Source organism: Pygocentrus nattereri, chromosome 14, assembly GCF_015220715.1.
Source record: "Pygocentrus nattereri isolate fPygNat1 chromosome 14, fPygNat1.pri, whole genome shotgun sequence".
In the NCBI taxonomy this organism is placed as follows: domain Eukaryota; kingdom Metazoa; phylum Chordata; class Actinopteri; order Characiformes; family Serrasalmidae; genus Pygocentrus; species Pygocentrus nattereri.
The window spans coordinates 21,933,011-22,075,463 of record NC_051224.1 but is presented as its reverse complement, the minus strand read 5'-3'; the positions used below and the strand labels follow the sequence as shown (position 1 = coordinate 22,075,463).

Below are 142,453 nucleotides of genomic sequence, written 5' to 3'. Positions count from 1 at the left end.
AGTGTCCACAGCACAAATATAGCCATTTTATTTACTGGCCTTTAAACCCGTGTGTGATGTTGATGTGTTTGTTACTCAGTGGTCTGGTTGACCTGCCGCATTATTGTTTTATTAAATAAATACAGCCATAACAATTTATCTAAAAAACACAAAGAGGTGTATAAATATCACAAGTGTCCAGAGTAGGGTTCTCCTTTAGCAGCTGTAGCCAGTCAGCAGCTTATCCATGTTGTCCACCCTCACACACACACTCACACTAACAGCAGGACAACAGAGTGAAGCACACAGCACTTTCACACTTCTACTCCCCGCGAGTTCAGCCCAACACCACATGTGTAATATAAATGTGTGGGGGGTAAACAGAGTGAAGACACTGAAAATGGGTCCCACAGGCTGAACACTAAACAAGGGTTAAAGAGGAATTCCACCAAGTTTTTGAACAGTGAAGTCCTTGAGATGTAAAGTGGTTTGACATGAAATAGTTCTTTGTAGAGAATCTTACAGATTCGGATGTCTTTACATTGGTAGTGATGGGAACCAGGGATCACCATGACTACAACACAAATATAGACATTTTATTTGCCATCCAAAACCATCACAGGGCCTACTACACATCCTCGCAACTTTTCTTTGGGCACTGCTGTGCCTTACAACAAACTGCACCTTTATCACAAGGCAGGTACATACAGCTCTACAGCCAACTCTCATAGCTAAAGCTGTGCGACACAGTTGTAATCAGATTTGACTACGTGCAGTACAGATTGTGGAATCTATGGAATTCCACCCATTTTAATCTCAAGCCTGTAATTCCCAATTCCAATGCTGGGAACTTACTGCACTGAAATTTCTGCATCACATGATTCAGTCAATTCGTTAAGTGCTTGATAATCACTACAAAAAAGTCAGCTGTAATAAGGAAGACAAAGTGTGCATTGATTTAAGACCCCAGTTCTGAGAACAGTGTAGTATTAATCATGTGATTTAAAAATGCCGCACTTGGGCTGTAGAGGGCGGTGATGAGTGGGCTAACACTTCTTAGCTCTCTACTGAGTCCTTTTTTTTACATTGGTTTTGATAGGAACCAGAGGAGAGGTTGTAATGTCAGCAGCACAGGTATAGCCTTTTTTTTTGCTATCCAACTTGACCAGTGGTGACCAGTGGTAAACAGTGCTAAATCTAAAGTTTTCTTCTGGTACTATTTTGCTTTTTTACCCCCTGCATGCACCTCTCCACCTTGAACTGATTTTGGAAAATGACAAGAGTTTAAAAAAACCATCATAAAACAGTGAGTGTGTTTCCAGGCACTTAATAGTCTGATAACTGCAGAACATCAGATTTTGTCAGTACCATGTCAACATGTTTACATGCACTTGAGTAATCAGATAATGGGGAAACTCTGGGTCTACATGAGTCAGACAGTAATCAGATTTCTGCTTTACAACCAGCCAGTAAACTCACAGAAGACATGACATAAACTTTACGGTGCAGCTTTTTAAAATGTTTTTTACCTTTAACTTTACCTGAAAATATGAACATGCATCTTCTAGAAGATGAAGAATTTTGAATCCTTTATTTCATCAAGCATGTATTCAGTTTCAGATCAAATCAAATTTATTTGTATAGCGCTTTTTACAACGGATGTTGTCACAAAGCAGCTTTACAGAATTTCGGAAAAGACAAAGTTTTAACAGGAGTGTAAGAATGTACAGAAACCCCCCCGGTGGGCAAGCCAGGGGCAACAGTGGCAAGGAAAAACTCCCTCAGAACTGAGGAAGAGACCTTGGGAGGAACCAGGCTCACCAGGGGGGACCCATCCTCCTCTGGTCAAACTACCTAAGTGATTATATTACTAATATTAATAGCAGTAATATTGGTATTAGGAATAACTAGGAGTCTATGAGAACTTCAGTCAAAGTGTTTTGCTGCAACTTGCGGCGATGCTGCTTGCTTATTTCCGGTACCGCGGTCTGTTTTCATGCATGCTCAGACTGAGAAATCCAAAAGAAGTCAGAGTAAGACTTTACATGCACTGAGATACCTGATTTCTGAGCTACAATCCAGCTCTCTTTATCAGATATCTAGACCGTTCTCTGATCTAAGAAATCAGAGTGTGCTGTTTACATGACCATTTGAATAATGAAATACTGAGTACATGTAAACACAATGTCTCAGGCATCTGGTGTCGTACTTGTAACCAGATGTGGACGTCTGGTTCCTATCACCACCACTGTGAACAGTTCTGACTCAGAAAGTTTCTCTAGAATTAAGTGTTTTGCATCAAACCTCTCTGAATGACTTTCACATCTTATTTACACAGAAATAGGGAAAAGTGTGTAAATGATGTAGGTTAAAAGCTTGAGGAGCTGAGGTTTTCACTCCCTTATAGTCATCTGAATAATTTTTTTTTTTTTATTGAGTTTTAGACATTGAAACTTGCAAAGCCTTTGTAATTGGACCCTGAGCATTAAACAGGGTGATACACAACACAACTCAGACATAGATTAACCACTTTATTATAATCGTAAAATTTTATGGTCACTACTCAAATAACACATACAACACATGGGATATAAAATGATTTAGGCCCCAAATAAATGCAATAACAACTAACAAATATCAACAGAAATACTTTACAGAAGTAAAATATTTGAACACAATAACTCCTCTCAGTATGCAGGATCCTGGGGCTCATCAGCTGCTAATGAATTTAATTAAGTACTTTTATAAGGTTTCTCATCATAACTCCTCTATCACGCACATCTCCCGTACTATAGGAAAAAACATGAAAGCTACAAAGATTAAAAAGGTTTCTAAGCTAAGCTTCAAATATCATTCCGCCTCATACATAAAACATTCCCGATTTGCTTCCTCTGGCCTCTTCACACCACCCTTGTTCCCCAAGAGCTGTGGCCAGGTTCATGTATCTGATCCACCTTCAGCTGCACTCTGAGCGATGTCCAGATATTGCACTTGTGCACTCTTAAAAAGATGGTTCTTCAAGGGTTCTTTAGTAAAGAAAATGGTTCTGCATAGATCCACGAACACTCAAAGAACCCATTGTATGGTTAAAGGGTTCTTCAGATTGATGGAGAATGTGCTATATATGGTTCTATGCACCAAAAAGACTTAGGCTATTGTTACAATGTCAAGCTTGTTACAATAGAAGAACCCTTTTGGTGCTATATAGAACCATCTACAACACTTTTTCCATTAATATATGGCTGGTCCAGGTAGATGCCAGTGGTATTGGAGATCCTTGGATCTCCACATTCTCCCCATCATGCCAGACATGGAAGTAGGAGCCTGCCCAGAGGGTTCTATATAGCACCAAAAAGGGTCCTGCTATTGTTCCGATTTCAGGTATAGAACCACGAACACTTAAAGAACCCTGGGCATAATTAACAGGTTCTTTGCATCCTGAAAGGGTTCCGATTGATGTAGAATGCTATAGACAGGGTTCTATATGGGTTAGAAATGGGTTCTATATAGCAACAAGATGGGTTCTTCTATGGAAACAAGCTTTATATTCGTAACAATAGAGGGTGTTCTATAGAACCCTTCTCCAAAAGGTCCTATATAGAAGCATATACAGCACATTCTCCATCAATCTGAAGAATCATTTGTTCATGCAAAGGGTTCTTTGAAGGTTCATGGTTCTATATAGAACAATTTTCTCTACTAAAAACTCTTGAAGAACCATCTTTTTTAAGAGTGTAGGTAAGTGAAGCTTATACACTACGATTAGCATGTTGCTAACTATGTTGCTAAATCATCACACATTTGCCTTAAGCTGTGCAGTTTAATCTCAAACAGACTTGCTTGTGGTTTTTCTTGTGTTGGACAAATTTCAGGCATTTTGCACAGAGCTAATTTGTGGAGTATAAGCTTCCATTACTAGTTAGCTACGTTAGCTTGTAGCTCCAGTGTAAAACTAAAGAAGCAAATTTCACCCCAAACACGTCTAAGTTTGATTATTTTCCCCATTCTGTGACTTTCAACACCTTAAGGTGAGTCAAATGAATGAACCGGACCCCCTCCCCGGCCCACTTTCCCGCCCATCATTCCTCTCTCTCCACTCTCTTTGCACCCACCCTCGTCCATTCCTCCTCCCTTCCTAATTCTCTTACTGATCCTTCTTCGGGATCATGCAGTAGGACTTGCAGCCGACCCAGAAGCCCGGGAACACCCTTTCCTTGAAGGTGGTTTTGAACTGGTGCAGCAGCCGGACCTCTTTGGCCCCTCCCTCTGTTTTCTCCACCACGTAGAAACACAGTATGCCGGCCGGCTGGTCCAGGTAGATGCCGATGGTGGTGGAGAGGCTTCCTTGGATCTCCACATTCTTCCCATCATGCCAGATGTGGTAGCAAGAGCCCGCCCAGCCGACTCCCCATGACAAGTCGTTCTCTCCCAGGCCGCAGGGGCCGTCCTTAACCTTTCTCCCTGCGCTCTCGCTCACCACCCCGATCACCACCCAGCCCTCATAGTCCACCTCCCAGTACCCACGGTGGCCCAGCAGACCCTCCTTACACAGAACCTGCAGGAGAGCAGAGATGAAAATGATGTATTCAGTCTGTGGTTCAAGGGACTAGAAATGTTGCAGTATTTTAGGTTTTATATACATTCTACATATTCTACACATTCTATCTTGCTAGTGTCCAGTTAGAGACTGTTGCCCATCTGTTGAAGTATAATTTGTATTAGCCACACTCTAGCTTTTCAACAGTGGCCAGTATCTGACCATAGAGTTGCTCTTTGCCAGTGGCCAGTGACTGGAAGTACAATGTAGGTATTACTAGTAAAGTGGCCAGTGAGTGGAAACACAAGATGGGTGTTTCTAATATAATGGCCAGTGAGTGGAAGCACAAGGTACATGTTTCTGATAAAGTGACCAGTGAATGGAAGCCTAATGTACTTGTTTCAGATAAAGTGGCCAGTGAGTGAAGTACAAGGTAGGTGTTTCTAATAAAGTGGTCAGTGAGTGAAGTACAAGGTAGGTGTTTCTAATAAAGTGGCCAGTGAGTGGAAGCACAATGTAGGTGTTTCTAATAAAGTGGAAAGTGAGTGGAAGTACAAGGTAGGTGTTTCAGACAAAGTGGCCAGTGAGTGGAAGCCTATGGTACTTGTTTCGGATAAAGTGGCCAGTGAGCGAAATACAAGGTAGGTGTTTCTAATAAAGTGGCCAGTGAGTGGAAGTACAAGGTAGGTGTTTCAGATAAAGTGGCCAGTGAGTGGAAGTACAAGGTAGGTGTTTCAGATAAAGTGGCCAGTGAGTGGAAGCCTATGGTACTTGTTTCGGATAAAGTGGCCAGTGAATGGAAGCCTAAGGTACTAGTTTCAGATAAAGTGGCCAGTGAGTGGAAGCCTAAGGTACTTGTTTCGGGTAAAGTGGCCAGTGAGCGAAATACAAGGTAGGTGTTTCTAATAAAGTGGCCAGTGAGTGGAAGCCTAAGGTACTAGTTTCAGATAAAGTGGCCAGTGAGCGAAATACAAGGTAGGTGTTTCTAATAAAGTGGCCAGTGAGTGGAAGTACAAGGTAGGTGTTTCTAATAAAGTGGCCAGTGAGTGAAGTACAAGGTAGGTGTTTCTAGTAAAGTGGCCAGTGAGTGAAGTACAAGGTAGGTGTTTCTAATAAAGTGGCCAGTGAGTGAAGTACAAGGTAGGTGTTTCTAGTAAAGTGACCAGTGAGTGGAAGCACAAGGAAGGCATTTCCAATAAAGTGGCCAGTGAGTGGAAGCACAAGGAAGGCATTTCCAATAAAGTGGCCCGCGAGTGGAAGTACAAAGAAGGGTTTAGGCGAGTTGTGTGTATAACGTAGTGTGGAATGTGAAATCACATACTTAACCAGAAGTATGAAGAAAGCAGAACTTGTATTTGAATGAGCAGAAACACACCTGTGGGGAGTGTTCATATCTTTCAGGTCTGTCCAGAACAGGACACGCCTCCTCTGACATGCGGGACACTTTGGTACCCCCCTCAGAAAGCCACAGCAGCTTCTGAGCAGTTCTGTCATCCAGGGAGAGAGACATCCAGTCTACAAGAAAGAAAGAGAGAGAAAACCTAAACCAAAGAAAGACACAAAGTCTCTCCACATAATGATATTGTACTGCTTTAACAGTAAGCGTCCAATGAGGGTCCAAACTTCATTTCCTCACTTTTTTGAAGATGCACCCCCCCCCCCCAATCACCCCCCCCCCCCCCCACCCCCGAGCCAAAGAGCCAAAAACTTTGACATACATTTCATCAGCTCTGCCCTGGTGGTGGGCTCAGGAATGTCGGGCACATATGTAGGAAGCTCCTCTGTGATGGAGACGAAGAAAAACAGAGAGAGAGAGAGAAAGAGAAGAGAGAGAGGAAGGGAGTCATTACATTCTATACTGCAATCAGATAATCCAGTGTAAATGAGTCCACCTGTCCAAATGAAGCCCAAAGCCCTGTGACTCCACAGGGAGGTTAATCCTCTCATTAGCCGCACTGAAACAGTGCGTAAAAGTCATTTGCGCTGCTGAGAGAGTGAGTAAAGAGGCGAGGCAGCTGTAGAGCTCACCTTCAGAAAGTGGAGATGGTAATTATCACACAGAGCAGGCGGTCATCTTTAAATGGTGCGTGGGCCTTTTATACCCGAGAGTGTTGGGTGTCCATGTGTCTACTGCCCTGTCAGAAAATAGCTCCACGCTAAGACTTAATATATGTAATGTGCTTGAGGCTCTTTCATGCAGACATGCTGTTACATGCTTAGGGTTACACAACAGGCCAGAGGTTTGGAAGCGACATGGAAATATGATTCGTTGAAGGGAGTCCTGCAGAGTTTTACTGCATCTCCAATCAGATCCACACGAACCCTACATTCAGATGCTCCTGTAGCTTCAGGAGAGTTAGGCCCAATCCCATTTCACCCCGTGCCCCAATACTTAGCCCATAACCCTCTGATTGTTGTTGAGATAGAGGGATGAAGTGAAAGAGCTCCACACAGAGGTTTTTCAGAGACTCACTCCAAACAGAGTGATATGAGAAGAAAAGAAAAACCGGCAAGATGGCTGAGCAAGAGACCAAAGAAACCTACAAATGTGAGAATTTTCTCTGTTAAAAATGATGATAACCGCTCTATTATCTCAGTTTAATGTCGTTATAGTGTATTATGGTCTTTATCTTCATAACAAGCATAAAAAATCATTAATATTATGCCAATGTTTCGGGAGCTGACTAGCTAAATTTCCCATTCCACCTTAAATAGAAAGTAACTGCTGCTCCATTTAAGGAGGAACGGGAAAATGCGAACAAGAAGCTGTGAATATCTGACTTCAGCTTCATATCACTGAAGAATTAGGGGTAGGTGATAATAAATAATTGCCCCCCCCCCTTTGAAGGCATATGATTCCCTAATTGTAACTAAAGCCCAGCAGTGGGGAGCTGAACTTTACCCTCCCCACTGCGGATCGCCTACAGAGCAGAGCTCTTTTTATTTGAGGGTCCCATTTCGTAGGAAAGACTTTAACCACTACCCCTTAACTCAGTTCACTTAAGAGTCACACTCCAAAACAAGGGATATGAGTAAAAATAAGAAATGGGATTGAGCCTTACATCAGGGGCCAGTTTCTCAAACCCAATTTAAACCTAAGTCTAGTCTTAAGTCTAGACTACCAAGAATTTCCACTGGGACTGTAGTTTAGTCCAAAGACCAGGCGTAATCAATCAAACTGCTTGGTTAAAAATGGTTTCTAAGATTCTACAGTTAAAGTATCAATCTGCTTCATAATGAAACAGCCTCAATCCACTGTCTCTTGCATCTCCACACCACCCTTGTTCTCCATCGTTGGTTTCTAACTTAAAATGCTTGTTTTAACACTTTTGTTCTGCAGTGTGTGATACTGTGATACAGTGTGTGTCCATGTGTGATACTTACCAGCAGGAATTGCTGCCTTTGAGGTTTTTCTTCCTGTTGAGGAGAGAAATCAGAGAGAAAGTGAACAAATGTGTGGATCTTAGCTCTCCTACATTCTCAGAAATAAAGGTACTAAACTATCATTGGTGCAGGACCCCTTTTATCACTGGGGCGGTCCCCTTAAGGGCTTCAGTACCTTTAGTCAGGGAACATAATTGTACCAAAATCTACTGAAATGACATGTTCTAAGCTGTACTGACTCCACACCCCGTCTCGCCTCCAGGCTTTTATTTTATTGTTCTGTTTTAAAACATTTGGTTATGAAAAGCTACAAATATGAACTTTAACCTGGAAAAACTCATTTAAGGTTCATATTTGGACCTTAAACCACGGCTGTACCTTTGAGGGAACATTTATGTTGTTTGTACCTTGAGGAATACAAAATGTACCTAAACAGAACCTTCATTTTTAACAGTGTATAACATCAGAATAACTCAACCAGTTTGCATTGAAGTCCCTGTATTTACTGAATTATAAGCCGTAGTATGTAATAAGTCTGGGATTTAAAGGCGTTAACTGTGGATGTTTGCCTGTGATATGGTGTATTGATGTAATTATGCTGTCGTCGTAAATATTTAGCTTCACACTTCATTTTCTAGTTGCCTTATTCAGTGAAACTTCTCTCAAGTGAGAAACCTAAGTGATAAAATAATTAACGGTTCATCAGTTGATCAGATACAGCCCTAGTGGAAGTACAGTGTAGGTATTTCTAATAAAGTGGCCAATGAGTGGAAGTATAAGGAAGATGTTTCTAACAAAGTGGCCAGTTAGTGGGCAGAGCAAATGCCAAATCTTTGTGAAAACTGCACAAGTGGGTTCTAAGAAGAAATTTCTTCTCAAGACCGGTTGATAAATGAGGCCCATTCTTGCGCATTTCCTCAGAAATCTTTTGTAAATCCGGCCCAAATATCAAACAGGAGTGAAAGGCTGTGATAACATGAATAATGTCCGAGCAGAGCATCATTATTAGTACATTATCAACCCACCGAGGCCATTTATAACACTGTAAGATGAGAGGTGAAGCCACTAATACAGACATGACAGACTCCCCTCGTTGGGACCACCGCAATGTGAGGTTTAGTGCTCGACCAGGCAGAACAACGTGTCTTCACTCATCCCTTTCCCCTCCATCACTTTCTATAAATATAAAACATGTACACTAACAAGGCACATCGCAGTGTTAACATGCGATCCCTGGATAACAGGAAAAATGATCACTCACCATTCCGTGAATGTTTTTGTACTATAACAGAAAAACCTTGCGCTGAACAATCAAGTTTAAAAACGTTCAACTTCAGCTGAAAAAGCTCCGCTCGTCATGTGTCACTCTTAATGAGGTAGCTGATCAAACAAGACAGTAAAACTGAACTGGAGAGCGAACGTGAGCTGTACAGCAGGACAGATTTATCCACATTTGTGATTAATATGCTTTTCAGCTCCAAGATCAATATTTATTCACTGGCATATTTACAATCCTGGAGATGGTCATCACAGAGGTTTCCTTACAAACCTTGAGAAACTGACTCCTCTCCCCTGTAGCTCGGCTTACTGTTAAGTAGAAATACGATGTTGTGTGTGCTGGTTCTGGTGTTTAGGGCACTTGCTAATGTTGCTAATGTTTACATGGGCCAAGTAGAAAGAATTAAACCTAGTGGACTTTTTCTTTTCCAAGTCGAAGCACAATGAGTGCAGACCTCTTTATGGCTGTGTGATGTTGGTGTTGAACATAAAGATCCACTCCGCTCCTTCTCCGCTTTGCAAAACTTGTCTGAGGCAAATTCCTCACAGTTCGGGGAAGGATTTTTTATGGAATATGCTCTGACGTCTGAACGCAGCTGCTTTGACACGGAGATGTGCTTTCAGACATGGGATGTATGGCACAGACCAGGCTAGGCCCTAAGTTCCGCACAGCAGTAGACAGTGTCCACAGAGGCAGATGTGCAGGGTCATACAAAGTTCCAGTGTTTTAAGTTTTGCGCAACCTGCTTTAGCCACGTCAAACTGGACTTTCTGTCCATATTGGTGGAACTATCAGACATGCGATCAGGTTTACTATTAACTGCGCTTAGGCCTAAAGACGATTTTTGAGGGAGGCTAAAAAAACAGTGACCCTCCATTGCTGCACTGTTAAACTGTGCAGGTGGAAGTTCAATAATGCTACTATTTACAGATGGACGTGACGATACAGTGAGTGTGAAAAAGGTCTGTAGTCTTGCATTGGGAATTTCACGAGTGGATGAGCGCATCCCTGAATGAAACCGGGGATGTAGTCACAGTATATCAGTCGCAATCATACCATGGATGATGAGGGACTTGTTGGACTGGTGGATCTTTCCTCTTGTTTATTAAACTCACTAGTAAGTGTGTCCCGCGACCCTGACAGAGAAGCAGCTTGGAAAATGGATGGATGGATGGATGGATAGTAAGTGTGTTAAGCATTTCTGCAACAGTTGATCAGAGGAGGGTGGACACTGTTCTCTGCCACAATCAGCAATTCCATGAAAATATACTGATAACAAACACTGTTCGTGTATCACAGATGTGCAAGACATCATTTTATCCCAGCAGCACATTTTCTGTGTCTGCACTAATCCATTTGTCACCGCATTCAAATTTAGTAGTACCAGTGGGGCATGGTCAGGTTGGGTCTGAGAGTCGCGGAAAGGGGTCAGTTCGGGCTTCAACTTCAAGCCTACGCTATATTTGGGCTAAACGGGAAAACTGAAAACTGAAATCGAAAACCGAAAAAAAGCTGCGTTTGTTTTTAGAGTTCTAAGAGAAAGCCAAGGGACAAGATCTCAAGACGTTTCTCTGAAGAACTACTCACATCACCACAGGGTGCCAAGCACGGGGAAAGCCTCAGACTTCCTGACGTCTCGGCCTGTCTTCCCCTTCAGAAGGTAAAAATGAGAGCGTTTCAGTGGGTTACTTGATCTGACGGGGCAGGCCTTGGACAGGCAAGGGGTGTTCTCGCTGTAATGCTTCTTCTTGACAAGCCGCTCTGTCAGAGCCCGCAGCGGCTCTGCTGACATAGAACTCTCAGGCAACAGGTGCTCTGACCAGCAGGAGCCTTACCACGCGTGAGCATAAAATACTGCCAACTGCCACACTGAAGGTGCCCACACTCATGTCTAGCTGGTGTAACATCTCTCACTTTTATACACACACACACACACATATACACACGAGCAGCGCTCACAAACAGGGGTCATTACATAATCCTGGCCATCATGACGGTTCAAAGCCAAAATAAAAGGCAGCTCATACATCATGCTGCTTTAAACGTTATATATGACTCGCTTGGAAATGCCAGCAGGATTATGAAACACTGGCAGGTACTGTCAAGCCACGCAGACCATAATAGCTAGATTAATGCCACTGAGTCATTACAGGGTCCATTTAGTGTTTACAAATAGTGGATAAAGAGATGATAATCGTGGCATGTAGAAGAACACAGAGGAACACACACTGAGCCCTAGAGTCAGGTTGCACAAACTTGCACTATGAAGAAAAGGGAGAGGGGATTAGGATGAAGGGGAGGATGTGAAGGTCATCTTTATTTGACGACAGGTCACTCTGTCATTAGAACTTTGCTTCTGTCTGTGTATCTCTGCCTTAGATGGAAAGTATTTAGCCCTTTGGGGGGAGGGGGGGGTTTAGATGTCCCCAGTACAACAATAACATGAACATTTAGAACCTATTTGACTGGTCTGCAGGGTTTTCTCCAAAAACTGTGCTAAAGAGGCCAAAGCTGATCTCTACCTCTGCGTCACTGTATCTGTGGACATGTGTGACATCGTGCACTGATCGTGCACTGAGTAGGTGTCTTCCAACATGCTCCCAATTAACGAGAATGTGTCCACTAGGGGCAGTGTTTTGAATGTTTTCGTCTCTCTAGTCACTTTACTGTTTTCGTAATATTTTAAAGACGGGTCGCAGAAATGTTTGTAAAGTCGCTGCTCTTCTGACAGCTGTTCTCCGAATGTCTACATTAAAGTAGTGATATAATAACTGAGTGTTATTTGGGTCTCATCCCACCCCAACGCCACCGGATAGCCAACCAGTGTTGGCTTGAAGCACAGAGTGATGATTTTGGAGGTATGTACACTGTGGCCTCTGCAAGCTACACCTCTTCTGCTGCTAGGGTGACCCGACGTTCCCATTTTCCAGGTACAGTTCCCATTTTGGGGGGATGTTCTGGCTGGATCTGTCCCCCTGAAATGTACCCCTGAATTAAATGCTACCCTGAGGCAGATCAGTACTGCATCTTTAGCTAATTAATATCAAAGACAGAAGCTTGTTGATGTGGGTAAAGCAGCTAAACATCAAGCTTTCAGAGAATTTGAGTGTGTATTTTCAAGAAAACATAACATAATGAGTTTATTTTCAGGGACGCCACAGAATTTTGATTTTGAGACATTCAGGGGGTCCAAAAGGTTAATTTGGGGGTCTCAGACCCCCCCGCCACCCCCCCACCCCCAGGACCACATGTATTTCACACCTTGGTTACTGGTTTAACCATAGGATGTTTGCCCCAGCAGGGGATGAAACCCCAGTTTGCAGTATGGAAGGCAGAGGTCTTACTCACTACACTATATCCACAAAGATAGAGCTACCACATATTCTCTTTTAGTGTGTGTGTGTGTGTGTGGGGGGGTGGATTATTAAAATATCAAATTTGACTGACGTGCCCTTCTCTAGTTGTGATGTAATAAGTAAAATATCCACCCTGTGAATAAGGTGAACTGAGAACACTGGCGCAGGCTGTTAGTCTGGGTTTGGGATTCACGTCATTATACTGAGTGGTCAATGTTGTATAGACGGACACTACCCAGCAACAATATTGCTCAACCAGCCTTCATTTGGACATTCATCTCGATTTAGCCATCAGCCATGGTCAGTGACCAGTGCGTGTTTCTGACCTGCATGACAGAGCAGAAGCGAACTGTTTAGTTTGGCTGTAGTAGTTGTGGTCAGCGCCAGGTCTAGGAGTGGTGAGCAGAGTGGGGCAGATCAGGTTGTGCCACAGGATCAGGGCAGTGGAACTGATAGTTGGAATGGACATAGGGTCCCAGATACGATCTCAACCTCCCTGATCTTCCAAATGACATGTGAAGCACCACCCGCTGTGCGGCGGCCTCTCTGATCACTGTTGATCTGACATGGGTCAGGTGGAAAAAAGCGTAAATGGACAGATGTACAAACAAGGCTGCGGTTTCTGAGATATGACTGAGTACAGCTGAGTACAGGAACTACAGAGCTGTACTTGCTGAGAACATGCTGTTGACAGCTGTGAATTTCCAACAGCATTCAAGTCCGGATGGTTTACCTCACTGAAAGGGGGCCATTTTGCTGAAGCCTTCAGAGACACGTGTGTTTTTTTTTTTTTAGGCCACAACTCTTCTTTTTTTCACTTTATGGCAACAGTGTGAGCAATAGTAGTGTCTATAGCAGCATCAAAATCACAAGAGCATTGTCTATATGACACAAGAAGTGTCTCTGAGAGTCCTCTCTTAGAGATGAACTGTAACTGAGGCTGTTGTAGAAGTGGACTAAAGCCATAGTCGGTCTAAGCCAGGGGTCGACAACCCAAATGTTAAGAAGAGCCACTTTGTACTTTCAACAGAAATCAATCCACCAAGGGAACAACATTTTATATCCTTTCTACCATCTTGGCTGTAAATATGTCTCAGTATGTTCTAATGTCCAAGTATAGGCTAAAAAGTATAATATAAACTAAAATGCAGACTTACTTTAAAGCTCTGCTTTAAGCTTTAGCTCCGCTGTAGCCACTTTTCTCACATCTCTGGCAGGAAACGTTTCCTCAAAAGTAGAACAGTTTCTTGTAAAATGCCTTTCAATGTTTGACTTTTTTACCAAACTTAAGTTGCTTCTAATTCAAAAGCTTCTTGTTCTGATTTTCCCATTTCCACTTTAAATGGTGCCTGAGGTGGCAGAATGTAACTGCTACACCATTTAAGGCGGAACAGGAAAATTTGAACAAGAAGCTGGCGAATGAGAATCTCACTTCAGCTTCGTGACTTTTTAGTGTTTGACAGTTTCTCGTTTCAGATTAAACGTATCAGGAAACCAGCTGGACTGATTCTAAATGCAAATAAGTTCATTCGTCTCCAAATAATCAATGTTTGTCTAAATCTTTCTCTTTGTCTGTTCGTTAGCTACTAATTAGGCGAGATTGTTGTCTGCATTGCTATGGTGATCAACAGTCTGTGTGCTGATCTTCAACATTACAGGGTGAATTCGCAGTTCTACATTAACTCCAGCGTTTAATACCATTATTGTTAACCTGTGTTGAACGACCAGCAGAGCTTTATTTTACTGTAAAGGAGAATTATTTTATTTTTACCTCCAAATCTAATTCTGTGCAGCCGCAACAGGACAGTAAAAGTGCTGCATGTTGCCGATCCCTAGTTGAGGCGATGTCGGCTGCGCTACAGCAGTGCAGCTAAAATGTGTCAGCTATTCAAATCTATCTGCACCCAGACATAAAAGCCAGGTTTAAGTTCTTTTATTACTTTGCTCATATAAACTGAATGAAATAAAGTGTTCAGCATCACTCATCATGCTTGGCATCAGTTTACTACCTCTGCACAAACTGGTTGTTTCCAAGCTGAAAGACATAAGCTGAAATTTACGTTTTTGGACACTCTACGATGCAGCGTATCCAGTGTGCGGTGGCCTTGACAGAAGGGCTTTGCATGCCAAAGATGTAAAGATGTAAAGATGTACATGCATAGTATCGAATATCAGCATCGGCCCAGGATTCCCATATTGATGCAGCCCTAGAAGAAAGACCAATACCCTCCTACAGTCCCACAGTGCACCATGCTATGTAGCGTATAAGTGAATACCTATAATAATTGAATACCCATAATGCACTGTTGCTCACGCGACAGAGATGTTCACAAGTTGATTCAGATGAGTTCAGGCCAAGTCTCTAGGCTGAGTCTTTGGTCCAGAACTTTAGTTTAGTCTGGTTATTAGCTACAGGCACTGCATCGTATAAATCACATATGTCAAGCTCCAGTCCTTGTGGGCCAAAACACTGCTGACATCAGTGTGGTGCCCCATTAAGGGCTCAACAGCTAATTAGCACAGCCTTCTTGAACCGAATTCAGAGCATGAGATGAGGGTAAACTCTAATGTCTGCAGCATTTTGGCCAGGAAGCTCCCCAGTTTGACATGCCTGGTATAAATGCAAACCCTAATAAAAGCCCTGTCAGCTTTGCCATGGCTCCAAATACCAAGACTTTCATTTTAGAAAAATCTTGATATTTGAAGGAATGTGATCTGTAACTCACAAAAACGTCAGCTGTAGCAGCTACTGCGCTAGCTAGCATAAAAACATCCATTGTCGTGCTCTAAATACTCCTGAACACCAGTGTAATAAATAGCAATGAGGAGGCCATTACTAGCCGAGTAAAATATACTGTTTGGATGACAACATGGAGGCAGGATTGTAAACAAGAATCACACCAATGTGGAGCTGGACAAGTGGACGTGGAAAGTGGTGGAAGCCTGAATCATGTGGAGAACGAGAGTTTAAAAATGGACGGGTAGGGATTTGAAACCGGGGATCTCATGAAGGCAGCCAAAGGGGGCTAGAGAGACTCGTTGAGATGATTGATGAGAGGGAAGTGTTGGCAGAAAGAGGGATGCTGTTGGCTGGTAAAGGCAGAGCTGAAGAAGAACATGATCGGTGTGGTGTATCTACACTCATCCCTGACCAAACAGCACATTAAACACATCGTAAAATCAACAGTGAATAACACACTGATGACTCCATTTACTATCAACTCAATCACTCAAACACAATAAGGTGAACACTTCTACCTGTCTGTCTGTCTGTCTGTCACACCACCCCACCAGTTAAACTTTCTTACTGTCTGGCTGTCTGTCTGCCTGTGTGTCTTGCTTTCTGCCTGTGCATGTGTCTCTCTATGTGTATGTGTCCACGTGTTCAGCCACCTGCGTCTATATGGTGACAGCAGCGGGGTGAATTTATGGCAGCAGAGTTTGTGTTGTTCTTTATAAATGATCCATAAAAGCAAGTGGTCTCTAAATGCGTCCTTCACATAAAGACACCTGCCGAGCTGCTGGGATGCTTGTGTTTCACTGCGCTGTGTAACGAGAGCAGTAAAAACACACAGCAGCTCAAGTGTTTCCAATCTGTGTAACTCTGCAATTTATGACTACTAACTATAGAGCTCCAGCACTTTCGCTGCATGCAATATAGCAGCCATACAGCAATAAAAGAAAGCCACAGTGACTGTTCTCACAGTGCAGAGCAGAGGAAATTCTGCTAATGCGCTCTCAGTGCAGGAACAGTAGGCCTGGCTTATAAAACCCAGTAACAGTAATGATGAAAATGATACATTATTTGGATATCAATATTTGTGTTTCCAGTGCTATTATGCTCCTCAGTCCAGTATTAGCAGCAAAAGTTGGACAGCTAACTGAACAAACTGAACAGGATCTGCTGCTTTGGTAAACTAGGTGGTGCTGTGTCAGTCAGGAGAGTTAGCAAGCATGCTAATTTCACTGCTGAAGTAATGAAGAGTACAGAAGACAATGTAATGTAATGTAAACCCAACTAAATACCCTCTCAGCCTTGACCTGGCTCAAAATAAAGAGACTTTCATTACAGAAAACCTTCAGATTTGAGGGAACGTGATCTATAACTTCTAAAAATCTTTAGCTATGGTAGCTACTGCGCTAGCTAGCATACTATCCAGACGTCGAGCTTTCCTTTAAACACTGCATTTGTGGTGTGTAGCACTTTATTCTGCGTTTCAGTGCTCTAACTAGCGCTCCTGAAGACCAGTGTAATGAATAGTGATGAGGAGGCCATACCCAGCAATGTAAAATTTCCTGTTTGGATGATTAAATGGAGGCAGCATTGTAAACGAGAAATGCCCCAATTTTGGAGCTAGACGAGTGGAGTTTAAAAATGGACAATAATGAATAAAATCATATATCATTTGGATATCAATAATACTCATTTGTGATTTTTGATAGAATTATTATACCATCCTGTTCCTTAATCCAGCATTAGCAGCACAAGTTACGCTCTGAGCAATCAGTTTGAGGAAACATCTTGGAACAACAACTTTATTCCTAAAATCTTTGTATTGAGACTGTTAGCAACCCCTTAAAATCGCAGACTTATCACATTCTAAGACTTATTACTTAGTAATTACAGGGACTTCAGTGCAAACTGTTGGCTGAGTTACTCTTAGCATATCGCTGTGAGTGTATCATTGTGTGTAAATTTCATGATGAATGGACTAAAAGAAATGACTGAAAATGACTTGGGAAAAAAATCTGGTTCCATTGACTTACATTAAAAGTAAAGTAGGTTTTTTCCTTTTCCTGTAAAGTTACAATTTTTATAGACGATATAGAGGTGTGTAATAAAGCATTGGGCCTGCCGGTGGGCCCTGGGCATTTAAGGGGTTAAATGTGTCACATGTTGAATATATCACAATATAAAGGCTCAGTAAAAAGTAAACTGAAAATGTATAAAGGTACTTAATGTACTTAACAATAAATAACACTGTACACAATAGAGAAAGTCTTCTGCTTTCTTCAGGGTTCATAACACCCTACTATTCATGCTAATTTTGTATGTAACATATCTTCATTATCAGTAATTATTAAACATCTGTAATATCAAATCTCGTGGAAATACATATTTTGGCCATATCGTCCAGCCCCAATGAGAAGTTTTATGCACTACAGTAAAGGAATTGAACATGTGAGAGAGACAGAGGGAGACAAGCTCTAAAGCTCCATCGGCTTTATTTATACTCACTGATTTATACTCATTTGTTAAACACAGCAGCTGTTAAACTCCTCTCTGCTCTGAAAAGACTATTATTATTTTCCTCTGACACCCAGGACGCTGCACTGGACTTTAGGGGGAGCCGCGAAATCCCAGCAATGCCCAAGGTGCCCTTTCCTCGTGTGAAATGTCATCAGTCCCCTCTGTGGATGAACATATCTTTGATAGCTGGGGGACAGGCATCAGTAACCCCCACCCAGCCCCCGGCTCCCCCACCACCATCTCCAAACAACTAATACACTCACTGTTTACCTGAATTTAGATAGTAGCTAAACAAAATTGTTTTTAACTTGAAGAACTTTATCATTTTAGAGCACTTCATTATTTTGTTTCTCAGCAATCACTCTCTACAGTGTGCATCTTCATTCTACACACTTCTCCAAGGGTTTTTTTTTTGGTTAAAAAAAAGGGTTCTGTATAGAACCATGAACACTTTGCATGATTAAAGGTTTCTTTGTATCATGAAATCATTATTCAGACTGATGGAGAATGTGCTGTAGATGGCTCTTACAGGACCTTGTTGAAAAATGTTCTATATAGCACCAAAAAAGGGTTCTTCCATTGGGACAACACTCCTAAAACAAATGCTGCTTCAAGGATCTGTATAGAAACTTACAGAACCCTTTCCTTGACTAAAAGGTTCTTTGCATTATGAAAAGGATCTTTGTATTGATGGAAAATGTGCATGAATGTGTTACATACGGTTCTGTATAGAGGCTTTTTGAAAATGGTTCTATATAGCACCAAAAGGGTTCTTCTATTGCTACATATTGTTACAACAGAAGAGCCCTATTTAGAACCATCTACAGCACATACTCCATCAATCTGAAAAACCCTTTCACGATGCAAAGAACCATTTAATTATGGAAAAGGTTCTTTGAGTGTTCATGGTTCTATATAGAACCATTTTCTTCACTAAACTACCTTTGAAGAATCAACGTTTTAAGTGGGTACACTGATTAGAACTGAACTATTCAGGCTGCTCTCTGCCAGCAGTGACAAACTATAGTGGAGTACAATTACATCAAAGCAATTTCGGTGTTCCAGTTTATGAATTTGGCCATAATTGACTGTGAGCTGATGTAATACAGTGGCCCTTTGAAGTATTTGGATCATTTAACCCCTTAATCCCGGTTTATTTCATACAAAGTCGTATTATTCAGTAACAACAGGGATTTCAGTGCAAACTAATTGGGCTATTCTAAAGTTATAGATGTGTGTAATAAAACTGCCGGTGGACCTGTGGCTTGTTCAGAAGTTATCCACTTAAGGATTGTTAAACTTGGACGTTCTTTCATAAAACATTTAAGAAAAAAAGAAACACTTTTAGCAAAACTTCAGAGGTAATGGGAAAGTCTGTTGTGGAGAAAGTTTGAGAAGAACTCCAACCAGACTACACTAAGAGTTCTGTAAAGTGCAGAGGTGGGAACTTTAAAGTCTACACTGCAAAAAATGGCATCTTGTCAAGTAAAATGATCTTAAATGTAGTAAATAAATCCTGTTTAGATTGTTGTAAGCTTATTCTAAGATTATTTAACTTGTTTCTAAACATTCTTTACTCAAGTGATTTTATTAAGTAAAATTATCTCACAATGTTGGCAGATAATTTTGCTTGTTGTAAGAAACCAGGTAATCTGCCAGTATAGTGAGATAATTAAACTTGATAAAATAATATAAAATATGTACATGATTTCTAGAAAAAAACTAGATAGTCTCATAATTAGTCCACATCCATCTCACAATGGGAAATATTAGATATATTGACTAGATTAAAGATCATTTCCCTTAAATAGATACTCATTTTTGCAGTGTGGTGCTGTTGTTCGCACACAGGTGTTGGTGAGCTTGTCTTCAGTGATGGATTGTGAACTCTGGATGAAAAGCTCACCTGCATTTTTAAACAATATTTGACACTCTTGGAATGGTCTGCTTAAAATAAACACCACCTGGATTAAAGCTTCATGTCCTAACACCATTCATTTAATACGTACGGCCCCAATGGTCAAATGATTTTGATGCCACTGTGTATTTGATTCCTTTGGATCCAACATACAGATTTGGAGTTTCAGGTAAATGAAAGTACTGTTGTTTTTATAGAAAAATGTATATATGGTAATATGTAATATAATGCATTAACACTATGCATATGTATGATAGACACAGTGGATTTCCTTCAACAGGCTAGTATAAGTCTTCGGCTCTCCTTCTCCGTCCCCTTGGTCACTTTTTATGGTCACCTCTACATCTTTTATGGCGACACTTATAGGTGCCAGCTGTACGTTTAGCATGCAGAGCATTCTCAGCATGCAGAAGTGTACAGTTTCCTCAGGGACGTTTTTACGTTGCGTCACCATCTACATTTCATGGTTCGAGATTAATCGTTTGTCATATTTGAGTAACGGCACACAAACGTTTTCCATCATGGTCCGGTTTCGCCTGTCACTGGAGCGTTATGGGATGAGGACTGGATAATACAGAGAAGAACCAGGAGGGAATGAAGCGCAATACCTGTTATTTGCCTTCCTTTTATTCAACTCAAAAAAGGGTTCTTTAGTGTAGGAAGTGGTTATATAGAGAGCTGCGATGCATCACAGAATCATTTGAATTAATGGTTCTTTGCATGGTTAATGGTTCTGCTCTGTGGTGGAAGTAAACCTTTTTCTGGTACTATATAGAACCTTTACTGAGTGTAGAGAGAAAGAGCATGATAGGAAATATTTTAAAAAATCATGTAAAAAAAAAATAATAATAAATTTTATATGAAGTCACCAGAACAATCATAAGCAAACCACTGCTGTCAGAACAAAACCTTGTATCTCTAAAACTGCAACTTGACAGGAAAAGGAAAAAACATACTTTACTTTGAATGTAAGTCAATGGAACCACACTTTTTTCTAAGCAATTTTGGTCCATTCATCATGAAATTTACACACAAGGACAACAGGTTCTTTAAGATTATGCCAAAAAGTGGAAAATGAGATACAGGGTTTTCTTCTGACAGCAGCTAATATTTTTACAGCTTAGCATTGGATGAATATGAATATATATATGAATATATATATAATATATGTGTGTGTGTGTGTGTGTATAAACCCTTTAAATGGCCAGGGAAGGCCTAAAGTTTTATCATACGCTTAATATTTTATTACCTAAGAATAGCTCAACCAGTTTGCATTAAAGGATCTGTACTCACTGAATAATAAGCCTTAATATGTAATAAACCTGGGATTTCAACGGGTTAAATTCATTGTTCACGTTGAATATACGTCAAAATATTTACTATTCTATAGCTAAACAATTATTGCCAATTACATTATTTGATGAGTTCACAGCTTGAATATTATCCATAATTATAGCCGTAGCAGGAAAAACATCTCCTTAGTAACTGAAACATCACAGTTCGCCTGAATAAAAGGGAAAAATATAGCTAATTTCTCTCCATGTGGACACGTGAGAGGAACATGTGTGTCCCCCCTACTGTGCGCACAGATGGCAATGCACTTCCAGAGTCAGGAGAGCTAGGTGATGAAGAGAGAGAGAGAGAGAGAGAGAGAGAGAGAGAGAGAGAGAGACAGAGAGACAGAGAGACAGAGAGACAGAGAGAGAGAGAGAGAGAGAGATCATACCTGACTTCTTCTGCTCGGGCATGACTCCGTTGGTACTGGCTGTGCCGCTGGGCATTGCACTCATGGGTGAGTGTGTGTCCTGTGAGCCTCAGCCTCCTCAGGGCTCCTCTTATTCCCTCTGGAAAAGGGGGTGGGGGTGGGGGGATGTGTGTTTATGGGCGTGTGTACTTGGATACGATGGTGTCCAGGGGGTTAATCCCGTCAACTGAAACTCTGGTAACTTGTCTTCCTCTAAAAGAGTAAACTGACACATGAACACACTCCAGTTATGTTGCATGTGCACACACACATGCACACAAGCGTGTGCTGGGCTCTTTGAGGGGTGCTGCTGCTGTGCTCCACCAAAAGCCCCCTAACCTCAACCTCAGCAAGCAGACGATCAGCTTTTGGCTTTTGTGTTTCATGTTATCTAGTAAAAGATGTAGTTTGGAGGGAGGAAGAGCTGCCAAGTGTCCCCACAACTGCTATGTTTGTGGGCTTTGTGTTTTCTGGCAATATTTGGCCCCCACAAGGAGATAAATACATACATGCACATTTCCATGCACATGGACATGCAGTGTGTGCAATGGCACATCATTATTTAATCAAAGTAACAAATTGTATTGATATCCAGGTTCCATTTGGTCCCCACAAAGAGATAAATACATGCGCACACATTGTCTTAGAAATGCATTATGTAGTGCTTTGCAGCAGAACGTTTGTATTGATATCAACTCATCGAAAAGAAACCGGAAAATGATCCAACATGCAGTTATAGAACATTAAATAGCTTTAAAACACCCACTGACTATATATATATATATATATATATATATATATATATATACACATGCACTTAAGTCCAATGTAAGACAGGATGATTTACTCTGAGCTCCCAGGGGCATACTGGGGGTCCCATGCTGATCTCACATCGCTGTCGTGCTTCAAACACTCCTCTGAAAATGACCGAGTTGTTCTCCGGCACGCCTTTCATGTTGTGCGCCACGTTATGTAACCAAAGCAACATGAATCAGAGCAGCTTTGCTAAGAACGGTGCAATATTTTAGCCCCCGCATGTGGACGGAGAGATAAAGTAAGATAAACTAGACGTACGGGACGGGAGCCATGGTCACATCAGAGCCACTTAAGGTCTGGATAATCCCGTTCCCAGCACTCCCCCGCTGCGTCTGACGGATGAATTTGGCTAGACCTGTGGCTGCATTATGAGCAGGTCCAGCTCATATTGACTTTGGCCGCTGCGGAAGCCCTCATGTCACGGCCTGGATGTAATAAGGTTATAAATGAGTGAACGGCCAATAGATCAGATATCAAACCGGCCATCAAGTGACCGAGGAGGCGGAAAGTGAGCCTGAGGAGAGCCATAAGGCCATGGAGGCCATAAATAAAATGATATTTGTTGTGATTAATTTATTTGACCCATCCAGACTTCATCACCCCACCCTGTTCCCTCCACACACCATTTATGAGCAGGGACAAAGTGTTCCTCATACCAAATTTCATCCATCATTACGCGCATCACAATTTCAGCATTAAGATCATCTGACTATGATTCTGCTTACTACTTGGATTATTCCGAACAAAGCCGGCTTCTTTTACAAAATAGTTCAAACAAAGTGTAGGAACTGTATGTAAAGGTATTACTGCACTAATTGATATTAGTAAATACTGCCACTTTAAATGAATTTCTAATGCTATTATCTAGAGCAGATAATGTTTGTCTGTCAGGGAAATTGGCTCATACAAAGATAAAGATGGACCCTTATTGCCTCACTTCTTCTGCAAATTGCTGGAGATGCTGCTCAGAACGTTTTTGGAGCTGAAAACTACTGGTCTAGAATGAATGTTCAGCAACATGGACAAAAGGACAACTGAGATGTCTCTGGACTGTCTGTAATATATATGTTCTCCTACCTTTACTTACCTCCACATTAACTGACACCGCCTGCCTGATATGGTAACAACTGTGTCCTAAGTCCTTTCCTGCCTCTTGCTGTGGGTCCCTTGATTTACAGCAGTGCTACATCATAGCACTTAACATGGGTGTCACTTTGCTCTGAAGAGTAATGGGGACAAGAAGAACAATGCAAAATTATATGAGTGAGTGATCAGTGAGAGGCTCCTTCACAGAAAAACACAATATACAGTAACTCAGTAACTGTTGCTTTATCATGAAATGGGAATTCCACCAAATTTTCAAAAATACTGTATAAGTCTGGAAAGACACCCAGTGAGAGAGACTTTTTCTTGAAAATAGTTGAGTGGACAATGTTAGTGTAGCATGTTGGGGGTGTTAAATTGGTTCAGGACAGGTGGACTTTATGTGTGTGTGTGTGTGTGTGTGTCTAACCTTCTGTGTGTCATGCCATCCTGCATTACCCCGGCCTCTTTTTCGTGTTGGGGTTAATGCTGCCAATTCCATAAAGTAGCCTTTCCTGAAAGCACTATGTTTCCTGTATCTCCTTCCTTGCCAGACGCCACATTTGGTGTCAGAAGTAGGATCACTCCCCCAGTGGACTGAAGAAGAATGGCAACATCACAAACTCAAACACAGTTGGCAAAGAAGAAGGACCCCTGATGAAGACTGCAAAAGATGAAGCAGCATAGCAAAGATGAGCAATGAAGATGACAGCAATGTAGCCAGGACCAACAGTAGAGCCTGGTGGAGGATGGCAAAAGAGGTGGTAGCAGGGAGTCCTGGACAAGGGCCAGCAGGGACACCTGGCAACGGCTGGCCGCAAGGCCCTACTGGCAGAGCCGTGTAGGAGCCTGGTAGCATCAACCACAACAAACCCTAGGGAAGAGGAGGTGGCCCCAATTAGGATTGGCATGAGAGAGTGTGCGCTGCAACATGTTCATTTTGCCGAGGCAGTGAACATTTTGAAACCCCTGTTGCGAAGAAACTTGGCAGGGGGCTGCAGTGTGCCTCCGCACACCCGAGGGACTCTGCTCAGACTCTTTGTAGGTCCCCAAGGCGGTTTGGACCTTTGAACGGGGGGGCTGTGTAGCATTCAGCAATTGGTTAGTTTGGCAGTGGCCACATGGAGCCCCTGGGAAAGCGCTGGACTAATTTCTTGTAAACTGTTGTCAATGAGTGGACATTAGTAGTGCAGCATGTTGGGGGTTTTAAATCGGTCCAGGGAGGGTGTGTCATGCCCCTCAACTGCTGCCGGTACAATAAAACAGCACTTCCTATGTTTCCTGCTTTTCTTTCTTTGCTGAAAGTTGCAATATCAAAATCCCTTGTCATTAAACATAAACCATAAAGCTATATTGTGAATGTAGCAAATGTACTATTTCTTTTGCTGCAGTTCCTTCCCTGTTTTGATTTTTGGAAATGGGAATTGAAAAAAATGATTATGTAGACCTCCATCAATCCCCATCACTTGAAACCTGAATCAGAGCCGATTGCAGATTTTCAGCAGAAAGTTGTGAAATGCATAAAGCTAATTCACAAAAACAGTGTACCTAGATGCTTAAACATATATTTGCTCTTCAGAATAAATCAATATGCAATGACTAAGTCCTCTGAGCTCTTCAGTACGACTCACTCTACTGCTTGATTTTATACACCTGAACTCCATAAATAGGAGGGGTGTCCACATACTTTTGGCCATGTAGCACATGTACAGTCTCCTACAGACACATCATGAACTGTTGATGTTTTGGAAGCCAAAGTTTTTTCTCATATTAGGAGGTGAGGATGAGGTCTCTAAAGCTCTAAAGCTCAGTCTCCTCTGTTAAAACTCTGAGCGCTTCATGGCTTCACTCTGAGCTGCAGCTGCATCCTTGGCAGCGGGGCCCCTGAGTGGAATCCGTCGTCATGACAACAGCTGGTCCTTTACTGACAGGCTGGGAGATTTATGAGAACAGAGATGAGCGGAATGATCTGTCTTTGTCTGACCTCCTGTCATAATAACACTACCACCACCAATAATAACAACAATAATAATAGTAGTAATAATAATAACAATAACAATAATAATAATAATATCCACAAAATAAATCTACAGTATTTTACTGCTGATTTCTCTATAAAGGATATATTTTAAAATATTAGACAACCTAGTAACTATACTATTATCATAATCATTTGTGAACAGTGATGATAAACTATCTAACTTATTATTGTTATTGTCATAATAAAGTTTATACAAGAGTTAGTTCCGGCCATGCGGGAATAAACCCATGATGTTATGGCTCCGTGATGGTATCACCAGAGAACCAGAGTGGAGAATTCCCACTCTGCAATGTCTTCCGGTTTTCTCAGTGAATGGGTTGATATGGAGCATCTGAGCAAAATCATAGTTTATTTATTTAGTGTAAAAGAATTCATTCATTTCCTGAACACAGAACAGTATAAAACATTTTAACACCGATCTTATATTTGTAAGAGCTTTTAAACTCGAGTTATAGGAGATTAAAATGGCACCTCATCTAGGTTCATGATGTTAGTGAATGCCAACAGCCAATGAGCTGCTCTGCTTGCCAATTGATCATCAGGCTCGGTAGTAAAGCCCGCCTCCTGCTGCCCAAAACCCATTTGCTATAGAAAAAATGAAAAATATAGGTGAGTTTCCTTTGCTTTTTTAGTGAAAGACATTCTTCTGGGAATGTTCTGGCCAAGTGATTATTAACTATTTTAACTGTTTGTTTTTAGCCAAGGAGCTCTATTTACTCCCATTCATTGAGGACTCACTCGCGAACGCCCTCTGCTGTTTGTGTTATAACCAGGGTAATAGGAAGTGGCCAGGCTCCTCATAAACCGGCTCTGGTATCACTCCGCTGAGATGCTGTTGCTAAGCAACAACTTTGATAGCTATAGGAGACGCTGAAGCCACTTGAACATTTTTACTTCTTACTTTGCCACAAACAGAAAACGAACACTTTTAAGATCACATTTGACCAACAGCCAATTTGGCCAGACTCTGAAGATGAGACTACGCTAAATTCCCAAACTCTCATCACAGCTGAGCAGCTTTTCAGTGGCAGCTGTGACAGAAGAACAGCTAAACAACCTGGAATCAGCCAGAAATGAACCCAGTACCATTCACGAAACGTGGAGTCTGATCTTCAGAGTCTGACCAAATCAGACTGAGCCATAAAACTGACCCAATAAAAGCAGTAAAGCTGCTCAGTGGTGACGACAGTTTGGGAATTTAGTGTAAGGAGCTGGAGAATGAACTGCCGACTGTGCAGTGAGTGGTCGGAGCTCGTTACTCAGATGTAGCATCAAGCCACTCATTAAGGAGCTATAATTTGGCTTCAGGAACTGCGAACATCAAAACATATTAAACGCAGCGTTCACGGCCCAGTTTATGAATCTCTTACTTTATTTATTAAACCGGTGTATAAAAGCAATAGAACACTTGAGGAGTGTGTTATCGCTATAACGCATCATGACTGACCAAATCACAGCTGTGATGTTATTTCATGATAACACACTCTCTCTCAGGTTCTATTGCTTAAATACAAGCTGCTAGTTTAGTTAACTAGTTGAGTGGTCAAGCTGCTAGTTTGGTTAACTAGTTGAGTGGTCAAGCTGCTAGTTTGGTTAACTAGTTGAGTGGTCAAGCTGCTAGTTTAGTTAACAAGTTGAGTGGCCAAGCTGCTAGTTTAGTTAACAAGTTGAGTGGCCAAGCTGCTAGTTTAGTTAAGTAGTTGAGTGGTCAAGCTGCTAGTTTAGTTAACTAGATGAGTGGTCAAGCTGCTAGTTTAGTTAAGAACAATGTAAGGACATGGGGCCTCCAGACTCTTTCCATCTGATCTCCACTGTTGTCCAGGAGAAACTACAGAGATATTAACTAGATCTCTTTTTTATGTTTCCTCCTGTGGGCTCTTTAGGACTGGGCTTATGCGAGTGAGTCAGTGAGTCAGTTACAGGCCTGTGGTGTGGTGAGCCCTGAGGTGCCTCGCATTTAAAAAGCCAGAATGACCAGGCCAAGAATGAGAGGAGGCTGACAGTGAGTGATTAAAGCTGAAAGTAACAGCCGTCAGTGACCTGCAGGTCTTTCAGAGAAGGTGTGCATGTGTGGTCGAGGCTTTTACAGCAGCAGAGAGATCTACAGCATGAGCCTCATAACACCAGTTATGCACACTGCCAAAGCCACACACACACACACTGACCCAAGAAAAACACACATACGAGCCCCCAGTGATTGACAGATGACAAAGATAGCTGCACAGAGGCTCTGAACGAGGCTCTAGGACATTCTGTCTGTGAAACACTGAGTGCAGTACAGAAACCAGTGGGGAACCCAATGGTAAATTCCCAATGGTAAAGTATCTAATCTAAGTAAATAAAGCTCTCCCAGTGTTTAGGCCTGTAGGAGTTGTGGACTGTGTAATTATTCCAGTTAAACTGATGGAGTACAATCACACCTTTACCAAACCACTACCAAGTGTTTGCTTTAACTTGGCATGCTAAACACTGTTAGGAACCACAGGATCCAGGGATGTTTCTTGCTTTCAGACATACAAACAGTTGCTTAGAGACCCCGATCCACCAGGGGGCCCCACGCAAATTTGTTTTTTTATCATTCAGCAACAAGACACAGGGAGAGAACTTGTAGAGATGAGAATTATTGCTCTGTAATGTCTTCCGGGTTTCTCAAATGCTAGAGGGCGCACCGAGCAAGTCCAAAAGGACTGGGTTAATATGGAGCATTGGAGCAAAATCAGTTTAGAAATGCTTAAACATTTTTAATGTAAAAGAAAGCAATACATTTCTGACAAACACAAAACATTTTAACACTGCTGTTATATTTTTAAGAGCTTTTAAACTCGAATTATAGGAGTTTAAAACAGCAACTCATGCACATTCATGACATCCGTGAGCGCAAACAGCCAATGAGCTGCTCCGCCCACCAACCAATCAGCACTCAGCAGCAGTAATGTTAGCCTCCTGCTGGTCAAAACCCATTTGCTGTAGAAAAAAGGAACCATAAGATTTTCTTCTTTGTTTTTTAGTGAAATGTGTCCTTCTACTTTCTAAAAGGTTCTGGGTAAATGATTAGAAACTATTTTAATTTTCCATTTTTAGTCATTTAGCTCTATTCTCACCCAGTCATTGAGGACTCCCTCACAGGTACCCTCTGGTGTTTTGCAGTCCTGTTTTTGATATAACGGGGGAAATAGGAAGTGGCCAGGCTTCTCAAAAACCAGCTCTGACAATAGCTGCATTCCAAAGCCTAGGCTGCATTTTACGGCCACTACGTCATAGCAGGCCGTTCCAAAGTGAAGGATCCACGTAGAAACGCAGCCCACGTTCTGGGTGATTTGAAGGATGCATCAGATGTTTCCTTCCCAGCCTTCGGTTAGCCACAGTTCACTGCGCAAGAACGATGCAAAAGGAAATAAACAATATAATGAAAATAACGGAAAACAAAGTTGTTGGAGCAGATTTTGTTTTAAAATGTAAGTTGTTCAGATCTTTGAATTCATCTCTACAACCTTATAAAGTGTAAAATCACTGATTAATTGAAGAATTTGTCCAAACATCATATTTTATTTAGAAGTATTTGTAAATATGTAGCTTATCGTACTACATAAGAACATCTCCATTTTCTCTCACCATTTCTCTCACGAGCTTGGCGCCACTCTGGCGACATTACCACACCAGAGCTTCAGAGTTTATGGGGATCCTGGCCACTTCTTATTTCCCACGTTATATCAAAAACAGGACTGCTAAACAGCAGAGGGCGCCCGCGAGCGAGTCAATGAATGGAAGTAAAAACAAAGAACAAAACAAAAAAGTTAAAATAATTTCTAATCACTCACAGAACATTTCTTTAGTTTTAGAAAGTAGAAGAATGCATTTCACACAAAAAAAGAAATCTTACCCATGTATTCCTTTTTTCTACAGTTAACGGGTTGTGGGCAGCAGGAGTCGGACATTACTGCTAGAGCGTTACTGGCTGTTCACGCTCACTGATGTCATGGACCTACATGAGACACCCTTGTAAACTCCTATAGCTCGAATTTAAAAGCTCTTAAAAATATAACAGCGGTGTTAAAATGTTTTATGGTGTTCTGTTTTCAGGAAATTATTGTATTCTTTTACATTAAAAGTGTTTAAGCATTTACAAACTATGATTTTACTCAAATGCTCCATATCAACCATTCATTTTGGACTTAGCGCCCTCTAGTGTTTGAGAAACCCAGAAGACATTGCAGAGTGGGAATTCTCCTCTCTACAAGTTTTGGTAGTGTTGTTTCATTTGTGTGGACGATAGGCTGCTTACTTAGGAGGAGTCTTTATAGGACAGTCCCACAGGACAGTATTTCAGCTGCAGTAGATATAGACTTCTGAAGTTGTGTTGTGAGGTCATTCTGTAGTCTGTGTCCTGCCCATATTTAGAACTCCAGGCCTAAGCAGGATTTCTATATGACAAAAATAAAGGCCATTTTCAGAAATCGCTGCCCTGTGGTAAACAAAAGCGGTCAGGGGCTCTTCATGTCTCCCGTAGTGGAGTTCCTAATATAGGACTACAGCATGACACGATATCAGAGGTCTATTCCAATCTCCCTAGAAGCTCCCTACAAAAGTGCACCACACAGGACACTCCCCAGACAGCGAGCATATATTGATCCACTGGTTTTGACTGTTTGGCACTGCTGGTTCACCCTGGGACCACCCAGATTACTGTCCTGCATACAAGCACTAACTAGTTTTTAATCTCCTCAAAAAGATTTTAGAATATTATTTTAGAAAACAAACACACAAATTTTACTGACATAAAATACTTTTATAGAAAATGTTGTTGCTGACTCAGTGCTAGATTAAAAGGATTTACTAGTTTACAATGTGCAACTAAAGAAAGGAAGTAAAAATCTGTAAATTGTTATCAGGGTCAGACAATTTAAGGGTGATTCCAAACTACAGGGAGTTAAAATGTGCGTCTCCAGCAGGGAATATAAGGGTCCTGCTTAAGGACCCTGGGAGTTCATCTTCTTGTTTCAATACTGGTTTTTAAACATTCCTCGTCCCCTTGGCCTCATCATGTCCCCTCCTTCACTTTATTAGTTCAAGTGAAGTGTTAGATGACCCCTTGGAGGGTTCAAGTGAACACAAGCGTCAACTCCAGCAGCTGAACCTAGAAACCATTGTGACTTTTTGCACCCACTTAAAACATGCAAGACAAATCTGTTTCTAATCCACAGCAGGAAAATGCTTGACATTCCTGCTGAAAACACCCACAGAAACCATTATGAGTCTGTTGGTTCTTGATGGTTTTGTAATGTGTTTTGGCTTTTTATTGGATTGATATAACAATGTAAAGGACCCTAATGGTGTAACAGGAGACTAGTAGCTGATTTTAAATGCATTTGATGGCTGTAACAGTCCTTTTTCAGCAGGGACTTCAAAACAATGACGTTAAATTTGCTAAACTGATTAAATAATCTGCTCTTCGCTGTCCCCTACTTCCACAAGTGGACACTTATGTAACAAAGGGGTGTCGCACATCAGAGTGGCGTGTTGAAATGGGAATTGCATACATATGGCAACAGTGGGCCAAAGTATTGGGAAACCTACACATCACACTTACAGCTTTTATGAATCCCATTTTAAATTGATAGACATTAATATGGAGCTGGTCCTCCTTTGCAGCTCTAACAGATTCCACTCTTCTGGGAAGCTTTCTGCAAGATATTGGAGAGTGCCTGTAGGAATTTCTGCCCATTCATCTAGAAGAGCATTTGTTAGGTCAGACAGTGATGTTGGACGAGAGGGTCTGGCTCTCAATCTCTGTTCAAGTTCAACCCAAAGGTGTTTGATGTGGTTGAAGTCAGGGCTCTGTGAGGGCCAGTCAAGTTCTTTCACACTAAACTCACCCAGCCATGATTTTATGGAGCTTGCTTTATGCACTGAGGCTCAGCCATGCTGGAACAGAATTTCCCACGTCTTGGTCAGCTAAGGTATTACTTATTCCCTTCACTGGAACTAAGGGGCATCAATCAACCCCTGAAAAACAACCCCATATCATTATCCCTCCTCCACCAAACTTTACAGCTGGCACAGTGCAGTCAGGAAGGTAACGTTCTTCTGGCATTCACCAAACCCAGACTCATCTATCAGACTGACAGCTAGAGAAGTGTGATTCATCTCTCCACAGAATAAGTTTCCACTGCTCCAGAGTCCAGTGGTGGTGCTTTACACCACTCACAATCACATTTTACAGTAATAGCACTTACAGTTGTCTGGGGCAGATCTAGCAGGACAGAAATTTCACAAGAAGTGGAATCCTATGACAGTGCCATGTTTAAAGTCACTGAGCTCATTAGTGTGACCCTCTACTGACAGTGTTTGTGAAGGGAGACTGCAAGGCTATGTGCTTAGGTTTTACCCACCTGGTAGCAATGAGTGTGTCTGAGACACCTGAGCACAATAATTAGGAGTAGTGTCCCAATACTTTTGTCTATATAGTGCAAGTACACCCTGTAACTGGTTAAGGAGGACTGTGTTAATGCACGACTGGATTAAGAAAAAGGCCTGAACCAATGACCAGATCAAAAAATACAATTTTGTGTGACTACTTATAAATATAGCCTACTGTGCTCTTGGCTTATCCCAGGAAAACAAGTAATTTATAGACAGAGAGATAATTTACAACACATTTTATTCAATAAATCAGTAGTAAAAACACAAACTAGCAGTGCAGTTCTACATTAACCTAACATCATTTTTATTTTTTACAAATGCACGAGTGGCATGTATGTCCACATTTAACAATGTTAATGTAATATCAGTTAAATTATTATGTACAACTGGATGACTGCCAGCCAAGAGTTCCCATTACCACGGTAATCATCGTCCACCGCCATTGCCTGATCCTCCACCAGCTCCGCCTCCAGACTGATCCTGAGCTCCTGACATCATCAGGAACAGAACGAGGGGTACGATATACATCCACTAGTGAGGACGAAGGGAGAAAAGGAGAACGAGAGAGAGAAGAAGAAGAAAGTCAAAGCTTATGTCTGCAGCAAAGCCTTCACTGGGGGAAAAGATCATTAAAACACGCCGAGGGAATCACAGATTAGGTGATTTGGCAAGCGATCTGATTAACCGAGTGGGGAGTTTCCCCTGAGCAGAACACCTTCAGCGTCATCCTTCCTTTTTTATCCTCTCTCTCGCCAAGTACTCTTATACCTCTGGGAGAGAGAAAGAAGGAGTGATGAGACTGAACAGCGAAGGCAAATTAATGAGGTAAGCAACATAAAGAAGGTCATAAGAATGATCTTGCGTCATATGAACAGTCACGACTAGGGTGGGCGAGATCACTGTTAATGAAGACTGTCATGATTCTCAATGTTTTAATATTTGGTTTGAGAAACTGTAACAGACACATTTTCACCATTTAAACAGCGCTATAAAATGCTATGGGCTTTATTCAGTGTTTCACATAGTATCTGCGTTCCAAAGCCTAGGCATAGCAGGTGGTTCTACAGTAAAAGACCCTTCGTATACAGCCTAGAAATGCAGCCTATGTTTGGAGTGATTTCAAGGACACAACAGATGTTTCTTTCCAGGCCTTTGGTTACTCTCAGTTCTCTGTGCACAAATTTTGGAAAACTGAGCCGTTGGAGTAGAGCTTGTTTTAAAATGTAAGTTTCTTCTTTACCTTATAAAGTGTAAAATGACTGGTTAATTAAAGCTTTCGTCCATATGTCGTATTTTACTCATTTATTTTTATTTATATATTTATGTATCGCTGTTGTTGGAAGAAAACCTCTTATCTTCAAAATGATAACTTTACAGGAAAAAGGAAGAAACCTACTTTATTTACTTTTTTACCCACTTTACTTTGCCTTCCACCCAATGGCCGCTGTGATAGGCTTCAGCACACCCCCGCAACCCTGAGGGAGAAGCAGCTTAGAAAATGTGTGTGTGTGAGTGAAAAAGGAAGATACGAGGTTTTCTTCCGTCAGCAGCGATATGTAGTTTATCGTACTACATAAGATCATCTGGTCCGTTTCTGTGAAGTTCCCTCACGAGTTTGGTGATGTCACCACGCAGCCTCCTTAGGACTGTTCCATTTGTGTGACCAATAGGCTACTAAGGAGGAGTCTTCATAGGACAGTCCTACCGAAGACCCGCACTACCTCGGCTGCAGCCTAGGCTTTGGAACGCTGCTACTGTGTTGCACTACATCCAGATAAACTCTGCTCTTTGTGCCTCCTGGCACATTTGAGATTTTCAAACCTTCTGACAAAATGTCAGGAGATCTTCACCAACTGGTAGCCCTGCTTTTAATGAAGCCTGCAGCTGGTCAGTGTTTAAATACAGATGATACTTATATACTTAGAAAAGCCTGCAAGACGATATCGCCCACCCCTTATATTTACAAGTACTCAGGATTACTGGTGATGCTCAGTGATTTCCCCTCAGTGAGAGAACTGTTCATTTGATCATGACCCAACAGGACACTAAACAAACAAACGTAAGCAAGCAAAGCAACACAGAATGTGAAATTCAACGAGAGGACCCACCCAGTTCATATGTGCACAAGCACGCACTCACACACCCTCACAGAAACACAACGGGGCTGGGATGGTTACCGGTTTTAAAGATATACTGGCATATAAAACCCCATGTTGGTGATTATTTTAATAATTGACAGCTCTGTATGATTATTATTATCTATATATAAATGTCTTAAAATAGCCACATTGGAAGTAAATAGCCTACTAGAGCTCGGCTGATATATCTATTGGATGAAAATATTGGGCAATTTTGAGTACCCATGGTTTTTTGGAAGACCCATGACTCAGACAGCATCAATTATGATTCATAAGGAGGAAACCTGAGACCAAGCAGGTAATTATGGTCCTGGAAAGCAGGGACTGTATTCACGAAAGCTTTCTTAGAGAAAAAACTGCAAAGGTTCTTAAGATAAACACTTAAGACGTTCCCAAGCATGCTCTTAAATGTAATTCCTGAAAGAAAAAAAAAAACTTTAGTTCTCAAATATTCTCTTAAAATAAACAATTTCCTTAAAATGTTAAGATCTTGATTGTTTTCTTATAGGCTGTGTTGCATTTGACAGCTTCCCATAAATGATGAGATACATTTTTAATTTGTATTTTTCAGAACTGTTATTTCTATTAGTTCAATCCAAAAGGAGCAGAATTGAGGAACCGAGCGTTTAAAAAAATTAGCAAACAAAAACTGGAGGTGATGGTGCAAGAAACAGCCAAGAGGAAAACATCCTCATAGGAAAGTGAGCGATAAGGATGAGGAGCAGCAGAGGCAGCACCTGTGATAAATGTAGACACTCACCTCATCAACTCTTACAGCCTAAGTCAAGTATGAGGCTCTCGTTAGCTTAAGAAAACATTTAAGAACATATTGTTTTCAGGAATAGCACTCGCTCTTAGAATCCTTCTTAAGAAAATAGTTTGTTTTTTTTTAAAAAGAGAATTCTTAAGTTATTCAGAGTGTACCAATTTTTTGTAACTCCTTTCTTCAGAATGAAGGTAAGAAAATGTTTCTTTCTTAAAACCCTTTCGTTAAATCCAACCCCTGGTGTCCAGGTTAGCTGGGCGACTTCCCTGCTTAAACATGGTTAAACTAACGTCAGCATGTATGTAATGTATCCAAACCTAAACTTTATTACTAAAATACCACAAAACATGAAGAGAAATAATGAAAAAAAAGAAAATAAGACACCACTGACAGAACACAGCACCATAAGGAATTTGGGATAGGCCCAACCTTTAGTGCTCCAGTAATTATATTATTTAAGACTGGGAGATTCTGCTATTACAGAAAAATAGTACACACTTGTTTAACAAACTACTGAAGAGCAGAACTAAGAATTTACTGTGCATTTTAAAAATCTGCAGTAAATTCTCATTTTGGCCATTGATATTATTGTGACCATCCCATCACACCGTCCCATCCCTAAGAACACACACACACACACACACACACACACACACACACACACACACACACCGTGTGAAGTGAACAGAGGAGTGACAGTAACCAAATAAGCTATAGTGAGACTTCAGTACTTGAAATGCATGGGAATCAGCTCTGCTCTCTGGCGCCCCCTGCTGGGGGCTGTGCTGAACTGGTGGCCATGAGGAACACTGCACCTCCCAGAATCAAATACCACTGGAACACAGCACAAACCAGCACAGAGTAAACACGCAGCACAGCACACAACATACACTAAAACCTCAGCTCAGTCAGGGGCAGGAAGGTTAGTGATGATTGGAAGATCCACACAGGACACTGGGAGTTAGTCTGGGCTTTCAGCTCAGTGCAGAGCAGCTGAACATTCTCCATCAGGGTTGGTGTGAAGACTGCTGGTCAAAGCAGACAATCTTGCCTAACTAGTAGCTAACGAAAAGATAATTTGGAGACGAATGGACTTATTTGCACTTATAAGGTTTCCTGATACGTTTAAACTGCAACAAGACTGTCAAACCCTAAAAAGCTGCGAGGATGAAGTCGCTTCTCATTTATCAGCTTCTTGTTCGAATTTTCCCGTTCCTCCTTAAATGGTGCTGCCGTTACATGCTGGCACCTCAGGAACCATTTAAGGTGGAGCGGGAAAATTCGAACAAGAAAGTGGCGAATGAGAAGCCGTCAAGACTTCAGCCTGAAAGAGATTTTACAAGAAACAATCCTAGTTTTGAGTAAAAAGTTCTTAAATTGTTCATTTTTTTCAAACTCTGAAATCACAGCCTTTTCTTTTTAATGTGGCGCTACTGCTTTGCTAGTTGATTCTATCCAATCTAAAATAATACTGTGATGTAGTCATACAGCATGAAAACAGCTTCAAGTATCGCAATGTTAGTTTGCTGTATTGCCCACCCTTTGTGTAAAGGGAGGGGGGGGGGGCACTTTCTAGACTCCCAACAATCTTGTAGATGTTTGTTGAAGAATGTTGGAGAATGTTGGGTCAGCGTGCTCTGGGCTTTAGCTGAGGCAAGAGGAAGTGACCACAGAGCACACAAGCCAGTCAGAGCCAAGAAAACAACCACACAGTCACAGACACCACAAAGGCCAAAACGAAAGCACAAACCAAACACAAACATTGAAGCTAAAACTAAGACAGTCAGACTCAGTACAGTCATAACTCCACAGACAGGAATGCAAACAGTCATGACGTGAAAATGGGGTGAAATCGGGGATGAATGACAAATTAACAGAACACACAGGTTGTTAAAAACTCGCTCCCAACGAGCACATTTACATTTAAAGATCCATTTCTTAGTGCAAGAGTTTGATAAAAAGGCCCAGCGGCCTTAAAAGATTAGGATGCCATTTACTTCTCAATATTCATCACATACTCTTCACACTGTGAAAGATGCAAATACTCACATATTTGGCAAAGAAGGATTTCTGCTCCTGAGGTTTTCCCTTCTTGTCCATTTCTTGCTCCATTTTTTCAATATACAGAGCCGTCTCTGGGCTACAGAAACAGCAGGTGGGAAAGGCTCTAAAATCAGCTCCATTTCTCTGCGCTTAGTGTAAAAATAATGTACTGAGATGCACCACTGATCTGCAAGCAGTGATTCACAGGCATTGATTTCAGAATACTACAGGGAGATTCCCTAGAAAGAGGCCCCGAATATTCTGTAATAACTCTCTCGAGGACGAAGCAATCTGGACACGGAGCTTCAAACAAGCTGGGATGCCCCTGTGTCAGAGTGATGAGGTGGGCACCGGACAGCCGTTGCAATGTTTAACCACTCCAATGCTTGCCAATACATTCAGGAACATGGAGCGCTGCGTCAAAATGTGTCTGGCAGAAAACGGAGATCACTTCCAGCATTGCATGTAATGCAATCGAATACACATACGTAAAGGGTACGTAGTGTAGTTTTTGGGTTCAGATTGCTTCATCAGGAGTTTAACAGAATATCTGGGGCCTCTTTAGAGTGAATCACCCAGTAGAACTGATGAGATTTGATTATAATACCAATAAAGAAAGTGCTTGCTCATTTTTGGGCAAAATAAAATTCTTTAGCTATTTTCAAATGTAAAAATCATATTATATTTTTATATATATATATATATATATATATATATATATATATATATATATATATATATATATATATATATATATATATGTGTGTGTGTGTGTGTGTGTGTGTGTGTGTGTGTGTGTGTGTGTGTGTGTGTCTATGATATATATAATTTATATAAAATGTCTATAAACCTCTACTCCATAAACAGTTACTCACATTGCATTTTAGTGTATTTTTAAAAATGATTAACACCAAAACAACTGAATCAAATTGAATCAGTAAAATGTCAGAGTTAATAATGCACTGAATCATTTCCTACAAAATCGTAATTGAATCAAATCTCTGAGGTCAGAGCTTTACATTATTACTCAGCACTGACCCTTGCACAGTTTGGTAGCTTTTGTGAAGCTGAAATACCTGTCTATGTTGAACCTGCTTCATGAGACAGGTTCACTTGGATTGATCGATGCATGCACTCGGTTAATGTGTGAGAGATGCTCCTGACTTGTGTGTTATACAGAAATAAAGAGGCAGAGATATAAAAACGTAGCGTTCTAAGACAGCAAAGACTTTTGTGTGTGTGTTTTACTCACGCTGGTGCGTTAACTGGTGCCATTACACCGATTGTTGTGTTAAAAATTTCCAGGTCCACCTCGTCCTCGACTTCCGCCCCCCGGCATGCACTAGGCACGGTTACTATAGAGACACCTATAAGGTAGCCGCTGACATCAGTGTGCAAAGTAATGACATCACTGAGGTGGGACTCCACAAGAGAGCACTAAAGCAGGAAAGAGGGAAGGCATTAAAAAGGCATTTATTTAGATTTTATTTTCAATTGAACCTACATTTCCAGTTACTTATTTTTCCTACTGGCTGTTCACTTTCATTTTGAAAAAAATCCTTAGAAAAATGTAAACATATTTATAAATATATATTAAATGTACATAGATAAATATCCAGTTCCTTAAAATGGCTCATATTCTACACTTTTCCCTCATGACATTAGACACAGACATAATTCATGACCATTTTTGAACCCCTTTATGCCTTAGAATCAAACAGATTCTGTGTTTTTGATACTGTGCCTAAGACTGGTGTATGTAAATTAGCTCTGTCCTGATTGGCTGCTTTGTATTGCACCTGATTCCAACAACAGTTCAGGCTGAAACACTCTTTAAAACGTCAGTGTGAATAGGTGGGGTTAAACACGAGGTTAGGTGTACATGTGCTGCTTTTCTTTATGGACTGTAAAGCGATCAGTACTTATTTAAGCTTAAACACATTTAAAAAAAACTCAAATTTACTGAAAAAGGCTTCGTTTTTATCCTTTTTAAGGACAATTAGAAATGAAAAAGGGTTTTGAATGTATTCAAATATACATCAGGTCATACACTCTGCCACACATATCGGTAATAAAAACAACAACAACAACACTTCAGCGTCTGCAAACATACTTGTAAAAAATGTAAAAATACAAATTAGATGGTTTGTAGACCTACAGCTCTGATGAAGGCGGTGAGGTAGCCCTCTAACTGTCTGTCTGTCTGCCTGTCGGATTGCAGGGAAACCCTGGGCACTCGGATCCTGTACAGTCCATCTACCGCTGCAACGTCCTGACCACAGAAACATCAGTTCAGAGACTCAACAAACACACAACATACTCATCTTTAAAGTGTTTGATGTCTGAAGTTTGCTTCTTAAATTGTGTTTTTGTCCATGTTTATAGACAACAGCATGTCACAGAGTCAGAACCAACACTAGTCTACTAGAGATTACTCAACAAATTTAGGCAAGTCTGTCTAAATTTACATTTAGATAAAGTATTTGGCAGACACTCCTATCCAGAGCAATGTGATATTTAATTACATTTACAAAGGTAGGTGAATGCAAAATTAGGAGTCTTGCCCAAGGCCTCTTTATTAGTACAGTTTAGTTACTTTGCCTGAGCAGAAAATCAAATCCCAGGCTGCTGTGTGGAGGGTTTAGGCTTGCAGATTGCACTATGCAGACTGGGGTAGACTACCATTCAAAAGTCTGAATTCACCAATATATCTGGCAAAAAATGACAAAACTGAGCTGAACTTGATATTGTGGCAGTTATGGCTCAGTCTGATTTGGTCAGACTACACATTTGGCAAATGGTATTGGGTTAACTTCGGGCTGATTCCAGGTTATTTAGCTGTTCTTCTGTCATAGCTGCTGACTGAAAAGCTGCTCAGTGGTGATGAAAGTTTAGGAATTTAGTGTAAGGAGCTGGAGAATGAACGGCTGGCTGTGCAGTGAGTGGGTGCAGCTTGTTACTCGGCTGTAGCAACAAGCTGTTGGTTAAGGAGACAAAAACTGGCGGAAGGAACTGTGAATATTAAATGTGTTCATGGCACAGTTCATTAATTTCTTAAACAAATAATTAATAACTATCCTCTAAATATCTTGGCATTTTCTGGTCAAATTTTCAATGTTCTAAGGTGTTGTTAGTTATTTAAGCCACAGAACACTCGAGGAGTGTGTTATCACCAATAACATCATGGCTGCGATGATCTACAGCGACCGAATCACAGCCGTCATGTTACTGGTGATAACACACTCCCTCTTGTGTTCTACTGCTTAAATAACTAATAAAACCTTAGGCCATTGAAAATTTGACCAGATATCTGACCACAGATATTTAGAGGATAATTATTACAACTGCTTCAGTCTACATTGTTATTACTGAATAAAATAACAGTGATTATTATGTCTGATTACAAACCTTTGAACTGCACTACACATAAGGTTGTATTACTTGTTGGCTACACTAGGAGCTCTAGCGCAAAACCAAAAAAGCAAACTTCAGACACCAAACATGTCTTGACTGATCGAATACATTTTGGGTGAGAAGGTAAAACTGCATACATTTCATTTTTTACAGAATTACTCCTTAAGTCTCTTTTATATGTATGTATAAACACATTGTATGTTCTGAACAGGGGTCGTTACCTTCAGTAAGCTCCTGTCCTTCTCCGAGAGCAGCGCCTGAGAGAGAAAGACACCGTTCTCTCTGCCGGCCTTCAGCTGTATGTTCCCACGAGCCCGAAACCTTGGCACATCATCTTAAGAGAAATATCACAATTACTCTCAACCAGCTCTAGTCCTTCATCTACCTGCTCTGCACAGGTTCATGTTCTTCAGCAACCAAGTCACATAATTAGCCATTGGTTAAGTCTTTCTGGAGCTGAATCAGGTGTGTTAGAGCAGGGCAACACCAAACAAATTGAACTGGAGGTGGTAAAAATTATTCTGAAATATTCCCGTTCCTCAACAAACCCGCTCATCATCTTTGAACAGAGAAGAGCTGGGTGATATGGCAAAAATGCAATATTATCATAGCTCAAAAGATTTCCTTATACAGGGTAAGTCATGATATTTTTCTGAATCCACATATTTGTATTTAACATTTTATATACTGAGCTGCACTAAATCCAAACACTGAAGTAATTATGGGCCCAATCCCATTTCTTATTTTCACCCCTACCTCTTGTTTCCGAGGATCACCTTGCCTCTTGGAACTGAGTTACAAGGTGTAGTGGTTAAGGTCCTCCTCTGTGAAATGGGAACCTCATATAATAAACAACAGTAGTTCATTAACGGCTACTAGCGCTGCTCTGTAGGCGACCCTGCCAGTCTGCAGTGACAGCAGAGGAGGGTAAAGTTCAGCTCCTCACTGCTGGGCTTTAGTTACATTTAGGGAATCATATGTCTTCAAAGAGGGGGGCAATTATTTATCACCCACCCCTAATTCTCCAGTAATGCAAAGCTGAAGTCATTTATTCGCCAGCTTCTTGTTCCAATTGTCCCATTCCACTACAAACGGTAGCAGTTTCATTCAGAACTGCTGAACCATTTAAGGTGGAATGGGAAATTTAGCTGGCTAGCTACCAGACATCATTATACTCTGTTTGGAGGGTCATGTAGCCCCAACACTTCACCCTACCACTCTCTCTCAACAACAAATGGGACATCCTACCCCGAAGCGTGAATATTGTTCCAAAATGGAACGATAAGGGCCACGTGGTAGGAACGAGGGGTGAATGAGACTGGGCCTTGCTGTCTTTGTAATCAAACATGCAGTTGGGAAGTGTTTATAAAGATATAAACAAGATACTCAGACATGCTTTTTGAGACATATTGGGACTTAAATTTATAACTCTAAATATTGTCATATTGCCCAGTCCTGGTTCTGAGACATAAACATGTGCTGTGACTGTACAGACCCCTTTGCTTCTCTCTGGCTGGATCAAACTCTTACTCACCCACTTCAAATGAGTGCTCCAGTGGTACAGAGAACCCGGTTATGTCTGACTCCACGTTGTCCACCACCTGCAGAGATTCACAGTCAAAATTCAGTCAGCACACAGCTAGGTACACACTTCTGAAGAGCAATGAGAGTCTGTTCAACTAAAGAACCACAAGAAGAACAACAAAGCAGAGGCGCTTTGTATATAAATACACACTAATCAGGCATAACATTCTGACCACCTCCTTGTTTCTACAGTCATTGTCCATTTTATCAGCTCCAGCTGTGTGTTGTGCTGGTCTGAGTGGATCAGGCACAGCAGTGCTGCTGGAGTTTTTAAACACCTCAGTGTCACTGCTGGACTGAGAATAGTTAATCCAAACAAAAATATCCTGTGGGCAGCGTCCTGTGGGCAGCGTCCTGTGGGCACTGATGAAGGACTAGAGGATGACCAACCAGCACCAGATGAGCTATCATCTCTGACTTTACATCTACAAGGTGGACCGACAAGGTAGGAGTGTCTAATAGAGTGGACAGTGAGTGGACACAGTGTTTAAAAACTCCAGCAGCACTGCTGTATCTGATCCACTCACACCACCACCACATGAGTGTTACTGGAGTGCTGAGAATGATCCACCACCCAAATAGTACCTGCTCTGTGAGGGTCCATGGGGCTCCTGACCACTGAAGAACAGGGTAACAGATGGACTACAGTCTGTAACTGTAGAACTACAGAGTGCAGCTATACAGTAAGTGGAGCTGATAAAGTGGGCAGTGAGTGTAGAAACGAGGAGGTGGTCAGAACGTTACGGCTGTATATGATTCATCGCATTTGTGACCCTACAGAAAAATGTGATACACACAGAAAGACATTTCTTTGTATTGCTAATCCAGGTAGAGGCTGGCGGCGACTGCAAGGCGCCAAGTACCCACAACCCTATTTCAAATATTCCGTTTAAACGCTGAGCAGTTAAAGATCCAGCAGCTGCTGTGTTCCGGCGGCTGAGCTGTCGCAGTTACTGCTGCACCGTTTAAGGTGGAACGGAAAAATTCGAAGACGAAGCCGCTGAATAGGAAGCCAAGCCGACCTCAGCGTCGCTACAGTTACACAGCAAGAGTTTAACGGTTAGCACCCAGTTAATCACAGACAACCTCCACTCACCCTTCGGCCATTATTACAGTCTCCAAACTGCATGTAAAAGCCGACAATACTGATGGAAATGATCGCTATAAACGACGAGCTGAGCGGAGCCATTCCGTCCGCACTCGGCACAGGAAACACTTCACGTACGAGACGGAAGTAGAGTTATTTTGGAAGACCAAAGCAAAACAAGACGTCCAATATTAATAGTTCAGAATTCAATTTAGACCTTTAATAAAGAACAAGGGCATTTATTTCACAATAAATGGTATTTCATAAAGCTTGGCCAACAGACAAACCTTTAAATGGGAATTTCGCCGAATTTCACCGTAATTCAGTTGTTTAGACGTTTTAAAATCTATTTTTATTTTAACAATCATGAAAATGTGCCGCTCCAGTTACAATTAAACATACAGATTTATATCGAACCTATGAAAATAAAAGGGCAGTCCACGCATGAGTGAATGAATGAATATATAAATAAATAAAAATAAAATAAAATACATTTAACAGGAATATAAAGTCCTTCAGGTATATTATGTGTGTTGCTCAAAGCAGTGCCAGCTGTAAACAGAGTCATTCAGAGGGGTTTGGTGTGAAACGCTCTGTTCAGGAGAAACTCGCTGAGTCAGAGCTGTTAACAGTGCTGGTGATAGGAACCAGACGTCCACCTCTAAAAGCTCCTTCACAGAAAGTTATTATAGGAGATGGTTATGAATTCAGTGCCTGCTGTTTGGTATGTGTGTGTACCAGAATGTGTAATGTTTTCATGGACAAATTTAAACAGGAAAATTGGAGTCTAAATTTTATATTATATAGTTACTATATCGTATTATATGGAATATAGTAATTCTATACAATATTACATTTTGACTAAGAAAGCTTTTTTTATTTAACTGAAATTTTAAATTAAATCACATGGGTTTTCTTATTAATACATAGAAACCCAGCCTGTCTGCTAGCGAATAAAAAAGATTTTAATCTGCTCTGCCACTGACAGCAGAGGGTGGTAGTGAATCACTCAGTGGCTCTTTGGAGGATAATGTTCAACATGTGGGTGAAAGACGGTGAAGATCGGATTCAGACAAACTGGCCAGCTCATCTGCACTGGCCTGGTCTTCAGTGACAATGTATGGGATTTTCACATTTAATTGATGCTTTCTATGTAATTTTTTTGCATAATTCAGTTGTTTATACTTTTTTTTTTTTTACATTTTTTATTCAATCAATCATGTAAATGTGCAGCTCCAGTTACATCTTTGAAGAATTAAAGATACAGATTTATACTGAACCTATGAAAATAAAAGGACAGTCCACACATGAATGAATGAATAAATAAATGAATGAATAAATAAATAAATAAATAAAACAGGTATATGAAGTCATACAAGTATGTTATCTATCTTACGTCAGTCTCTTCAGTGACAATGTATGGGCTTTTCAGATTTAATTGATACTTTATATGTTAATCTTTATGGTGATCTCAGCCCTGTGATTTTAAAGTCTGTACATGGCACGTCTAAGCAATGTAAAGTACTCTTCAGTTCTACCTGTTTGTAGTCCAGGCCGATGTCACAGACTGTCATGCTACTGATTTCAGTCTCCTAAATTCTGTGCTCTTTTCTCTCTCTGTGTGTTTTAAGACAGAGCTGTCCAGATTTAGACTGACTGAATTTTCCCTCAGTCAAATAAAATACAGATCTGCCTGATCATTTGCGCTGGGCATTGAAATTTGATAGTTTTACAGGACTGATCAAATTTCTTCAGTATGCTACTGCATATTAAAAATGATTTGTTATTAAATATCAAATTATATAGTCTTATTAGCATCCATGCAATAAGATGCACACTTGTTCCTGAAGGCATAAGCAATGGACATTTCTGTCTTTTATGGTCAACTCCCTGAAGGCCAACGCCAAGAAAATGAGAAGCTTAATCCCGCAGGCCATGTGGGCCCTCAATCAGGACAACAGCTAGGACTATTTATACCCCCACACACACATTTAACTGGACTACTACACAATACCCATACACTCCATACACAATACATTTGGCTATATCTTTAAGTATTTATAATACACAGAGATTCACTTGAAAGAGGCCCTGAATATTCTGTAGTTACTCCCTCTAGGACGAAGCAATGTGAACCAAACAATGTGCAATGAGTTTCGCAGTATAAGGAGCTTCAAACAAGCCAGCATGTCCCTATGTCAGAGCAATGAGGCAGGCGCTGGACAGCCATCATGACATTTAACCTCCGTTTGCAGCTTCCAGATCCAGACCCCTGTACCTCATCATGTGTCTGGCAGAAACTGGAGGTCACTTCCAGCATTGCACGTAATGCAATGGCTTACACATACGTCAATGTAGCGTGTTTTTTTATTCAGATTGCTTCATCCTAACAAGGAGTTACAACAGAATATTAGGGGCCTCTTTTGAGTGAATCTCCCTGTATTGTCAAACCCCTTTCATTCTACCACCTCCTGCTGGTTTACATACATGTGCACACATCTGCACTTTACATAAACAGATGCTTATATCTTATTATATCCATATACTATTACATTTTATATTCTTTTTCCACTTCTATATTATTCTTTGAGTATATTCTGTTTTTCAGGTTTATGGATTGTCATATAAACGTTTCACTGAACGTTATACATCTGCATTTGTCTGTGTGTGTGAGACCAATAAAGCTTGATTTCATATTTAATGATTCTCAGCCTCACTTCTTACTGACTTTATGTGTAGATACAATGGAAAAAAAACCAGAGCAATCAAACATCTCAGCTCTTCAGCCCAAGGCCCTCCCTCTCAGTGGTGGACAGTAACAAAGTAAATGTGTTTAGTTACTGTACTTAAGTAGTTTTTTTGTGTATCTGTACTTTACTGATGTTTTTCCATTTTGGGCGACTTTTTACTTTCACTCCACTACATTTCAAAGTCAGATATCTGACTATTTACTCCTCTGAAACTGAAAGAAGCGCAAAGCAAGAACACCAATCAGGGCACAGCGGTCACATTATTTTGAGCTTGTTTTGACCTGTTGGACATACCGACCCAGTGCAGCACACGGTTCAACGTCAGTGCAGCAGCGTAAAATTTAGCCTTTTCAACATAAATGATGAACTACTATCCTAACTTTGTGTAAATAGAGCACAATATAGAAATATGGACACATACAGTGGGTTGCAAAAGTATTCATACCCCTTGAACTTTTCCATATTTTGTCACATTACAACCACAAACATAAATATATTTCACTGGAATTTAATGTGAAAGACCAACACAAAGTGGTATACAATTGTGAAGTGGAAAGAAAATTATACATGAATCAAAACATTTTTTACAAATAAAAAACTAATAAGTGTGACGTGCAAAAGTATTCAGCCCCCCTGAGTCAATACTTTGTGGAGCCACCTTTTGCTGCAATTACAGCTGCAAGTCTTTTAGGGTATGTCTCCACCAGCTTTGCACATCTAGTGACTGAAATTCTTGCCCATTCCTCCTTGCAAAACAGCTCAAGCTCAGTCAGATTGGATGGAGAGCGTTTGTGAACAGCAGTTTTGAGATCTTGCCACAAATTCTCAATTGGGTTTAGGTCTGGACTCTGACTGGGCCATTCTAACACATGAATATTCTTTTTTTTAAACCACTCCATTGTAGCTCTGGCTTTATGTTTAGGGTCGTTGTCCTGCTGGAAGGTGAACCTCCGCCCCAGTCTCAAATCTTTTGCTGACTCCAACAGGTTTTCTTCCAAGATTGCCCTGTATTTGGCTCCATCCATCTTCCCATCAACTTTGACCAACTTCCCGGTCCCTGCTGAAGAGAAGCACCCCCAGAGCATGATGCTGCCACCACCATATTTGACAGTGGGGATGGTGTTTTCAGAGTGATGTGCAGTGTTATTTCTCCGCCACGCATAGCGTTTTGCATTGTGGCCAAAAAGTTCTATTTTGGTCTCGTCTGACCAAAGCACCTTCTTCCACATGTTTGCTGTGTCCTCAACATGGCTTCTGGCAAACTGCAAACGGGACTTCTTATGGTTTTCTTTTAACAATGGCTTTCTCCTTGCCACTCTTCCATAAAGACCACATTTGTGTAGTGCACGACTAATTGTTGTCCTGTGGACAGTTTCCCCCACCTGAGCTGTGGCTCTCTGCATTTCATCCAGAGTCACCATGGGCCTCTTGGCTGCCTCTCTGATCAGTGATCTCCTTGTTCGGCCTGTAAGTTTAGGTGGACGGCCTTGTCTTGGCAGGTTTACTGTGGTGCCATACTCTTTCCATTTCCGGATGATGGATTGAACAGTGCTCCGTGAGATGTTCAAAGCTTGGGAAATCTTTTTATAACCTAAGCCTGCTTTAAACTTCTCCAAAACCATATTCCTAACCTGTCTGGTGTGTTCTTTGGACTTCATGATGCTGTTTGCTCCCCAATATTCTCTTAACCAACATCTGAGGCCGTCACGGAGCAGCTGTATTTGTACTGAGATTAGATTACACACAGGTGGACCCTTTTGAGTCATTAGCAGTCATCAGGCAACTTCTGAATGCAATTGGTTGCACTCAGGGAAAAGGGGGCTGAATACTTTTGCACGTCGCACTTATTAGTTTTTTATTTGTAAAAAATGTTTTGATTCATGTATAATTTTCTTTCCACTTCACAATTGTATACCACTTTGTGTTGGTCTTTCACATTAAATTCCAGTGAAATATATTTATGTTTGTGGTTGTAATGTGACAAAATATGGAAAAGTTCAAGGGGTATGAATACTTTTGCAACCCACTGTATGCAGTCGTGACTGACGCGTCTTTTTACTGAATTTATACAAACGCTTTCATTTTATAAATTAGTTTGGGCTGGTTTATGTTTATGAACAGAGACTTACAGATCAATATAGTAAAGGAAACTCATTTGAGAGACGCTGGAGTGTTTTCACCTAAAATGAGTTAATGAAGCGAGTCTTCTTACAAAAATGATATAATTTGTCATTAGTATTATTGCTTTAGTGTTGTTCTGTACTTTATCTTTCTGTTCTTAATGCTCTAATACCACTGGAACTAAAGCCACTGTGCACTGAATTGATGACATTAGACTGGCAGCCCCCTTAATCAGGCTTTGTCAGTAAACATTTCCATGTACAGACTGAGGGCAGAGGAAAAGAAGTTAGAACAAAATGAGCAGGTTTCCCTGCAGATCTCTGTTCTTCATCTAATGCTCACTGGAAAACGAGAGATCTTTCCTTTTAGCCTGATTTGAAGAGATCTACAAACGTACCTGCACTCAGGCTGATCCAGTACAGAAAGCTTAATAACACCACTCATCGCTGATAACCTGATTCAGGCTGTCAGAACATACTCATTATTATTTTGATGCCAGTAACATTTTACTGAGGACACTTTCTCAGGACATTCACCAGTTTTTTGTTTAACTTTTCCCATTCCACCTTAAATGGTGTGGCAGTCATGTTCTGAACTACTGTGCCATTTAAGGTGGAACAGAAAAATTCATACAAGCAGCTGGAGAAAAAGGAGCTGACTTCAGCTTCATGGAGGGTTGAAAGTCATGATGTGAGAAGGTATCTCAGTTGAACAGCTGAGCAACATTAACTTATTTTTGCTGTTTCACAGAACTGACAGGTCAGTGGTATTTGAGAGAAAAACGTTCACAAGACAAAACGTGTCGGGTTCTGAACATCTTTATTTAACACAGGAGGCGATAGAAAAACCCTATTCCTTCTGGCCATAGAGAAATGCAGCTCAGACCCAGAGTGCCCAATTTTCCCGTGAGAGCATGACCAGAGAACACTCTGCAATGTCTTCTGGTTTTCTCATACGCTAGAGGGCGCTCCGGAGTGAGTCCAAAATGAATGGGTTGATATGGAACATCTGAGAAAAATCATAGTTTATAAACTTATCATCGTTTATAAACTTGCTCGCCAAACAATCATCAGGCTCAGCAGTAATATCCACCTCCTGCTGCCCAAAACCCGTTTACTATAGAAAAAAGGAAAAATATAGGTGAGTTTTCTTTGTTTGTTTTATTAGGGAAATGCATTCTTCTACTTTTTAAACTAAAGAAAGAATCGGGGCGAGTGGTTAGAAACTATTTTAACTTTTTGTTTTCAGTCGTTGGGCTCCATTCACTCCCATTCATTGAGGACTCACTCACGAGCCCCCTCTGATTAACAGCCCTCTTTTTGTTATAACAAGGAGAATAGGAAGTGGCCAAGCTCCTCATAAACCGGCTCTGGTTTACCCATAGACTGTAACGTTACATAACAGTGGACAGTCTCTATTTGCTCCTCACATACAGTCTATGGTTTAAACAAATGAACATTAGGAGATTTCTGTTTATTTCACTCACAGTGCCTGGAGAGATGGTACCAAAAATTGAGGAAAACAACCAAGTGCTCAAAAACATAAGCAAATATAGTGAAATAACTCAGTTTATTAGACGTTTTGCATGGGAAAGTCATTCTCTTGATAAGAGACCGTGTTGGTGATGGTGTGGCGAAAAGAGTTGGGTTGGCTAGCTAGCCAGCATGTTAATGTAAGGTGTTGTTACTAGTCGTGGCCAATGGGTGGAAGTACATGCGCTACGCGTTGTTTCTCTTTATTGTTGCTATTTAGCGAGGAAGGCATGGTATTGTGTGCTTCCTTGAAGGTGAGACATTTAAAAATATCTGACATCCATCAATGTTTTGGACAGATTACCACTGGATAACATGTTATGTTCAGTTAGTGGTCCAAATTAGTGCATATTTTCAAGCTATGTTTTGTAAATGTAGCAAGCGAAAAGGTGGTGTAAAACTAGTTGCTAAGCTCATGTGTTTTGTCAGTTTTGGTTTGGTGTGACCTGTTTTACAGGAATTTAAACTGTTTAAGATGTATATATTTCTTTTTTTATTTAATGTGAATGCTATTGAGTGCTATGTACATTTTCAACGGAAGAAACTGTGACTGTTAGCTGAGACTTTCATTGAGTGTAAGTTAGAAGTGGGACAAACTGTTTAAGAGACTTGAAGAAATGCCAAGCTGCTGTCTGAGCCTGACAATAAAACAGCGCCACAAGTTGTTCACACCACATTCCTGCGCTTCCTGGTCCCTTTCATTACCATCCAAACACAATGCAGAGCCCAGCTGGGGAGCCATGTAGAGAGAAGAGGGTTACATGAACATTAATAGAGTTGTGTTCATTTTCCTCAAAGTATTTAACGCTGTTTTTTTTTGACATATTAAACAGATACAGTCAGCATTTGTAGTGCTAATTACTTTTAAATGGACATATTTCAAAGTAAGCCTAATTTTTGCAATTAGAGTTTGATAAAGCAAGTCTGTTTAGCTACCTAGGTAGGTTAGTTAGCTAGCTATTATTTTTGGTTCCCTCGTTAGAAGTGATCTACAGTTTAAGAGGCTTAACGTACGTTAACCTATCTCGTCAAGATGAATGTGAGGCTGTGGTAAAAGTTGCACTCTTTAAGAAATTTTTTTTTTAGTAAAGAGAATGGTACTGTTTAGAACTGTGAACCATCAAAAACAATTTAGCTAGTTAGTTAACTACATGCCCTGCGATGGACTGGCAACCTGTCCAGGGTGTATCCTGCCTTTCGGCCGATGACAGCTGGGATAGGCTCCAGCACCCCCCGTGACCCCGAAGGAGAAGCGGCTTAAGAAAGTGTGTGTTTTTTTCAAGAGTGTAAGATTAATAAAAAAACTGCTTCTTATTAAAACTTTAAGAAAGTTGAGTGTTAACTTATTGAAAGCGTTCGATGCATACTTGCATACTGCTTACTGAAAAAGAACGCCGTCTTTGAAAGGCACCAATTCTGGGCTTATGCTATGGTTGATTCGGCTAGCATAGATGAGTATGTCATTGAGATGAAGCAGAAAAGCAAAGACTGCGATTTTGGAGGATCAGAAGGGTTAGAGACAAAATCGTGTTCCGTGTTAAAGATCAGCATCTAAAAGAGAGGCTCTTGAGAGAACCTAAGTAAGATCTTACTCTTGAGAAAGCTATTGATTTGTGCAGGGCTGCAGAAATAGCCACATCACAGATGCAAGCAATGGGAGGGCAAAGCAAAGTCATACATGCGATGCAAAAGAAAGTCAGAGACACAAAGCAGAACAAAAGGTGGCTGTTCCACCTAAAACAAACATGAAACCATCAGCCTCATCAGTGTCCGGCCTATGGAGCTACTTGTCACGCATATGGAAAATGAAATCATTATGCAAAAATGTGCACATCCTCCAAAGCACCTGAGATCCCTCAGAGAAAGAATACGATTGTAGATCGGGAATCTGTGCATTCACCACATTGCTGAAAGTGCAGATAGTGCATGGTACTCAGATATTGACATCGGAAGCATGTTTAAGATTTAAGTTAGACACCGGAGCTGAAGCAAATGTCCTGCCATATAATATTTTCCAAAGACTGTAAAGACTGACAAGGCTGGACCCTACTTCCACAATGTTGATAGCATATGGTGGTGCAAAACTGAAACCGAAGAGCATAAGTACACTCCAGTGCAACACAGGCAAAGCACAAGTCTGTTTACCTTTCTACATCATGAAGCACTCTTCCACACCAATCCTTGGAAGAGATGCATGTGACCAAATGCAGCTGGTTAGGAGAGTAGAGCCACTGAGCACAAAAAGCCCAGCTAAAAAGGAAGAAATTAAAGCTCAATTCCCCTCAGTATTTAAAGGATTAGGCAAGTTTCCTGGTGAGCACCATATTCATGTAGACCCAGGTGTGCCACCAGTCATTCATGACTGAAGAAAAATTCCCCCTCACAGTAACAGATAAACCTAAAGACATGCTGGTTGAGCTTTTAAAAGTAGGAGTCATCGGTCACTGAGCCCACAGCCTGAGTCAACGGTCTTGTGGTCACTGAGAAAAGGAACGGGGCTATATGTGTGTGCCTAGATCCTCAGGACTTAAACAAAGCAGTCTTCTGCCAACACTTCTCCATCCCAACAACTGGAGACGTGTTGTGTAAGCTGGCAGACAAGAAAGTCTCCTCTATTTTAGATGAGAAGGACGGTTATTGGCCAGTGAAACTAGATAAGGAGTCTCAGTTGCTGTGCACGTTCAGCACCCCATGGGGAAGATACAAATTCAAACGGTTACCCTTTGGCATCAAGTCTGCTAGTGAAGTGTTCCAGCAGCACAATTGTGAGACTTTCATTGACATTGTGGGGGTTCACATAGCAGCCGATGACATGATCATTGCAGCTGAAGTCATGAGTAAAGTGATGGAACGAACGTTGGTATCAAATTCAATCCTGATAAGATTACATACAAGGTGAACACCGTCCAGTTTATGGGCCGCGTGGTGACACAAGATGAGGTGAAAGAAGATGAAAGTAAGGTGCAAGCGATAACCGACATGACAACATCTAACAGATAAGCCGGCATTACAGCATTCTCTGGGCATGATAAGATACCTGGCTCAGTTCAATCCACAAGAAGCATAGCTCACTGCACCTCTCCGGCAGCTGCTACATAAAAACATAGAATGGCAACGGCGTCCTGAGCATGAAGAGGTCCTAAAGAACCTCAGTAAGGTGCTGACTAATGCTCCTGTGCTCAGGTACTTTCACCCTGCCAAGCAGCTGGTTATCCAAGCAGACGCATCCAAGGATGGCTTGGGTGCATATCTATTGCAGGAAGGAAAACCGATTGCTTATTTAACCAGAGCTCTCACCGGCACAGAAAAAAACTATGCACAGATAGAAAACGAGCTTTCAGCCATTGTATATTCTGTCAAGAAGTTCCACTAATATGTGTATGGAGTCAAGGTGAAGGTTCAGATAGATCATAGGCCTTTCTGTTCTCAGGAAACCCCTAAATAAAGCACCATCGAGGCTCCAGAGAATGCTTTGCAGTTGCAAAAGTATGATCTCAGTGTCTCCCACACACCTGGCAAAGAAATACTGATTGCAATAGTGATTACACTGTCACAGGCCATCTGTAATGATCAGTGCTCAGCCACTGAAGATCTTGGAGATGAAAGAGTCATCTATATACTTGAGGCGACTGATGCGCACATGCAAGAAAACTCATTTATTGACCTGGAATGACCAAACATATTGAGCAGATGGTGGAGACATGCCCAAACTGCCAGCAGTTACAGCCGAGGAATCAGAAATAGCCCCTGATGTCGCATGAGATCCCTGAGCTACCCTGGCTGAAGGTGGCTGCAGACATCTTTGAAATCATCTTTGAATCTTTGAAGTCAGTCATTCTTGTTGATTGTTGTCCAAATATCCTGAAGTACTGAATATCACAGAAAAGTCCAAACAGAGAGTGGTCGGCAAAATAAAAGCAGTTTTTGCCAGATATGGCATGCCAAAAGAAATCATCTGTGACCATGTTCCAATCTCCAGTTATGGAAAGTGACAGTTTGCCACACAGTGGGGCATTAAACTGACACATTCCACTCCATGATATCCACAATCCAACGGGCTGGCAGAAAGAATTTTACAGATGATAAAGCAGGTACTAAAGAAGGCAAAACAGTCAGGTGTGGATCACCACCTAGCCCTTCTTCACTTGAGAAACATCCCCATCACATGTTTGAAACACTCTCCTGCACAGATCCTAATGGGTTGTGTTCTCTAAACCTGCTACTGGTTCAGTCCTCTTCCCGGCTACGCCTAAAGGTGTTTGTCCAGCACTAGCACAGTTGCAGAAGAGACAAACACACCACTACAGCAGAGGAGCAAGATCTCTTCCAGTGCTGCAGGCTGGCAACACAGTATGCATGGAGACAGCACAGGGGTGGCAACCTGCCGTAGTTGTCTCACACAGCGATGAGCCCAGGTCCTATGATATTATAACAGTGCCAGGCCAACAGTTTCGTCGTAACAGTCACCACCTCAGGAAGACTGTACACAGTCACAAAGCCACAGCCCTCACACAACAGAAGAGGAGCCAGTCGTACCACCACTGACAGTGTCAGAGGAGCAACATATTGAGTCTCCCCAAGACCCTCCTTTTACAGGCTCTGTCTATACCAGGAGCGGCAGAGCAGTAAGGGCCCCACTGAGATTCCAGGATTACTGCATGGACCAACGGTGAAGGTTGTGTCCCACCGATGGGTTATGTGCTAGCAATGTCTAACCCTTCCTGTCACTTCTCTACCATTCATTAAAAAAAGGGAGTGGATATGGGTGGATAATAGGAAAGTAAAAGACAAAAAAGTTTTGTTTTTGACTAGCTAGATAATTATGTTAGTATAAGCTTGTTTTCTAGCTTTGGTTGGTTCTTCTTAATGTTGAAGAGTAAGTACAGTTATGTATGCAGCGCCTGTTAATATAGTAGTGCTTCTTGTTTCGAGAGGAAAAGGGGGATGAAGTTTTTTGTGTCCTGCACCAATATTAACTAAACAGCAGTTACCGCATATACACAGTAGGGAGTGGAGCAACGGTTAATTGCAATTTCTATGTGTTTCATAGAAAGAGAATTGCTTGTTTTTGTATTGTGCTGCTGTGCATCTGACGGGACATCTTAATAAACATGTTTTCATTGAATCCTTCAGTTAGCACACATATTTGTTAAGCTTCCACATCTCAAGAACAGAATACCACACATAGTAGGGTTAGGGTTAATTAATTAATATTGAAATTAAGTTATTTATATTTTAAAATAAAACAGTTAGTTATTTTACAATGACACCTTCTTGAGTCGTTAATTTAGCAATATTGGTTTTAAATCAATTATGTAGAATTCCAAGCACCACAGAAGAGCTCGCCCTCATAGCCATGTGTAAAGTGTGACGCCATATTTGGAAGATAAACAAAATTCTGCAATTTTAACTACAATAATCAATACATGACTACAGAATATATAAATTAAATGACATTAAAGAAAACAAATGGCAAATTAATTTTCTAAAATATATAATGAAACGTGTGGTCCCCAGGAGTTGTGTCACTGGTGTTGCTGTGTAACAGCTGAAATAAAATTTAAAAATTTCTTCTGAAATAAAAATCACACTGATGATGTCACTTGACCTCCTTTTACCTGTTTTCTGAGGATCTATGAGGATTTTTGCACTTATGTGAATCTCCCTAGCAAATTTATTCATGTATGTGTTCAATGTTATATGTATATTTTTTCATACACATATGATTTTGTGCATGTTTAATTCAATAAAAAGGATAAAAAAATGTTTCTCAAATGTATGTTACTCCTATTTATTCCTGAAAATGAGTTTACTACATAAGTGGCTGTGAAGGACGTTATGAAGGAGCGTCCTGCCTTTATACGTACGACCAGCTGTATTTTTAGCATTGCTGTGTAAAGTTGTCAGTGTTTCAGTTTCACTCACATTCATGTAAGTAGACAGGCTGATATGATAAAGGAGCAGAACCAATAATATGGAGTTGTTCAGCTAGCATGTTAGCTATATTTTAGCCTGTTAGCTAGCAGACCAGCCTAGTTCTTTTAAAAAAAATTGCCATCAGCTCCTCAATTTACACAAAAACAGACTTCATCAATATACTGGATGGTCCATGCCAGCAGCTACAAAGCCAAAGATTATTCCATATCAAGAGGAACCCCATTGATTTTCTGAATTTCATCATAATTAGCTAAATGGCTGAGATGCAAACAAAGTAATTCACAGTGGTTTGGTGTGAAACTTGCTGAGTCAGAACTGTTCACAGCGGCACTGATAAGAACCAGACGACCATCTCTAAAAGCTGTCTGATGTTTTACAGTAGTTTTGTGATAGAGTTTTGGCCTAAAATGTTCTTCTGTTGTGACAAGCTTGATATGGTAACAATAGCGGAACCCTTTTTGGTGCTATATAGAACTATATACAACACATTTTCCATCAATCTGAAGAGCCAATTCACCCATTTAATTATGCAAATGGTTCTTCGAGTGTTCACAGTTCTATATAGAACCACTGACTTTACTTTCGCTGTGAATTCCTAATAACATGCAGCTATATCTCTACATTAGGGGCCCACCAGATGTCGCTGTGGAGCAGCAATGGGTGTGGGTGAGCAGTTGAAAACACTTTGCATGCATGTTCAACACACTTTCAGTAACCAGCTGTGGGGCACGATCACGTTGGCCCCATGCTGACAGCAACCAATGAAAATGAATAAGTTTACATACGTCCAGGTGTTTAGTGTACGTCACTTATGGCATGGGTGTTGCTTGTTGTTTGTCAAGCCAAGTCAAAGTTTATTTATATAGCACTTTTTACAACAGGTGTTACAAAGCAGCTTCCCAGGTCTGAGCCCCCATGAGCGATGGTGCCAATGGTGACAGTGGCAAGGAAAAACTCCCTAAGAGCAGGAGGAAGAAACCTTCAGAGGAACCAAGACTCAAAAGGGGAACCGGTCCTCTGGTCTACACCGAATAGAAAAAAGCATTAGAATAATATAGAATAGAAAACAGGGAAAAGCAGGTGGGGCAATGGTTATAACTAGAGAGTCTGTATAGCAGCAGCAGCAGGAGGGTCAGTTCATACAGTGTGAAGCTCCATCATGGTCAAAACGTTCCAGAAGGCTGAAGACGGTCCAGAAGGCTGGCGGGCAGTGGCACTCGATCATGGTAGAAGAAGTAACAGCATCAGATGCACAGGATGGGCAGCTGTTCAACTCGGCAAAGAAAGGAAAATACACATGGAGTCAGTTCTGTAATGAGTGACTGAGCACAGTTTAGTGTTAACAGAGCAGCAGAGACTCTGGCAGGTCTAGTTATTACAGCCCTTTACTAAAAGGGAGAAACCAGAAATGTAACAGTTATGAGGCTCCCTGAGATGTTAGAACCGTCAACAAACCTGAGTGAGTGAGTGAGAGCAGCGGGATGACGGAACCAACACTCCCAGTTTACCATAATACTCTATGAGCTCCAGATCTGCATCTAACAGGGAAAACTAATTACCAAAGGCTCGACTAAACGGGTACGTTTTCAGCCTAGACTTAAAGACTGAGGCTGTGTTTGAGTCCTGAACACTGACGGGAAGTTTATTCTAAAGCTGGGGGGCTTTGTATGAGAAGGCTCTCCCCGCGGATATAACTTTATTAACTCTAGGTACTAATAGTAAACCAGCACCTTGTGACCTAAGTAGGTGTCATGGTTCATTTGAGAGAAGTACACTCTCTCGAGTCCAGACCCGGGCGCTGTCCTATGTGGACCTGGACCTATAGCCTGTAAACTATTGAGAATTATTTAATTTAGAAGGGGTTTTACTATTTTAATCAGCGTAGCTTTTCTAGCCTTTACAGTAGCTTTAGCGGCCGGGAGGCTCACAGACCAATCGCATGCGTTGTAAATATCCCATGCGACGCTACTCAGCCAATCAGATCTGTGCATTACAATGAGCGCCGAGACTTGAATGAGTGATGCACACAAAGTGTTGGAGGAGAAAGTCAGAGAGAAGTTATTTCATATGGCGTTCTCTAAAAAGAGAAAACTGACAATAAATTCTGTTGAAATATCACGGAATTGTACTTTATTTGATTTTCAGGCAACGTTATTATTATTATAACATTCGGTTGAATTCAACATTCTACTAGTTTAATTCAGTAAACATTATATGGCACTGAGTCCTGATGCAAGTCAGACATGATGTTCCGGACCTTTGCTTGAGGAAATGATCTCTAATTGGATCTTATTGCATTTTAATTAAATACGCCTGGTTTAGAGCTTTATAGGTCAGTAAAAGAATTTTATAATCAATCCAAAATTGAACTGGTAACCAATGTAGGGTTGATAAAACTGGGCTGATATGGTCAAACCTTCTGGTTCTTATGAGGACTCTGGCTGCAGCGTTCTGGACTAGCTGAAGCTTGTTAAGGCTTTTGCTGGGACATCCAGACAGCAGGGCATTACAGTAATCTAGCCTTGAAGTAATAAATGCATGAGCTAACTTTTCTACAACCTGTAGAGATAATGCATTTCTTAATTTAGCAATATTACTTAGACGCAGGAAGGCTGTTCTAGTAATATTGGTTATATGTGCTTTGAAGGACCGATTGGGAGCTATTGTAACACCAAGATTTTTTACAGATGAACCCGACGAACTGAGAAAGTTTAACTGTTAAATTAGACAGTTCTAGCAGCTTTTGTACCAAGAAGAAGAACCTCTGTTTTATCAGAGTTAAGTAGAAGAAAGTTACTCGACATCCAGTCTTTTATGTCTCTTGTACAGTCCTCAGTCTCGCTAAGTTGAATTCTATCACCTGGTTGGCTTGTGTGTCATAGGCATAGCAGTGGAAATGGTGCCCAGTGGTAGCATATATAGGTATGTGTATATATACATAACCTCACTGAGTGGGAAGCATGGCAGGTTACTCCTCTGAAATTATTAAAAAATAATAATTCTCCTGTACTTGAAAAATGCTTCTTTTCTCCAAATTTCACTTCACTGGTAACAGCAACTCATTGACTCATTTGGCCAGAAGATGTCAGTCTAATATCAGTTCACAGGTTCAGGACAGAGTTAAATACAGGACCAACTAAAAGGGCAGTACATTAAACAAACCGTGTGTTGCATTTTTGTTTTTGTTCAGTTTAGGTGAAGTAATCTATAAATCTAAAAATCTAAAAATGTACAAAAACATTTTGATGTAAAAACATCTAGTCCAGCTTCCTTCTCACTCTTGAGAGCCTGAAGACAGAAACATGGACATTATGAACATCACCTGTTATATAGTCCACACAAACTCTACATTTATGCAGAAATAAATGGCTGGAGAAAGTGTGTGCGTGTGAAGAGAACAGAGATCTCAGAAATATGAATATGACGGAATGAATGTTATTCTGTTTAATATTTTCACGGTTTCAACCATAGACTGTATGGAAGAGCTGACTGGATTACAGGGGGTGAAAAGTGAGGCCAAAACATCTGACGCACTCTGGTGGCTGGCTGCAGTATGACCTTTAAACCCACCCACTCCTATTAAAGTGAATGCAACTGAGAAACAGTCAAGTTTACACATCTATAATTTTTTGCGGTGTTGTTACATCTACAAGATTTTGTGACTAAAGCCAGGGTTACACTACACAACTTTAGATTTAAACAGAATGTAGCCAATGGCAACAGTGTTATAACATGAAAATAAGAGAATTCACCACAAATGTATTCATGAGTGTGTGTATATATGTACTTAATATACTTAGTATTTATATCTATATATATACTATTAGTATGATGTTGTTACTACCATATGTTCCAAAGACCCACTGAAAATGTATTAATTTACAATATTTGTGAATACTGGGTCGTACATTTTAAGTAAAAGTTGGATTTGTTTGCTCTTGTTTTGTAATAAAAAGATATTTTTAGAGACAAAATTTGATTTTATGGTGCTATGGTATAATTGCGTAATAGGTCATGCAATAGAGTTAAATACACGCACGTTGTAAGCCATGCAATAAAATAGCTAAAACATGAAATAAATGAAAATATTATTACCTGCCAAACTGAATAAAACTCACATTTAAAGAAAACAAATAACATATTGGACATATTTAACCATCAGGAATATGTGTATGATCTCTATGTTATGCATATATGTCCATTATTTGATGTTTATATGTGCCTCCATTTCTACCTTAGTCTGATATGTGTGTATATATGGCCATATATCAGATTTCTATACGGGGCTTTTGATTTAGAAGTGTGGAAGTGTTTTTCTCACATCAAGTCATTTATAACTTATGAACTCACAGGATAAATGTACAGATCCTGGACTCCCACAAGGTTCCAGCTCAGACTTAGCATTCTTGGTTCGCGTTCGGCGTCCAAACAGACCAGCAGTATCAGGTTCTTTAATGTAAATGAATGATTTCCCAGACAGTATCAGCCACTGGATCTGCATTAAATCGATGTTAAACATATAAAAGTGGCGGCACAGTGGTTCTGTGTGGTTTCCCCGTTCTCCGGTTTCCTCCCACAGTCCAAAGACACGCAGGCCATCTGGACATGCTTAATTTGCCTCTGTGTGTGTGAGTGAATGTATCTGTCTGTCTGCCCTTTGGCATCCTGTCCAGGGTGTATCCTGCCTTCTGCCTGATGACCAATGGGATCCAGCTCCCCCGTGACCCAGAAGGAGAAGTGGCTTAGAAAATGTGTGTGTGTGTGTGTGTGTGTGTATATATATAAAACATAGATTTTGATTTATTTATTAAGTTTTGCAGGGACGTCTTGTAGCTTTTAAACATGTTCCACCTTCTTGAGTTTAGTATTGTAGCGTTGAAGTACACTGCTGTATAGAAATGTACTGGACAATGACAATTCATCTAAAGTTTTTTCCAAAGTCTGATGTTAAGATACCGAAATAAGCTCGGCTTTTATTGCCTGAGATATTTTTGTGCATCTGGCCCAGAAACTCTTGGTATTTTAATCCATTACTTCTGTTTCTTGTTCTGTCCTGCAACCTTTTATCGCAGCTCATTTATGAAGATTTTATTTCTAATGATAATTTAAGGCCATGAACTTGGCTTGTTTTTTTGTGTATTTCGGTTTGATTTACTCATCCACTGTCTTCATTCTGCTGTCTCTCCTGCCTTTTTTTCAGTTTGCCACCCTGTCTTGCCCTCTTATACTTTCCCCACAGTCTCCTTCTACCTCTCATCTCTCTGCTTTCCTTGACACCTGCATTTCAAGGTGCGCATCCTATTTATTAGAAAGATAAATAGTTTAGTTTTCTAAGCCATGTCTCTGTTCAGCTGGTTAAAGAAATCAAGTGCTTTTGAATCAGACATCATTGATAACTGTATCATTCTATTTAGTAGAGGTTTAAATACCTGAAAATCTTCCTTATGTATGGTCATTTCTATAACCATTATGTCAGTATGCCACATATATGCATAGATTACACAACATAAAAACAATGCAGTCCATGCTAATATTACCTTTTTTGGCTTGTTTTTATTTTTTTTTAGACAAATTTAAATAAAAATCAATGCACAGCAAATCCTTGAACATGTTGCGTCGTTTAATTTGTTGCATCTGAACTAATCCATTTTCAAGACAGTGGATAAAACGTAATGGCTGGTCTTTTTCTGGTAAGTCTTCATCTAAAATGGACACATGGTTTCCTCTCATACCATCTAAGACGAGCTCTCCAAAGTCTGGCCCCAGGGCCAAATGTGGCCTACAGACAGACTGTAATCGGCCTATGCTTTCTGTTTCAGACTGTTTAAAAAACGGCCTGCCAGCCAATAAGTTGCAGTTTTTCGTCTCCCCTGATGGTGGCAGCGGTACTGTAAAATCCCAGTGTAATGCGCTGCACTGTGATAACAAGCTTAGCTGAAGTGTAAGAGCCTTTCTTGTCTGACCAGACCTGCATCTAGATTTACTGAATGATATTTAATCGATACTTTAGCCCTCAAGCATAAAACTGAAAACGGCTGCATTCTACTCGAATCTCACAGCACCAAGTACTTAGGGTTTTGGGGGGCCAGGGGTCAGGGTTGGTTTCTGGAGAGAAAAACATGGCCACAATTACAAAGCTCTGCTGTGGTGATGTCAGTGAACTGTGTTGCCTTTGGGGCGGCATGGCCCTGAAAAATGCTACACTGTGAGAAAAAAAGGTTACTGTACATCTCTTGCCTGATGTAAATGTGTTTCTACTTCAAAGGTGCATTCATAGTCTTAAGGTCCAATTAAGTACTTTAAATATGTATTAAAAGTTTATTACATCCACACTCCCAGGCAAAAAACACATATTTTACATCTTTCATAACTGAACTGTTTGCAGAGGGAAAACTGAAATCTAAAAGTTTGGTATAAAATGAGGGCACATGGTGTTTTCAAGGTCACAGTATTTTCCAAATATGCCACGGTGGCTTGGAATGAGATAATATTTAAGTTTCACAAGAAAGCCTTACTAACCTAATTAGACCGAGTTGTTCTGTTCTGCTTCTATTAAATTACACCAACAAGGACCTTACAGGCTGTTAAATGTCACAAACTAGACACAGCAAAGAACAACAAGAAGAATTTATTTAATTTTATGTTTATGCAGCATGAAGAGTTCAACACAGCATTTCATAGCAAACCTCTCTGAAAGACTTTGTTTACAACTTAACTAGTTAATTATGCAGAAATGTGCCTGAGCATTGTTTGTACTTGGATAAAGAATAGTTTGATCATCTGTTAGGTCTTATTAACACATAAATAAAACATAAAATTGAAAGTAAAATAAGCAATCTGTGCAGTAGTACAAAAAAGCAGAGAAAGTAGTAATAATAACAAACCTGAATATGTCTAACGGACTTAATTATCATTTTGATAATATGTGTATATTTTTTTATTAATGTGAATTTGGAGATTTTTCCTTTTCAGTCATGTTTTATTCTTAGGGTCGTTTCTAATATTCAACAAAATATTCTGTTGAACAAGCAAAAATGAAGATATCAGTTAGTTGCCGTCCAACTGCCCTTTATTGTGCCTTGTTTGTAAAACAGTCCAAGCTAATTAGGCAGGTGGATGTGTGCAAATGTGTTGGTTTTGGTGTCATGATTGGCCACTCCCAGTCCTGTCCATGTGTTCATGCTGTGTTTTGGTCTAGTCCACGTGTTTTCTTTGTTTTGGTTTAGTCCAGCCCCCTTGTTTCGTGACTCCACCCCTGATTGTCTCCACCTGTGTTTCCGCCTGTCCCTCGTTTACCCTCTTGTATTTTAGCTCTGTGTTTTCCCCTGTGTGGTTGCAGGTCTTTGTTTGCATGTATGCTTGATGCATAGATGCTTGTTGGATGTTTGTTCTGTTGGAACTGTTAGTCTGTTTTGTGGTTTTGTTACGTCTGACTCTCGGGCTCTTTGTGTTGGCTTTATGAAGCTGGACTGTCATGACCATGACGCTGGACTTACCCTCAATAAAAGTCACTTATCTCAGCGTATGCGTTCACTTCCTCGCTCCCCCACATTACATTTGGTGACAAACACAATACAGAACACGCAGTTTTTTGCAGCTTAGCTTCCATGGATTGTGTGGACTGATGAATAAATGATGCTTTGAAACTCTAGCCATGTTTACATACTAGATCAAACACTTTTTAATCTCAAAAAGGGAAAGCTTTATGTTCCATTATATGGGCCCTTAAAAATGGCTTGTCCTGATTAATGTTTGTGTTAAACAATTGCTTACCTTAAGTTGTAAATTGACTTGTGGTAAAAAAAAATCTGTATGTGATCCTGAATGAGAACCTGTTCATAATGTTTGTTGAGTGGAGACACTGATGAAAGGCAGTGAGTTCCCAGCAGGTCACACATTAAGTTGCGTTTAACAAGCCTGTCAGGATATCACTCAACATCTGCGTCAGCTAACTAATCACTATTCATGCTGTTGTTCTAACAAGACAGCTAATTAACATGTTCTCTGCAGGAGCAGAGTCTCTGTTGCTGTTTTAAACCTTCTTCACCCCCCCCCCTTCCTTCTTTCACTCCTTCTTTCCATGGACCTCTTGGATTCCCTCAAGATCTCAGGTGACACTCTCCTTCCCTTGCCTCTTTCACTCCTCACCCACCCTCGTCTGTCTTTCTTGAGGGAGGAGAGGACGTCAAGTGGGAGGGAAGGAGGGGGATAAAAGGAGATGGAGAATGAAAAGTGGACTGATCCACCGAGAGAGGTGACGAGAGAGTGGTCAGCATATGAAACATAAACATGCCTGAACCAAAGAAGCCAGGTAAGGGCATTCATTTACAGTCTTGACATCTTACTGTTTATATGAATATTTGTTTGTTGGTTTGTGGAGTAATGGTTAAGGTCTCTCAGTGAGTTGTTGTCACTGGCCAAAAAATGTTTAACTCCAAAAAAGTAACTTTACAGAAGAATGTAGAAGCGCTCTTAACATCCCATGTAAGTTAATGTAAAGAGACATTATTCCAAGTAACTTTGGAGCATTTCTGTTGGTCTGTTCATCTTGAAATCAGCTCACAGTATAAAGGGCAGCTCCTGTATTTGAATGATACCGAAACAATACAAATTGGAAGACGTGGACAAGCAGTGATGTATGACATGCTCTCTCATCTATCAAATGAATATTATTATTAATAATAATAACATCAACGTAACATTAAGCATTTGACAGATATTTTGCTGCTGCCTGACTTTTGGCTCACTATGAAGAGTCTTATACTGGCATTACTTATACATGATAAATGATATTCTGTTATTTTGCTCCCATTTAGATTAATGTATTTCCTCAAAAATTGAGTACTTTATTATAGTAATGTATAAATCTCCAAGCTGTTAGTTGCAGCTAGTTGAGTTTTTACAAATTGATTTATGTCCCCAACCTGTGACGTAGCATGAGTTGGAAGTATCTGACTAGTTTATGACAATATGCTACTCTAAGACATAAACTAGTTCAGATGTTTTTAATCTGATTTTAAAACACCTGTTGACCTTGCATTCCTATTATTCTTTACATAACCAGAGTTTAAGAGCTAAATAAGAAGGTGATCTTTTATAAACAGAGCTGTAAGTGATCCTGGGAGTTTGCTGTAAGCCTCCCTCAGCTGAGCGAAGCAGTCTTGATAGGCTATAGCACACCAAAAGATCAGTACGATATGCAGGAGCTTGACTATTAAGAGCTTGCTTTTCATAAGCAAGACCTTGTAAATGTGAGAACTTTATGGAACATCAGTGTAGACTTAATAAGAACAGAGTGATATGCTCAGATGTTCTTTTTCTAGTAGGAACATGGACTGTTGTGCTTTGAACCTGTTGGAGCCGGTATAGAATCAGCAGAACAACATTCTGTGTTTTACAAGTGATGAAACGTAGTCTCAGAGATTTTCTTTATATGGCTCCAAATGATAAGCATCTAGGGTTACACCAAGGCCCTTGACTAGTTTTTGGTTGTACAAGGAAACCATTTAGGTCAAGGTTAAAACCCTTTTTTAAATGGGTTTAGGTTCCAACAGCAGTGTTTTTTAAAATCAGAATTCAGCATGAGGAAGTTCTTGATCATCCAGACTTTCATGTCTTTAATTCAGCCTTAAGTTTTGTGTACTTGTGTTGCTGAATTTGGCAGAGCTTATAAGTGTGGATCTTCAGGAATAAAGTGATAGCCCACACTGTTTGTGAATTACACAACCCCAGGGTATGTAAAGAAAGGGAGAACACCAAGGGCCCTACAGCAGAGCTTTGTAGGATTCCGCTTGTTCTCTTCTACGCTGAGAAAACTCCATATTTACCCTAACAAATTGGAAGAAATCTGTCAAGTAATATCTGAACCAGGCAGGAACTTGGCTGTCTAAAGTGCAGATTTTTTTAAAGACCATAAAATATATGGTCAGTTGATTTTAAAGGTTGTACTATGCATGTACCATGTATCCAGCAGTACCACAAGAGAGACATTTCCACAGTCTGGAGCAAACAGAAAATAATTGACTATTTTAGCTGTTGCTGACTCTGTATTATATTTCTGAGATCCTGGCTAAAATAATCATGTTTGATACACTTAAAAAGAACCAAGCAGTCGGACAACTTTCTCCAAATCTTCAAAAAAAAGGAAGTGTTGGAATATGGTAAGATAAATGCAGAGGTCAGATGAATAAAGGTGTGGTTTCGGACAGAATAGTTTGACAATGGCTATGAATTTAGGGATAGAGGGATGAATTAATTATACTTTGTTTCAAAGAGTTTGTTCAAGAGTTTCAAATCACTGGCAAAAAAATTTGAGACCTAAATGGTATGAAATCAGCTATGCTTGTGGATGAGAACATCTAGCTACTAAACTCCTTGTGATCAAACCGAATTCTTCTGAAGTCAAAGATGCGTGTCATTCTTTCCCTCACTTTCTCACATAGATAGTATATAAGTAACTGTTGTGAACTGATGAAGTGGATCTCCTTCCCAGTCGCTGCTGTGACAAACCAGCTCAGCTTATATCGACATGATATTCAACTCATTAAGTAAATCGAATATAAATTGTACATGCAAAAAAAAAGAATATTCAAAATTTAAATATTCGCTTAAAATGTATGAAACAAACAATTTTGAAGTACAATAAAGTTAGACTGATTTCTCAGGCAGGATCAAGAAGATTCAGTACATGCTCAAACTTTTATTGTTATGTATATATTGTGTTGGTCAGGCAGGCTGGTGATGTTCTTTGGTAGACGAGAAAAGGTTTTTGCCTGCTCTGATTCACTTTTATCACCAGTTGAATATCTAATAATACACTGCTGTAAAATATGAGAGCTACAAAAATGCAGAGAGATCAAGTCATCAGTAAACCAAATGTTTACAAATGTCTGCTGTTAATGTCGTCAGATATTTATTGCCTGGGTGGCAGAGGCTCTGACATATGGCCTCTTGCTTTTCAGCGGTGAAGTCACATCCCCGTAAATTAAATGGCTGTGTGAAAGCTGAGAATGACAAGCTGAAAGTGTGAGGCATGGAGTGAGCCAGGTGTAGGAAACGTTAGCTAACATCTGGTATCACTCTGTCTCTCTTTACACTCACCTCCTGCTCAATTCCTGATTCTAGAACAGTAAATGACATAAACCTTTGATAAATTTGGAACAAATAAAACTTGGTTGTGGCGTTCATGATTACATAAATTATTAAAAAATGCTCCAGGAGCTGAAGAACTGTCTTTGCCTCAACAAGCTTAAGGTCTCCGCTCAGAACGGTAAAGCTGGAAATGCTTTATATGGCTGTTTGTTGGATGTGCCAGTTGTAGCTGTCATTTTCTCTTCATCACGTTTTGCTTTTCACCCAACCCCATGACCCACATTTGACCCTGTTTTGCGGAGCCCGGCAGCATGACATCATCAATATCATATCACTGCTGCTGTGCTGTCTCCTTCCTCTATCCCTCACGAAAACCACCTGCCTCATAAAGCCTCTTTCCCTCAAGGAGCTCAGATTAACAGTGTCTGCCTGGATCTCCGAGACCACGTTTTCTCCAGAAACTACACATCCAGAGCACAATTTCGGTCTTGAAGGAAGTGCTGAGGGCTTCTCAAGGATCACAAAACATTTGAAAAACATCCTGCAGCTAGAGAGTAGAGAAGGCTACTAAGGGGGACATTGATTGTCTGAAAGGTGGAGGTTTTAAAAAGCCACTCCAGCATGTGAAGGTTCATCAGTGAAAGTCACACCAACAGACTTCACATAAGTGGTATTAATGCCAGCATCTGATCAGTCATGGGACTTAGCCCAAACTTAGCAGTCACATTAGTGAAATACCTCTCATACAAAATGGATTAGCAGTTAAAGTAGAAAAAGAAATAAATAGATATTAAGTAAAGTAAGAAATACAACCGTATGTGATGCTCAGGACCCAATGAAAGAGGAGAAAAGCCTATTAACATTATTCTAGTTCTGCTGTGTTTGCAGTACTCTGTGTCAGGACGGGAGTATTTCCTTGGGTGATGAAATTTAGTTCACAAGCTGTGCAAGTCTATGTAAAGGAGACTCCGTATGTTCCTTTAATGCATATATATCTGTGCTGTGTTACAGAAATATTTACTTATTTCCCTACAATCTCTCTTTTTCTAACTAGCTCAAGTCCTACATCCCACCACGCATTTTACACAGTTTCGTGTTTTCTTATTCTGACACACCTGATCAGCTCCAAGAGGGCTTGATCATTAGCAGTGATGAAGAGCAGAAAAACACAAGGCAGGCTTTGTCTCAAGTGCTAGTGTGATAATATCATAATATCTTTCATTCTTAGATGTCTAGAATTAAGGACACTTACTAACCCCCTTAGTCTCTACCCTGAATTGGTTCAGTCACAACGTGTCTTTCAAATTCCTTGTGATATCTGAAAAGCAATGAGATTTCAACGCTTCCTTCAGGACCAACGAGTCATTCAGCCTTGCTCTTCTGCTTGTGTCTATGTCAAAATATGACAGCAATTCTCATGCTATTATAAGTGATATGGACTAGATGTTTACAATCTGCGGTTTTCTCAGAAATGCTCATTTCATTGAGCTATGAGTGAGAAATAATTAAACATAGGATGGTTAACCATATTGCAATAAATCCTGGTTTAATTAGATTTTAGTTTTACAGATATTGTGCGATTGCAAGGACACTGCGGGGTTGTGTCTACTATTTTCATATCCAGTGAAGCTATTCTTGCACACTTTGCACTGGATATGAACGCTGTTCATCATGATAGGGCCATGGCCTTCGGTTTCATAACGTATTTCGCATGGAGTGCATGTGGCATGGGACCGGATGAAAGAAATCTCAAGGACATGAATCATATTTGCTCAATTCCCTTTTTATGAAAGATGCATGGACCCAGATGTTAGTTTTCTGCTGGAGCTATGAGACCAACGTTGCCAGCAATCATTAGAAAGATTTGCTGAAAAGACTCAACTGACCTGTTGACTTAGAGTTTTTTTTCCTAGTAGCTAATATTCATTTCTTTTCCAAACTATTCCTTTAATACTTAATTCCTAATACTTTTTGTATTGTCTAGATACAGAAAACTACAGCATTCTCTTTTTTTCCCAAAACAGACTCCCCTTATGTGCAACAGTAAGTCTCTCAATCCCAGTATGTGTCTATAGCACTATATACCAGTATGTGTACGTGGCCCTGAAAAGCTGTAGCATCCGAGAGTGTCTTGCTGAGCAGACGTGTGTGTGTGTGTGTGTGTGTGCGTGTGTGCGTGTGTGTGTGTGCGTGTGTGTGGTGATCTCTCCTCACGAAGGGATCATAGTGTCAGGGAGCTGCTGAAAGTCTAACATCTTACCTCTGTGTTTGACAGGCCAGTGTTTCAGTGCCCCGTCTCAGGCTAGGCCGTGCTAACCTGCTTTTCTCATGACTCAGCACGGAAATTAATCATCACATACACACCCTATGAAGCAGTTGAAGTAAAACATAATATTGAAACCTGCTACCTTTTTCAACACAGTGACCCCTACTTCTCCTTCTCTCTCACCCGCTCACACACAGACACAGTGAAAAGGCCAGCAGCGTGTCTTACGGTCTCTTTTCCAGAGTGCCATCACCTCATGCCTTTGCCATCCCTGTGGCTCTGCTGGCATGCATCTACCCGTGACAAATTACAGACAGATGCACATCTTGGATATAGTTTGGAATTTGCCCATCAGCTTCAGCTGATCTTAATGGCCCTTTTATTGCATCGTATGATATTTCAGAAAGCAGACTTTAGAGATGTTTGTTGTTCAGTTTGATTTTGCTGGATGCACTGCTGGTGAATTCTGGTGGTGGATATAGGTTTCAATACACTGGCAGGTGCTGCTCATCCCAGTTTTCAATTTTATGTGTGCTTAGTTTTACAAAAATACTGAAGGGTCTCAATGTGATAGTAATATTTTTCACGTAGTACTTTTCAAGTGTGAATGCAGCATAAAGTGTTTCACAAAATTGTGCAAATTGAGGACATAAATGACAACAATGGGGAAAAAAGACTTGTTAAAACTGTTAAAAAAAAAGACAGACATCCTGTCAAACAGCTTTAATGACTGTTGTAGACAACAGTCACTTTTCAGACTGAGCAATATACTTTGTGTATAATCCGTTCCTGCATTTTATAGCACTTTATGCGCCCCCACCACCTCCCTTGTCTTCTCCCTTTGACGTTCATATTGGTGGTGTTTGTTGTGATCTGTACTTTTCTGTATCCAGTGTCCTCCTGTTGACACCCTTTGTTTTACCTCCATAATCCACATTTCGCCTATATTGTGTCCTCTCCTGCCCTTCATTGGGCATTAAATCTTTACAGTTTATTTGTCAGGTTCAAGCAGCATCATTGCTTATAGCAAAGAGAAACAGACTTAGCTGATGAGGACCTTCACAGACCTTTATTCTCTTCAACCTCGGCAACATATAAACACTGTTTGCTACCATTTTATAGAGTCCATATTGTGCATTGTTTGTATATTATTTTTTGTTGATGTGAGCTAATGACATTTGGTTGGTTTTATATACCAAAAATGTAATAATTAATGTTTACATTTCAATTTTACAGCCTCTCTTTACCTCTTTGAGTAAACAGGCTGTTTTTGTTATGGTTGACATGATTTGAACCAAAGTTTATTGTACTATCAAAACTATTTTCTATAAAAGTGAGGACAATTTTCTTTCTGATTGTATGAGCTTTTTAACTCTTAAGTTACAGTTATGGTCAGTGAAAAATTTTCGATGTTTCTCTAGTAGTTCATTGGAGAAATTGTGTGAAAAGTCAATACAGTGTTTAAATTGTAAATAAATTTAATCTCATACCGATGTGGAAATCGTATTTAATTATATTTGAAAAGTATAGCAAATGACATTAATAAGTCCAGACTGCTAAAGATTGTTATTGAGACTTGTTCCTGCTCTTTCAATCATTTTCAGTCATAGACTGGACATAGACAAGCGCTTCATTGATATTATCTTTCATTAGAATGGATTACTGTACTGCGGTTTCAGTAAACTAGCACTAATGAAACACACTATAAATTACATACTTGGAAATATAGACACTACAAATATAGACATCCTGCTTCATGATGGCTCAGACAGTGTAGTGCAAACACCATAAAATCAAGTAAATTAATATCTGCCGTGTTAAACCACAAACAGGACCTCATTTTTAACCCACACTCATTTCATATTTGGGAACTAAATTTCATAAACAACTTACATTATTTGGCTGATGCTCTTATCCAGAGTGACTTACAATTTGATCATTTTACAGAAGTAGGTGAAAGCGGTGTTAGGAGTCTTGCCCAAGGACTCTTATTGGTATAGTGTAGGGTGCTGACCCAGGTGGGGGATTGAACCCCAGTCTACAGCGTAGAAGGCAGAGGTGTTACCCACTACACTACCCAACTTAATTGCATATCTGGTTTCTGTGCAGAAGGAAGGTGAATAATAGCTAGAAGAACAGCTTGAGTGTTCTTCCTCCAAGTGTTGTCGTCATGAAGGAGTGAAATTTAAGCTATGGATCCCAGCCAGATCCCACCGCAAGCATGGATGCTGTTAGCCACACATAAGGGGATTAAAAATAGCAGTACTGGAGATCTTCAGCTGAATGAAGATTGCGAAATACTTTTTTGCTTTGAGTGCTTTAGGATGGTGTCTAGTACTCCAGTTGGCAAATGTTTCATTTACATTTACATTTACAGCATTTAGCAGACGAGACTAGAGAAAGTATCTTTGCTAGTTACCAATAGCTTAGAGAAAAAGACGGTCCTGAGCTCAGATACTGCTAGAAACAAAATGTCACTGCAGACACCGAGAGAAAAAGAACCAGAGTTGAACGCAGAACTCTGTGCCATTCAATGCAATACAATAACAATAAGATACAATACAATAAATAAAATAAGTGCAGCTTATAATTCAATGCTCATTCAAGTGCTGTGTAAAGAGATGAGTCTTCAGTCTGCGTTTGAAGACGCAAAAGACTCTGCTGTTCGGACAGCCGGGGGGGTTCATTCCACCACCTGGGCGCCAGTACAGAGAACATTCTCGACGCTTGTCTTCCGTGCACCTTGAAGGATGGCGGGTCAAGCCGAGCTGTACTCGAAGCTCGAAGGGCTCGTGGTACAGTTCAAGATTTCACCATTGCCATCAAGTAGGTAGGGGCTGGTCCATTTTTGGCTTTGTAGGCAAGCATTAGGGTTTTAAATCTGATGCGTGCAGCTACAGGAAGCCAGTGAAGGGAGCGCAGCAATTTCTCAGTTTCCAACTGAGACTTTTTTTTGAGGTGGAACTGATGGTAGAGCTTTCCAGGTTGACTAGAGCAGATATGCCTTAGACTTCTACAGTTGTTTTAGTTGTTTTGCTCTACTATTTTAATGCAATTATGTAGTTATATAATTAAGTGATTAGAACTTCAGACATAAAATAAAATAACATTCTTAACTGTTAGGGTTTCTATTTGTTTCAATGTCAAAAATGTACAGATATGTCAAATGTAATAAACAAACAAATAAAAATAAAAGACTTTATGCAGTACACTGACTTTTGCTCCAAATTGCACACACACACATTACAGAATAAAAATAGTTGTGAATCTATGTCGTCTTCAATTCGTTGCGATTATACAGGCATCACATTACAGTTCCTATTACTGAAGTAGATCTCATGTTTTCTTCTAAGAAGGCAACAAAGGTCAGTTCTAATTAGTATGGCAGTTATTTAGAGTATCATCCAGACCCACCCTTCTCAACAGGCCTGCAATTTTTTATATACACGAAACTCATTACATACAATATTTCCAAAAGTATTCGGTCGTCTGGCTTCACATGCATATGAACTTGAGTGACGTCCCATTCTTAATCCATAGGGTTTAATATGATGTCGGCCCACCCTTTGCTGCTATGACAGCTTCATCTCTTCTGGGAAGGCTTTCCACAAGGTTTAGGAGTGTTAATGGGAATTTTTGACCATTCATCAAGGAGCGCATTTGTGAGGTCAGACACTGATGTTGGACGAGAGGCCTGGCTCACAGTCTCTGCTCTAATTCATCCCAAAGGTGTTCTATTGAGTTGAGGTCAGGACTCTGTGCAGGCCAGTCAAGTTCTTCCACACCAAACTCGCTCATCCATGTCTTTATGGACCTTGCTTTGTGCACCGGTGTGCAGTCATGTTGGAACACGAAGGGGGCCACCCCAAACTGTTCCCACAAAGTTAGGAGCATGAGATTGTCCAAAATCTCTTGGTGCTGAAATATTAAGAGTTCCTTTCACTGGAACTAAGGGGCCGAGCCCAACTCCTGAAAAACAACCCCACACCATAATCCCCCCTCTACCAAACTTTACACTTGACACAATGCAGTCAGACAAGTACCGTTCTCCTGACAACCGCCAAACCCAGATTCATCCATTGGGTTTTCAGATGGAGAAGCATGACTGGTCACTCCAGAGAACACGTCTCCACTGCTCTAGAATCCAGTGGCGGCGCTTTACACCACTGCATTCAACGATTTGCATTGTGCTTGGTGATGTAAGGCTTGGATGCAGCTGCTCGGCCATGGAAACCCATTCCATGAAGCTCTCTACACACTGTTCTTGAGCTCAGCATCTGCTGACCTTGCGCTGTCATTTTAAATGGCCCACTGCTTCATTGCTGAGTTGCTGTCATTCCCAATCACTTCAACTTTGTTATAATACCACTGACAGTTGACTGTGGAATATTTAGTAGTGAGGAAATTTCATGACTGGACTTGTCTGCAGGCCTAGGGGCTTGGTTTTACACACCTGTTACCATGGAAGTGATTGGAACACCTGAATTCAATGATTTGGATGGGTAAGTGAATACTGTATCTTCAGTGGCCCACAAATTATTGCCACATATATATAAATAAAAATGTGTGTGTGTGTGTGTGTGTATTTTGTGTTTTAACTATGAGTCTTAATTATCTGGAATTAAAATCTGAGTACTGTAACAAAGGAGAACCTCATTAGTGTTATCAGCCTTTTAACACCCTGTCAGACCTTCATATGTGTGTACATGTTTATGTGTGCGTGATGCTGTGTAGAGCAGGTCCGTGCAGACCACCCGCTCACACACATGACAGCATGCAATGGATACCTATCAGCATTCACATGTGGTGGTAGACGCAGGCAGACACATTAAGTAATATAGAGCCATACACCCAAGAGACCAGAGACCCCTACCACCAGTTAACACATCCAGCCTAGGTGGCCAGACACGATAAAGCACTTTTTCCAATTACACTGCCTGTCAGAAGTGAAGATATGTGTAAGAATTCCTCGCCTTCTTTTAAATTTGAAGTTTCTCACTTTTCAATATAGTAAGAAAAAATGACCTGCAAAATTCTTTCAGTATATTTACCTTAGGTACTGAACTTCATGTTCATCAAAGTGTCCTTTTTTGGTGAGAACAGCAGGTTTTTTTTGCAATCCAAGGCACATACTGAAGTCTTTTGGCCTAAAAGACTGTTTAGAAAAACTAGGTGTTCCCATATTTTTGATTGCGGGAAGAGACATTGCTTAAGTATAATTAAATATGTTTACCTAAAAATACTAACATGATCAACAGCAATATTTGATCATTATCTAATCCATATGTCAGTGTTTGCAGAACAATGACACAATCTAATTCTTAAATGTTATAAAAAAACTGAAAAATGTGAGTATTTTGAAAAGCTAGGTGTAACCAAACTATTGATGAACAGTCTCTTTAGTTTCTCAAAAGCTCATGAGTGTGACGTCTATAAAGAGTGTCAAAAAGTGGTCTATAATTATCATTTCTGAGCTTTGCTTCTGAGTAAAAGGTGTTCAGATCAAATTGGTGCTGGTTTGGCCATTAATTGGGAAGAATGATGAATGTCCATGTGTTTTAGGGAGAGCTGGAATTGGAGATAATTGATAGAAGCTTTGAAGCGTCTGAGTGTGTGAAACCAGCCTACTTTAACCAGAGAGCACTGGGAAGAGGAATAAATGTCACAGGAGATTAACAAGAGATGAACATTCCTAAGAGTTTAAAACGAGAGAGCTTTGTCAGCAAAGCTGAAGAAACTAAAGGAAGGCCTCAGGCTAAATTGACTGTCGAATGTTGAGTGGAGCCTTCCGATGCTTCCAGAAGCTCATATAAAATTGAGATGTCATTTTATATTTCTTAAAGCTTCCTTTCTTCAATTCTGAGCATTAAAATAGCAGTCTGATCAGGTGATCAGAAAGGGTAACGTCTTTAATGCAGTAATGGATATTGAGGCCAAGATGTGCAATTAGGCTCCAAGTTGGGGTCTAAAAAGGATATGGAGAAAATGACATTGTAGGTCTATTTATAGATAGATCTGAAAATAGTGACGCATAAAGGAAAGGGTGTAATTTTGGTTTCAGAAGTGTGGGGGTGCGCTAGGAAGCTGCCGCTGTTGCTGTTAACTCCAGTTAACACCAGCTAACCAGTCGTCCCATTTCAGTATTTAGCTGGCAAATGCATTGCTAGAAAACTGTAACATTGTTGAAGTTGAAGTGATCTTTCTTTTTCTATTCAATGTCTTGAGTATTGTTCATTTCATTTATTTTAATGTGCTCTTCTCAGAAATTATTAGTAGTATAACAGTTGAAATGGGTGAAGTGTAACCATGTAAATCGCTGTAGTGTTACCATGGAAACAGGCATATCGCACTAGGTATAGTGTAACAATGGAAACGGATGTATCCCACTAATCCATGAATCAGTGGTGTATTTATACTCCAAATTTACAATATACTCCAAATATACACTAAACTTCAGCCTGTTTATTGGATTTCTCCTACAGAGAATGGCAATTGAGGGCAGGGCAGTAAAGAGTGGACCTGCCCTTCCACTAGTTTTGCTTTAAACTTTGAAAGTGGGGACACAAGAAGTGAATGTTGAAAAGCTGGTGAAAGCCACGCTCATATGAAAGGATAATTATAGAGATGAACGCACTATTTTAGTAGCAGACAGGCATTAAGCTGAGGAGCCTGGGTCTCATTTGCGCTTTTCTCAAGTGATATTGATGAAATAAACCCCAGATATCTGACCCGTTCGCCTCATGATTCCAAATGCCTGCGATAAAAGCGGTCACCATGATCTCTTTCTCTCGCTTTCTCTCTGCCTCTCTCTCACGCTGGCTCACTCTCTTATGAATTCATATAGAAGGGAATGTGAAGGAGAGTTCAGAGTTACTGGGAGAGTAGGGTTAGATACAAATTGTCATTTGACACTTTGCCCTCAAACTGGCTGTAAGGCTACAGACAGCACAGTCTAGTATGGCTGTGGAATGAGTAACTAATGCTTAAAAAAAGCTGATTTTAAGAACAAATTGAGATCTCTCTTAAAATGCTGTATAAATAGCTGTGGTATCATTAATATTATTTTATTAACCTAATTAGCAACAGCTAAGCCTCTTGTTTGAGTTATTACTGAATGTGGTGTGTAAATGTATGCATGTGTGTCTAAGTGCAGTGTCAAAAGAGAGAGCGTCTATGAGACGGGCCATGAGTTGCTTGATCAAGACAGTGCTGACACCTCGTAACCAGAGACATCCCAGTAGTATGAGCCTGGAGTTTAGGGTCAGGCAAAATCCAGTCCAGCCACATTGTCTGCAGCCTTATAGTGTCAGTCCAATTTAGGCACGTCTCTTGGGGTTCTCATTGTGCTGAACTGGCTTTTGTAATTCAAGATGTTTTGAGGAAACTAAATCTGTCTACATGTAAGAAGTGGAGAAACTTCTGGATGGTTAATGCTCTCATCTGTGTGTGTGTGTGTGTGTGTGTGTGTGTGTGTGTGTGTGTGTGTGTGTGTGTGTGATGAGAGTGGTTATGATGGGGATATCAGTTTCCCTGGTGCTTGAGCTCAGTAGATTGAGGGAGAATAAGACTAAAAATGATCTGGGCACATATCCATCCTGTCAAGCATTTTTTTTAAAGAATTGACTCCACTCAAGATAGTCACCCCACTTTATCAGGAACCCCTTCCTTGTAACACCACCTAGCCCATCTGTGGATGCACAAGTTGGCAGCTATTCAATAACCCATCACCAGTAGTCAGTTTCTGACCACATCTGCACTTGGCTGGATATTTTTGCTTGGTAGAACACTCTCAACCTAGCAGTGATACTGACCTGTAGCTGATACACTGGTACATGTGCTGCACACACTACACTGTCACTACCATGTGATGAGTGGCCCACCACCCAAATATTATCTTGTAGTAGTGGCCCTGTGGTCAAAAACTGACCAATGATCAATGGAACAGAGGGGGTCGGATTACGTATCAACAGATGGGCTACAATCAGTAGTCAGTAAGTAAGTGTGTTCAATCGGTTTAAGTGCTAGGTGGCAATATATATTTGTCTTTAAATTACTGTGGTTTTGTTTACCCAATAAATCTGTGTATGTATAGTCCAGTGACCCGATGTGAACTCCTTTTATGGGTGAAGGAACAGTGCCAGTGTCCTAAAAGCTTGGAGGAGGGGAAGTATTCACGCCTCGCCGGGACTGTAGCCCTCCCCACTCCCACAAGACCTCAAGCCACAGGAGAACCAAACCCAGCAGTGCTTAAGATCCCGTTAGCAGAATATACTTTGAAAGGCAAACCTTTTCCAAAATAGAGGTGTCGGCCCTTCAGTATGCCTCCACCAGCTACATCCTCAGGGTCAAGCAACCTGACCCCAGAGGCCAAGGCCAAGTGCAGTGTCTCAAATCCTCAGAGAAACACTGGGTTTAGAATTGTGTTTAAAATAGCCTACTATATACTGCTCATGTACTAATTCTGCCCAAAAGTAGTAGATATAATGCAGTAGATGACCAACATGAACTTGCCCAGTACACCAATGATACCTTTATAGCATACTATTCTGGACAAATGCTCCAGTATACAGCCAGAGGTATCTATGTGATATACCGCATCCCAAAATGCAGCACAGTGATTTCAGTAAGATGCAACCACTGACATTGCTGCCTAGTTAGCCCCATAAGATTGAATAGCCCTGGATTCAGCCTTATATGGACCCATAAGTGACAAAAAATGTCTTTGTCCAAACGCTGCTGCACTCATTGCAATGCTGAAGCTCCATCAGCTTTCCCTGTTGGTCTTGAGGTGGGTTTGCTTACTTCATCTATTTATTAGTGTTAATTTATTGCATAGGTAATGTTGATAAAGCCATAACTTGCTGAAGTTTGTCTCAGTTGAACAATCTAAACAGCAAAGCTTTTTACTCTCATGTGTCACATTATTCTGTTGGTCTAGCTCTGTTACCAACTATGAAAGTAACCAAATGAAATGACTGATCTTTTAGCAACTGTAGGTAAACAGGTTTCATTGAAAACTACCCATGTTTACCACACAGAGAAATGTGTGCTGCTGAAGAGCTGAAAAGCAGTTGCTAAGTAGTGAACGGAGGACTAAGGAAAAGGAGGCGGGTCTTGAACCTGGGTCTTTCTCTCTGTGGGTTGGCAGGTTACACCTGCTACTAGGTGGAGCTGGGGTCCACGGTCATTAGTGAGCTTTAGTGATAGTATAGAATAGTTTAGAATAAAACCAGAGTATATTGAGTATATATGTGAGGCCCAAAGCTTTTCAGACCACAATGCTAAAGCACCATACACGATACAGCATAAGCTGTGTGTTTCATATGCTCTCTAACATTTCACTCAAATATATTTTAAGAATGACATTATTTCTGCCATTCCATGTCTACATCAAGTGTTTTCATGTGTTTTCTTTCACCTTAAATACAATTGACTTTTTTCACTGGGGCTTGGGCTCTAAAATACTGTGGGTAATTCCTAAATAATCGTGTTTTTACTCTGTTTGCACTGGGAGAAATATGTTTATTCCTCTACAGTATATTTAAAAGGGTGAACCTAAGTGCAATGGTGTCTTGCATTATTGCTTGGAGAGGAATCTCAAATTTTGTTTATTATTTAGTTATAGATATGCAGTCTGCAAGTAATGCAAGTTTCAGAGAGATTCTTTATTGTCTAGTTGATGTGGGTTTGGTGTGTCTATAGTGATGTAAAATAAATTAGAAAACTGTGTCTGTCTATGTTCCATTTTATTTTTGTTATACAAGCATCTCAACTGCTTTACCAATATTGTATCTGTTCACCTTTTTTAGGTCCTAAGAAAGAGGCAGCGCCCCCTGCTGGTGAGTAACTGCACATGACATTCAAACATGAAAGTATTCCAACTGAATAGGAACTTTGTTTAGTCTCTTCCCTTTTTCTCTTCTCTTTTTTTTACCTTCTTTGGTTCTTCTTGTCAAGGTGAAACTGTAGCAGGATTATGTATGTATTTAATCCAAGCAAAGACAATGACAGTTGAAATAACTTCATCGTTCAAAGATTATTCATTTAAAAAGTGTGAAATATTTTGGAACCCTTGAACACACACACACACACACACACACACACACGCACACACACACACACACACACACACACACACACACACACACACACACAGTTTATCTTCTGTTTCTTGATTCTCCTATTTGCTTTCATATTATTGGTGGTTATATATATAATATATGTAGATATTTCGCTCTTGTCGGAACAAAACTTCCATTTTTTGACATTTTCACTTTTTGATATAATTTGAAAATGCGGTTGTTTTCTACATCATGTGTAACGATAACGTGTAATGATCACGTGTAATGATGACTGAACCAAAAGACTTACATTAAAAGCACAGTAAGTTTGTTCTTTCTCCTGTAAAGATGCCGTTTTGGAGATCTGAGGTTTTGCTCCGACAGCAGCAATACATAAGAACAGTGAGTGTGATTACTGAGAATTTAAGGGAATAATAAACAGTACGATGCAAACGTCTGAGGTGTCTGAGAAAATGTTATGTAACGCTATTTATCCAGACAGTAAGTATTCTAGCATTAGAATAAATACAAATAAGCGATCCATTGTGATTGTTCTATATATGAATGTGTTACTTTAACCATTTCCAAAACTCTCCTTGAGGATGTTCAATACCAAGCCTGTCTAATCAGTTCTTCATTAAATGAAATCAGGTGTATTTTTCTAACCTACATATTCATAACACAACTTTAATGAAAAGAGCGCATTCCTGTTACGCTCGACTGTGCTTACCTTGGCTTATGTATTTATTATTTAATTGTATTTATTCTAATGTCATATTGTTTTCATAGACAGAACATCTCTCCAGAGAAATAGTTTTAAACAATTTTTATCGCTGCTTCAAACTGCTCTGTGTATTTGACAGCGGAAGAAGTTGAATGTTTGTGAATTTCTGTGTTTTGTGAAAAGGTATCTATAAATATCGCTGCTGTCAAAACAAAACTCTGTATCTATTTTTCATTTTTCCATCATTTTTCAGTTCTTTCTGTTGTCCTTGACATTGTGTGTAAATGTATTGATGAATAGACTAAAAGAAGTTACTAACAAAATTACTTGGAAAGATGCCTGGTTCCATTGACATACATTAAAAGAGATACAAGGTTTTGTTCAGCGATACAGTTAAAACATAAATGTAAGAGAGTGTGTGTGGTTTAGTGAAATTGCCAGTTCACACTTGTACAAGCTGCATACCATGTTGTAGAAGGTTACAGAGTCTGATCTTCAGTGTTGTGCTATTAAACTGTAAATCTTTTGTACAAGTTAGTCGATGTAAAGTGTATGCATGTGTGTAGGGGTTTCTATGTGGATTATTATGTTTTAATGAATGTCATTTATTTCATTTTTTTATTTCGTTGTTGCTATGATGTCATGAAAACCAGTGCATTTGCAAAAATCTACCTGTTCAGTTTACAGAACTTTAGCTCTGCCTGTTCACAATGAAGTAGAAATGTCTGAGCCAGAGTTCATTTTTTAGGCACAATACAGAGCAGCTAATCAAAAGAGAGCACATTTATATATTGGTCTGACCACAGCCTGTGCTACCCCACTATCATGAAGTACGCTTGGGTCAGGCTTGAGGGTGACAGCAGCCAGGTCTCTTTATTTTCACTCCCAACAAACAACTAAAATTGAGCACCTCTCTGTGACTACTAGATTTAGAAGTTGAGCATTTTACCTCATCCTTCTTTCACTCGCTTCTGCTCCTTGCAGCTCTTTGGCTCTGCCACTGGAATTGAATGTGAGGCATAGTAAAGCGAGGCGGGGCCCAGGAGGCGGGGCCCAGGAGGCGGGGCTCGGGACTTGACCGCCATCCACCACTTCTTAGCAGATGTCATCCTCTCCCCACTGTCCTTGCGTTGTTTTGTCTGTGCTCTGGGTTTTGGCCTCTCCTGCCTGCCCTCATGGCCATCCTCAAGGCACGGGGAACAGGCGCATAGCACATAGCCTTAAAGCAGAGTATCAAAAAGAGCTTGCTTAACTCTAAAGGATAAAGAGAAGTTAGTAAATGATATAATAAAAAATAAATTACAACTTTTTTTGGTACATAAACCCACACAAATGTCATAAGTAGACCTTGAAGAAGAATACAGGATTTGGGCCCTTGGTTTTGGTCTCTTTAGCCCTATTCAGACAGGATTAGTTCTACATGAGAAGGTGAGGTAATGTTAGTTTTACTGGAGTTTTTCAGTTATTGAATCCCATCTGAATGCACCATATCAGTCAGATTCTGCCACCATTTGCCTTCTTTAAAATGAGCCGTAGAAAAAAACTTAAGCTGTATTAATCCTGTGTGAATCAACATGTCGGCAAAATATCTATTGTGTCCTGTCAACAAGGAGTTTGGAGGCACTCGAAGTGTTTGCGTTTTGCGGTGTTGTTTATTCTCAGTTGTGTAGGTGGGGAGACGAAAGCTCTGTAGACACTATCTGGATTTAAACATGAGCAACTTTATTTCGATTTAAAAGATAGCGCTGTGGCCCTGTTGCAGAGTCCCAGAAGCCAATGTGGGATCTCTTCCAAGTCCGAGATGGTTCAGCTTTTTTAAACTGAGTGTGCGCACACACATAACGTACACACATAACGTACACACATAACGTACACACATAACGTACACACATAACGCACACACATAACGTACACACATAACGTACACACATAACGCACATCCATACATTCACATAAGAAAACATCTGGAAAAGCTTATTCTAATGCTTAAGAGAAAACAAGGGGCCCAACTCTCCCTTGGGACTTATAGCTGCAAACCTGGGCCCCCTTCATGCCATTCTATGAATGGGAGTCCCTCTCTTGTGGGAGAAGGGTGACGTGAGGCTCTCAACAGAACACACAGAAAATCGGACGTTACGTATGGAATGACAGATAAAAATATAAAGAAAAACATGAATATTGCAATATAACAATAAAACAAATACAAGATAAGTGTAAATACGCCTCAGTGGTAAAGCTGCTTTGTAACGCTACTGCCGTGTCTCAAATGTACAACTCAGAACATGTAAAAATGACATGAAAGCTTTTTGATTTTATTTGGTGAAGTTGACTGTCATGAATTCCCAAGCTAACGGCAATGATGATTACACTTCGGACTACAAGGCCGATGGTTAAGGTGGACCAAATAACGACCAAATTATTGTTTTCACTTGTTTTCTGTTCTTTTCTTGAGGGAAAGCTTCTGTGTGTGTGCGGTCTATATATGTGAGTGTGGCGCACAGACTGTACAGTAATCCTGCCGTGTTTGGTGTTTGTACTGTGTAGTATTTGTGAATCCTCTGCACGTGAATGTCATCACAAATGTGTGTAGTGTGTAGCCTTTCGTGCAGTTTTTCTTTCCAGTTGAAAAGGTGAAAGGTCAGAATCTCCTTTGTGTGATTTAACCGTTTTCTGTTCGCTGATTAACTTGACCTGTCCGCTTGTTGTTGTTTCTTTTCATGCAGAGGAGGATGAGGGGCGAGATGGTAAGGAAAAGAAACGGTCAACACGCCTCCCTCCGTGTGTTTGCGTATGTGTGTACGTTTGTGTGGTATGTTTATGCTGATCAGCCGCTCACAAGTATGAGCGTGCACGTCACTCTGAGCTGTCGGTCACTGGCTCTGGAGGTGGATCTGCATGTCCATCCCAGCTGTTCTGACTGGCCAGATGGAGACGGAAACATCAAATAAACATCTTGCGAAATCATGGATTGCTCTGGCAAAGGCCCTTTTATTTTTTTACTTTATATTTAACACCTGTATGTGAGTCCCAAGTTCGGTTCCTCACTCTCAAAACCACCAAATGCAGATGTTAGTTTTATAATAATTACCGAATCATTTGAATTGGTTAGCAAAAAATAAGCAAATATCAAGCCTGGAATTCAAATAGTTAAAGAAATGATTGTTTATGGCAACAGAAAGTCACAGTAGGTATTTAGAATAATGAGAGTTTAAAGCTGATGAAAGTTTTAATGGTGGACTACATTGTGTTTGGAGATGCATTGCAGAGGGGAGGATGTGATAATAGTGGTTTTGAATCATTTTTATTAGATTTTATTAGACAAAAGTGGCAAAATATGTTCTTTGATGATGAATCTACTTAAATGTTGTGAGTATACGTCAGTGTTTCTATGTTTGCTAACATATTACAAACATTCTCAACCCCAGTCCTGAGGACATCCTGCCCTGTGCGTTTCTGTGAAGTGAAAATCAGAACATCCTCAGGACAGAAATCCTTTGATCTACAGTACCAGTCAAAACTTTGGAAATGTCTGATTGAATATGAAGTTTTTCATTATCTTAATCTAAAATCTTGTGCTGAAATGCTTGAAATGTATTTCTAAGACAAACATGACACAAAATAGTGAAGGTGATATCTGTGTAGAATTTTATTTCCCAAGCAAAATTAAGTTTTTCAAATGTGCTTGTAACAAATAGATTCTAAAGCAGTAAGGTCTTAACATACACTGTATTTCCAAAAGTATTCACTCACCCATCCAAAACATTGAATTCTGGTGTTCCAGTCACTTCCATGGTCACAGGTGTATTAAACCAAGCACCTAGGCCTGCAGACTGCTTCTACAAACATTAGTGAAAGAATGGGTCACTCTCAGGAGCTCAGTGAATTCCAGCATGGTACCGTGATCGGATACCACCTGTTCAAGAAGTCCAGTCATGAAATTTCCTCACTACTAAATATTCCACAGTCAACTGTCAGTGGTATTATAACAAAGTGGTAGGCCACGTAAAATGACAGCATGGGGTCAGCGGATGCTGAGGAGTATAGTGGTCACTAACTTTCTGCAGAGTTAATCACTACAGACCTCCAAACTTCATGTGGCCTTCAGATTTGTTCAAGAACAGCGTAGAGAGCTTCATGGAATGGGTTTCCATGGCCGAGCAGCTGCACCCGAGTCTTACATCATCAAGTGCAATGCAAAGTTTTGAACGCAGTGGCGTAAAGCTCTAGGAGTGGAGAATCTAGAGCAGTGGAGACGTGTTCTCTGGAATGATGAATCACACTTCTCCGTCTGGCAATCCGAAGGACGAGTCTGGGTTTGGCGGTTGCCAGGAGAACGGTACTTGTCAGACTGCATTGTGTCAAGTGTAAAGTTTGGTGGAGGGGGGATTATGGTGTGGGGCTGTTTTTCAGGAGTTGGGCTTAGTTCCAGTGAAAGGAACTCTTAATGCTTCAGCAGACCAAGAGATTTTGAACAATTTCATGCTCCCAACTTTGTGGCAGCGGTTTGGAGACGGCCCCTTCCTGTTCCAACTGTGCACCAGTGCACAAAGCAAGATCCATAAAGACATGGATGAGCGAGTTTGGTGTGGAAGAACTTGACTGGCCTGCACAGAGTCCTGACCTAAACCTAAGAGAACATCTTTGGGATGAATTAGACCGGAGACTGCGAGCCAGGCCTTCTCGTCCAACATCAGCATCTTACCTCACAAATGCGCTTCTGGAAAAAAGGTCAGAAATTCCCATAAACACTCCTAAACCTTGTGGAAAGCCTTTCCAGAAGAGTTGAAGCTGCTATAGTAGCAAAGGGTGGGCCGACATCATATTAAACCCTATGGATTAAGAATGGGATGTCACTAAAGTTTATACGCGTGTGAAGGCAGTTGAGTAAATCCTTTTGGAAATATAGGGTACATGCATCATCAGTCCTGTTGGAAAAGCATCTCGGGTGGCTCCTCATGAAGCTCATGAATGCCAAGAATGTGCAAAACAGTATCAACACAGAGGGCTTTACTTTTGAATGATCTTACACAGAAGATCTGATTTGTTTAACACTCCTTTACATAAATGTGTGATGTCTTTACTGTTGGTAAAAGGTAAAAGAAGGAAACCCCCTTCGATGAGTGTATGGCAAACTTTTGACTGGTACTGTACATGATGCACATTATGTAACTCTTCATATTGCAAGTGTTCAAGTCTCAGGTTTGATAATTATTTTGCAGGAATTAGTCATTTCCATGACATCTTGGAGGTTTTGTGGTCCAGCTGACTTTCCCAGTGATGTACACTAGATAAAGCATTAATATTAGCCAGATTTTGTTTATTAGCCAGGCTTCTGGACTGTGCTGCAAGAAATGCCTGACCTCAGATTACCGCCAGTTCAAGAAGATTTTCACGGCCAGCAGAGGTTTTGCATCATCTATATGGACTCCTTGTTGACAAATCACATTAACCTTGGCCCATAAAGCCAAGAGCACTGGAGTGTTCAGAGGTTTTATGAAAGTGCATGATACCACTTGATATCTGCTGTCTATTGCTGACGTAGCCAGTGGGTGTGCATTTCATAAAAACAGGCGTTTATCATTGGACTGTCGGTTAAAGCAATGGTTCCCCGAAAAACTGCCAAGACCTTTTTGGTGTCTGATGTTTGTTTCTTTTTTGTGCTACAGAAACAAGCTTGTAATGTAATGGAAGTGTATGTGACCCAAAGAAGATTTGGAGTGTTATAGACTTCCATTACTTACTAGCTAAATTAGCACTGTAGCTACAGCGCAAAACTAAAGAAAGCAACATGCCTTGGCTGATCGACAACATTCGGGGTAAAGGGGAAACTGTGTAAATTGAACTTTTCAGTGAATCCTTGCTTTAATGCACCACTGAGCAGCCTGCATTCGTCTCCAGAGCTCATGTGGAGGGAATGCAAAATTAATTTTACACGAAAAGCCACTGCAACCAAACACGTAACCCAAACCCATAACTGAGAAGTAACATCCAGATGGTTACACTCTGGTAACCATTGTAGAATCACACAGAGATCCTCTTGCCTGTGCTTACTCCATGAAGAAAGGCAAAAAGATCTATTTGTATACACTGTGTTGAATTTTGAGTCAATTAGTTATAATAATTTACTGATGTGCATTTGTCTTCTTTCTGAAATATTAGTAAGACAGGAAGAATAAGTGTGTGTGTGTGTAACTCCGGTAGGTCAGATGTTCAGAAGGCTCTATTATCTTTGTCTAACTTAATTAGATCCTAATGTATTCCCTCACTCTCTCTCTCTTTCTCTCTGATCCAGAGTTGCCTGAGGATGGTAAGACACACAAAACCCTTAGCATGTATTTGTCTAGGACATATACATGGCAAATATCGTATTCTTTAGGAAAAGAGTGCAAGTGTCTTTCACATCCTAGGGCGCAACCAGAGGATACGGAAAAGGGAGAAATTTAAAAGATAAAAGCTGAATGCTTGAGGCTATGTTCGTATCATGCCAGAGGACATGGAGTTGTGCAGACCTATACAGATCCTATTTGAGCTTATTTTTCATTTCCATATAAAATGTCTGCCTTTCATTAAGCATTTATTTTTTGAATCTTCAAGATTCATCAGGCCCTTGGTGGTCAGATTCCTTCTTTTCGCGTATGGTGCACATGAATCATAAATCAGTGTCGTGTCACTATACCATTATCTCGGATATGACACATTTTTACTTATTTACTTATTTCTTTTAAAATCATTTATAAAGGACGCTCTATAACATGGTGGGAAAGCACTTTCTCTTCAGATGAGCATAGTGTGCCTGTTTTGTCACTTTAATGCTGTGTGATGGTTGATGTGACTCTCATATGACCTCTGTGCTCCTCCCCTTCAGAGCCTGTACCAGGGGAGGAGCCTCAACCGGCGCAGATTACTGGCCTTTTTGTGGAGAGACCCCAGAGCGCAACAGCAATCAAAGGTCAGAGATCACCTGCTGTATGTTTCCCAGCAGTAACATAGCTGGTTCAGTTCACAAAGGGCTTGGTGGTCAGCAGATGAAATATAGTAAAAAGTACAGTTTGCTGAAAAAATAGCATTTACACAAATTTGCATTCAGGCAAGATGTTTGCCCTCAAACTTTTCTTTAGAGAAGTCTAATGTGATGTGTCTGTTCTGAGCAAATAGCCAAAATGTTACCATACAAATGCAAAACCAAAACTTCTCTCAGTCCTCTGAAGCCACAACCAGACCTTCATCAGGGTTGCCCAGACTTGTCGATATGGTTTGGAATACAATATGATTTACTGTTAGCAATAAAACTGAACAAAACCTTACCACTTAGCTGAACACTTCAGGCAGTCATTTTAGACAGCATGTTCTTTATTTACATTGTATTGTATGTACTGTATTTACATTGAGTGGGGAAAAAAAGTTCACAGTAAGTCATGCTGTGTCCTAAAACACATTGACCAGTCTGTGTGACTTTAATTAAGTTCTGCGTACAGTTGGGGCAGATTAGGAGATATTTCAGGGATGTATTTTTATAGAAACTATACGGGGTTCTGTTGGATTCTAGTGCTTGTTAGTAACATTGGCTACGCAACTCTGATTCTAAATTAAAGAAGCAAAAATTGGACTCCTGGCTGATTGTCTATGTCTGAGGTAAATGGAAAATTGTGTGTATTTGATTTTTTTTTACCAAACTCTTTCTTTGAAACTTTGTACTGTTCAGCCCCTTTAATGTGATTATTAGAAACATCTACTTTTTGCTTCCACTCACCATCCACTTCATGAGGTCCAGCTACAATTTAGATCCATTATATAGATGCATATGCACAATTTATTATCCCAACCATCACTGATCAGATTCTGACCATGGGGATGTTGTTGGGGTACTGTTGGACAATGGTTCATTCTCAGCAGAGCAGTGACGCTGACATGGTAGTGTGTGTGATGGTGATACAAGTGTTTCACAGAGCTATTGCTGGAGTTTTTACACAAGTCATTGTCAGGGCAGTACTGAGAGTGGGCCACTGTCCAAAAATATCCAGCTAGGAGTAGCTCTGTGGACAGAAACTGACCACTGAAGAAGGATTAGAGGATGGCTGACAAAAAGTGTGCATCAGCAGGTGGGCTACAATCTCTAACTGTACACTAGCAAAGTGGAGCTAAAAGAGAGGAGTTTCTAATAAAGTTGATGGTGAGTTGCTGTAAATGCCTGTATTGTTAGATTGTTGTTTACTGTGTGACAAAAAAGTGGTAGAAATACAAGAAAATAGAATCCACCTGAATGTTGTTTGTATTTCTAATCACTTTCTGTTGGCAACAGGGAAAGACATAACATTTGTGGCTAAAGTGGACTCATCGACCCTGCTGAGGAAGCCAGTCATGAAGTGGCTGAAGGGAAAGTGGATGGATCTGGGCAGCAAAGCTGGGAAACACCTGAAGTTTAAAGAAACCTATGACAGGAACACCAAGGTGTGTATGCTTGTCGTAAGTGGGTAGGTCTGGTAGTTTAGATGTGTGTTTGAGAATGCGTGACGGTACACCAGAATCAGAATTATAGATGGGCATTTCAGACAAATTTGATATGTTGGACATTGTAGCACGGCATGTGCTACCCTGGGCTCAAGGAGGTAGGATAAGATAAGGCTACAGGTGCCGTTCACCAGACACCGTCAGATACCGTGCATCCACATTGTGCTACTATATTGTATTAAACCCCAACTACTGTAGATGACGTGGCTTAACACTGAGAAACAAAGCTAATTGTCACCTCATCTCAGCTTACTAGCCTAGTCCCATCTTATTTCACTTCATACATTTTAGCTGGAAAACAGCGAGTTTGTGTAGAGTAAGTCAGCTGATCCCAAATGTGACAAATTCAGTAAATGATGTTAAATGCTATGCTCCATTATGTCTCTATGAGTAGAGTGTAAAATGAACTTGAGCCTGATCTATAAGCACTTTTTGGCTATGTTTTTCATGTGCCCTGTGGTGAAGTTTGGATATCTCATGGTTTTTAAATATGATAATGTATAATGTTAGAAAGACGATAATTTACATAAAAATTCACATTTACTCTTAAAGTTTGTCTTGGTGGTTACAGTATACTGTATTCAGCACAGTTTGCGCCTGTAGGTATGTTGCACCATCAGTAAAAGTACAAGGCAATACACACAACTGTGCAAGTAAAGAGTTAAAAGGTGTGTGTGTGTGTGTAAAGGCATGAGCATAGATATATGTGTGGTTTAGCCTAACAGTGTGTCTCTCGTCTCTCAGATATACACCTATGAGATGACCATTGTGAAGGTGGTTGATGGAGATGCAGGAGGTTACCGCTGTGAAGTTACGGCCAAGGATAAGTGTGACAGCTGCACTTTCGATATCACTGTTGAAGGTACGCTGCAATACCGAAAGTCTGTAAAGTCAGTAAATCAGTCTGTTAAGCTCTGTTAGCCTACAGATGAAGTGCTTCTTTATTTTTGCACTAAAGCTCTGAGGGTAATATAACTTACAAGCAGTGAAAGCTGATACTCAACCATTTTTTTCACCTCAATTTTGTTATGGCCAGTTCCTCCTGCTACCATAGGTCTCCCCATATAACACAATGCTTCTAAGCTGAGAAGAGAAAGGCTGGCATGTGCTTTCCTCCAAGAGCCTTGAAGTAGCTCTGTAGCTTTTAAAACTGCCTGTATCATCAGCAGTTCAACACGCTTGGAGGAGAACACTTCCTGCCAGTTCTGTTACATCAACTAACAAACGCCCTCATTGCGCTGAGTGATGGGCGAAGAAGGAGGGCCATGTTACCCACACAGGGAGTGGACTCAATCCTGATGACATGTCTGAGGCTTTCTCCATTGTTTGTTAGCTACATAAGCCTTGAAGCTGCATTGAAAAACTTTAGAAGCAAGTTTCAGACACCAGACATGTCTGGCCTGATGGACTACTCGTGGAGAAATGATGCGAATCATTTTTCACCACACTATTCCTTTAATTAGTTTGTGTTGAGATTCAGCTTCTTGTTTCTTCACTACATCTGCTTGATTTCATCCTTCAGCTGTGGAAGAAGTGCAGCAAACAAATATTCTGGAAGCGTTCAAACGATCGTGAGTTTCTGTGTGTTCCTCCTTAATTAGAAGCTGATGACAAATGTGTTGGTCTCTGTGCATCTCTGTCTGTCTCCTTAGCTGTGTGTCACTGCCTGGCTCTTCACTGTAAGGCCCACAGGAAAGCTAATCTAAAACTGTTGTTACTTATTTAAAACCACGACCAAAGTAGGAGCCAATGTAGTGTCAGAAAAAAAACAAGGGTAGTAAGACTCAGAGTTAACACAGACACTAAAATGGAACCAAAAAAAAAAAATGTAGATTGAATCAAAAATAGAAATTAGTAATCAAGTATATTAAACAAAGTGATGAGAAAAATTGTCAGTTTTTGTGATGAATAAAACATTAGAGCTTAAAACAGTGTTTTTTTTTAGCTTGTTGTGAGGATGGCATTATGAATAGAACATAATTTCACATAATGCACCACGTTTATATAGATTTTTAAATCCAGTGCACAGTAGATATTACATAATACATAAATCTTTTAAATACATACATCATACATGAATTATGGTTTAGGAGTGGTGATGTTTGCTGTGTGTAGTTGGTTATTTCTTTCAGTAAATTTATTCACATTATTGGTGTGAAAGAGCTTGGGGAGCGGCACGTCCACGCAGTGGTTTACGTGTTATTTCAGGTGTGAAAAGCGTGAAGTGCTAAGTTTAGTCACTCTTGGACTTTCTCTGAATCCGCAGAGATGTGTCAGTAGCAACAACTAAGTCTTGAGGATTTACTGTTAATATTGAATCTCAAGTTCAAAACAGTGTGAATTATTATTGTTATTTTTCCTTCTTTAGTGAGGCAGCATATACAGTGACATTTAGTTTAACTGAAGGAGGTTGTTCCAAAATATGCCATTGGTTTGCAACACTGCTGTTCTCTTATAGCGCGTCCACACTCAAAACCTGCTACATTACTGGCTGACTTTTACTAGCAATGTCCGGGTTTGCATCTTTCAGTCTTCTTCCCTCTCTCTGTTTATAACAAGGCTATACATTGATGAGATTTTAATAATTTCCACACTCCTTATATGAGCTCCTGTATGGGGAGAATCAGGTGTATCTCAATAGCGCTGTAGTAAAACTCAGCAGAAACCCAGCTTGTTGGACACTAAATGTTTAATTAAAGCATTTTGCTTTGTTTTAATAAACATATTACTGAATGATGTAAAATTACATTTTATTTACCATTACAAAGTTAGTCTTGCTTCCAAATCTTTGGCTTGCAGTTCTTGTTTATGCCATGTTCCTTCATAACTTTGTTCAGTCTTTCCTTCATAACTTTGTTCTTCACACTTTGTCGCACTACTGCATGTTCAGTATGGTTAAGATGTCTCACTGTAGATACTAATAGCACCTCCTTCTACCTGCAGAGGAGATGCTGGGGAGGATGCTGGTGACCTGGACTTCAGTGGCCTCCTCAAGAAAAGGTCAGATACTTCTTACTCTGCTTGGTGGCTTTGTACTCATTCTGTTTCTGAAGCTTTCTCATGCCATCGTGGGGAGGTTTCCCTTGTCGCTGTTACTTGTGTGTTATTTTCAAAAGTGTCAGTTATGAACAAGTGGTGGGTAAAAATATCCTAAAACCGTCCTCAGGTGTTGTTCTGCAATGAAAGAATGATGCTAGCAGAAGTAGCTACCAAACACCAGCCTGGGTGGGAAATAAAAGTATGAGGTACAACCTCAGTGCATCCAACATTTGTCAGTATAGGAAGTGAAGTTTGTTGGGCTCTGTTCTTCTCTTTGTTGATCCTTGTAGTCTAAATGCTTAAACCAGTGTGGTTCAGTCTCTTCTGAAATGTACTTGAGTAGCTAGATGGATTGTCTTTTGAAAGTCCTCAGAAGAGTACAAATCCACTGAAGTGGTATATGGAACTGAGTCAATTGAACAAGTAACTGGCCTGATCTCTGGTAATAAAAAGCTATTAAAAATGTCACCTGGCCTTTTGTGTGTGTTCATCAGAGAGAGGAAAAAGGAGGAGCCCACGGAGCCTGAAGTGGACGTGTGGGAGATCCTGAAGAATGCCAAGCCATGTGATTACGAGAAGATTGCCTTCCAGTATGGCATTACTGACCTCAGGGGTATGCTGAAGAGGCTGAAGATGATGAGGAAGGTGGAGCCCAAAAAGAGCGATGGTGAGGTTTACAATCACACAAACAAAACCCTGACATCAGTTCTATTTATTACTCTAGTACCACGTACGCCAGTGCAGATGAGGGTTTCCTAGCACCGGCAGTTTGGTTCTGCATCTTGTAAACACAAGCTGCTTCACTAGTTAGTAGCGTTACACAGGACAGATACCAAAAACCGAAAACGTGGCATTATCAGCCATAAATAAACCAAACGATGATTTTGCAAATTGCTGAGCTCTTTCTCGGTTCAGTCATTCTGAATGAAGCAACATGTCAATGTGCAACTTTTAAACTAGTTATAATGTAATGTTTGACACACAAAAGGTAGGGAAGTTAACTGGTTGGTTCAGAGGGCTGTGCGCTTCCTTGGCACCCCTGCCAGCGAGAGCCTTGCCACTTTGTTTTAGCTTATAATTACAATGGGATGTCATTGAGCCGTGAGATTTTATGGAAGAGTCATCCTCTAAAATGTGTTATCGGTTGATCGTCGTATTTTTTTTAAGCTGTAGTTTTCCAAAGTTAACATAATGAGAGCCACCACCTTAAACAACATGGTTTCCCATAAAACAAAGACACACAAAGGTACCTTCTGGCTGAAATGTATTTTCTTACCTGATGATTACAGTTTAAACCTAAGAGTTGGTTTGTACATTTCAGCTCTTTCAGATTTATCTGAATGTGCGGTAACAAAAATAGTTCTAACAGACGAAGGTTGGTGTCTCTCTTTTAATTGCTCTTTTAATCCTGGAGTATTCGTAAGCCTTTCTTTGGTGTTCTCTGTATGTCAGCCTTTATCCGGAAGCTGGAACCTGCATACTCAGTGGAGAAAGGCAAGAAGATTGTAATGTCTGTGGAACTGACAGACGACAATGCGCAGGTCAAATGGCTGAAGAATGGGCAAGAGATCAAACCTTCAGCAAAGTAAGCATGTGTGCTTGTGTATGTACTGCTACGCATGCGCCTCAGTAGGCGACTTGCCTGGGAAACCTACTAATTTAAGGTAAATGCTGAAAGGGTCATCCTAAGAGTGTTCATTCCTCTTAAAACGCCTTCCTTTTTGTTTTTGTGAAAAAATAAATTGTTAGCCTGTTTTTATCATTTTTTTTACCTTTCGTACAGACAAGCAAATTCACCCTCTGCTTGTCCTGGACAAGAGGACAAGCGTTAACATTGAGCCATGTAAACTGGATAGTTTTCTCTCAGGTGAGGGTATGAATGTGTTTTCCTGATTTTGTGCTGTTTTTCCAGGTACTTGTTTGAGAGCATAGGGGGCATCCGCAAACTCATCATCAACAGAAGCACACTGTCTGATGATGCTGCGTATGAATGCGTGGTTGGAGAGGAAAAGTGTTTCACTGAAGTCTTTGTTCAAGGTGAATTGTTATGGTATATTTAGAGCTGCACACATTATACATAACATTTTGGTAGTCGGTATGAATACTAGTGAGATTTGACAGTTACACTGTACTCTGTATGAATTCAATACCACAACAAAAAGAAGAAATTGGCAAAGGATCATTGGCTAAAACACCCAGTTAAAAAGAGCAATGTGAATTGGAACAAGTGGGGCTCAGTTCAGTGATGCAGGCATCTCTGTGATATTGAAGTCAGAACATACGCTGATTAGGAGGTCTGTTTAGCAGCCAAAGCAAGCTTCTGATCTAGACTAATGGGAGTCTCAGGCTGAAGCTATGTGTGATAGTAGAGCTCTTTGTAACTTCATAACACTATGTGATGTGATTGTTTTCCACTGCTTTGGTTTGGAACACTGCATAACACAGTGTGAGCTTGTGCCATTTTGGGGTAGATCTGTTACAGGATTAGATCAAACTTTTTTCCCTTCAATTCCAGCCTTTTCTATTGAAGTGGTCCCATCTCTAATTACAACAATATCTTTACATATGTATCAACCCCAGAGACAGTAACCCTTACACTCACAGCTTCTTAGTTGTAAGCTTCATTCATTTCTTTGATTTCTATCATTAGAATTTGAAAGTTAAACAGCCAAACAGTCTTTCTCACGCAGTTATATACGCATACAAACACTGAGGGAGATGTTCTGCATTGAGCTGAAAGCATGATCTGTAAGGTGAGCTGGAGGAGCAAAAGTATCTTCATGCATGCTTGTTTCTCACATGTGGCGAAATTTTTATTTTTTTATTTTGTCGCATTTTACACATGACAATTTCATGTCAATCAGTAAACCACCCCCACTGTCTGAGCGCATCACTTTTGCTGGTAATTCATGGTTTCTAAGAAAGCTGTATTAGACTACATTTCTCGTATCCTAGCCTTATACGACCCTAAATACCATGAAAAAGCATATTCTATGCAGGTAAACTTGGACTCTGACCTACACAAGCGTCAGTTTTGTCTCAGTAAGATGATGTGATATGGTGCATTATCTCTTGAGTGTGCTGCCCCCTGCAGGTTGAGTAGGAGTTTTTGATACTGATTGTGCTTGTGCGTGTCTGCAGAGCCTCCAGTAACCATCACTAAGCTTCTGGATGACATCCATGTGGTGGTGGGGGAGAGAGTGGAGTTTGAAGTGGAGGTGTCTGAGGAAGGAGCCAATGTCATATGGTGAGACTGTGGATGAAATCAACAAAGAAACTGAACTACTAATGCAATAAAGTTGCAAACAGTAAAAAGTCTATGGGTTTGACATAAACATTACAAAACTTGGATTGTTTACAAGCTATGGAAGCGAGTTTGAGACTTTTTCTTTTAAAATATGAATTTTTGACACAATTACTTTATAGTTATATCTGATGAGTGCTGATAAGTGCTGGTTGCATAACAAGGATAATATCATAAGATACAGAGAGAGAGCAAATATGCTTATTTATATTAAAGGTGTTAAGTAGGCTTCACCAAATGTTTGACTGGCAGAGTATAAAATAGGTATGTAAAAGAAGGAAGACTAGAGGGTTGCAGTGCAGGGAGGTGTCAAGTGCTGCGATTATACTTGTATTCTTCTTTATACTTTGAGTTTGGTTTTCTTGGTCTGAACCAATGCAGAAAATGATAAATTGTTGCATTTTATCTCTGGTTTGCTTCCCTGTGTCTTTTTCACCTTGCAGGATGAAAGACGGCGTGGAGCTGAGTCGGGATGGGAAGTATCGCTTTAAGAAGGATGGAAAAAAACACTGGCTGATCATCAATGAAGCCAGTAAAGAGGATATTGGGACATATTGCGTCTGTACCAATGGTGGGCAGTCGAAGGCAGAGCTGGAAGTGGAAGGTACTTTTTAAAAAGAAGTTTATTTATTTATCTCATGTGGAATAAAACAGAAATGTCTGCAATATAATGTCAAATTATTTGTAGACGTACTACAGGTACTGAACTGTAGTCTAATTTTTCATTGTGTACAACCCTGTTTCCAAAAGCTGGGTCACTGTGCAGAATGTTAACAAAATCAGAATGTAATGCTTTGCAGATCATTTAAGTCCTATATATAACTGAAAATAGTAAAATGACAAAATATCATGTTACTTTTTTCGTGTATGTTACTTTTATTTAAAAAAAGTCAAATATTAAATACAAATAAATTCCCATTTGATTTTTGAATTTGATGCCAGCAACTTGTTTCAAAAAAGTTAGGACGGGGACATGTTTACCACTGTGTTGGATCACCACTTATTTTAACGTAAGCGTAAGGCCTTCCCAGAAAAATATGTCATCTGGATGGCAGCATATGTCCAAAACCTGTAAATATCATTTAGCATAAATGGTGCCGTTGAAGTCACGCCATGTGCAGCCCTGTATCATCACAGATGCTTACATTTGAACAGTGCACTGATATGGCCCTTCTCCTCTTTGGCCCAGAGGACACAGTGAGTTTTGATTTTGTATGACCAAAGGACACCTTTCCACTGTCCCTCAATCCATCATAAAAGAGCTCAGGCCCAGAGAAGGCGGCAGCGTTTCTGGACCCTGTTTATATATGGTTTCTGTTTGCGTGGTCGAGTTTTAACTGTGTTCACTGTGAGTTTTAATTGTGTGTTTTGAATGCAGTGCTTCCTGAGGGCCCAATGATCATGGCCTGTTTTTTTGTCCATGTTCCTTGCATACAGAGATTTCTCCTCATTCTCTGAATCTTTTTAATCCTTAAATTTTTGTTACTTTACATTATTTTTGAAAATTTGCTTGTGCAGTCTTTCACAGAGTGGTGAACCCCTCCTCATCTTTACTTCTGAAAGTCTCACTGGGATGCTCTTTTTATACCCAGTCATGTTACTGACCTGTTTCCAGTCTACCTAATAAGTTGTGAGATTTTTTTTAGCATTGAACAACTTTGCCAGTCTTTTGTTGCCCGTCATTGCATTCTGTTTTTATTTACATGTTGCATAGCGTCACATTTTTTTGGACCCAGGGTTTTAAGTCAAAACCTTTCAATCCCTGATTTACACTTTTGTATTTCGGTATTTTATTTTTACTACAGTTTTTGAATCATCATCTCTTTTCTATCCATTTTATGTCTGTGTGTAATCTCTCTCTCTCTCTCTTTCTCTTTCTCTTTCTCTCTCTCTCTCTCTCTCTTTCTCTCTCTCTCTCTCTCTCTCTCTCTCTCTCCCCCCTCTCTCTCCCCCCCCTCTCTCCCCTTTGATGTCTCTGTCTCCCTTTCTCTTTCTCAGAGTCTTCCTCTTTTATCACACTGTTTTAATTACTTTTTGTACAAATGCTACAGTAACATTACTGCAAGAGCAGCATTGTTGAAATTAAAGTTTTATAGAACAACAGAAAGGTTGGAACCAAGATTATTTGTCACTGACTTCAATTGCAGAAACTTAAATACAGCTGAACTGATACAAACTAATGATACACTCTTTTTTTGTGCCTCAGATAAAGAACTGGAGGTGCTGCAAAGTATAGCGGATCTGACCGTGAAGGCTGCCGAGCAGGCTGTGTTTAAGTGCGAAGTGTCTGATGAAAAAGTAACTGGCAGGTGGTTCAAGGATGGAGTGGAGGTCATTCCTGGCAAGCGCATCAAAATGACACATATCGGCAGGTAGATGCATCAACTCTCAGGGGTCTTGACACATTCACTCATGATCACCCATATGAACAACTGATATATGGCCTTATATGTTCTAGTATTTGACAGAGGTTAATGTAGATGCCATTATTGTGTACATGTGATGTGATTTACTTACGTACATGTGTATGTGTGTGTGTATATACGCATAAACATTTGCAATGCAAATAAGGATAAGTACTGTATTTTGTCTTATAGTAAATATCATACAAATGTCTTATAGTAAATACCATACAAATAAAAAGAAACGGTGTATATCAAATATTATTATCTTGATATTAAGAAGAAACATTCCCTGTTAACCTTCTATTTCTAAGCAAGAGGCTTAGAGTCATGTTTTTATAGTGATTTTTATCCCAGCCTTCAAAAGTTAACGAATTATAATATCATCATCTTTGTCACCATGGAAACGGTCACTTTTAGCTTGATTGCGTTCAGAGGTAACCATGAGGTTGTGTAAATTGCTGTTGCCTTGGTAACGCTTGGTCACGGTCATTCAGGGTCCACAAGCTGACGATTGATGATGTGAAGCCAGAGGATGCAGGAGACTACACGTTCGTCCCTGATGGCTATGCCCTCTCTCTCTCTGCCAAGCTCAATTTCTTAGGTACTGCATACACACATGCACGAGCCCTCATTAGTGTGTATTTGTCTCTTTGTGGGGTTTTTCCTTTGCTTCCGTGTGAGTGTATGTCAGATGAGAGACGACTCACTGTTACTCTGCCTCCTAACCTGTTAGGTCATTGCAAAACTCATCAATTTTTGGCGAAATTTGCCACTTTGAGATCAAAACAGGTCACCTATGAAATGTGCAAATCCAAGGAGAGTCAGACAGATGAAAAGTTCAGTTTACGTTTGCTAGACTACATTTTTCCCACCCGCTCCTATTCTGCCTCCGATAAGATTGGCTCAGACCCTGATATTCTTACCCTGACCATCTCACTCCCAAGGCAATAAGAACCTAGCCAGTCAGAAGCAGAGTAGAGCGGATCTTGGCGAAAGGCCTCAGTATGTATCTCTTCGTTCTCCTGAACATGAGATCTCCTATATCTAGCAGACCAAAATAATCACAAATAATAATCAGAGCCTTATAGGCTCAATATACATGTTGTTTATGGCCCCGCATATTACACAAGGGTCCTGCTTTGCATCAGAGATGAGAGGATGAACTGAAACTATCCATCTGGTCAATTTAAAACAAGACGGTGATAATAGTATTATCTGTAATCTTAAGTATTGTTTGTTCATACGTCATCCTGTTCTGTATAGATCTACTCATTCTTAGGCTGACAGATGGAGCAGAGTGGTTTAAAGGAGGGAGGATAGTAGTGAGAGCACTGAGGTGTCAGGTGTGAATGTGTGGTAATTGCAAATAGTTTACATTGCTCATGGGGTCAGGTAGGAGGACCACTTTGTAGAATTATTCTTAGGGTTCCAGGGAGATCAGGACCGGCTCTGATAACAATGATCAATAATATAAAGTAAAGGTATGGTGGTTGTGTTGGTCAGTATAGCTCGTTTGGCCAGGTGGGTAGTTGGATTAAGCTTGCTAGCCAGCCAGTTTTTCTAAGGTGACACACAAGAGAAATGTAAATCTGAAGCTGGGCCAATGCAGAGTGGTCCACCCGTGTTTTTAGTTTTTTCTCTATCCAGACAATGACAGAGAAGACATTGTTCCAGAAAAGAACGTTGGGCACCATTCACCAGTATCTTGGTGTTTTCTTAAATTTGTCCTTGAGAAAGGTCCTAAGACAAAGTCTACGCCAGATTCATGACTGGTTCTTAAATCCCAAATTAGAACAATTCAGCAGTTTAAGAACACATAATGAATGTGACATAAGACCTTTCTCAAGAACAAATACTAAAAAATAAAAAGCAGAAACATATTGGAGAATGAGGCCCAGTGATCTTACCTGTTGGCATCCCTGACAGAAAATAGGCTGTAATTTAAAACCTTCTCTCAGAACTGCTGTAAAACAATGAGATACTTAATAATCTGAACACAATTGAATTTCTGCAGTTGTCTGATTACTCAGTTGGTCACGTAAACACCAGATAGACCATAGACCATGGTTTCTATACCACTGATAGACCATGGTTTTTAGGGAGAATAAGCAGACTAATGTGATCACAACCACTAAATATTCATTAACCCCTTTGGTCCCAGTGTTTGTTTAGACCCCGCAAAGAGCTAAACAGAGACACACAGTGCTCTTTAACAGTATATGTGGTATTAATTTATCTGTCCTTGATTTCTTTTGATTTCCTACAGAAATCAAGATTGATTATGTTCCTCGTCAGGGTAAGTATATATTTAATGCTTATTTTATCCATTTATTAACGCGCAAGATTAATTAATAGACTGTCACTGTAGTAAGAAAACCACACTCTTCTTATGACAGTGACAGTACATTTATCTTTAACATGATCTCCCACCATCTTCCTCTCCTTTCTTAGACCCCCCTAAAATCCACCTGGACACCACCGGCAGTATGGTCAGCAAAAACACCATTATTGTGGTTGCTGGCAATAAGCTGCGCCTGGATGTGGAGATCACAGGAGAGCCAGCGCCCACTGTCTGTTGGAGGAAAGGGCCTATTGTGAGAAACCCACCATGAAGGAATGGCCTGCACTAACTTAACAGATTTCACTCCGTTTCTTTCGCTTTATCTAAGCATTTTATCAGCCTGCTCTGGTCCAAAGACCAGTACACTGCCTGACAGAAGTTTGTGGAGACTTTTTTTTTAATTGTTCCTGTGAAACAGCTATGCGCTGATTTTTTTTAGTATATTTAGCTGCACCACTTGTGGTGTGAAGAGCGAGTTTTGCCTGAAAACATTTTTCTTATCAGACTATTGTTAAAAGCGCATATTGAAGCTCTTTTAGCCGGAAAGTGGTTTAAACACAAATCGTTTTCTGATGAGTGCTGGCATCACAATAAGGTATTCTCAAAGTAGAGCTTTTGTCAGTTGATCCTCTTCAGTTTTTTTTTGCAAGTTATTGCAATGCCCAAACTTTGGATAAGCAGTGTACAAGGCAGTAGTGGTGCCAGGACTGCTGTTTTGGATGGGCATTACAAATTTACAGGTGAGCTGAATCACACCCCCACAGTTGAGGGGGCCTGTGTGTTAGAATAAACAAAGTATGACCCATAACTGAGGTGATGGCTAAGCATCGTACATGACACTACAGTAGGAAAAAAACTGCAGGAAGAGAAACTGGAGCAGAGGACCAACAAATACCAACTTTAATACCCTGTCAATTTCTTGCTGAATGCTTCTGCTGTTAATGAGCTGGTTAACAACTCTGCACTGTTCAAGTTTGGATATCCACTGCTAGACAGTGACCTGGGCTACTTTCGTGCTTAAAACAACCCTTGTTCATACGTTTCCAATCTGTAAATCCACACAACGGTCCTTCACACATTTATCTTCTAAAACACTAACAGTGTCAGTGCTTGTGCATGACTCATACTTCACATACAAGAGTGATGATTTAGTTCCTCATTTCAGCACTAAAAACTGAAGCTGAATTTTGTAGAGCTGGGCTGACTAAAATGTGGCCTGTGGGGGCGTGTGATTTGCCCTGCCAAAACGTTACCCTGACCCACCCCCTCAGTCAAAAAGAGAACATATTTTTAAATTATATAACAAAATTTATTGTTCTTTGAAAAGTAGGGTTTTAAAGCATGTCACTAACTAAATATAGCATAAGTTTAGAAACTGCATTTAAAAAGCTTGATTTGAAACCTCCTTACACCACGAACATTGCACTTTGGGTGCCCAAGACAAAAAGTTGGGCACTCCTGTTTGAGTTGTGTTGGTGGCTCAGGAGGAAATGACACTCTAGTTATTGGTTAAACTGGGATGTTGATTGGTTGTGGTTAAATATGGGATTTCTAATATGATATAATTAATCTAGTGTATTTTCATTTTCTCCCATCTTTGACTATTTATTTAAAAGATTTATTAACCCATGAATTTGCTCATAAACTAAATCTGAACTGTCATTTTGGGCTGTCCAGTGGTAAAAGTAGGCAGTCATAATTGTGATTAGTACAAGTTATTGTGTCTGAGCCGTGTTGAAATGGCCATCGTGTGTGTGTGATGTGGGCAGGAACTCAGTAGCGCTGAGGGGCGGGTGCGGGTGGAGAGCAGGAAGAACCTGAGCAGCTTTGTGATAGAGGGAGCAGAGAGAGGAGATGAAGGCCTTTACTGCATCACTGTCACCAACCCTGCGGGAGAGGACAAGGCTGACCTAAACATCAGGGTTGTGGGTAAGGAACTGTCTTCATTGTTAACTTAAAGGTACAGTTCAGCAAAAAATCTGATTCACATGCCCCCCCCATTACCCCAAATGTAGTCAGCCAACCAAGACGTGTTTGATATCTGAAGTTTGCTTAGTTTTACACTGGTATTATGAGGCTAAGATAAGGCTTATACGCCACCAGTTAACACTGTACAAACTGTGTTCAGTAATTCCTAACAAGGCTTGCTTATGTGGTTTCTGACACTGTATGACTGTCATCTATAAATATGGAAGAATAGACAGAATTCAGCCCTCAAGAAGGCTGCTACTACTGTTTTTAGCTATGCAGGTTAAGCTTGGATGATAATGTAAATTTAGACAAGTTCACTTACAAAGTACATTACAGACATTGCATTTTGCCTGATAATAATATAATTACCACACTATTACTATCTGGGCTATGTTCTGATGTTACTATATTTCACGATTGGCCCCTCCCAGTCCTGTCCATGTGTTAGTGTTTTGGTTTAGCCCATGTGCGTTTTTGTTTTTCTAGTCCGGCCCCCTCGTTTCAAGTCTCCGCCCATCATTGTTTTCACCTGTCCCTCGTTACCCTGTGTTATTTAAGCCCTGTGTTTGCCGGTCTTTGTTTGATGTATCGCTCTTTGTCTAATGTGTTGGTCTTTGTTTGAACTGTTTGCTTGTTTGTGCTACTCGTCATGTCTGCACCTGGCTCTGTTCGTGTTGGCTCAATGACCTTGGACCATTATGACCCTGATTTTGGATTTGCCCTCAATAAAATTCGCTTACCTCCGCACATGCGTCCGCTACCTCGCTCACCGTTACACTGTATTATAACAAATTATAATATATTAACTATAATATGCACAGATGGCATGTAACTTGGTTAACATCCACAAGTTCTAGTGTTCGTTTTGTTGGAAATCAAGCCGGCATGTTGGTGGGTAGGGAGGAAATGATACTTAACAAATATCTCAGTTACAGTTGTTGGTTAAACTGGGACTGTGATTGGTCATTGTTAAAGATCGGGGCAGTCAAGGGCTGGAGGTTAGGGAACCAGCCTCGAGAAGGTTGCCGGTTCGATCCCCAGAGGCGTCAGCACATGACTGAGGTGTCCTTGAGCAAGACACCTAACCTCCAACTGCTCCCCAGGTGCCGCAGATTGGGCTGCCCACCGCTCCGGGCAAGTGTGCTCAAAGCCCCCTAGTGTGTGTGTGCTTACTAGAGTGTATGTGGTGTTTCAGTTCACGGATGGGTTAAATGCGGAGGTGAAATTTCCCCGTTGTGGGACTAATAAGGGTCTCTTAATCTAATTAATCTTATCTAAAGATGGAGTTTCTAATATGATGGTTATCTGTAAATATGGAGGTACAGACAAAATAAAGCAGAAGAAGGTTGCTGCTGCTTTTTTTAGCTGTGCAGTGTTTATTACCCCTCTTCTGATCTCCTGTTATTGCAGTTTCATTTTTTTCATTTGCATGTTCCCCAGCATTCTTTCCCAGACCGAGAGTGTACATTTATAATCTTTCAAAGTGTTGATTAACTTCCAAGTGTAGTTAATCAGCTGGTGACGTTCTGTGTAGTCTTTTCTATTGTATACATTTTTAAAGTGGCCATAGATTAGAATGATTCTACCAAAGCAATGGCTAAATGAAGGCAAAGCAATGAGGTAAAATCTTGTGGCACATGAAAGAGAATGAAGAAGTAATAATTACTGAAATATCATCATGAAAATTATCATGATATCTGATAATGTCAGTTTTCAGCCCCAAAGCTGGAAAGTTTTTATCTTCCACTGTCTTTGTTTCTGCAATGTAAAACTAAAGAAGCAAACTACAGACACTAACCCTGGGTGATTGACCCTACCTTGTCCTCTTTCTCTATCTTTCACTCACTTTCTTAGTATATATTTCCTTTAGTTCTTACATTTAGGTCTTCTCTTCTCCCCTCCTGCGTTGTGTTGTGTGTAGACGTCCCAGATGCCCCAGAAAATGTCCGATGCACTGGAGTTGGAGAGGATACAGCCTCTATGCTCTGGGATCCACCCAAATTTGATGGTGGAGCCCCAATCAAAGGCAAGCATCTTCACCTGACAGACCAAACCCTAGAAGAGAAGATAAAGATCAGAGCTCCTACTGTTGTAATCTAATTATCAGAATTCTTAGAGATGATGTTTTAAGCCTCAGAGAGGAAAGACAGATTTCAGTTTAAATTGAACAGATTTGTAGATACACTACCATTCGAAAGTTTGGAATCACTTGTATTGTTAGTAAACAATAACACACATACCTTAGATTGGAATATTAAAAACCAGACACCAAAACATGCAGCTAGTATGTTGGGAAGAGCAAGAAGTTATGAAGTAGAAAAAAAATAGCAAAGGTTATTTAATAATTACCTGTAATGATTTATATGTAATGATCTATAAGTATTTATAATGGAATCATCTCCATTCATCATCAACATTTCTAATCCTTATTTTTTCAGCTTTCTGAAAAAAGCTGAGTTTTTGTGTTATTGAAAACAATGATCCCACACTTAATATGTAATAAAATAGATTTTATTTATTAGTTAAGAATCTGGTTTTAGTACAAGCTTTTTGAACTTGTTTCCAGGGTATCTGATGGAGAGGAAGAAGAAGGGCTCATCGAGATGGACTAAGCTTAACTTCGACATCTATGAGTCGACCGTGTACGAGGCAAAGAAGATGATTGAGGGCGTGTTCTATGAGATGAGGGTGTTTGCTGTTAATGGCATCGGTGTCTCCCAGCCCAGTGCCACCTCTAAACCCTTCATGCCTATTGGTGCGTAGAGTGTTTTAGCTCTACAGCAATTTTTTGTGTTTTTTATACTTTAGACAGGTTTTATTAGAGAAACCCTTATTCTCCCATAAGCCTGCTTAATAAGTGCACTTCTTTTTCTCTTTTTCTCCATCTCCTGTCACTTATAGCCCCGACCAGTGAGCCGACCAGGCTGGTGGTGGATGATGTCACGGATAACACGTGTGCCCTGAAGTGGCTCCCCCCAGACAGGGTTGGTGCAGGTGGGGTGGATGGATACATCATTGAGTACTGCCTTGAAGGAGGTGAGAACCAGGAGTTTGGGTGGGTCACAGATTTGATGTCTAAGTGGAAAAGGATGTGGTCAGTGTGAATGCTAATGAAGTTGATAAATAACAAGGTTTTTTATTAGAACATTTAAGTTAAGAGGCAGGAGATTAAATGTTGAGTCAGAGTTTGTTAGAGTTTGTATTAAAAGCATCAGTAACAAGTAGGGATGCACAATGATATTGGATTTTTATCAGTGTTAGCAGTTAATTGCTTAAGAAAGTTATCAGCGTCAGAGACAGATGTTGACTGATATTTCAAGCAGATAATTTAATACCAGTGGTAGGTAGGTGATTGTGTGTATTTAATTCATTTTTCCACATTTGTAACACTTTAAAAAGAAGTGTAATCCTAGTCCAGGTAGATTTAGCCCCAATTTCTGCATTTTGTAAATGTTCATGTTTCACCATGAGCAGATATGTGCATGAAAAATATTGGACATGGATATAAATATGCTGAAATTGCTATGTAACTAGCCATTTGTAACATTTATAGTTACGTGCATTTGTGTATGATTTTCTTGTTTTGTCCGATGTAACTGGAAATTACAATTTACATCATCTATAAACTTTGTAATACAACCCCAATTCCAATGAAGTTGGGACGTTGTGTAAAACATAAATAAAAACAGAATATGATGATTTGCAAATCCTTTTCAACCTATATTCAATTGAATACACTACAAAGACAAGATATTTAATGTTCAAACTGATAAACTTTATTGTTTTTTGCAAATATTCACTCATTTTGAATTTGATGCCTGCAACACGTTCCAAAGAAGTTGGGACAGGGCAACAAAAGACTGGGAAAGTTGAGGAATGTCCAACAGTTTAAGAACGTTTCTCAATGTGCAATTGCAAGGAATTTAGGGATTTCATCATCTACAGTCCATAATATCATCAAAAGATTCCGAGAATCTGGAGAAATCTCTTCAAGTAAGCGGCAAGGCAGAAAACCAACATTGAATGCCCGTGACCTTCGATCTCTCAGGCAGCACTGTGTTAAAAACCGACATCATTCTGTAACGGATATTCCCACATGGGCTCAGGAATTCTTCAGAAAACCACTGTCAGTGAACACAGTTTGTCGCTCCATCTACAAGTGCAAAGTTCAAAAGTCAGCATCTCTGATGGTGTGGGGGTGTGTTAGTGCCCATGGCATGGGTAACTTGCACATCTGTGAAGGCACCATTAATGCTGAAAGGTACATACCGGTTTTGGAGCAACATCTGCTGCCATCCAAGCAACGTCTTTTTCAGGGACGTCCTGCTTATTTCAGCAAGACAATGCCAAGCCAGATTCTGCACGTGTTACAACAGCGTGGCTTCGTGATAAAAGAGTGCGGGTACTAGACTGGCCTGCCTGCAGTCCAGACCTGTCTCCCGTTGAAAATATGTGGTGCATTATGTAGCGCAAAACACGACTCCAGACTGTTGAGCAACTGAAGTTGTACATCAAGCAAGAATGGGAAAGAATTCCACTTACAAAGCTTCAACAATTAGTGTCCTCAGTTCCCAAACGCTTATTGAATGTAACACAGTGGTAAACATGCCCCTGTCCCAGCTTCTTTGGAACATGTTGCAGACATCAAATTCAAAATGAGTGAATATTTGCAAAAAACAATCAAGTTTATCCATTAGAACATTAAATATCTTGTCTTTGTAGTGTATTCAATTGAATATAGGTTGAAAATGATTTGCAAATCATCGTATTCTGCTTTTATTTATGTTTTACACAACGTCCCAACTTCATTGGAATTGGGGTTGTACTACAGTATGTCTGCCCCCCATTTGTCTGTAGTCTACATATTTACACCAGACTTTGTAGCTCTATCAAATACACTTTATAAAAAGATAATGATGTTAACCCTTTACTCAATAAACTCACTGCTATCCTGAACAATACATCACACCCCCTCCACCCCCTACTGGTGGTGCATTCTACTCTGCTGTAGCAAGGAACAGTATTTGTTCACTCTTTTTGTCATTCCTGATTCTGCGCTGCCACTTTGTGTAGTTTGTTTATTTGTTCACTTTGTCTACGCATCACACATTTCCCTAATTGTTTATTGTTTTATTTATTGTTTAGTATATTCTGTTATTTATTTTACAGCAATACTCTGTGTCTGTTCATCTTGCTCTTATTTTCTTTTTACTGCAACAGAAAATTTCCCTCTGGGATCAATAAAGTGATCTAGCTATCTACCTGCCTCGCTTACATGTACAGGGGCCACTGAGGGGCCCAAAGTTTTTTCACACACTTCTATAACCTAAGAATATCTCAACAAATTTGCACTAAATTCCCTGTAGTTACTGTATATTAAGCATTAGTATGTAATAAGCCTGAGATTTAAAGTAAAAATAGAGCGCAGCATGCAAGAAGCATCTTTTATACAAAAACTTGATGCAGCGTAAACGTTGCACACTGAGCAGGCGTGACTGTAATTGGCTCCAGCTAACTTTGCTATTATTCTAAGTCAGACCAATATATTAGTTAAATCTGCCTTTGTGGATTAATTGTTGACATAGCAGGAGAAAAAGCATGTCAGTATTCAGAAATGAACGCAGTTATCAAACAAATCCACTGGGAATGCACTTTTTGCATCACTTGCAATCATTTTCCTAACATTCAGTCCAATATAATTCTACTGAGAATGTTCAGTTGATTTAATTGATTTAATTAACACCAAAACATGTAAATTTTTTTACCCGGAAGACCATCTGACTGCCTGTCGGCTGCCAAGTAAATTGAATTTGAGACCTCTGATATAGGGACTCATCATTTATCATATATCAAGGATTTTTCATTGACGATTTAAACATCACTACAGATTGGCTGGCACACTATATAGTGCACTGTTTGATTCTGGACATAAGCCTAAGAGTAGACATGCGCCCTCTATCAAATTTATTGTCCGTGAGTGAGAGTGACTGTTTCAGGATTTTAGGACTGTTTTCATGTGATAGGCCTGCTTTTTTTCATATCCTGGTGAATATAGTTACATGTGAATACACAGTGTTTATCAACACTTTGCAGTAGAGGCCATCAGCCTGGTGATGCCCTGATTCTTGAGTAAATCTGCATAGAAACAGTTGCTCTCAGTCTGTGCGTCTTCAGTACCATAACATTTGAGTAATTAGCCTCAGGCCCGTTGAGGTTATAAATAGGAAAGTAGACGTCACTACCATCTCAGGATTTATATGTACAGGAGTGAAATGTCAGTCTTCATTTCTGCTCATTAGCCTCTTGGCTTTTTGTGCATGTGATTTGTTTTTCACATGAGGGTTCTGATGTTGCCCCCTGAGGAAAAAGGCTTTATTTTTATTCAGTTGAATGCAAAAGTGTATTTGTTTGGTTGTTTATGCATGTGTATGTATTTATGCACACGTGTGTTTTAGGGAGTGAGTGGGTGCAGGCCAACGAGGTCCCCGTGGAGAAGAATATGTATCGTGTTCGGGGGCTGCAGGTTGGAGAGAAATATTTGTTCCGGGTGTCAGCTGTCAATATCGCTGGCCGCAGCCCTCCGGCTGAGATAAAGCAAGGAGTTACCATTAGAGAGATCACTGGTGAGGGACTCTGCTTCCATATTCGCACTCACAAATGTTTCATTTATGGATGAACATTCTCCCACAGGCATATTATGTCTTCATCATAATAACAACAAACAACCAAAACATGACACATTTAATCACTACATGGTTTGCTTTTCTTTTCTTACACTCAACTGTCCATGGGAGCAAGATTATTTACTACCAGTGCCCTGCATCAACACAAGATCCTCATATTTTAATACAAATATAATATATATATAAGTATTTTTTCAGTTCGGACATAATGAGTTCCCCAATGATGCCATAGCCATTCATGGTTAGCAGTCCAAGATTGCTGTCCCTGAATGGGTAGGATGGTCCTCCCTCTCCCTCCCCAACGTGGGCTGGGCGTCTGTCAGCTGACAGAATAAAATTGGAAGTTAGTGTTCCAAAGTTAGAGATATTACGTTAGCAGCAGTTTTAAAGGACGTGGTGGAGCTTTACATAAACATCCAAGAAAAAAGATATAGCAATTTAATTGATTTAGCAATCAAGTGGGCCTGAAGCTCTGATTATAGCACTCAGCAAAACATCCATAACTTTATAAACCAACCACAGCACTCCTACGTGTAACAAATCCCTGTACATGCATGCATTTATTTTCCTGTGTGAAAATCTACAATAATCCCAATTCACATGTTCCGTTCTCTTCCTGTTAGTCATTATTATAAATAAAGTCACCCCATGTTATTGTGTGCTTGTACATTTACATGTATACACATACTAAACCACAGAGAACATACTGCTCATACATGCCCTGTGTTCTTTCTTTTTTTCCCTTCCCAGAACGTCCAAAGATTCGTCTTCCCCGGCAGCTGAGGACTAAGTTTATCAAGAAGGTGGGCGAGAAGGTCAACCTCGTCATTCCCTTCCAGGTCAGCACATTGATCATTTCATGTACTGAACCACTATGCAGTTTCATATTTTTGTTCTTTGTTTATTGTCCATTTCTGAGCCTGTAGTGGTCACCAGCCCTTCTCATGGAGATCTACCTCCTTGTAGAGTCCCACATCTAATTTGCCTGATCCAGCTAATTAAGGAGGTCCCATATAAATCTACCTGCCTTCACAGTGTCATATCTGACTCACCCAATCAAGCTAATTAAGGAGATCCCATATAGATATACTTGCTTGCACAGTCCCACACCTAACTCACCTGATCCAGCTGTTTAAGGAGATGCCATATAAATCTAGCTGCCTGCACAGCCCCACACCTAACTCACCTGATCCAGCTGTTTAAGGAGATGCCATATAAATCTACCTGCCTGCACAGTCCCACACCTAACTCATCTGATCCAGCTGTTTAAGGAGATCCCATATAAATCTAGCTGCCTGCACAGTCCCACACCTAACTCACCTGATCCAGCTGCTTAAGGAGATCCCATATAAATCTAGCTGCCTGCACAGTCCCACACCTAACTCACCTGATCCAGCTAATTAAGGAAATCCCATATAGATCTACCTGCAGACCTATATTGTGAACATGAAATATCTTTGCAAATCAGCCCCCAGTAACCATAGGTACAGTAACCAGTGCCATCAGATGCTGTTAAGCAGTATCTGAAAGCACACTGTGTGGAGCCTCAGACACACAGCATCTCCACCCATTTTCACCTTCATGTCTCCCCTCAGGGTAAACCTCGCCCTGTGGTGAACTGGTTTAAGGACGGGACCCCGTTGGACTCATCACTGGCCAACGTTCGCAACAGTGAGGTGGACTCCATCCTCTTCATCAGACAAGCTACCAGAGAGCACTCAGGAGAGTACACACTGTCTGTGCACATCGAGAACATGGAGGACAAAGCCACCATTGAGATCCAAATCGTAGGTAAGCGGTGTTGGGAATGAAGACACTCACTGCCTCTAATAATGTTAAAATTTAAAAGACCCTTCAGGCATGTATGAAGTCAGTAGATCTGAATGCACAGCAAGGCCCGGCAAAAATAGCCATCTTACATCTACGTCAGTGGACTTCAAATATTTTTTATCTTGACATTAGAGATTATTTAACTGATTTCCTGTCATTAAATCTAGTGAAGCTGTTTTAGATGTTTGATATACTACATTTGTTAAGATATTGTTTTAAGCAGTGCAGTTCTTCAAAGGAACATGTGGATATAAGTATGACTCAATATAATTTAATTCATAATTGGGAATAGCCCAAATTTTTGCTTGTGTTTAAGATATACTCAAGTGTCTTGGGTAGGACTTTTAATTTCAGAAATCACTGAGATCATAGCGAGTCAGGTGGATTTGCTATCTGAGAGTCATTTATTCACTACTCTTGCAAGTTTCTAAATCAGCTTTTCAAAAGATCCTCTTGTGACCTACCGCTGCTTAAAATATGGGTTACAGATTTTTCTTTGAACGCAGTGGACTTGTGGCTTTACAGTGAAGTTCAAAAGTTCCTCAAACATTTCCTTAAACAGACGGGTGTCAGCTCAGCTTTATTCATGTTGGCAATTTTTTTTTGATAGTCGCTTAAATTTTCTAAAACGTCTGTTTTCCCACCTGCTGAATTTTCTGACTTCTCACACTCACACTTGTGGGGGAGCGGTGGGTGGGATAGGTCAGAGTGCCTGTGAGGATTATTCCACAGGGAATGATTGGGATTATTGCGGGTGTAGGACAGGATTAGGACAGGATTAACGGACCCTCACTCCCTTTTCCCGCTGGGAGAGGAGCTAATGAGAGTGCTGAAACCGCTCTGATGAGCCAGGCAGCCACTTAGTCACACTGAGCTGGCAGCATCCTGCAGCACATCTAGGATTAATGCTAAATACACGCACACTCACATATCAGCCCCCTTTACCTTCTGTGGGTATATGTGTGTCTGTGTATGTGTGTATATACCCTGACCGGCCACTTCATTGAGTATACTTTCTTGCATCTATATCTCTGTCCATTTTATCAGCTCCTCTGACCATAAATGAGCATTGTGTAGTTCTACAGTTACAGACTGCAGTCCATCTGTTTCTCTGTATACTTTGATACCCTGTTCGTCAATAGTCAGGACCTCCATAGGACCACCACAGGACCACCACAGGGCAGGTAGTATTTGGGTGGTGGGTCATTCTCAGCACTGTAGTGACACTCACTTGGTGGTGGTAGGTTAGTCTGTGTTGTGCTGGTATGAGTGGGTCAGACACAGCAGTGCTGCTGAAATTTTTCATCCACTCACTGTCCACTCTCTTAAACACTGATTTTATTGGTCCACTTTGTAGATGTAAAGCCAGAGACAGTAGCTGCTGCACAACTTGTTTTGGACAACCTCTTGTCCTTCATTAGTGGTCGCAGGATGCTGATGCCTGGATATTTTTTGTTGGTGGACTTCTCAGTCCAGCAGGGACACTGATGTGTTTAAAAAAACTCCAGTGACTCCAGTTTATGAATGAATGAGGACCAAAGAGCATTCTAAGGAAATTAGAGATAAAGTTATATGTACAAATAAGAAAAGGCTATTAAATGATATCCAAGTGTTTGGATATCCCAGTGAGCGCTGGTGGATCAGTTGTGAGGAAAGGCAAGCACTGTCATACCACCTAGGCTCTGCCTAGACAATGCTGTCCCTTAAAACTCAGAACTCAGACGTCAGAACAAGGAGGAGATTCATGAGGGAAGCCACAGAGAGGCTCACAGTCACTTTTGAAGAGCTACAGAGTAACACTTCAAGGGGTTTACATACTTTTGCAAGGCACTTTGTAGGTAAAAAAAAGTCTAAGTTTTTGCATCATTTGAAAACATTAACTTCCATTACAAATTAATGTTTTCCTTCACAAATTTTGGAGATACAGAGTTTTCAGTGGTGATGATGAATAGAAGTGTGTGTATATAATCATGTATCCTCCCGTTTCCATCTTTCCTTCTCTATTTTACTCTTCTTTTTCTCTCTTGTGTGCACTGTGCACCCCGTCCCCATACTCCCCCATCCCACTTCACACTGCTTTCTGTCTCTCTGTCTCTCTCTTCCCCTAAATGTGTTTATCCCTCCCTTTTATCCTTCTCATGCTCTCTTCCCAGTCTTTGCATCTCCTTCTCTTTCGATTAACTCACTGCAACCTGTGTCTTCGTTAAAATGAGGACACTTGCGTCTATGTTTAGCTGTGTAGTGATGTCTTTTTTTTCCCTCTTTCACTTTCCCAAATCTCTCTCTCTTTCTCTCTCTCTCTCTCTCTCTCTCTCTCTCTCTCTCTCTCTCTCACATACACACACACTCACACACATACACACACACACACACACACACACACACACACACACACCCACACACACACACGCACACACACATATACACACACACTCCTTATGGACACAGAGAAGCCAGGCCCCCCTGTAGCTGTCACAGTGACTGATGTCTGGGGTTTTAATGCTGCTCTGGAATGGAAACCCCCCAAAGACAATGGCAACTGTGATATCACTGGATACACTGTCCAGAAGGCTGACATGAAGGCTAAGGTCAGGACAGATAACACACACAAATGGTTTTATACTTTATCAGGATGTGATATGTCATATATATTATTTATAAATAATTACATGTAATTATGCATATGTATATGTTATATATATGTTATATATATATATATATATATATATATAATATGTATGTGTATGTGCCTATATGTAATAATATCTCCCACATGCAATATATATATGTGTAAGTACCTAAATGTAATAACATGTCCTATATTCTATACATCGTTGCTATCAGGACAAAATCTCCAAAAAGTAACTTTACAAGAGAAGTAAAAACATTTGTAACTTCAAAACAGTTAATAGAACAAGTTTTTTTTTGTAAGTAATTTGGAGCATTTTAATTGGTCCATTCATCAAAAGTTTGAACACTATGTAAAGGACAACTCTTGTGTTCAAATTGGGAATTTTTCTGAAAAACAAAAAATAGAAATGGAAAAAGGAAGTTTTGTCCTGACAGCGACAACATGCAGAGGCCTAGTTCCTGCACATAATAAATATTGTGTGCCATATACACCTCTGGTTGTTACTGTCACTGCCCTGCGTGAGTTATGATCTGTATAGTGAACTCGGTATGTGGTTTTGCACAGGAGTGGTTCACCGTATATGAACACAACCGCAGGCCCAGCTGCACTGTTTCTGACCTGGTGATGGGGAATGAATACACATTCCGTATTTTCAGTGAAAATATCTGTGGCTTGAGTGACGACGCAGGAGCTAGCAAGAACACGGCTGTCATCGCCAAAACAGGTTCCACAGATGCACATGTGCTTTTTTATTGTACTTGCTGTTACACACACACACTCCTCATGCGCTAACTTAGGAATGGCTTGTTGATTAGATGATTAGTTCAGTCAGCAGTTTTAGAGCAAACACCATCTGTGCCAGAAATACCAGAAATTTGCAGGACAGGAGTGGTGCAGGATCAGGATATGTGTGTGTGTGTGTGTGTGTGTGTGTGTGTGTGTGTGTGTGTGTGTGTGTATTCCTGCCTTGTAGGCCATCTTAGCTCTGCAGAGCCGCTCTTGGCAGTCCACTCTCAATCTAGCAGTGACACTGACATGATACCCTTGCATATATGTATATGTTGCTGGTGTAATAATTCATTCGTTTTCTCTTCACACTATTTATAATTGTTCCTTATGCAGCTGCATTGATCATAAAAGGGGAAAAAATAAGACAGAATTATATGCATCTGTAATGCAGAGCGATGAGGAGGCGGACATGTGCGGTGAAAAGCAAGATTTATTAAGTGCAAATCCAAAATCAGGGTCGAGGCAGTCCAGGGTCAGAGAGCAGGAGGAACAGACATAACGAAACAAAACACAGAATTCCAAACACCACAAACACTTCAAACATCAAACATATTCCAACATATCAAACATACAAAGACCAGCAAACACAAGGGGCAAACACAGGGCTTAAATACAAACAGGGATAATGACAAAAAACAGGATACAGGTGGAAAACAAGGTGGCAACGATTAGGGCGGAGTCAGAAAACAAGGGGGCTGGACTTGGACAGAATCAAAACAAAGAAAGCACATGGACTGGACCAAAATAAAAAACACATGGAAGACTGGGAGGGGCCAATCGATCAAAACTCAATTTTCAAATGCTACGAACTGTGATTTATTAACAAATTTATTAACAGCGTCCTCTAATGATAAATACAGTAATGTCATTACTGTGAGAGACTGAAAAAATATTTTATGAAACATCTCAGAAATGTTGTCCAAAATTTGGGCCTTTTTCCCAAAACATTTTAATCATTATATTTTGGAAAACCAACAGTACATTTTCCTTTTTGTCCATGCCATCTCTGACTTGTCAATAGCCTTATTCAGACAGGGTTAGTTTTACATGAGAAGGTGGGTAATTGTATTTTTTATCAGCATTTCTCAGTGATGTTAGCACTGTCTAAACTCACCATGTCAATAATTTTTACTGCCTGTGCACTCCCACAGCAGTAAAGATTACACTGCCTTTTACCTTCTATAAAATGAGCAGTAGAAAATCATCCAATGTGAATTGGAGTTCATTAAGTATAAAGGCAGTTGAAATGTTTTTTCTCTGGCTCAAATTAACAAAGGTGGAGAAAGTACACAAATCTTGTACTTGAGTTAAAGTAGAGACACCCATGGTAAAATATTACTCCAGTAAAAGCAGAAGTCCTTACTCTAGACCTCCACTTGAGTAAAAGTACTAAAGTATTTACCTTCAAATGTACGTAAGTATCGAAAGTAAAAGTACAAAAAAATTAATTATGACTCTGTTACCATTTTTGTAAGAAGACTCGCTTCATTATGTCACTGAACCAGTCTTTTAATAGAACGTCATTAATTATTGACGCTGACGTCTATTAAAATGATCATAAGCACAAAACACTGAAGGTAAACAGTTTCCATCAGGGAGAACCGAGTGGCTCTGAAATCACTTTTTTACACACAAGCAAAGTTTCAGTTTAAGATTTATTTGTATCTTAGTTACAAGTTTAAGTTTAATAATAACTTGTTTTAAACTCAGGATCACAAATAAGTTCTCCTTTATGTTGATAAACATAAACCAGCCCAAACTAATTTACTATAAAATGAAATAAATTAGTGTATAAGATCAGCAAAAAAAAGACAGACACCAGTCACAGCTGCACAACTGTATGTCCAACAAGTCAAAATGAGTTCAAAACTGAGTGACCGCTGTGTCCTGATTGGTGTTCTTCCTTCATGCTTCTTTCGTTTTGACATGTTAAATTTTTATGCACACATAAACCAAAAGGTTTAGATTTCTCAAAATATAGTTGACTAAAAAGTGAGATATTTGACTTTGAAATGTAGTGGAATGAAAGTAAAAAGTCATCTAAAATGTAAAAACTTCAGTAAAGTACAGATACACAAAAAAAGTATTAAGTACAATAACTAATTACATTTACTTAGTTACTGTCCACCACTGCAAATCAAGCTGATATGTTACATTACTCTCCTGTCTCAAGTGTACAACTAAAGAACATTTAAAAATAAAGTGTGATTTTATGCAGTGAAGTTGACTGTTGGCTGTGAATTCCCAAGCTAATGGTAACCGGTAAAAGACAGCAAGACAGATGTTTAGGGTAAACGAAATAACGACCAGTATAAATGTTTTGACATGTTTTATAGTTATTTCTAGAGTAAAGGTTTTACGCTAAGATTTCTTATCCAAATGTCCTGTGGTAAACTGGCATTACACCACCTCTTTCCACCTACCCCTGAAAACCATCCCATCTGAATAGGACTATTTAGGTTTATTTAGTACATAAAGACACACACCTTGTTCATATTGTAAGTAGTCAGTAACACTGCATTTGTGCCCTGCTAAATAACATGACCATAAACAAGCTATGAACAGGTCACTGTAGGTGCGCCCTGTGGCATATGTAAGGTGTTAACGTCTACTGTTAGTCTTGGAATCACCTTTCTTTGAAATTTACTGATGTTATTTTACTGATTCTGTTTTTGTTTTTTTTGTTTTACTCTCTACATTTTCCCCTCTAGGTCTTCACTATAAGCCACAGCCATTCAAAGAGAGAGACATGAGCAGCTCTCCCAAGTTTATAACACCCCTTGTGGACAGGTCTGTCGTTGCAGGTTACAACACTGCTATCAGCTGTGCTGTCCGTGGCTATCCCAGAGTAAGTGTGTGTGTGTGTGTGTGTGTGTGTGTGTGTGTGTGTGTGTCTAGGCATGTAGATAGATTCATCTAACCTTAGGGCACTATACTGCAGCTAATGGTCAATTAAGGAAAAACCCTTAAATCCACTTTTGCTTATCCTCTTTATCTATCTTCTCTTCTCTTGGCCAGCCCAAGATCATTTGGATGAAGAATAAGATGATAATTGGAGCAGATCCCAAGTTCCTCATGCAGAACAACCAGGGAGTGCTGACTCTGAACATCCGTAAGCCCAGCCTGTTTGACGGGGGGCAGTACATCTGCAAGGCCGTAAACGAATTAGGAGAGGACCAGGTGGAGTGCAGGCTGGAGGTCCGAGGTAATCAACCTGAAAACACACATATCCCGTCAAGGGCTCCAAAAATATACGTACAGCGCTATGAACAATTATTGGCACCCCTCGTTAAGATGTGTTAAAAGCCTTAAAATAAATTCAATTTTTATTTCAGAAGCATAATCTCACACTGAAAATTGTAGAAAAATGGAACCTTTAACTCAAGTGAATTAAAAAAAAAATCCCTGACTAAGAAATCATTATTTTTCATAAAATCACCTGTTCCTCAATTATTGGCACCCCTAACAATTCCTAGAAAATAAATGTAATTGAAGCATTTCTGTCATTTCTACTGTAGTTTATAAAGTGGATCAGAGTATCTAGGAACCTTTAATTAGTAATTCATCACTTCCTGGTTACCTGGGGTATAAATATGACGTGACACAGAGGCCTATTTCTCTTATCCACTCTTCAACATGGGAAAGACAAGAGAACACACCATTTAAGTAAGGCAGATGTGTGTCGACCTTCATAAGTCAGGCAATGTCTACAAGAAAATAGCCACTCGACCTACACCTGCTCATATCTACAGTCAGAGGAACCATCAAGAAGTTTAAAACAACTGGAACAGAGGCAAACAAGCCTGGACGAGGACGCACGTTTATCTTGCCACCATGCACAGTGAGGAGGATGTTAAGGTCTCCAAAGCTCACTGAGAATTGCATAAAAGAATAATATCTTGGGGTCACAAAGTCTCCATAACAACCATCAGGCGCTATCTACATGCCAACAAGCTGTTTGGGAGGCAAGCACGGAAAAAGCCTTTTCTCACTTACAAGCATAAACATAAACGTCTGGAGTTCGCTAAGTGGTCCTGGGACCGTGTGCTTTGTTCAGATGAGACCAAGATAGAGCTTTTTGGCAGGAAACACTCTAAGTGGGTCTGGCGTAACACAAAAGAAGAGTATACGGAAAAGCACCTCATGCCCACTGTGAAGTATGGGGGAGGATCGGTGATGCTGTGGGCCTGTTTCTCTTCCAAAGGCCCCGGGAACCTTGTTAGGGTGCATGGCATCATGAACTCTTTGAAATACCAGGACATTTTAAATCAAAATCTGGTGGCCTCGGTCCAAAAGCTGAAGATGGGTCATCACTGGGTCTTTCAGCAAGATAATGACCCTAAACATGCGGCCAAATCTACACAAAAATGGTTCACCAGACACAAAATCAAGCTCCTCCCATGGCCAGCTCAGTCCCCAGACCTCAACCCAATTGAAAACCTAGGGGGCGGATCTGAAGAGGAGAGTGCATTGGAGAGGACCCAGGACTTGATTTAGAGAGACTGTGCAGAGGAATGGTCGAAGATCCCTCTCTCTGTATTCTCCCATCTTGTGAAATGTTATAGAAGATTCCGTGCTGTCTTGTTGGCAAAAGGGTATTAACATCAGGGGTGCCAATAATTGTGGCACAGATGATTTCATGTAAAAGAATTATTTCTTAATGTGGGATTTTTTTCCCACTAAATAAATGCGTTTGAATTAAAGGTTGGATTTTTCTCTTTTTTCGCACTGTTGTCCTACATTATTTAAAAAAAGTACTAGAAGCCTAAGAACACATCTTAACGAGGGGTGCCAATAATTGTGGAGGGCGCTGTATATTATTATTACACTGTTATATACTGAGATTGCAGTGTGCCTTGAAGTATATTAAAGAGTAACTCCATCCCTGGCACCATTGAAAAATGCTCAAAAATAAGAGGGGCCCTGCATGTTTGGGTTTGGAGGTGGGGCTGCGAGGGAAACCGGGTGGGCTTGGCTGCTGTGTTTTTACAGCTAGTGTACGTTAGCTACCAGAAAATATGAAGAGTGACAGAATCAAATGGTATGTTTGCAACTGAGAGTCTTACAAGATTGATGATTTCTGTCCACTACCGTCCTCATCTTCGACAGAGGAAGGTGTTTCTGATCAGGCAGTGCGTCTTGAGCACTTAATAGTATGAGCCGCTGACTCAAGCCGCTGAAGAGTTAATGTAGTGCCCAAAAATTATGAACTGCGAGTGGGAGAGGTGCCAAATGGTAGAACATTCCATAAAACTGCGACAGCTTCTGTGTGTCTGTTCAGCAGGTCCATATTCGATATAACCAGAATCCTGATTTCTTAGATACTCCGAATCCCAAATTAATAAAGTGGATTTTCTCTAATCCTGTCTAAGTTTCATTCAGTTTGATGTCAAGGTCAGAGACAGCATCACCGGTCAGCTAGTGTTTGCTGCAGTGGCCCTAAATCCTTTTGTGCTAGAAGCTGTTCATGGCACTAACCAGTATTGCATCCGATTCAGTTCCCTCTCAAATTTAGTTTCCCTGTATAAACTGAACCCTCACTGGAACTACATAAAGCAGGAAAAAGTTTGAGAAGGGTTCACACAGCCGGAAACATTAGCAATTGTTCATGTTTTATGCAAGGCTGGTATGTTTTATTATTACAGAGCAGTGCTTTTCAGCTGTTAATGGAAATTAAAAGGTCTTAGAGAGGAGTTACTCTTTAAGTTGCATTCATTACCAATGATCAAAAGTGAAAAATGCATTGGAACTTGGTTAATTATTTCTCATAGCTCATTCAAACAAGCAGAGAAATGCAAATTCTAAAGTTTCAATATATTATAGCAAATTTGTTTGCAAGTGGAAAATTAGATTTTATGGCTTCCTGAGTGGTGCATCCATCTAAGCATTGGGCCTGTCATCAGGAGATCGCGAGTTCGATCCCTGGCGATGCTACAGCACATCTGTAGCCGGGTGTCCAAGAGAGCACAATTGGCCTCGCTCTCTCTGGATGGGTAGGACGGCCCCCCTTCTCCCCCATCACTCAACGTGATGATAGTCAGCGTCTGCATCTGTCAGCTGGCGTAACAGACCTGGCGGTTGCCGCTTTCCTCTGAGCGTGTACGGCTGTCCAATGATGTTGCATGAGTGGCAGTTTCGAAAAGAGGCGGTGGTGTTTCACAAGTCTCGGAGGAAGCCTGTTAAGCCTTTTTTAATCCCACAACCGGGGAAATTCCACCTCCGCATTTAAGCCATCCGTGAAGTGAAACACCACATACACACTAGTGAATACACACACACACACTAGGGGGCAGTGAGCACACTTGTCCAGAGCAGTGGGCAGCCCTATCCACGGCACCCGGGGAGCAATTGGGGGTTAGGTGTCTTGCTCAAGGACACCTCAGTCATGGATTGTCAGCACTGGGGATTGAAACGGCAACCTTCTGGTCACAGGGCCAGTTCCCTAACCTCCAGCCCACGACTGCCCCCTAATGTTGGCCTTCACCCTCCTAGCATTGGTGGTATCGTGTGATTGGAGGAGTCCTAAGTAGTAGGTGGAATTGGAAATGACTAAATTGAGGAGAAAATTGGATAAAAATAAAAAATCAAGCAAGCAAGGAAAATTTATTTATACAGCGCTTTTTACAATAGGTGTTGTCACAAAGCAGCTTTACAGAAAGAAAAAGAAAATCCTGCATTTTATTATAAGTCATGTGATAGTCAAAATGACTTGAACCCATTGATACGGAGACCATTGATGTGGTAGGCGTGAATATTTAAACATTTAAGACCAAAAAAATGACCTAACCCTTTATTACAGTTTATAGTATTGTCACGATATTGTTGGAAATGTCGTGCTCAGAATTTTGTCATTTTGTAGTAGCAATAACGTCTTTGTGGTTTGGTTTTTGGAAAAAACATGGGTGTGCTAGATCCTGCGTACAACATTACAACCATGTAAGTGTAGTGGGCTGTTCTGAAACCAGGGCTGCTCAGCATCTCTAAAAAATCTCTAGTGTTTGACGAAAATGCAGTGACGGTGTTTCAAAATGTGCACAAGAGCCATATCATTTATTTTGACTATCGCGATATACCTCATTATCAGTAATCAGCACATCTGCTTGGTCACACAAGGTAAACATTGACCTGTATTATTCTGTTCAAAGAATTATTACATTTGTTGGATGTAATACGTTCAGACACCCACAGAAATCCATCTGGATCTATAGACTGGATGGAGACCTCAATCACAAAACCAAAGCTATTGTATTAGCAATTTTGAGAAGCCCAATGCCACAATAACAGTTGACGAACAATGTGTTGTGTGGCCCTAACGCCATCATCCCTCACTCAAAGATATCAGAAGTGAGCGGTTTTGATTCAGAAGGCCACCCACCACATTTCAGAACCTTTAGATTTGTCTCTTTTCTTCTTGCCCCTGCTTTTTTGTTCCCTTTTTCCTAAATTTGCTCTCAAACCCCCTTTTTCTTTTTTACAGTCATAAAAGAAAAAGAAAAAGAGGAAGCGAAGAAATGAACATTATGACATCAAACGGCACCAGAAGAAGCGAGAAATGGAATCGGATGGAATAACAAAGGGGAATAAATATTGAGATTTGTAGTTTAGAATAAAGTCTTAATCTCTGTCTTTATTCAAACTATGATTAATGTATGAGCCAGTGTTTTGATTCAGGATATAGACTAATGGAATATTGCATTAAAATGGAAATTAGTGCAGTTTGGTCATATATTTAATTTATGTGCCTTGTTTATGAATCTGCCAGGTCTTTGCATGTCAGAGAACACTCATGAAATAGTAATAATAACAATAATAATTCATGTCTGCAACATTGTTGGTGCCTTATGTGTTGCTTGGAGTGTTCGGCAGCTTTGTGGACATTATGAATTCATGAACGTAGAGCTTCTACATGTTCCAGCATGGAGGTGCTGGATGTGGGGCCGACACGCATGGAGGTGGCAGTGGCCACATTGAAGCTGAACGTTGTGAGGGAAAACATTTCGCTTAAATGTAGGGCATAGTTTAAATAAATAGATAATAATGAAATAAAAGTGACAAATTATCTGATGTGGACATTCACAGGCAAGGTGTGTAAAACGGAAGGGGGAGAGACAGAGAAGAGGAAAGAAGTAAGAGAAAAGAGGGAGATAAGGAGAGGGGTAGACAGAGAGAGGTGTAAAGGGAGAATCAGGGTCTCATTAGCATAACCCACTAGAGCCTAATTAACCCCCCCCCCCAAACAGCCCTAATTAGCTTCTCCCACGTCATTACTGAGCAAATGAATTAGTACTAATTTACACAGCAGAAAACAAACAGAGCACCAACCCCACCGGGAGGAGGTGGGCGGGGGTGGCTGGGGTAGGAGGGACGCCTAGGGGTCTAACTCCATCATGACTGCAGCTCTGTGACCTGGACAGGACAGAGCATGGACAGTAGCTTCACAAGAGTCCTAAAACGGTGCTTACCTTCATATTACTCTTTCATTAACTGGTACAACAACACATCCCTGAATAAACCAAACAACAAAAATAATGATAATAATAATAATTTTGTTTTACCTATTGTAATAGCTTGAACTGAGAGAAAGAAAAAAAAACTATTTAATGTCTCAGAGGATCAAAAAATGACCTGCAGACTTTTTCTCTCAAAATAAACCAACATTTTTTTATGTGCCCTAAATTAAACTACATTTAGGCTACCCGTCATGAAAAAATTACATGATGTGAAATGTTGTGAAGAGCACAGATTAATATTTGAGACTAACCCAGTTACTATAGCCTGTAGGATTTTAATCTTCGACACAAAGTGACCACCAGAGGGCGAGAGCTCCTAACAGGACTTAAGAAGCACAGGCCTTTGCTCAAACAAGGCTGTAATTCAGAGTTTATGAAGACTTCTGAACTATAAATGACCCTGAGTGAACAGTTTATGGGTTTGAGGAGAAGTGTTTGCGTTTGCAGATTTGTATGTGTTATTCAGTGTTTGCTGAAATACTAGGATGAAAAGGTCTTTGATGGAAGTCTCCAACTGCCGTCTTAGGAAACCCTTGTTCTGCACATTTTTGGTTTCTTCTCCTTTCTAGCATACCTGGTTCTACTCATGAACTAATTAACAAGCACCTTGTCCTTGATTTTTCAGTATTTCACCGCAATTCACTTCCTAAGATGTAAATAGACTTTCCGTGTGCTTTGGTGTGAAATGCTTTGTTCTAGAGACACTTACCAGGTCAGAATTGTTTAGTGTGGTGGTGATAGGAACCAGACATCTGAAGATTTTAAAATCCATTTATGGAGGAGAGGTAAATGTTGTAAGGCAAAATCCCCTTTTTTCTGATTTACCATCATTTTACCTTCCTTAGTGTTACCTATAAAAAGCAAGCGTAGGTTAACTGGTGATTTTGAATGGCAAATAAAATGGCCATATTTGTGTTGTAGACATCTTGACCACCATTTCACACTAAAACAGTCTGAATTACTCTATTTACACCCAAATGACTGAATTGCATAGACATTTTTAAAAAGCAATGAAATTCTTCCTTAAGGTAAAGATAAAGCACACTACGTTCCTGCCTGAAGTTAGCCCAAGTCCTCTCCTGTGCTGATTTTAGTGATTTTGGTTTCATTGGAAAAGCAAGTTTCCCATCAGGAGACACCACATGAACACCCTTCAAACTCTGATGAAGAAGGACACAAAGATTTCTATGCAGGGCAAACTGGCTGAGCAGCAACGTTGACACTGTTTTTTATTATGGCTGAGGAAAGAAGCAAACAGTACAACAGCGAATAACTGTAATAACACTGTACAAACGGTTAATGATAATCATTTTACAAAATTACAATTAAACCACTTCTCTCTCAACGTTTGTGTTCAGCAGCACCCATAAAAGAGGCCAAAACAACAGATGCCAGGTAATTACAAGCTAATAAACGGCCACAACCATTTCACAACCTGAATGTGACACAAACCATATAAACATAGCCAAGTTGCGTGAGCAAGACCTCTCTTGTGCATGAAAACAGTGGCAGCCTAGTTTTGTGATTTTCCTTTTCAAACACGCCCAGTAAGCCCAGTAAAATATGTTGAAACTGGTGTATTTGAGAGGCGAAATCACCAAACTGTGCTGGACTGAAGTCCTCCAGGACCCAAGCCAGGCTTCAGAACATGAAAAGCTTAGTAGGAGGCATGTGTATGGCTCTAGGGCAACATGTCCCAATTGTGCTCCACATTATAGAGCCTTCCTGCTCCAGCACACCCACTTTAACCTCATGAACTGATCATTCAGGATGGTTTGTCATTTGTCTGGAACTCCATAATCGCTCATAATAGGCTGAAGAGCTGAACATGGTGTGTTTTTCTCTCTCTCTGTTCACCTATCTATCTATCTATCTATCTATCTATCTATCTATCTATCTATCTATCTATCTATCTATCTATCTATCTATATATATATATATATATATATATATACATATAATAACCAGTAGGCAAGGGTTACACTTGACATTCAGGTTACATATTTACCTATTCAGCATTTATAAAGCAATCAATGTGCCCAGACTCCCATTTCTCACTCCTGTAACCTAAAGGGGAACTCCACCAACTTTCCAAAAATTCCGCTAATTAAATGGCTAAGATGTAAGCAAAGTCACACAGAGTAGTTTGGTGCAAAATGCTTAAATCTAGAGACAGAATAGTGATAGGTTTTATACCGTTTTACAGCAGTTTTGAAAAGTTTTAGCCTAAAACATATTTTAATCCGTTTATTCTAATCTGTTGATGGTGGAAGGATACATTAAAGGTGTTCTGAGGCAAAATATTCCCCAAAGACAGCTTTATTTTTTACTACTATTTTACCAGCATCAACATTACTTATAAAGACGTCAGAAGATATGTGTATATTGGTGATTTTGGATATTAAATGTCTGTATTTTGTAGTATACATCAGGACCCCTGGTTCCTATCACACTGACACTGTAAATAAATGACATTGTTTACATTTCAACCACTGAATTATGCAGACAGTTAGAAAAAGTGGTGGACTTCCCCTTTAATGATAACAGGTTTTATTGGTTTCCGTGATATTACTGGATGATAAGCCTTAGGATGAGGACACAGCAAGGAAAGGAAACTCTGTAAAGGGGTTAAGTGTGCACTTTGGCTTTTTCAAATGGCCTTTGATCCCTCTGGAGTATCCTTCTGTCGCACCACCTGACCCATAAACACTAATGCTGTGTTTACATTGGTTGCTATTGAAAAAAGATGACTTATTCCTGACTTTCACTGGAATGCAGCCATGAAAATGTTGCCATGGTTCCAGTGTTACAGGTAGAAATGGATGACCATCAGAGGAGAGTTTAGTAGTGGTGACTTTATTTTTCTATTTATCTAAAAAGTATGAATCATGCTCTCTACATGTAGTGTTTTGTTGTGTAATACTAGGTGCTCCTGGACTTCAACAAGAAGAGATTTGACATCTTTCTTTTCAAAAAACATCTAGTTTATTTCACCAAAACTTGGGAAAATCTAACTTTTGAGGAAACATTGTGCTGCTGATGCTGCTGGTGGTGGCAGAATTTCCCATCACTTCTTTGAAAACAGTGGAATATACAGTATGCTGTTGTCTACTGGTCACAATGTAAACGCAGTGTAAGGGTCTATATGTGGGTTCACATCTCAGTTCCACACTCTAATTACTACAGAACTTACACATTAATTTGTTAGTAGTTACTGAATAATTAATTGTAGTTACTGAAAAATCATTGTGGTAACTGAATTGAATGTATAGTAGATTCTGAGTCATTTACAGTAGTTACTGAATACTAAACCCTGAAATATGATAAGAAAAATATTACGCATATTTTCATTTTACCACCCCGAGAAACCACTTACATTTGTGTGGTTATATGTACGAAAAACAGTTGTACTGTATTTTTATATGACTACTTTCCAACTGCTCTATATCCACTAGATCTAAACAGGCTATCTGTTACTGCACCTGTCCAACTGATATATGTAAATGAGCTGTGTTCTGACTGGCTGTCTTGTACTGTGCATTATTCAGAATGCAGTCCAGGCTGCAAGACTCCTTATAACTTTAGCACAAATGGGTGGAGTGAAACAAAAAACACACAAAAACTTCAAATTGGGCTGCAACTTCCATACATGGACTGTAGGGATGGGACGGCGAACGTTACATTTTAAAACTAGCAATGTTTAAATACAAGATCAAACTCTTGTTTCAGCAAAGTTTTCCTTGATGGGCCTTTTAAGATCAATATGTGATTGTTAAGCTTAGGGCAGGCGTTGGCAACTCGAATGTTAAGAAGAGCCATTTTGTCCTTTCAACAAAAATCAAACCACCTTGGGAGCCACAACATTTTATGTCAATGTTATTGAAGTAACGTTTTACCATCTTGGCTGTAAATATATCTCAGTAGGTGGTAATGTCCTAGTATAGGCTAAAATTATGAAAAAGCAGACTCACTTTTCTCTGCTTTAAATTTTAGCAGGAAAATCTCCAGGTAGAACAGTTTCTTGATGTTGTCTGTCAACATTTGAATTTTTGTGAGCTTCTCATTTGCCATGTTCTTGTTAAAATTTTTTCGTTCCACCTTAAATGGTGCCTGAGGTGCCAGAATGCATCTGCTGCACCATTTAAGGTGGAACGGGAAATTCGTCTAAGAAGCTGGCGAATGAGAAGCTGACTTGAGCCTTGTGACTTTTTAGTGTTTGACTTTTTAGTGTTTCTCGTTGCAGATGAAATGTATCAGAAAACCAGCTGGAGTGATTATAAATACAAATAAGTTCATTTGTTTCCAAATTAATGGTTTGCCTTAAATCTTTTTTCTTTGCGGTTTCGTTAGCTTCTAGCTAGGTATGATTGTTGTCTATGTTGCTATGGTGACCAGCTGTCTGCACGCCAATCTTCAGGGTTAAAAGTTGAATGAGCAGCTCTACATTAACTCCAGTGTTTAAGATCATTTATTGTTAAACTGTGTTGAACGATCAGCAGAGCTTGATTTTACCGTAACGGAGGATTATTTTATGTTTACCTGCAAATCTGATTCTGCTGTCAAGGTCCAAACGGACAGTAACAGAGCTGTGTGTTACAGACTCCTCACCTTGGGCTTAAAGGGTTAAAGTAGCCATACGTGATATGACCTTTAGGCAGAAGCATTTGTGACCACCAAACCTCATCATGCACCTTTGGTTGCTCCCTAGTTTGAGCATCTCAGACTCCTTTTATCTCCTCTTGCTGAAGTGACATTCCGTTGCTAGGCAGTCATTCTAATTGCACCTGCTGGGACTTGCTTTGCAAATTCTCTCCATAAAAATTACATGGGGCAGAAAAAAAGCCATCACACGTTCCCCGACCAACATATAAAGATGCAAAGAAACACACAACAAAGGCCCAAATGCTCTTAAATGAGTGAGCACATACAATCCAGACTCCTCCACTGGCATTCAGGCACATGAGATCCACACGAAGGGGAACTATTGGCGCCCCTTCAATAAATGATGGCAAGGAACAGAGAGAGGGAGAGAGAGAGAGAGAGAAAGAGCTTTGGTAAGACAAAGACAGAAAGTCCTGTAACAGTGGGATGGAGAGAACTATAATTATGTAAGTAATTATACATGAATTCAGAGAGAGAGGGGAGAAGCGAGAGAGAGAGAGAAGACAGGGAGGATTGTGAGGTGTGTAATTACAGTATAGAAACCAAATGAGAGACAAAGAAGGAAGAAACAAACGGTATATAGCTCAGCTAAGCCTGCTTTAAATCTCTCTACCTCTCTCTCTCTCTCTCTCTCTCTCTCCTACCTTTCCTCTATCTCCCTTTCCAAATTCTCTCTTTCTCTGTCTTTCGTATAGCTCTTCTATATATACTTTAAATAAGGGCCCAGCCTTTGGGATTGTGGAAGTGGAGGAGCTCTATTTTCAATGGGTGTCAACAACATGAGAGCAATATCTTTCAATTCATGTTATATTTAATGGAGTTTTCAGCACTGATATGAATTTTTTCCCTAACCCCCTAAATGGCCAAGAACCACCAGTAGGTCCAAGCTACACACTTCTGCAACCTAATAGCTCAACCAGTTTGCAGTGTTGTCCCTGTAGTTACTGAATAATGTGCCTTAATATGTAATAAGAATGAGATTTTAAGGGGAAAAGATGAACTGTTCCAAACTATGATGCCACCAAGGGTCACCAGGTGTCTGATTTTAGAAGACAGTCCAGTTTTGCCACCAAGATATCACCCTTCTTATATCAAGAACACTTCCTCCCCTTTTTAACTGTGCATTTAGAGCAGCTCCTCCTGTTCCTGCTGCTGAAAACAGTTTATCACCTCTGTTCAACACTTCGCTGCCAAGTGTTCAGTGCCTTTCAGTCAGATTTGTAAACAGAAAGTATTGTAATCCACATCCTTCCTACCTAAGATCTCTAGTTCAACTACTGAATCGGTGGACCAGATTATCAATATTAATCTGCAGACAGTGTGTTTACATGCACTTAATAATCCGATAACTGCAGAAAATCTGATTTTGTCAGTAATCTGATCAATGCTTTTATATGAGCTTGTGTAATCAGATAATGGGGAAACTGTGGGTCTACGTGACTCAGACAGTTATAAAATTTCTGCTTTGCCACCGGCCAATAAACTCACAGAAGACATGATGTAAACGTAACGTAGAACTCAAACTTCATGCTGCAGCTTTTTTTAAAAACATTTCGCCACTTTAGCTAAAATATAAACATACATCATCTAGAAGATGAAGAATATTTAGATCCTTCATTTCTTTGAGAATGTCTTTGGTTTCAGCCTCCAAAAGTGTTTTGCTGCCATTTGCCTGCTTACTTATTTCCTGTACCGCCATCTGTTCCACACATGTGCAGACTGAGAAATCGGAAAGAAATCAGAGTAAGAGTTCACGTGCACTGAGAAATCCGATTACTGAGCTAAAATCCAGCCTATTTATCAGATTTCTTAATCGGATTTCTAGATTGGAGTATGCTGTGTACATGGCCATTTGAATAATCAGATAACTGCAGGAGTCCGATTATGATCGAATTATTGAGTATATGTAAGCACACTCACTGTCAGCTAGACTGATGGGTGCAAATGTCTGAGTACATTTTGGAAGCCAGTTGGCTAAACATCGTAACCTTTCAGGCTGTCAAACCAACTAAAAACCATTTGCATGAAAGTCCTGCTGCAAAGAAATGTTGATTTAGCTCCCTCAGTATTGATCACATTTACAATGTAAATGTTCCCTCAAAGGTACAGCAGTGGTTTTAAGGTCTGATTATGAACCTTAAATAAGTTTTTCCAGGTGAAAAGTTTGTATTTGTACATTTTCATAGCCAAATGTTTTAAAACAGTAAAATAAAAAGGCTGGAGACGAGGCGGGACGTGTGGAGTCAGTACAGCTTAGACAATATCATTTCAGCGGATTATGGTTCAGTTAAATTCCCTGACTAAAGGTACTGAGATGTACCCTTGATGAAAACATCCCAGTGACAAGAGGGGAACTTGCTCAGTGACAGTTTACTACCTTTAATTCTAAGAGTGTATGAAAACTATCTAACTGAGTGTTAGATACCTTAGCAACAGAATGGAGTTACTTATGGTTTAACATATAAATATAACAGCTGAGGCTGAGGTGGCCAGTGCCTCCTCTAAAGTGTGATTGGCCACCACAAGATTTCTGCCACATCGTTGGCTTCCAGCTTGCCATGAGGCGGGTGTCTGTGACTTTAAGGGCAGAGTTGTTATGCTATTGGCAGAACAACTATCCAAGCTCTCAAAATGTACTTACATGATTGAAAATGAGTGAAGTGAATAGAGGTGGTAACGCAAACAATTTTTGTGGGTCTCTAATTTATTGCAGCCCTTGGAATCGTCCTACATTCCTATATCACATCATTAGGCAGGTATATGGGTAAAGATGTTAAAGGTCATCTCCTGTACTGTGTTGAGTCCAGTGTGATAGGACTGGTTAATGCATTACCGATTGCTTCTCTAAACATGTTTTTAAAACTAAACATGGGCTAATTCAATGTAAGATTGCTCACCGCTTCTATTTTACTAAACTCAGACTCATATATATAACAATATTGATCCGACCTGTGATAAATGTTGCCAAGCAGTAGCAAACCATTTGCATTCTTTTTGGTCCTGTCCCTCGCTACACTCATTCTGGTCTGAGATTTTTCCATCTTTATCTGATATACTGGGTCGGACTCTTGAACCAAATGTCTTCATCGCATTGTTTAGTGTGTTCCCGAACCACCGCGCTTCGAGATCTGTGGAGGTAGATTTTGTTTCTATGGCCGCTCTCCTTGCTAGGTGTCACGATTCGCCCCTCCCAGTCCTGTCCATGCGTTAGTGTTTTGGTTTAGCCCATGTGTGTTTTTGTTTTGTTTTTTCTAGTCCAGCCCCCTTGTTTCAAGTCTCCGCCCATCGTTGTTTTCACCTGTCCCTGTTACCCTTTGTTATTTAAGCCCTGTGTTTGCCCTTAGTGTTTGGTTGCTTTGTTTGAATCTGTGTTGTTGGTTGTTTCTGGTTTATATCATGTCTGACCCACAATCTGTCTGTATTGGCTCTTTGACCCTGGACCGTTTTGACCACCTCCGCACATGCGTCCGCCTCATCGCACTGCATTACACTAGGAAACTTATACTTTTGAAGTGGAAATCTCTTATCCCCCCCCCCTTCTCACTCTATGTGGATCTCAGAAATGTGTAATATAATGAAAATGGGGAAGATTAGAAGCGTTAAGTCGGGTTCCATCCAAAGGTTTTATAACACTTGGAACCCTTTTTTTGATTACCTAGACAAGTTGTCTTCATTGGACCTCTCTTAAAATAATATTTCAGGGTTTTTTCAGTAATTACTAAATATATGGTACATATTTATGCATCACTGTTTCTTATAAGTTTAACATCCTTTTCGAGTTGCTTTGAATGACTTACACTGGTATTTGATTTTTTGTTTGTTTGTTTAGTTTTTTTGCACATTTATTTATTTAGATTTTAGTAATTTTGTTTTTTTTCCCCTTTTTTTAACAACGGTCTTGTTTTGTCCTTTTGTCTTTTCGCTGTTGATGTGTGTGATTAGTCTTGTTATAAACCCAATAAAAAGATTATTTAAAAAAAAAACAACATGTTTTTAAAAAGTACGTTTATCTGAGTGAACGCTATTATTAATTCACTGGGAGCTTTTTCATCTCCAGTTTTCACTTTAATGATGCACTGCAAAAAATGGTATCTTATCAAGTGAAATGATCTTATATCTAGTTGATATATCTAATATTTCCCATTTTGAGATGGTTGTGCACTGATTATAAGATTTTTTAGCTCATTTCTAGACATTATTTACATATTTTAGGTTAGTTTATTAAGTAAAATGATCTCACTATACTGGCAGATATTTTTGCTGGTTTCAATTTTTGGTTGCAATTATCTTAAATTAAGTTTTCAATAATCTCAACAGGAGAAATATGAGATTTATTGACTACATTTAAGTTTTACTTGACAAGACACCATTTTTGCACTATATGAAAATCAATCAATATGAAATGCAAATTGCAATACCAATGCTAATATATGTTAATACATTTGGTAAGGTAACCTCCTTGGACTGCATGGGATGTGTTTTTTTAGTCTCTTACAAGGCCTGAATGGTGCTTTGTAAAATTTTCTATTAGCTGCCAGAACGTCAGTGTAGAACGTTTAAGCCGTGTAAATGGACTAAATCAGTTTCCGACTCTACAAGCCTGAACAGTTTTGGATCGTTTGGCTAATTGTCAGTGACGCTCCTACTTTAGGTGTGTGGACTCAATCTGCTATGGCAGACTGTCTGAAAATGCTCAGAGGCCTTTTAATTAAAACAATTACGCTAATTACGCTTTAGTGGCTGTGGGAGAAACAGATAAAGCTTTTATTTCTGAAGGACGAGGGAGAAGATAGCAGACACAGCAAAAGCCCAGAGAGTGGCAGGAGAAGGTATAGAGGAAACAGATTCGCCTCAGAAAGAGTTTCCTACTCATCCCACTGCTGTAATTAACCCCAATAATTAAAACCTCTAACTGCTCTGTTTGTAGACTGTATATTGTTAGATACTGGTCACTCTGAGTTTTAGGTAATCAGATACAATAATGAACTTGTAATAATAGCAGTAGTAAATATTGCATATATAAAAAAAACCTCATACATTAAATTGCAGCTTAAAGTGTTTTACAAAGAAAACACACAGTCCCATGGGACCTTTTTAGACTTGTGGTGCTGAAATGCAGCAAAACCTGCTACTCTCACCCCCAAAGTTCCTCTAGTGCTTATGTTTTAAACACAGGGCCTGCAGGCCAAGTCAGGCCCATAGGACAATCCTATTCAACCCGCAAAATTATTTTAATTTTCTATTGGGCAGTCGTGGGCTGGAGGTTAGGGAACTGGCCCTGTGACCGGAAGCTTGCCGGTTCGATCCCCAGCCCAGTCCATGACTGAGGTGTCTTTGAGCAAGACACCTAACCTCTAATTGCTCCCCGGGATAGGGCTGCCCACCGCTCTGGGCAAGTGTGCTCACTGCCCCCTAGTGTGTGTTTATTCACTAGTGTGTATGTGGTGTTTCACTTCACGGATGGGTTAAATGCGGAGGTGGAATTTCCACGTTTGTGGGATTAAAAAAGTATCACAATGTTAGCCCATTTCACTGCACTGCAGTTCCCAGCATGCACTGCTAACATCATGTGTACTCCCACCCCTCCTCAACATCAACCACAAAAACACACAAACAAAAAATGCTACGTGTCCAGTTCAAGCGAATGGGCATTTTTAAAAAGCTGCTATACTTTGGGGACATTTAAAGAGGTTGATCTGCAGCCAATGTAGTCAAAACTTTTTTTTTAATTGTTTAAGTATTTAGTGACTATTTTTTGCCTTTGTAGTTTTGGCATATTTTGAACAAACAATTTCCAGTTGGGGTCATGGCCAAACGATAAGTAAAAATAAAATAAAAACACAGCTGGCCCACAGATTTGTTGAGGTTTTTTAATTATGGCCCTTTTAGTGGTTAAATCAACACCCCTGCTGTCATGTGTGCTCTTTCATGTACCTCGTTTGGTCTGGACTTTCTGACTTTTTGGTTTGATCCGAACCAAAATAGCAGATGTGAGAGGTGCTTCAGACCACAAGAGAGAGAGTTTCCAGAGCAAACGCCCAAAATTTGGTCCGACCAAAAGAGGCGGTTTCAGTCCTGCTCAAAATGAAGCATGGTTTGTTTTGTTTACAGTTTGAAAACACGTTTTTGGATGGTTTGGACTTGTATGAATTATAGGACGTTGAGACAGGCTGTCATCACCTTTTAAACAACACAAGAAGAAAAAAAAACAGAAGAGATATAAAAATGAGCCCCTGTAGCTCACAGGGACAGGAGGAATATTTAATTATAAATTAGTGTGATGAAAAAGTCAAATGTCAACTTGCAAAACGGCTGAAAAATGCCAAAACGTGTACCTTATTTTCTGAGAGGATGAGAGAGGATATTAATTTTTCTCTGTTCAAATGGTAAAGGCCACCCGCTGAATTGACAACAGGCCAACATCAGATGCTCCTATGCAAACCAATCAGTGTTAAGTACAGACACAGGTCATTTAGGTGATGGTGAAAGGACGCAGGTGTGTCATGCAGAGTTATTTAGCGCACTTGATAAAACTGCAGTGTGAAACCAAAACTAACCAAATCAAATATATGTAATGTAACACAAACATGAGCCTTGGTTCGGACCTTGATCCCAACTTTCAGGCCTGAAAACGCCCTTAATATACAACCCATAGCACAAGCAAAACAAGCTAGCAAGTTAAATGCACTTTTCGGGTTGATGGAACTGTTTTTCCTTGCCACACAACACACAAGAACACCATCTACATGCTTAATTTGAAGTTTTTTTAGGAGACATTTCAGCCATGTTATCTTACATTGCATGTATGTTCTAGCAAGGTGCTTCTCGTCCATCTGACAGTGTTGTTGAATGCCCCCTATTGAGCTCCTCCTTCACAAGGTGTTGGACTAGTTTAGAAATTTTACCCTGAGCATCTGTGTTTACACGCAAAGATTTAGCAAAGATTCAGTCTGAATGAGTTCATCACGCTTGTGGATTACGACTGAACTGTTTATAGAAAAATTGATTCTTAGATGCACTGCAGTGCGGACGTGGACGATTCTGAATTGATTCACAAATGTCAAAAAACGATTTTCTACATTTACATTTTTCAACAGAATTTTGGTGTAACACAAAAGGCGGAACTTAGCAGTGCGAAGGTGCAGCCCCTGGACAGTCTGTGATGTGCACATGACAAAACCATTACTGGATGAGTGAGAAATCCGACCGGCTCCCTCTGCATTAAAAGCTAGTTTAGGTCAGGAGTCACAACCCAAATGTTAAGAAGAGCCATTTTGTCCTTTCAACAAAAATCAACATTTAATGTCCAATATGTCTCATTATGTGTTTACGTTCTAGTATAGATAAAAAATATAAATGAAAAATGCTGAGTTATTTTGATCTGCTTTAAGCTTCAGCTCAGCTATAGCCGCTTTCTTCCCCTTTCCGACAGGACACTTTTCCTCAAAAACTGAATAGCTTCCTGTAAAATGTCTCTCAACGTTTGTCTGTTTTACGAGGCTGAAGACAGCTCCTTGTTCTCCAGCTTCTTGTTTGAATTTTCCCATTCCACCTTAAATTCTGAAGCACCAAATGTAAATATGGCGCCACTTAAGGTGGAACAGGAAAATTCAAAAGAGAAGCAACTTCATCTTTGCAACTTTTTAGTGTTTGACAGTCTCTCATTACAGATTTTACGTACCAGGAAACAACTGCAGTGCTTATAAATCTGAATAAGTCCATTCATCTCCAAATGTTTGTCTTAAATCACTCTCTTTGCCTTTTTGTAGCTACTGTGTTGCTATGTGACCTACAGTCTGCACACCAATTCTCAGTATTTGAGAACCAGGGCTTGCGTGCTATGTTGCACACGCCTCGTCTCTAAGATATTTTACTGACACAGCGACCCACCCCACTCTCTACAATGAGACCAAAACCGAAGTTATAAAATCACTACTAATCACTAAGAAAATGGGCAGAATGGCTGTAACGTGCTGCGTGGACGCATTGCCACAGGATCTTATGTCACCGTAACAGCGCATTTTAACACAGATGAGTGGCAGCCTGTGTCTCTTGTGCTCCAAACAAGAGCTGTGAACGAAAATCTTCCAGTTCACTTACCACATCACTTCCATATGTTTTATTAATAAGATAGTGGAAGTAAATTCATTGTGGACTATTACAAATACTTTACTTTGAAAGTACCAAGTTCTCACACAGCGAGTAAAAAGAAATCCTGTATAGAAGAAAAGATGCATTGATAATCGTTTTCTAATCGCTTCGCTGCCTCTGAATCATAATCAAATTGAATCGTAAGGTGCCCAGAGATTCCCACCCCTACTCAGCAACCATATGAAAATTTCACATGCATGCTACATCTAAACTGATGCCTCCAATGCACTTAGTGTAAACAACAATAAGCATGTGACTTCAGGCAGAGTGAGCAATGAATGTGTGATCCAGTGTGTTACCAGTGTGTTTGTTGCTGTTGGCTTGTACAAGCTAGGCTTCTGTGCTGAGCACCATGTTTTCTCCCACCAGTTTGGGATCCATAAAAGCACCATCAGGAATATCACTGAATCAGATAGAAGTTTAATTCGGATTAGCCTCAGTCGGTTTGCTAAATTCTAATTAAGGCGTATATAAATATATATGTGAATAAATATATAAATATTTTCTATTCTGTTTGTTATTCTGTTCACAGATTACCAGGCTGCATGTAAACTGGTGTGTTCCCACCCTAATGAGGCCCAATCCCATTTCTTACTTTTTACCACTACCACTCGTTTTTGAGTGTTATCTTGCTCCTTGGAACTGAGTTATGAGGGGTGGTAGTTGAAATCTTTCCTCTGAAATGGGACCCTCAAATAAAAGTGCATTACTTCATTAACAGCTACTAGCGCTGCTCTGTAGGCGAACCTGCCAGTCTGCAGTGACAGCAGAGGTGGGTAAAGTTCAGCTCCTCACTGCTGGGTTTTAGTTACATTTAGGGAATCATATGGGGCAATTATTTATTATCACCCACCCCTAATTCTTCAGTGATATGAAGCGGAAGTCAGATATTTGCCAGCTTCTTGTTCAAATGTTCCCATACCACCTTAAATGGAATTCTGATGCCTGATGCCCCAGAATGTAACTGCTGCACCATTTAAGGTGAAATGGGAAATTTGTTGCTTGTTATGAAGAATAGGACACTAACAATTTGATACACCATTAAACTAAGATACCACAGTGGTTATTGTCATTTTTAACAGAGAAAATTCTCACATTTGTGGGATTCTTTGGTCACTTGTGCAGTTTTTGTCAGTTTTTCGTATTTCTTGCGACCCTCCATTTGGAGTGAGTCTCTGAAAAACTTTGGGGACCAGTGTAGCTCTAACACGTCACCCTAAAACTGTAGCTCAACAAAAATTGTCACCCTACTTTTAGGCGTAAACGCGCAAAACAGAGGGATTAGGGCTGAGTGGTAGGGGCGAAGGTTGAAATGGGATTGTGCCTCGGTCTTCCTTCCCACCCAAATTAAGGCCAACATTTCTAACAGATATCCCCAGTCGTTCTCGCAACGAGTATACAAGACTTGTAAACATGCCGAGTAAAACAACGAGAAATTTAAGAAGTTATAAAAACACTGAATAAGAAAAGAAGTTTCAACAACAATGAAGAGCAAAGCAAGTAATTGTAGAGCAGAAAACAAGAAAAAAAACAAAATAATTAACAAATTATAAACTTATAAAGTGGAATCTTGATGCAGGTATAGTTACAGACCTATAATAAGACATGAAATCAAATCAAAGCCTCTAAACTGCTTGCGCAGCCAGTTTTAAATAGGATATGAGATGAGATTCGGCTGGTACGACGGGACGTTTTGATGTGCGAGTTGTGTTTCCTTTGTGCTGCAGACACTCTCACACTGACAGTCTCTATTAACAACACAGAGAGCTTTTGATATCCAATCCTGGAAATAGAAGAAACGAGCAGAAAAACATTTTGTTTATTGTTTATTATTCAGCCTTCCTTAGAGAAGTCTTTCATGGCACACACAGGCAGACACGTCGGTGTGAGGTGGGACGCTGGCCAACATCTCAGTGCCTGATTTTGGTTCATACGCATTGATTATTCAGTTAATGATTTCATGCTCCACCCACAAATATGTTCTTTCATAGCAACTCTTGAAAGCTTGGACAGGATTTCCAGAGAAAGTCCCATTAAAGTAATAAGAAATAATAGTGCACAACTCTATGCTATGTTTGAGTGACTTCAAACAATGCTACACCACCAAGCTGGACTGTGTTGTGTAGTCACACTTTCAGAAATCTGCCAGATGACTTTGTACTATCTGCTGAAATTTGTACTTGAAGCACTCTGAGGGCCTGAGACTGAAGCTGAGGGAGAATTTGTGTCAGCTCCATTTATCCCAAATAAATACAACTGCCCTCCTAAATGGGTGTGTTAATGTGTTTCATAGGTGACTCCCTCGAGTGAGTATAGTGTACACTGAGGAATGAGAGGCGAAGTCAGCCCTAAACAGAGGAATTTAGAGATTGCGTGGTGATTTGGGGAATTCCATTCAGCAGCTTGCGCTCATGACACCGTTTCTGAGGAGCTTCGCAGGAATTTGTGCAATACGTGAGCAGACGCTGATGTGTTTTTCATCAGCACTCGAGGAGTCTCAGGAGGAATTCCTCTCGCACGTCTCACTTTCATGCTCAAAGCACTACTGCAGTGTGCAGACCAGCGGCAGACTAGCAGACGCCCACGCAGGAGCTGGGTCAGTCTGGCTGGAGTACCACAGGTGACCATTAGGGGGCGCATTGCTCTACCTGCTTTTGCACCTAAAGCTTTGTAGAGTGATTAAAGGCCAACAATCAGACTGTTTGATAAAAAAATAAGTGTCCAGCATATATAGCATATTCCTGTAAAGCACAGTGGACTGTATAATTTTAACTGTATAATTAAAACCCATTGCAGACTCTATGTGGAAAACACTTTCCCTTCTCACTGCCATTTTTAGTTGTGCTTAAAGAACAGTGGTGTTCGTTTGTGTGAAATGGGCTTGTTTAGGACTGTATTTTTTTCGCTTAATATACCACTGTGCAAAACCTATTCCTGGAGGCCAGGCACAGTTTACGTCTGTATATTTATAAACAGGCTTTTAAAACTCCAGCCTGATCTCACAGCGCTGCTGCATCTCGTGTCCATACCTGATGCTTTCAGTTTATGTCATATGACAGCGCCGACAGATCTGCCCTGCTTCAAAATAGTATCTTTAGTTTGATTTTCACAATGCACCAGATCAAAGCTACACCACTCTTATTTGTTGTGTATGGCAGTAAACAAAATTTGAGTGTAGCTTGCTACTAATATTAAGACGACACATTTTGAGAGTCTAGGCTTGCAAAATACTGACGAAGCTTATGGCAATTTAAGTTCGAACTGGCATTCAGTGTTATACTGAAGTTTGGCCAAACGCTTTTCTTGCGATCTCACCAACATCTTCACACAGGGTTTACATTCATAGTAGTTATTGAATAATTTGAAGTAATTATGGAATAATTCATAATAGAGAATAAATAATTCATAGTAGATACTGAATAATGTATAGTAGAAACTGAATAATTCATAATAGATTCTGAATAATTCATAGTAAATACTAATATTTTATAGTAGATACTGAATAATATATAGTAGTTACTGAATAAATCATAATAATGACTGAATAATTCATTGTCGATTCTGAATAATTCATAGTGGATACTAAATAATTCATAGCAGATTGTTATTAATTCATAATCCATGCAGAATAATTAATAGTACATACTGAATAATTTATAGTAGATTCTGAATAATTCATAGATTCTAAATAATTCATAGTAAATACTAATATTTCATAGTAGACACTGAATAATATATAGTAGTTAATGAATAAATCATAGTAATTACTGAATAATTCATAGTAGATACTAAATCATTCATAGCAGTTTCTTATTAATTCATAATCCATACTGAATAATACATAATAGATTCTGAATAATTCATAATACATACTGAATAATTAATAGTAGATACTGAATAGTTTATAGTAGATACTAAATAAAGTGGATATTGAACAGTTTATAGTAGACACTGAATAGTAAAAACATAGTAAAAAATATAGTAAAAATTGAATATTTCATAGAAGATATTGAATAATTCATAGTGAATACTGAATAATTCATAGTAGAAATTGAATATTTCATAGTAGATAAAACTGAAATCATTGTGGATCCTGAATAATAAATCACAGTATATACCAAATAGTGGATTCTGAATATTTCATAGTGGAAACTGAACAGTTAATAGTAGATACTGAATAACTCATAGTATAATAAAATCCAAATAATTCATACACATTCTGAATATGTCATAATAGGCAATGAAAATTCATAGTAGTTATGGAATGTTTCATAGCAGAAATGGAATCATTTATGTCAGTTACTGAATTATTCATACTAGATACTGTGGAACTGAATAATTCATAGAGGATACTAGATTATGAAATATTAAATGTGGACACGCTAACATGCTAAAGGAAAGGTCACTCCTGGGTCACAGGTCAGTGTGAATTAACCAGATGCGAGTTGCCCTGTATGTTAATCTATATGTACTGTATGTATGATTCATCTCACAATGTACATTTTTTATGTCCACTTTATTAGAAACACCAGCTTTAAAGGTCCACTATATATCTGTAGACTTACAGACTGTAGCCCATCTGTTGCTGCACAATATATCAGCCCCCCCCATACCTCATTCATCACTGGTCAGTGACCACATGACCGTTATATTCCAGATATTATTTGGGTGGTGGTCTGTTCTCAGCATAGCAGTGACACTGGCCTCAAACTGTACACCAGCAAGTTGGAGCTACAACAGAGGGGATTCTGATAAAGTGGCCGGTGAGTTCATGTAGTGTGTGAGTTATCAGACTCATGCTGTATGCGGTTCCGTCTGATTAATCACTCTCAGGCTATATGTAGTAGGAGTAATTAATCAGAGCAGTTGAGCACGGCTGAGAGGTGTAAATCTGCTGCCCCCTCTCAGAGGTGATGGGTGGTGAGTTATGGCCAACTCAGACAGAGAGAAACAGATTGGGACGTGTCATAGTTATGAAATGTGCTTTTGTGAAATAACAAACTGAATCGCTCGGCATGGGCACTGTGTTGTTTACCTCTGCTGGGTGTGAAGATGGGCTCAGAATAGACAGACAGGGGTGTGCCGTCTGCTAGCGTTTCCGGCAGGGCTGAGAGTAGTACATGCATGCAAGTCATGTACATGGACAGCCCACGCGTATGTGCACAAGAAATCACATGCATAATTTAAATAAAAAGAATGCCTTAATAAATACAACACGTTGGTTCCTTAGTCCTGCTTATAGAATTGCATGCATGCTTGCATATTTGAAGACCCAGTGTTTTAAACCAAGAGAAACACTGTAATACTGTCAGGTGGCCTTACAATGACTCAGAAAAAAACATGTACAAACCAGTGTGAATGGGGAGAATTCTAGAAAATTCTAGAACCTTAAGAATGGGGGGAAAAACACTCTTGTATATGGGTATGTATTTGAGACGTACAATCCAAAACAATCTGAATTTGTGGAGAACATGACAAAATTGAAGAAAATATGAACGGAGGGAAAACATTTTAGAACAGCATGAATGGGTAGAAAAGTAAGAATAAGGTAGAATGTTCGAGAACAACGTGAACGCAGGGAGAACATTCTACAACCCCAATTCCAATGAAGTTAGATGTTGTGTAAAACATAAATAAAAACAGAATACGATGATTTGCAAATACTTTTCAACCTATATTCAATTGAATACACTATAAAGACAAGATATTTAATGTTCAAACGGATAAACTTTATTGTTTTTTGCAAATATTCACTCATTTTGAATTTGATGCCTGCAACATGTTCCAAAGAAGTTGGGGCAGGGGCATGTTTACCACTGTGTTACATCACCTTTCCTTTTAACAGCACTCAATAAGTGTTTGGGAACTGAGGACACTAATTTTGAAGCTTTGTAGGTAGAATTCTTTCCCATTCTTGCTTGATGTACAACTTCAGTTGCTCAACAGTCCGGGGTCTCCGTTTGTCATATTTTACGCTTCATAATGCGCCACACATTTTCAACAGGAGACAGGTCTGGACTGCAGGCAGTCCTAACACACCCCCACACCATCAGAGACGCTGGCTTTTGAACTTTGTGCTGATAACAATCCGGACAGTCCTTTTCCTCTTTGGCCCGGAGGACACGACGTCCATGATTTCCAAAAACAATCTGAAATGTGGACTCGTCAGACCACAGGACACTTTCAGTCAGTCCATCTCAGATGAGCTCAGGCCCAGAGAAGCCGGCTGTGTTTCTGGGTGTTGTTGATATCTGGCTTTCGCTTTGCATGGCAGAGTTTTAACTTGCACTTGTAGATGGAGCGACGAACTGTGTTCACTGACAATGGTTTTCTGAAGTGTTCCTGAGCCCATGTGGGAAAATCCGTTACAGAATGATGTCGGTTTTTAATGCAGTGCCACCTGAGGGATCGAAGGTCACGGGCATTCAGTGTTGGTTTTCTGCCTTGCCACTTACTTGCAGAGATTTCTCCAGATTCTCTGAATCTTTTGATGATATTATGGACTGTAGATGATGAAACCCCTAAATTCCTTGCAATTGCACGTTGAGAAACATTGTTCTCAACAATGTTGTTCACAAGGTGGTGAACCTCACCCCATCCTTGCTTGTGAACGACTGAGCCTTTCAGGGATGCTCCCTTTATACTCAATCATGACACTCACACTTAACCTGTTCACCTGTGGAATGTTCCAAACAGAGGTTTTTTGAGCATTCCTCAACTTTCCCAGTCTTTTGTTGCCCCTGCCCCAACTTCTTTGGAACATGTTGCAGCTATCAAATTCAAAATGAGTGAATATTTGCAAAAAACAATAAAGTTTATCCGTATGAACATTAACTATCTTGTCTTTATAGTGTATTCAGTTGAATATAGATTGAAAAAGATTTGCGTATCATCGTATTCTGTTTTTACTTATGTTTTACACAACATCCCAACTTCATTGGAATTGGGGTTGTAGAAAAGTATGACTGTAGGTTGAACATTGTAGGATGATGTGGATTTGTAGCAAATGTTATAGAAGAGTGCACGTTTGAGGAGAGCACGAGAAAATTATGAACAAATGGAGAATATTCTAGAAAAGTACGAATGGAGTAGAACATTCTAGAACAGTGTGAATGGAGGGTAAAACATTCTAGAACACTGTGAAAGGAAACGAACATCCTAGAACAGTATGAATGGAGTAAGAACACTCTTCGAGAAGAACATTTTAAAAACATCGTATAACTGCACACAGATGCACATAGACCCCAATGTTTGGGTTTGCTGGTGCTCAGTGCATGGTCAGTAGGCTTGAATGACACTCTCAGAATTAATCTGAACAACTGAAATGACCTTAAATAAATTTACATTATATATATATATATATATATATATATATATATATATATATATATATGTGTGTGTGTGTGTGTGTGTGTGTGTGTGTGTAATCATTTTAACCCCTTAAATGTCCAGAGCCCACCTGAAGGCCCAAAGTGTAATTACACACTTCTGTAATCTAAGAATAACTCAGCCTGTTTGCATTGAAGTCCCTGTAGTTACTGAATAATAAGCCTTAGAATACAACAATTGTGGTATTTTAGGGGTTAAAAACCAAAGAAATGAACCAAGAAATGATGCAAACAGATGAGAGGATAACTACAGACGTGAAGACAGCTGTAAACAGATGTGTTGTTTGGGAAGGGGTGATACATCACACTGCATTGTGCAGGTAATCCATGGGGTTTATTACTGTGTAGAGTTTGCGTGTTCTTACAATAGCAGTCAGGACATGCAGAGGTATTTGTGACTGCACACACATGCAGAGGTGAACTGAAGGATTACGCACTCACACACACATTCACACACAGAGTGTCCCTCATAGTGTCCCTCATATTGGCAGATTGAGTGGACGCTGAGAGAGAGAGAGAGAGAGAGAGACAAGGGAACGAATGCAGCATTTCTGGAAAAGCGTTTGGCTCAGTTCAAATAGTTGCCATGGTTTCAAGACGTTGCTATGGAAATGCAAGCTGCCAATAAAACGAATCTGAATCTGAGTCTTTGCGGCAGTAGACAGAGAGAGAGAGAGAGAGAGAGAGAGAGAGAGAGAGAGAGAGGGGCTACATTAGGCTACCTCAGCAGTCTGTATGTCTCTGGATGACGTCCCACAGTAAAGTGACCAGGGTGTGTGTTTGATGAAGTGCTGTGGAGGGTGTCGAGATTAGAGAGGGTTTTGTTGATGTGCTGGTACTGAAGATTTGTGTGTATGTTTGGACGGTGTTGGGTGAAGGCGGGTAGGCCTGCGTGAGCCTGGGCCTACTTAGATTCAT

At 40.1% G+C, this 142,453-nt stretch overlaps 3 protein-coding genes across 5 annotated transcripts; 1 reads left to right on the top strand and 2 right to left on the bottom strand.

Moving 5' to 3' along the window:
* Positions 1–2,497: 2,497 nt before the first annotated feature.
* zgc:195001 (uncharacterized protein LOC567531 homolog) lies at positions 2,498–21,506 on the bottom strand. The gene is made up of 5 exons (XM_017710348.2): positions 21,431–21,506; positions 7,901–7,933; positions 6,235–6,297; positions 5,892–6,031; positions 2,498–4,534 (listed from the first exon to the last, which is right to left on the bottom strand). The coding sequence occupies exons 1-5, from the start codon at positions 21,492–21,494 to the stop codon at positions 4,124–4,126; spliced, it is 711 nt and encodes a 236-aa protein (XP_017565837.1). The 5' UTR covers positions 21,495–21,506; the 3' UTR covers positions 2,498–4,123.
* Positions 21,507–32,088: 10,582 nt separating this feature from the next.
* emc10 (ER membrane protein complex subunit 10) lies at positions 32,089–42,987 on the bottom strand. 2 transcript variants are annotated; one of them, XM_017710371.2, is made up of 8 exons: positions 42,850–42,987; positions 41,704–41,770; positions 40,391–40,503; positions 38,914–39,027; positions 38,008–38,192; positions 36,762–36,852; positions 35,444–35,546; positions 32,089–32,339 (listed from the first exon to the last, which is right to left on the bottom strand). In XM_017710371.2, the coding sequence occupies exons 1-7, from the start codon at positions 42,940–42,942 to the stop codon at positions 35,460–35,462; spliced, it is 750 nt and encodes a 249-aa protein (XP_017565860.1). In that variant the 5' UTR covers positions 42,943–42,987; the 3' UTR covers positions 32,089–32,339; positions 35,444–35,459. The 2 variants fall into 2 exon arrangements, with proteins under 2 accessions (XP_017565860.1, XP_017565859.1); XM_017710370.1 differs by lacking the exon at positions 35,444–35,546.
* A 20,421-nt stretch (positions 42,988–63,408) lies between these two features.
* mybpc2a (myosin binding protein Ca) lies at positions 63,409–120,650 on the top strand. Of its 2 annotated transcripts, XM_017710368.2 has the most exons (29): positions 63,409–63,491; positions 78,347–78,376; positions 85,615–85,629; positions 86,188–86,271; positions 87,622–87,770; positions 88,575–88,692; positions 89,353–89,401; positions 90,774–90,830; positions 91,364–91,536; positions 92,322–92,454; positions 92,782–92,906; positions 94,011–94,116; positions 94,617–94,777; positions 96,380–96,545; positions 97,073–97,179; positions 98,845–98,874; positions 99,030–99,172; positions 100,689–100,848; positions 102,812–102,916; positions 103,457–103,645; positions 103,792–103,926; positions 107,346–107,513; positions 108,324–108,412; positions 109,169–109,364; positions 111,852–111,991; positions 112,600–112,759; positions 115,536–115,672; positions 115,843–116,029; positions 120,302–120,650. In XM_017710368.2, exons 1-29 carry the CDS (start codon positions 63,470–63,472, stop codon positions 120,337–120,339), a joined length of 3,372 nt encoding a protein of 1,123 aa, XP_017565857.1. In that variant the 5' UTR covers positions 63,409–63,469; the 3' UTR covers positions 120,340–120,650. The 2 variants fall into 2 exon arrangements, with proteins under 2 accessions (XP_017565857.1, XP_017565858.1); XM_017710369.2 differs by lacking the exon at positions 85,615–85,629.
* Positions 120,651–142,453: the final 21,803 nt, after the last annotated feature.

Bases quoted from the DNA above. Each gene is read 5' to 3' on its own strand.
- zgc:195001 (XM_017710348.2), bottom strand. From the start codon at position 21,494: ATGAGTGCAATGCCCAGCGGCACAGCCAGTACCAACGGAGTCATGCCC. The intron at 7,934-21,430 runs GTATGATCTCTC...TCTCCTCAACAG, and splicing joins GCCCGAGCAGAAGAAGTCAG to GAAGAAAAACCTCAAAGGCA. The intron at 4,535-5,891 runs GTGTGTTTCTGC...GCTCTCCTGCAG, and splicing joins GATATGAACACTCCCCACAG to GTTCTGTGTAAGGAGGGTCT.
- emc10 (XM_017710370.1), bottom strand. From the start codon at position 42,942: ATGGCTCCGCTCAGCTCGTCGTTTATAGCGATCATTTCCATCAGTATT. The intron at 38,193-38,913 runs GTAGGTCTACAA...TTCCTGCTTTAG, and splicing joins TCACCGCCTTCATCAGAGCT to TGCTCTCTTGTGGAGTCCCA. The intron at 32,340-36,761 runs GTGAGTATTTGC...CGTCCTCACTAG, and splicing joins AATCCTTCTTTGCCAAATAT to TGGATGTATATCGTACCCCT.
- mybpc2a (XM_017710368.2), top strand. From the start codon at position 63,470: ATGCCTGAACCAAAGAAGCCAG. The intron at 94,778-96,379 runs GTACTTTTTAAA...TTTGTGCCTCAG, and splicing joins GGCAGAGCTGGAAGTGGAAG to ATAAAGAACTGGAGGTGCTG. The intron at 100,849-102,811 runs GTAAGGAACTGT...TGTTGTGTGTAG, and splicing joins CCTAAACATCAGGGTTGTGG to ACGTCCCAGATGCCCCAGAA.